Raw genomic sequence first — 143,479 nt, forward strand, 5'->3', positions numbered from 1 at the left:
ACAGGCAGTTAACGAAAATCTATTAACAACAGGTGATTACAACAACAAACAGTTACAACTCCACCCTGGCAGCAACTGGCCCAACCTGAGAACTCTGCAACCTTTTGTAAAAAAATGGGCAACTTTTCTACTCATAACAGCAGGGCTGGGCAAACCTTTTGGAGAAGAAATTTCCCCCAGTGTCCCATCTAAACCTCCCCTGGAGAAACCTGAGGCTGTTCCCTCTCATCCCCCTGGCAGAAGGGACCCACGTTTTGGTCCCCAGGCTGTTTTGGGGCGTGTCGGGGATGCAGCCCCGAGGATGCTCCCGCTGCTCCCTTCAGCGCCGGGAACTCGGCAACCTTCCAGGCCTTTTGCAGCCTCAACAACGCCACAATTCCCCGAATGGCAGCCCGCCGGGAGAGCCCTAATGGGGCTCATGTGATGGGGTTTGTTCTCTGCAGAGCACTCAGCGTTTCAAGGCAAACACCCTTAATTACCCCTCAACGAGTGAGAGCCGCTCTGGGGTTTGAAATGTTTTGCTCCTCTGTCGGGTGTCCTTGGCGTGGGCGTTCGTGCCTGTGAAAAATGCGTATTTTATGATTGGCTTTTCGCAAATATTGAAATGAATATTGTATGTGTTATGTTAGAAAGTGATGCTGTATTAATTTTCTTAAGTAGTGTGTTAGATGTAGTTTTAGGTTAGAAGATAATGTTAAAATAGAAACTATGCTATGTAAGATACTTTTTTAAAGAGAGGACTCGCACTGAGATAGCAGCCACAGGACACCGAAATCTTTCGGAGAAATTGAATTTATTGCTCCATTATCAGGAGAAATGAACTTCTTCCTGCCTCACTCAACCCTGAAGACACCGTTAGGATTCAAAGGAAGAAGCTGAAGATGACAGGACAGAATCCTGTGCTTGAATGGAATTTATGCATCATGTATGAAGTGTATGAATATGCAACAGGCTGTTGTTTTCAAGGGTTAATCCTTTATTAATGTGTGTCCTTTTTCGGGCTTATTTTGCCCAGAAAAAGGTACCTGGACCATCTGTAACTCTTTGTTTTTATTGTCTCCTATTGTCCTAATCCAAATTGTCCAATTTTTATTACTCTAATTATATTATTATTTGTATAACCATTTTATTACTATTAAACTTTCAAAATTTTAAAAACAAGTGGTTGGCGTTTTTCAGTGCCCATCAACCAGGGCCTGAGCCCAGAGCAGCAGCCAGAGCCAATTAATCAGAGCCAATTAATCAAAGCCAATTAATCAGAGCTGCTCCTGGCCCAGCCTCTGCCCCTTCCCGAGTTGTTTGTGCTCACAAATGAAGCTCGAGCATCTCTCATCTGTTCGGGGTTGTGCCACATGATGCTGAGAGGAACGACGGGTTTGTCCTCACAAACAAACTGTGGGGCTGCTGGTAGATAAAAGTATAAAAGAAACGATGGGAAGGATTCTGCTGATTAATGGACGGAAAAAAAGAGATTTGCCTTTAAACTGTTTGTTTGTAGGTTTGCTGATAAATGGAATTGGATATTGAAAGATGAAAGAAATAATGGGGAAAAAACATAAATTCTATAAGAATTAAAAATTAGGGTTGTGCATTAGAGGGAAATCTCTGGTATCAAGAATTTCAGGAAGTCTGTACCTCTCAGGTACCTCAGAAATGGGCAAAGGGAGAAGGGAAATTGGATAAAAAGGAGGCTGCATCCTCCAAAAACTTAAGAGGCCTCAGGGGAATGCCCCATGGCCTCTCCCTTTATTCAAATGAAGTAAAAGGACTCCTCTGTCTCCCTTTTGGACAGAAACCTCTGGTGTTTGTGGATTAATCTTCCTGACAATGTGGAACAGAACAGGAGGGATCACACGGAGCTTTTCTCCCAAGGTGAGGACAGGCAGGAGTCTGGAGTGAAGTGGTGCAGCTGAGGGAAGGACAGGGACAGCAGGAAGATGTTCCAGATCTTTCTGGTGTTTTGGGAACTGGAAGAGCAACCCTGGGTTCTGTGAGTTCACTGTGATGCTTTTTGTAGAGAAAACAGCACCAGAGCTCCAGGCAGGGCAGCACTGGGGATCTGGCTGTGTCCTGGCACATCCCTCACTGCTCTGGGATCTCCAGAGCACCCGGAGCAGGGACAGCCACAGCCACGGCCACCCCACAGAGGCAGAGCCTTTGTCCCACTGTGCCTTTGTCCCCTGCAGAACATTTCCCATCCCTCTGCACACGGACATCACACCAGCCCAGGCAGGGAAAAGCAGCTCCAGCTTTAACCTGACCACGGAGAGCCAGGCAATGGAATCCCTGCAGCCCCAGGGATGGGATCACAGAGCAGCCAGGACAGCTGGTGCTGCCTGCACAGGGCTCACTGCAGATTTTCCAGATTTCCCTGGATCCCCTGCCCCTGCAGCAGCCCTGAGTGCCCAACCAGGGAGCCTTCCCCTCTACATGCTGGATCTCCTGTGGGCTGGGGGCACCAGCAGCTGCTCTGAAGGCCAGATCTCCTCCACCTGCTGCTCCCCTGAGCCCCAGGAGCTGTGGGTACCCAGGGTCACAGGTAACTCCTCTGCACAGCCCAGTGCTCCAGGGCAGAGCTGCCTGACCCAAGGCCCAACAAGGTGATTGCAACCCCAGCAGAGCCACCTCAGCCACAGCATTGCATGGGAGCCATGAAACGCCCTCCCAAACACACAGTGCCCAGAGAGGGGTGCAGGTGGGGGCTGAAGGGCTGGGGATCCCTGCACCCCGTTACCCGTGTGTCCCTGCACCATCCTTGTACCCCTATACCATCCTTTTACCCCTGCACCGTCCCCCTACGCCATTCCCCCTGTACCTCTACACTGTCCCTGCATCACCCCTACACCATCCCTTTATCCCTACATCATCCCTGTGCCCTTACACCATTCCTGCACCACCCCCATGTGAGGGGATGGAGATGAGAGAGATGGAGACTGACTTGGTGATCAGAATCCGATTTTATTGTGGGATACAAACACTTATATACGATTTCAAGGAGACTAGTAATGTGTACTACAATGATGAGGTTTAAATCACATATACAAACTTCTGCATATAACATCTCTTGCTTGCAGAGTTTAATTCTTTACTGGAGATTTTCTTTCTCCAGTAAACCTGTCTAATTAAATCTTCTCGCAATCCAAGTCTAATTTTCAAAGTTCCATTTGCCTTTGCCAAGGCATCCTGTTATCAAATCTCTTACGTTAACCAGGTCCAAAGTCCATCATCTGTCTTGTGTCCCCCCAACATTCCATCACCTCTACACCATCCCTGTATCCCTGCACCATCCTTGTGTTCCTACACCATCCCTGTACCACCCCTGGACCATCCCTGTATCCCTGCACCATCCTTGTGTTCCTACACCATCCCTGTGTCCCTGCACCCTCTGTGTCCTTGCACCGTCCCTTTATCCCGACGCCATCCCCGTGTCCCTACACCATCCCTGTGTCCCTGGCCCATCCCTTTAACCCCACACCACCCCTTCATCCCCACCCCATCCCTTCATCCCCACCCCATCCCCGTGCGCTGCCCCTGCCCTGCCCTGCCCGGGGGGCGATGGGGCTGGGGGCGGCCCCGGGGGGGCTCTCCAAGGCTGGCAGGGGGCGGGGGGGCTCTACAAGGCTGGCGGGCATTGGGCGAGGGGCGATGGGTGCTGGAGAGCTCCTCCAATGGCTCCGCTCTTTGCTGGAGCCCCGCGCTGCAGGGGCAGGAGGTGCGGCCGGGCCCGGGCTCCGGAGCTGCGTGCGAAGCTCCGGCACCTCCTGCATCTTCCTCTGCACCTCCTGCACCTCCAGCATCTCCTGCACGTCCCTCTGCACCTCCTGCATCTTCCTCTGCACCTCCTGCACCTCCAGCACCTCCTGCACGTCCCTCTGCACCTCCTGCATGTCCCTCTGCACTTCCAGCATCTCCTGCATGTCCCTTTGCAGCTCCGGCCCCTTCCTCAGCAGCTCCATCGCCTCCTCCTGCAGCTCCGAGCCTCCAGCACCTCCCTGTGCATCTCCTGCACCTCCAGGGTCCCTGTTCCTGCATCAGCTGCAGCTGCAGCATCTCATGGTCAGGATCCACCTGCAGAGCAGTGGCTGCTGCACCCCGCAGGTCGTGGGCTGGGCTGGCTGGGATTTGGGGTCCTGGAGCCCCCAGGGAAGGCAGAGATGGGCACAAGGGGGCAGCTCGGGGGGCTCTGAGCCTGGGGAGGCCGCTGGGACCCCCAAGAGGGGCTGTTTCCAGGCCATGGCCATGGATCACAGCCAGCCTTGCCCATCCCATCGTCCTCTCTCCACACTGCAGAGAGATTTTCCTTCTGTTTTTAGCACAGTGCTGTGAACCAAAGGGCCTGGGGCTCCTGATTCTGCATCCCCCAAACCAAAACCCGCCCTGGGAGGGGTGGAACTGGGGCAGGGCTGGCTGCTGCTGAGAGCTGGGGGCACTGCATGGCTGGGGTGGACAGGGACAGCCCTGGCAGGGGTCCCTGGTGGGCACATCCCTGTGCCTGCATCCCTCACACCCGGCCCTGCTGCGGGCAGGGGGCACCACGCCGGGTCAGCTGCCCAAAGTGAGCTGGTCCTGTTCATTCCCTTTCCCCAGACACAAGGTTGGGTCAGCTGCCCAAAATGAGCTGTTCCTGGTCCTTCCCTGCAGGGAATCCCCTTTCCCCAAGAAAGGCTCCATCCTGGGCAGCCCTGTGTGTCCCCAACCCTCTGGACAAGGGACAGCCACACACCTGGGGCAGAGCGTCCTGGTGGCAGCATGAGGCACACAGCTGTGAGACAGAGGTGAGGGCAACCTGGGTATTTTTATTTTCCAGAAATACTCATCTGTAATCCACAGATCCCCAATGTGCACAGGGTTTTACTCTGGACTATTCAAGTTGTGAAAAAAAAAAAAAGGCAATTATTTATTCCATGGATATACTATATTTTGGTTGGACAATGAGGAAGTTGGAGGAGGGGGAAGTAGACAAATTTCCTTTTTAATAAACTGCAGACTAGGTTGTAACAATCCTCTGGCCACCTAGCTGGCAATTTCTATGGGGTGAAGACATAAACCACAGTTTCTCTCATTCAGGAAATATTATTACAAGCTGGATTTGATTCCTCATCCTCACTTTTTTGATAAGCGGGTCCTGGTGGCACCTGCCTGTCCCCTGTGCTGCCTGTCCCCCCCAGCTGTGCCCTGCCCTGGCTGTCCCCAGCCTCACCCCATTCCCTGGGAGGGTTTTCCCTGTCTGGAGCTCGCTGTTGTGGCTGCAGTGCCCACGGGAGGGGTGGCACCAGGGTGTGCCAGCAGTGATGCCAGGGCAGGCTGAGCTCTCCCTGCTCCCCTGGGACCCCCAGGTGCCTCCCCAGCTGATCAGGGCCCCCCCTCCTGCAGCGCTGGGCTGCTGAAAGCTGCAGACCCCAAACCACCCATCCCCTGTGGGTCTGGAGGGTGACTCTTTATCCATCAGGCTTTGATATCTCCATTGCTGGTGTGTGGGGGGGGCTGCTGAGCAGGTTAAGTGCTCATTACAGCCAGGCTGGGCTGTGTGAAAGGAGAGTAAATCAGTTCAGGGCACACTCAGAACAGCAAACACGGCTCCTCTGTGCCTCCCCCTGTGCCATTTATTATGTCCTTTCAACATGTTTGTGTTTTTATTTCGGTGGATCAGCTGTCTTTTAATGGCTGGGTGTTATTTTCTGTGCTCAGAGGTGAGAAGGTGTTTTATTGTTGGTCTCTGCTGCTTGGTAAAAACTTCAGGGTAGGTAAATTATTAGAAAAATTATAACTCTGAATGTCCTGGCACTGCCAGGGGAGGCTCCTCCAGTGCCAGGACACTCCACATGAGGCTGGAGCACAGAGGAGAGTAGGCAAAATTCAGTGATAAGAGCATAAAACACTGATAGCAGGCACTGCAGCACCTGAAATACAGGAGAAAGAAACCAAGACATTTTCCAGCTCCACTTTGCAACAATTTATTTATTTGGAATGTTTAAAAAAAACCAAACAAACCAAACAGAAAGAGAATAGAGAAAACCAAACTGATGCACAGACCACCCTATCACATGCTCTACACCAGGTACAGGCTCACGATGTGCTGTGGGTGCCAGAGCCATGCCAGGAGCTTGGAGGTGCTTGGGACGAGGTGACACCGGACCTGAGTGCCCTGGGACAGCGGTGATGCAGCTGCAGGTGCCCACATCTGCCAGAGCCCTGGTGTTTGTGCCCCCTGCCCGTCCTGCCCTGGCTGACCCACGGCTGCTCCCCAGGTGAGCCTCCTGCTTTTTTGGGAGTTCCCCACACCCATCCAGCGCCCAGCATCCCACCGCCCTGTCACCTCCCGCCCTCTCCGCTCCTGTGGGCTGGGTGGGGAACAGGAGGGAAGGGGTGGGAGGCAGCAGGGGAGGTTTTGGCCGAGGCAGAGCCTCTCCCACCCAGCCCACCTGAGTTTCCAGGCGGTGCCAGCCGCGGGGCAGCGGCTCAGCACACGGAGCAGCTGTTGGTCTTGTTCATGGGCGGCCGGAGCGCCTGCTCCTTGGGCAGCGTCTCCCTCCTCTTGCAGAGCGCGGGGCTGAGCAGGCTGGGCAGGTTGGCCTGCTGCAGCAGCTCCCTGAACACCTCCAGCACGTTCTGGTTGTCCTTGGCCGACGCCTCCATGAAGCGGCCGTTCCAGTCCAGCTCCACCAGCGCCAGCGCCTCCTCCAGGGGCACGCGCCGCTCGCCGCCGCTCTCCGCCTTGTTGCCCACCACCACGATGGGAGGGAACTTGTCCTCCTTCACCTCCAGGATCTCCTCCCGCAGGCTCTTGACGCTCTCGAAGGACTCGGCGTCATCCACGGCGTAGACCAGGGCGAAGGCGTCGCTGTTCTGGATGGAGAGCTTCCTCATGGCCGGGAAGGAGTAGCTGCCGCTGGTGTCCAGGATCTCCACCTTGACCGTGGCCCCGCTCACCTCGTACTCCTGGCTGTGCAGCTCCTCCACCGTGCGCCGGTGCTTGGGCTCGAAGGTGTCCAGCAGGAAGCGCCGGATCAGAGAGGTCTTGCCCACGCCGGCGGCTCCCAGGAAAACCAAGCGGACGTGGTTCTTCTCCTTGGCCACCAGGGACATGGCTGGCACGGAGGGGACAGGATGCTCCGCAGCTGGTGCTCACCCTGCAGGTGTCCCTGGGTGCCTGCAGCCCCGGTGGTGTGTCCGTCTGCCCGTCCTCCTGTGACTCAGCGCAGCCAAGGAATGTTGGTGTCACCGCTCCGCGAACTTCTCTCCGCGGACTCCACAAGCCCCGAGCCCGGCTCATTTTTTTATCCTGGTCCCTCTGTGCCATGTGGCACCAAGCTGTCCAATCTCTGAGGGTTGTGGGTGCTGGAGGAGGGAGGGCAGGGAGGGAGGAGAGCGGGGTGCTGCGGGCCAATCCGCACAGCGCAGCCCTGGAGTGCAGCAGCAGCATTGCTGCATCGCCGCCGCTAGCGCAGGAAAGCGCGGCACCGCCAGTCCCCACAGAGCCACGGCAGCTGCCCGGCCTGGGGGACACTCAGTGCCCATCCCCAGCCCTGGCGTGGGGGACACTCAGTGCCCATCCCCAGCCCTGGAGTGGCTCGTGGCCAGCGCTGGACAGCGGCACCCGCGGCGTTTCCTGTGCACTCGTCTGCAGACAGAGCTGCTGTGAACGTGCCCAATCTCCAGTGAAGCGATGAAATCTTTGGCTGGAAGGGGAAAATAAGCTCTCCCGTCTGTCATAACCTCCTCATTCAGCTGTCAGTTACCGGTGATTTTTGTGAAATATTTAACCAGAGGGGGAAATGAAATCTCTGCGAAGACGACGCGCGGCTCTCCGGGAGCAGATGCCGGAGCCACGGCCCTGACCCAGCACTGGGGTTGCTCTGGAGGTGCAGGCTGCCCCAGCCAGGTGTGTTTGCTCAGCACTCACCTTCCATCCCTCGCTGGAGCCTGGAGCTGTCCCAGAAGCTGATTGATGCCAAGTACAAACACAAAGGGAGCTTGCACAGAAGTTCAAATAAGTTTCTGTCACAGACATGTTTTATGAAAAATCCTTTCCTTAGGATTTTTCCTCCTGAGAAGCTGAGAGGCCTCAGGAACAAAATATAAACAATGATTATCTGCTGCTGTGGAATGCAACAGGTGCATCTGTGATTGATGCAGTTGTTTCTAATAAATGGCCAGTCACAGTCAGCTGGCTTAGACTCTCTGTCCAAGACCAAAGCTTTTGTTATCATTCTTTCTTTTTCTATTCCTTTTTTCTATTCTTTTAGTATAGTTTTAATATATCATAAAATAATAAATCAAGCCTTCTGAAACATGGAGTCAGATCCTCATCTCTTCCCTCATCCTCAGACCCCTGTGAGCACTGTCACAAGTTTCTAACCTAAATTTGTGGATGTGTGGTTTTTTTGGAGCTTTAACTCAGGTTTTCTTCCATAGCCAAGTGCCAGTTCCAGAATTTAGTTCTGGATGAATTTGTTCTGTTGATTCCAAAACCCTTTTCACTGGAATTGCTCCTGCCTTTTCATTCTCCAGTTATTGTACATTTTAGCCGTGTTAGGAGCTTTCCCAGCTGATCTTATTATCAGGAGAGCCAAGAGATTATATCAGGATGAGCAGGGCCGTGTCCTGGTGTCAGCCTGCCCTGGGAGAAGGGAAAGGTTGGGTCCCAGCAGGACTGACAGTGGGATTGGTGTCCAGTGCCCCACAGCATCACTGGTGATGCACCTTCCCTCACCAACGTGAAACTCCTTCTGGGGACACTTCCTGAGCTGTGAGGAGATCCCACTTGTCAAGGACTGAGCTGTGGGAACTGGAAGGAGCTGGGGATGCAGAAGATTTGATGGCAGGGTAAAAGCCAGGAGATGGAGTGGATGAACAGAGGGTGCATGAAGGAAGCAGTGATGGGGCTTGGTGCCAGCGCAAATGAGGAGCTGAAGGCAGCAAGGCAGGACGAGTAATCTCAAGCCAGCCCTTGGAAGCTGTTTAAAGCCAACCCCCTAATTTTTTTAATAGGAAAGAATTTGGTTAATGCCTCTTTGTATTTGGTTTTCAAGAGAGATGGAAAGGGTTTCCCACAGTCCCTCCCAGCTGCTGCAGCAGAGCTCTGCAGGCTCTCAGGATGTGATTGGGGCTGTGGTGACCTTGCTGCTGCTCATTTTCCCAGAATTTCATTCCAAAGGGCCTCAAAACATGGATATGTGCAATCTCACAACACCCAGCATCTCCTTGACAGGTGCAGAAATGATGCCCAGGATGAAGGAGGAACCCATGGCAGGAGGGAATGGGAACCTTGGGCTCCAGGCACCCCATCCTGGCTCTAAACCATCCCCCTTATTGCTGGCACCCAGGGAAGGCAAATGCCAGGCAGCAATGCCATCCATGGAGGGCATCCAGAGCTGGGCTTGGGGAGGAACCCTGGTGCTGTGGGAGCCAGGACTGGGGCACATCACAACCACTGCCCTTGGTGTGGGTCACTCCTGCAGAGTGTGGGCAGGGTGAAGGGCCAGCCTGGCTGTGGCACAGAGCTGTGGCACTGTGGGCACACCCAGAGTCACACAGAGCCTCACAGAGCCAGGCTCTGCAGCCCCCCTGGTTTTTCACATCACTTGTCTCCCCTCAGTTCTCACATCTGTGCTGCTATGGTTACCAACAGCCTGCGAGGTTTTAAATCTCCCTCAGAGCAATGGAGGATTTCAGGGTAATCTTGTTAGGAGATGAGCAATGAATATTTCCAAAGGCCTTTTGCATGGATAGCTGTTCCCTGTGAGTTTATGGCCCCTGACAGCAGGGAAAGCAAAGCACGGGGGACTGAGCAGGGAAGGATGAGCACAGTGACTTGTTTGCTCACTGTAAAGTCCCTAAATTCTGAATTTTTCAAGCAGTTTGGGTCAGGTATTACCCCCCCAAAAAAAAAAAAATCAGTCTGTGTTTCTTCCAGGGAAAGACTCACAGGGCCTTTATGGGCACTTGGAGATGGGGACAGTGATGGATGGAAAAGCTCTGTGTGCTGCCCAGTGGGGCTGGGATGGCTCGTGGGAGTGCCCAGCATCCATCTGTGGGCTTTTGTGATCCAGGTGTAGTTTGGATCCTGCAGCCAGGGCACATCCTGCACCCACAGGCACTGGAGCATGGCAGGGCAAAGCCTCTGCCAGGGCTGAGCCAGAGCCAGCCCAGGGGACAGGGGATTGTGACACCCCAGGGACACAGGAATGAGACAGGGAGGGAGGGAAAGGAGCCCTGAGCAGGGCAGGGAGGAGGGGGAATGGGGAAGGGATGACAGCAGAGCTGGGCAGGAGCTGGGATGGAGCAGGGTGAGATGTGGGGTGGGTTTGGGGCAGGGTGAGATGTGGGGTGGGTTTGGGGTGAAATGTGGGGTGGGTTTGGGGCAGGGTGAGATGTGGGGTGGGTTTGGGGTGAAATGTGGGGTGGGTTTGGGGCAGGGTGAGATGTGGGGTGGGTTTGGGGTGAAATGTGGGATGGGTTTGGGGCAGGGTGAGATGTGGGGTGGGTTTGGGGTGAGATGTGGGGTGGGTTTGGGGCAGGGTGAGATGTGGGGTGGGTTTGGGGCAGGGTGAGATGTGGGGTGGGTTTGGGGTGAAATGTGGGGTGGGTTTGGGGCAGGGTGAGATGTGGGGTGGGTTTGGGGTGAAATGTGGGATGGGTTTGGGGCAGGGTGAGGTGTGGGGTGGGTTTGAGGCGGGTGCAGTCCCCGCCCCAATGATCACAGGCAGGTCTGGAGCAAGCCTGGAGATGTTCATGGTCATCCTTACCCCAAATCCAACCCTGTGCAGGGCTGACAGAGCAGGGGGTGCCCTGTGGGAGGAGAGGGATGCTCCCCAGGGTCCCAGGGCTCAGGCAGAGCCATCAGCCCAGCCTGGGGTACAGGCTGGTGCCTGCCTGAGCCAAGGGATGGGTAAAGGATGGCTCCTGCCTGAACCAAGCCCCCATGGGCTGGGCAGCCTTTGGCAGTCAGGAGAGGCCAGTTTGGGTCAGAATGCTGGGAAATGGTGTGTGGGCTGCTGTTTCCCACTGTGAGCTGGTGCAGGGGCCAGGGAGCACAGGGACACAGGAAAGGGCTGAACCCTGCTCCTGGGAAAAGCCAACAGCACAGCAGAAAGCCTGGGGTGTGCTCCCCTCACAGGCTGTTTGCCAGCAGGAATACTGAACAACGTGGTGCCTCTTCTGTCCCTGCACCGGCCCTCAGAGCTCCTCTGCTGGAGGGGTGTGCTCTCCCCAAAAACATCCTGATGTCCTGACAAGGTTTGAGACATCTTTTACAAATATTTGTCTCACTTTTCAACTTATGTCTGGTGCCTGAAAGTGACTGAGTGAGGGGAAAGCCAGCAGGGCACAGCAGCCCTTCCCGCTGGCCAAGGGCTCCGCAGCTCTGCTGCTGCTCCCAGATGGGAGGGAGACAATGTGCACCCTCAGAACAGCCTGTGCTGTGCCTGGTGTGCTCTGGGGAGCTCCTGCCTCGGTGCTCACAGGGAACAGCAGCTCTGATGTTCTCAGCACTGGAGCTGCTGGTGCTGGGCTCTGCTCCAGCCCTGGACACGGTGCCCAGATCAGCTCTGCTGCTCTCACAGGGTGACAGAGCCCTGGCTGGCCCATAGCTCACGGGCAGTGAAGCAGCACTGTGGCTGTGCTGGTGAGCAGGCTGCAGCACCGTGGGGCATTCCCAGGAGCCTGAGCCAGCTGCTGGAGCTGCTGCTGAGTCCTGCAAAGGGCACCCAGTGCCTCAGCAGCCTTTGCACCCCACAGCAGCACAGGGACAGGGAGCACAGCCTGGGTGGATGCTCCCACCCCACCCCACCTGCTCGTGCCCCTGCCTCTGCTCCTCCCCTTGGAGAATTCACAGAATTCACAGAATCCCTGGGTTGGAAGAGACCTTCAAGACCATCGAGTCCAACCCAGCCCCAACACCTCAACTCACCCCTGGCACCCAGTGCCACATCCAGGCTTTGTTAAACACACCCAGGGATGGGGACTCCACCACCTCCCTGGGCAGCCATTCCAGAACTTTATCACCCTTTCTGTGAAAAACTTTTCCCTGATATCCAACCTGTATTTCCCCTGGTGCAGCTTGAGGCTGTGTGCTCTGGCTGTGTCAGTGCTGCTGCAGAAAGAGCCCAGCCCCAGCTGAGCACAGGCACCTTTCAGGAGCTGTGAGAGTGATGGGGGCACCCCTGAGTCTCCTTTTCTCCAGGCTGAGCACCCCCAGCTCCCTCGGGGGTTCCTCACAGGGTTTGTGTCCCCATCCCCTCTCCAGCCATAGATCCATGGTGGATGGGAGGCTGTCTGTGTTTCCAGCTGTGTTTCCAGCTGTGTTTCCAGCTGAGGTGCTGAGAGGGAAGTGGCAGCACTGGGAACCCTCCTGCCCTGCCAGCTGTGCCCCAGCTGTGCCCCTCACCTTGGAGGGTGGATCGTGGCTTCTCCCACCTGGAATGAGCCCAGGTGAAACAGGAGAGGGAGGAGCAGCTGCTGAGGGACAGCAAAGGGCCAGCCCGGGCTGTGTGAGGCACAGGAGGGCGCAGGGTCAGCGCGGCAGATCCTCCCCCGAAAGGGTTAAAGCTGCCTCTCCGGAGATGAAATCCGAATGGCCTTTGATTCAGCGGCCGGTGAGAGGAGAAACCCGAGCCCTGCGGCTGCCACCCCCCTGGAGGGGATGCATACATGGATCAGCCATACGTGCTGCTCCCGCCTGGAACAGCCCGGATCCTGTTCCCTGCGGGGCCACCAAGGGCCACCTGCCACCCCGAGGGGCATAGCCGGGGGTGCAGCACCTACAGAGGGTCCCACAAACTCCTGCCTGAGACCCCCAGGGCCAGCTGGGCTCAGAGGAGCCGGGTGTGAGAGCTGAGGGCTGAGCTTTGCCCACAGCCCCGGGCTGGGGGTCAGTGGGGATGGAGGAGAGTGGGGCTGGGTTTGGGGAGCTCCCTGAAGGGAGCTGTGGGAGGACATCCCTGCTGGAATCACTCATCACTTAGGGGAACTGAATCCTCACCTGCTGAGGCCTCTCACAGCCAGGCTCATGGAAAGCAGGGTCACCTGTGCTGCCAGCAGCACAGAAACTCAGCTGTGACACCCAGTTTTAGGCATAGGATGACCCTGGCATGGCTGCTCTGCCCCTCATCCTCTTCCATGCCTAGGAGACCATCTGGGGTGTGGAACCCTTCCCTGACCCCAGCCCTGTTCCCTGGGGAGGGCAGGAACCACGGACAGCCTGTTCTGAACCACCTCGGGTAACAGAACCCAGCCTCCCTGTAAACAAACACCTCAGCAGGGACTAGAGGGATTTAGTGTAGCTGTGCTCAGGCTCAGAGGAGTTCCTATAACATCCCTTATCTTGCTCTGGCTGGATTATTGGCTGCAGCAAAGAGCTCGCCTCTCTCAGGGCCACCAGCACAGCTTTTCCTCGGGTGACATGGGGTGACAGAGCAGAGCTCTCAGGCCATCAGGGGGAGAAATGTGTGATGCTGAGGGCTCCTGCAGCCCTGGGGTGCCAAGGGGGAGCAGAGCCCCAGAGCTCTGTTCTGCCTGGCTCTGCCTGCCTTTGCCCACTGCAGTGGCATCAAGGAGGGAAGCCCAGACCTGGCAGGTGCCTGAACCTCTCTAGGCACAAGACAAGGCTGAATATTGGTGCTGATCTGCTTGGGGGCCCAGTAAAGACTGGTGAGGTATTACCAGGTACATGGGCAGCCAGTTGTAGCTGATTTTCTGCATGCTGCTCCTCCACTTGGGATTGAGCCCTGAGCCTCCTCCACTTGGGATTGAGTTTCCTCCATGTGGGACTGAATCCTGAGCCTGAAATGTGGAGAGAGGAGAGGGAGAGGGAGAGGGAGAGGGAGAGGGAGAGGGAGAGGGAGAGGGAGAGGGAGCTGCTCCAAAGCTCAGAGGAAGCCTGGCACCCTCGAGGGATGGCTGCAGGGATTTTGGGGAGGCAGGAGTGGGTTTGAAGCTTCTCATGGCAGTGTCAGAAGGAGATGGGATCTTCAGCAGATCCACAGCATTAACACAAGGTGCAGGGAGTCTGGTGCTGGCAGGGGATGCCCAACACCCCAGGTTTGGCAGACAGGAGCACAGAGAGGTTCCTCACCCCTCCAAGGTGCTCTGCAGCCCAAACTGAGCCAGGATCCCTCTGTGCCAGGCTGTCACCGAGGCTGTCAGGGCACTGCCCCATCCCCAGAGCTCCAGGCTGTGCCCCTGCCCGGGGCAGTGCTGGCAGCCAAGCCTCCCCTGCCCCTGTCCTGCTCCATGCCATGCACAGCCAGACCTGATGCTCTCACCCTGAAAACAAACTGCTGCTTTTCTCTTTTCCTTTCCAGAGTGCATGAAAATGTCATTTTGTAAACATCCCCCAGCGCTCTGCCTGCCCAGGGCTGCCTGTCACCGCCCAGGGGCCCTTCCCCACTCACTGCATGGCCTTGGCTCCCTGGGCTTTCATGCCACAGCTCCCAACTCTTCCCCCAGTGACTTCTTGTCCTTAAATAACCAAATAAACTTCACATGATGGGGCACAAGTGACCTCAGTGTTGTCCTGAGTCTGAGCTGATTATTGCCCTAGACACATTTATGGTCAAACTGCTCCTTCCAATTCAGGGCAGGAGCAAAGGACAGCTCTAGCCAAAAGCAAGGTTAAAATAAAATGAGGCTTGCATTCATTTTACAAGGGAGTTAGATGCTCGCTGTGAATGTGCCAGGCCCCACAGTGTGGGGGACAGGGTGGCAGCTCCTTGACTGCTCCTTCACTGTGGAGTCTCAGCATTTTGGTCTGCCCACCCCCAAAACCTCTCCTCTTTTGGGTTCAGAGGAGAAAACCTCTGTCCACCACTAAAACCTTACATCTTTTGGGTTCAGAGGAGGAAACTCTGAAACCCACTCCCAAAACCTCTCATTTTCTGGCTTCAGAGGAGAAAACCTCTGCCCTCCTAAAATCTCTCCTCTTTTGGGTTCAGAGAAGAAAACCTCTGCATGCCCCCAAAACCTCTGCCCACCCCCAAAACCTCTCATCTTTTGGGTTCAGAGGAGAAACCTCTGCCCACCCCTAAAGCCTCTCATCTTTTGGGGGCAGGCAGAGAAAACCTCTGCCCAGCCCCAAAATCTCTTTTCTTTTGGGTTCAGAGGAGAAAACCTCTGCCCACCCCTAAAACTTCTCCTCTTTTGGGGGCAGGCAGAGGAGAAAACCTCTGCCCAGCCCTAAAACCTCTTTTCTTTTGGGTTCAGAGGAGGAAACCTCTGCCCAGCCCTAAAACCTCTCATCGTTTGGGTTCAGAGGAGAAAACCTCTGCGTGAACCCAAAACTCTCATCTTTTGGGGTTCAGAGGAGAAACCACTGCCTGTCCCCAAAACCTCTCATCGTTTGGGTTCAGGGAGGAAGCCCCTGCCCCCCCAGTGCCCAGCAGCCCCCCGGTGCAGCCCCTGTCACCCTAAGAGCTCCTGACAGCCCCGCTCGGGCAGCGCCGCGGCGGCTCCGCAGCCTCAGCCGGCGGCTCCGGCGCTGTCAGCACATCTCATGTTTGTGACATTGTTCCTGTCGGGGAGGATCAGCAGCAGCCAGGCCTGGCTGTGCCCAGGGGCACCGCCCTGCTGAGCCTGGCTCCAAGCTGGCTCCCAGTTTCTGGCATCCACACGGCTCTGGAGGTTTTGGTTTGCTCCAGGTTTTTGTTCGGGAGGAATCGCAGCGGAGCTGGTGAGCCATTGATGGCAGCTTGGCCTGGCTGCTGTGGAGGGGCTGTCCCTGCTCTGGAGGATGGGCTGTGCCATTCTCAGGCCTGCAGGACTCTGCAGTGCCCTGCTCCAGCCCCCTCCTGTCACTGGGAGCAGAGCAAGGGCGTCCACTGTGAGCAGGGACACTGGGGACTGACCCCAGCAGGACAGGCTGAGCCAGGAGGAGTGGGCATGGAATCACTGAACCATGGAACCATGGAATCCCAGAGCTATGGAATCCCAGAGCCACGGGATCACAGAACCATGGGATCACAGAACTATGGAATCCCAGAACCGCAGAACCATGGAATGACTGAACCATGGAACCATGGAATCCCAGAGCCATGGGGTCACAGAACCATGGAATCACAGAGCCATGGAATCCCAGAACCATGGAATCACAGAACCATGGAATCACAGAGCCATGGAATCACAGAACCATGGAATCACAGAACCATGGAATCCCAGAGCCACAGAATCACAGAACCATGGGATCACAGAACCATGGAATCACAGAGCTATGGAATCACAGAGCCACAGAATCACAAAACCACAGAATCACAGAACCATGGGATCACAGAACCATGGAATCACAGAGCCATGGGATCACAGAACCATGGGGTCACAGAACCATGGAATCACAGAGCTATGGAATCCCAGAACCATGGAATCACAGAGCTATGGAATCACAGAGCCATGGGATCACAGAACCATGGAATCATGGAATCCCAGAGCTATGGAGTCCCAGAACCATGGAATGACAGAACCATGGAATCCCAGAACCATGGAATCCCAGAACCATGGAATCCCAGAACCATGGAATCTCAGAGCCATGGGATCACAGAGCCATGGAATGACAGAACCATGGAATCCCAGAACCATGGAATCATAGAATCATGGAATCATGGAATCCCAGAACCAAGGAACCACAGAGCCATGCATTCACAGAATCATGGAATCATAGAACCATGGAATCCCAGACCCATGGAATCATAGAATCATGGAATTCCAGAACTATGGAATCACAGAACCACAGAATCATAGACTCGTGGCATTACAGAACCATGGAATCACAGAACCCTGCAGTCACAGACCCACAGAATCCCAGACCCACAGAATCCCAGAATCATGGAATCCCAGGACCATGGAATCACAGAGCCATGGAATCCCAGAGCCATGGAATCCCAGAACCACAAAGCCATGGAATCCCAGACCCATAGATCACAGAACCACAGAATCCCAAAACCATGGCGTTACAGAACGGGTTGGGTGGGCAGGAACCTCACAGATCATCTCATTCCCACCTCCTGCCATGGCCACCCACCAGGTCAGGCTGCGCAGGTGATGTTCTGGGACTGAAACATGAAGAACCCAGAGTCACATTTGCAGGAGGATATTGCAGGGCAGGGGACATTGCCAGCCTGGGGACACTGCTGGAGATGGGGGCTCAGAGTCCCCTCCCTGCAGGGATGGAGGGAAAGGCTGTGAGCTTTGTGAGCTGCATCAGAGCTGCCCCCAGGTGCCTGAGCCCAGCCCTGAGGCTCTTCCCTGGCTCTGGAGATGGGAATGATGTGCACTTCCATCAGCCTTCCCTGCAGTGCTGTGAGACAGAGGGAAGCTGGCTGGGCTGGGTTTCCTGTGCTGCTGCCTTGTGCTCACATTCAGGGCTCATTTCTGTCAAGGCCAGCGTGGCCCCAGTGGCACCAGGAGGGGAGGGGATCTGTGATGGTGTTCACAGGTGTCTGAGGATGAGGGAAGAGACGAGGATCTGACTCCATGTTTCAGAAGGCTTGATTTATTATTTTATTATATACATTATATTAAAACTATACTAAAAGAACAGAAGAAAGGATTTCATCAGAAGGCTGGCTAAGAATAGAAAAAGAAAGAATGATAACAAAGGCTTGAGGCTCAGATAGAGTGTCCAAGCCAGCTGACTGTGATTGGCCATTAATTAGAAACAACCACATGAGACCAATCCCAGATGCACCTGTTGCATTCCACAGCAGCAGATAATCATTGTTTACATTTTGTTCCTGAGGCCTCTCAGCTTCTCAGGAGGAAAAATTCTAAGGAAAGGATTTTCCATAAAAGATGTCTGTGACAGGGATGCTGCTCTAACACAGGACCTGAATACCATTTCCCATCTGCCAGGCAGGGCCGTGGGTCAGCCAGGCCCTCCCATGGCCCTGCCTGTGTTTTCCTGGTGCAGTGACCTGTGTGGGTGCTCCTGTGCTCCCTCCTGTCCCTTCTGCAGGGCTGGGAACAATTGGCTGTGTTTACCCAGCCCTGATGGATGTGGCTCCTGGTGCTGCTGCTGGCCAAGTTCCTTCTGCTCTCCCAGCAGGAATGTGGGAAGGGAAAATCAACAATCAATCCCCAGCTCCATCCCTCCAGCTGAGAGCTGCAGGGAGCTGCTGAACACCTCAGCAAACCTCAGCATGGGCAGAGAGCCGAGATTTGTTTTCACAAGGTAAACTGAGGCAAGGAGGGCACGGCACTGCTGCGTCCCCCCCTCCTGGAGCAGCTTCTTGCAGGTAAAAATAAAAGTGCAAAGCTGCAAAATGCCAAAATGCCAGCAGTTCTCTGGGCTGCAGTGCAGAGATGTCCCCAGGAGCTGGACCCCAGTGCCCTCAATGCTCCTCACTGCCCCCCAGCATCCCTCAGGATGCCTTGAGCTGCCCGGGGGAGCAGGGGTGACTTGCTGGACCAGCTCTGCACTGGTCTCCTGCTCCACACTCAGCACCTCTGGGAAATCTGCTCCAGCCTGGGGACGATCAGAGGGTTCAAATCAGAGATCAAATCCCAGGAGTAACCTGTGAGTAACCACCTGGTCTGTGGAAGGTGTTCCTGCCCTTGGCAGAGGGCTGGATCTATCTGAGATCCCTTCCCAGCCAAACCAGGCTGTGATTCCAGAAACAGGGGCTGTGCTGGGGCTCTGGGGGCAGCCTCACACTGGGGAAGCACCTTCTTGGCATGGAGAGGAACAAAGAACCCCATGAGCACAATAAATACAGATACAACAGGCAGAGACCCCCAGGATTTCATCTCCCAGAGCTGACTCTGCCATTCCAGCCTGCCCATTGCACGGAGAGGAGCAACCCAGTTCCTCCCAGTGCCATCCTGGTTCCCAGGGGGATGTGCTGGGAGTCACTGGAGCCCGGGAGGGGCACAGGGAGCACCCCGGGATGTGGAGGGGAACAGGGAGAATCCTGGGGTGTGGAGGGGAACAGGGGATGTGAAGGAGGGGAAGAAGCATCCCAGGATGTGGAGGTGAGAAGGAGCATCCCTGGGTGTGGAGATGAGAAGGAGCATCCTGGGGTGTGGAGAGGGACATGGAGCATCCCGGGATGTGGAACTAGGCAGGGAGAATCCTGGGATGGGGAGGGGAAGGAACAGGGAGCATCCTGGGATGTAGAACTGGGCAGATAGAATCCTGGGATGTGATAGGGAACAGGGAGCATCCCGGGATGTGGAACTGGGCAGGATCTCTGTATGGGGAGGTGAGAAGGGAGCATCCCGGGATGTGGAGAGGAGGAGCACATCCCGGGATGTGGATGTGAGAGAGAGCATCCTGGGATGTGAAGGGGGACACGCAGCATCTCAGGATGTGGAGGAGGGCAGGGAGCACCCCGGGAAGGGGAGAGGGACATGGAGCATCCCGGGGTGTGGCAGGGCAGGATCCCGGGATGTGGATGGGGACAGGGAGCATGCCGGGATTTGGATGGTGGCAGGGCAGGCAGCACCCCGGGATGTGGAACTGAGCACGGAGAACCCCAGGATGTGGCAGGGCAGGATCCTGGGATGTAGAGGTGGGCACAGAGCACCCCCGGGGTGTGGCAGGGCAGGGTCCCACCGCTCCTGCCAGCTCTGACACCGAGCTGTGCCAGCCCCAGCCTTGCTTGGGGATTCGGGAGCGCTCATCCCAGTGAGCGAGGCTGTGTCAGGAAAGCTCCCAAGTGGTTCCCCCCACCACGGCCACCTCCACGGGCAGCCCCAGCCCCTGCAGAGCCACCGTGGCCTGGCTCACCTCAGCCCAGCCCGGCCCGGCCCAGCCCGGCTCAGCCCAGCCCGGCCCAGCCCAGCCCAGCCCAGCCCAGCCCAGCCCAGCCCAGCCCAGCCCGGCCCAGCCCAGCCCGGCCCAGCCCAGCTCGGCCCAGCCCAGCCCAGCCCGGCCCAGCCCAGCCCGGCTCAGCCCAGCCCAGCCCAGCCCAGCCCAGCCCGGCCCAGCCCAGCCCAGCCCAGCCCGGCCCAGCCCAGCCCAGCTCAGAGCCCCCAGCCAGAGCCGTTCCCCAAGGATGCTGCTGCTGTTTGTCTGTTTGTCACTCTGTCACAGCCGTGCAGCGCCCAGGCAGTGCTGTGAAGCAGAAATGACCCGTTCTGGCAGCTGACATCTCCAGGAAGGGTTTTTAGCATGAAGACAAACCGAGCCTGGGGTGAGCTCATGCTGCCCAGGAGCTGCTGCGGCGCCCAAGGAGCAGCAAACAAAGGCGAGGCTTTGTCCCAGCGCCGTGTGACAGCGCCACCCGGGCGGGGTGACCTGGCACTGCCACGCGTGTGTGGCAATCCTCTGCCCCACCAGAGGGACTGGCTGCACCTCCAGATGGCACAGACTGGCACAGAATGTGTGCCCCAGGGCCAGGGGTGAGCCCCAGGCAGGGGCTGGGATGCAGGGATGGCACAGAATGGCACAGAATGGCACAGAAAGTGTGCCCCGGTGTGGGGTGAGCCCCAGGCAGGGGCTGGGATGCAGGGGGGCTGTGCTCACCTGCAGTGAGGGCTCCTCTCAGCAGCATCAGGGCCCAGCTGGAGAACAGGCCCCCTCCTCTCTGAGGCACAGCACAGCCTCAGGTATCCTCAGACAGAATTCAGGCTGCTGCACCCCTGGGATGCTGATGGTTCTGTGAGGCCCAGGAGCTGCAGGGGTGAGCAGGGCAGATCTCGGGTTTCTGGGGTTGAGATGACCCCCAGGTGTTAAAAAGTCTCTTTTTCCCCAGTCCTGCAACCGAAGAAGTTGAGGTTCATCAGTTCTGCTTGTCAGGGTTGTTTATTTCCTCTTATCTGTCACATTCTCTTTCTGACCTGCTGAGATCTGTCCAGCAGGTCGGGTTGTGGCACAGTCCCTGCCCTCGGGGTGGTGTTGGCTTTTTATACTAAAAACTACGTGTGCTTTATTTACAATAATTTTCCAATACCTATCACCTATGTTAGACAGTCTGTCTCTGCTCTAAACCAATCCCAAAGTGTCACCATCACAGCAGAAAATAAAGAAGAAGAAGAAGAAGAAGAAGAAGAAGAAGAAGAAGAAGAAGAAAGGAGGAGGAGAAGGGGGAGAAGGAGAAGGACAGGACACACCCAGATTCCTCCATCTTGCCTCTTGAACCCCCATTCTAAACCCCTAAAATTCTACTTTTTCACCCTGCGATAAATCAACTATCATTCTACTCAAACTCTTGTGGCTTGTAACTCTTCACACAAAGTTGGGAATTGTTTCCATGTGTTAAAATCAAAGGCACAGGTGTTTTTGACCCCGTGCCAAGGTCTCTGAGCCCCTTGCCAGGGTCTGGAGCCCTCCAGGGCAGCCAGAGCAATGTCCTGGGTTCTGACAGGGCAGAGTTACTGAGTGCATTGCAGGGACGCAGTGACCTTGCCCTGGGTGATGTCCCTGGCAGTGCCAGCCCTCCTGGGGGCACCTCACATCATCCTTCCCTGCTTCCTTTTTTTTTAACTTCTTGTGAAGGATGAGCAAACACCCGCGGCTGTGGCTGCCCAAGGCTGCCTCAGGCCAGCAGTGTCATCGTGCCACTGTGTCCCTGCTGCTCTTGGGGAAAGCTGCAGAGGGGCTGCTGGAATGGGTGATGGAGAAATAGGCCCCAGGAACGCTCAGGAAATAGGGATTTTTAGGGGAAACCATGTGGAGGCAGCCTCCATCTGCAGCTGGCTCCTCTGTGGGGTCAGAGCTGCCCTCAGAGCCTTCATCCCCAGAGTGAGTCATGTCCAGCAAGAAAATCCTCCAGGCTGCTTTGTTTGGGTCTGTTCTGGGTGTCAGTGGGTGCTGGGGTCCTCCAGGGCCCCCCACCCCAAACAGCTCTGTGAGGGGATGTGGCTTTGGGCTGATGCCAATGCCAAGTGTGGGCACAGCCTGGCCTGGGCACCTCGTCCTGGGCAGCCTCACCCCTGGGGCCAGGCAGGGGCTGCACACTCAGTGTGAGCTGGCAGAGCTCTGCTGGCACAAACTGGGATGGCAGGAGGTCTGGGAGCTGCTGTGGAGCATCCATCAGTGCCTGGGGAGGGATTTCAGGGAATCCTGCATCCACTGCAGCCCTCCCTGCACACAGACGGGCTCTGCAGCTCTGCTGGGATGTGGCCAGAGCAGCTGGGGCTCTGTGGACCCTCCAGGCTGCAGGGAATGGCAGAAACTCCAAGCAGGGATATTGTATTGCTGGGAATGTCCTGACGAAGGCAAGAATGATGAATCTGACTCCATGTTCTCAGAAGGCTAATTTATTATTTTATGATACTATATTATATTAAACAACGCTATACTAACTATACTAAATAATACAGAAAGGACATTTACAGAAGGCTAAAAAGATAATAATGAAAACTCGTGACTCTTTCCACAGTCTCAACACAGCTTGGCCCCACTTGGCCAAAGAGTGAAAACAACTCACAGCAGAATCCAGTGAAACAATCACCTGTGGGTAAACAATCTCCAAACACAATCCAAGTAATCAGAATATACTATCCTATACTGAAGAATACAGAAAAGATACTTTTATAAGTATAAATATATACTATATATTTTTAGTATAAGATATACTAAAAAGATAATAATGAAAACTCGTGACTCTTTCCAGAGTCCCGACACAGCTTGGCCCTGATTGGCCAAAGAGTGAAAACAACTCACAGCAGAATCCAATGGAACAATCACCTGTGGGTGAACAATCTCCAAACACATTCCACATGAGCACAGCACAGGAGAAGCAAATGAGATGAGAATTGTTTTCCTTTTCTCTGAGGCTTCACAGCTTCCCAGGAGAGACATCCTGGGCTAAGGGATTTTTCAGGGAATGTGAGTGCCACAGAGGGATGCCCTGCCCTGCCCTGCCCATTGCTCCCCAGGCTGGAAAAGCCCCTGGGAGCTGGCAGTGCCAGTGCCAGCCATGGAGACAGCAGCAGGTCCTGCCCTCCCTGCTCTGCCACACACATTTTGGACCTGAGGGTCCTCCCTCCCCTTTGCTGCTGTGTCAGCACCTCCAGGAAGAGGCAGGATGTTACTGCAATAAATATTATTATAATAAATATCTATGCAAAGGCAAAAATGCTTGAGAAAAATTTTGTTTTGCTGAACAAAGGCTTCCACAAAAGAGCTTCAAGGCTCTTTGTTTGGGAGAACTTGCATTTTCAGTTTCAATCTTTTTCACTGGCTTGCTCTTCTTCTCATCTCACTGTCCCTGGTGAAATCCTGCTGATAATTAAAATTCAATGTTTGGATACAGCTCACTGCAGCTTGTGGGCCAATCCATACTGGAGCCAAGAAATTAGCAGGATATTTTTGCACTTCTACAGCATTTCTCCCAGCAGATCCTCAAGGGTTTCTCCAGTGGTGATTAAGTTTCTCAGGACTCTTGGGAGATGGTGACTGCTTAGGAAGGTTCTCAGCAGTGGGAGGGCAAACCCACAGCCAGGATGGTGCCTGGAGGTGAATGGAGCATCCTCTGGGATATGCAGGGCACAGGGACAGGGGCTGGGAGTGGCAGCTGCTCCATGAATGATGGGCTGTCCTTGCTGGGGGTGATGCCTCAGGTTTTGGCTTTTCTATTTTTCACATTCTGTGCTGCTTCAGTGTGTGGGTCTGGGTTCACATAAGGGGATGTGAGCTCTGTGCACAGAGCAGGGAGACAAAACAATTCCTGCTCCAGCTGGGCACCAAGGACAAATGATCCAAATCTCAGCCCAAGAGCACAAACACCGTGGGCTGGAGAGAGAAAAACAAGGATGGGACTGCATGGGCTAAAGCTGGAATGGGACAATGAACTGCAAGATGCAAATGGAGCAGAACTGATCACAGTGAGAGACCCTGTGAGTAGTTGTGCATTTTGGGACCATTTTGGTTCATGTTGGGTGCAGCCCTGGCTGGGCTCTTGTGCTGCCCAAGGTGGATCCATGGAGGAGATGCTTTTCATAAATCCCTGCTTTATTCTTTAGCTCTGTCCAGCCTCTGCTCTAGGTCAGCCTGCACAAGGCATCAGGGGCAGAGGTGTCACACAGGGGTCCCCTGCCCCATTTGCGGCTCCCAGTATTGACCAGTGCTCCAGCCCCAGCTCCAAAGTGAGTGCATTGAAAGTGTATTGATGACAAATGATTTGGATAATTTAGGGATATATGGTTTGATTATTTGGTAAAAAAAATAAAAAATGTCAAGATAAAAAAAAAATGAATGCGTAAAATGGAATTGAAATATAAGTTCCTAGGAAATGGTAAGATAATTAATATGTCTGGCAACCATTACATTATCTGTTGTAGCAGGAGGGACAGTGTAGCAGGGACAGTGTCCCCACAGCAGCAGGGACTGTGGGAACAGTGGGGACAGTGTCCCTCCCTTCTAGCAGGGACAGTGTCTCCTGTGGCAATAGAGAGAGTGGGGACTGTCCCTGCTTTGTAGCAGGAAGTGTCTCTGGTGGCAGGAGGGACAGCAGGGACAGCAGGGACAGTGGGACATGGGGACAGCAGGGACAACAGGGACAGTGTCCCCGGTGGCATTAGGGACAGTGGGGACAGCAGGGACAGTGTCCCGGGTGGCAGAAGGAACAGCAGGGACAGTGTCCCCAGTGGCATTAGGGACAGTGGGACAGTGGGACAGCAGGGACAGAGTCCCCCTGGCAGCAGGGACAGTGGGGACAGCAGTGACACTGGGGACAGCAGGGACAGCAGAGACAGTGTCCCCGGTGGCATTAGGGACAGCAGGGACAGCAGGCACAATGTCCCCGGTGGCATTAGGGACAGCAGGGACAGAGTCCTCCCGGCAGTGCGGGTGCCCGGGGCCGTGCGCGGGCTGCTGGCACCATCTAGTGGGGTTGGTGCGGGGACAGCCCCGTGTCCCTGCGCTGTCCCTGGGCACCAGCCCGGCCCCAATTCCCCCTGGGGGTCTGCCCCAGCCCATCCCACACACCGGGCTTGGCTGGGTGGGTTCGTGCCCGCTGTCCCCCGTGGGTGCCCCACGGTACCAGGGGTGCCCCACGGTGGGTTTGGGGGCACAGGGCAGAGCTGGGTCCCCCCTGGACGGGCTCAGCATGGCCTGGCCTCATCCTGTTCACCCTCCCCACGGGGTCTGAGGGGTCACTGGGGACACTGGGCTGTGGGGTGACATCTGGGTGAGCCACTGACCCCACACAGAGGATCCAGACCCTGATCCTGGGCTGGGCCGTGGATCTTCTGTGGGGGAGTCACCCAGGGTCCCGCTGCACTTGCCCTTCAACACCCAGCTGGACGTTTCCTGCACAAAATGCCTTTAGGAGAAGTGGGAGTGTGCAAACCAGGGGCTGGGGCTGCCCTACACCTTTTTAGTTGCAGGCTGTGTGACATTAACTCTTTTCCCTTTTTTTTCTTCCCCTGTTCCTCTTTCTCTTCTTCCTCTCCTTCATTTCCCCTTTTCTTTGCCAACATTTCAAAGCACAGTTCCCAGGTGTGGGGCAGTGCTGGGGTCACAGCAAACCCCAAGCCCCACCTGAGGGATGTTGGGGTTCAGGGCTCTCCTCAGGCTCCCCATCCCAGCAGAACTGCCCTGCTAAGGTCATCCATGGCACAAGGAAAGGCTCCATCAGCACCAAGAAAAGCTTGAGATTTATTTCTTTGTGGGTTGGTTAAATAAAGAAGAGGGTTGGGGGAGGCCCAGCTCTGTCTCTCTGGTTTCCCTCCTGTGCACAGAGGAAAAGCCCCAAATCCAGGGTCCCTTCCTTGCTCCCCTTGGCCTGTGGCTGCTAGGGGACCAAGGCTGATGGCACAAAGTGGGAGGAGATCAGCAGGGCTCACAGGGAAGGGAATAAAACCAGCTGCAAAACCCCAACCTTAAATTCCTCAGCATAACTCCTAGTTTCTACTGTCTCATATTGTCCTAATCCAAATTATCCATATTTTTATTACTCTAATTATATTACCATTTTTATAACCATTTTATTACTATTAAAGTTTTAAAATTTTAAAACCAAGCGATTGGCATTTTTCACAGAGAGCAGCTATCCCTGGGGGCCCGGGTGTTGCTGTTTGGGCAGGCCGGGACACACTGGGGACATGTTCACACACGGGGACATGTTCTGGTGACTTCTTCGAGCTGGGTTTGATGAGCTCCAGGTTGGCCTCAAACACACCCAAGATAGCCCAGCTACCCTTGGAGGCACAACAATCAGCGGGATGGCTTCTGTTGCAGTGTTGGAAACAAAAAGGTGTAACAAAAGGCAAAATAACAGAAAAACTGAGCTAGGTGCCAGACGTTCTTGCTCCTCCTAAATCACCTCACAAAATCGATTCGTTTCTTTGTTCGCTCCTTTTTCTAGTTCATTGCTTGGGCGGGACTTTTTGGCTTCTGTCCAATTAGCTGTCCTTAAGTTGTAGGTGAAGTCTCCTAAGTCTTACGAGGTGTCTTTTCACTTAATCAAGGAGAGAAGCTTCCAGACTTCTTTCCTTTTAAGGGGACAAAGGATAGTTTTGTCACTCCGTCAACAAGAGGCACATTCCTACAGGGACACTTGGGAACGGCAGCTCAGGATCCTTCCCTGGGGATTTACAGCTCCATGGCAAACCAAGGGTGCAGATGGAGACACCTAAAGAACAGGGAGCCCTCAGCTTTATGGGGCAGGGGATGCTGATGGGAAAAAAAGAAGAGGTGATTTTTCTTTCAGTTTTGCTTTGTCTCATAAAAGTCCATAATAGAATGAAAAAAAAAAAAAATCTCTAACCACACACTTCAGACTGACCCCTCTCCCAGAGGAGCTGTTTGATGCAGCCCTGGCCTGCACCGTTCTCACCTGCCCAGGTCAAGCCAGGGCTGAGGCTCAGGATTATTCAGTTGCCATTTCAGAGAGGGGCACTGGCCACAAAGGCAGCTCCCCCTCATCTCCAGCTGACCAGCAAAGCCACCTCCTCACACAGCACCTTCTCAAGGGCTGCTGCACTCAGCAAACCCTTGAGCAGCTGAGAGCTGGTCCATTCCCATTGCTGGCATGGAAATATTGACCACATGCTGAAGCCTTTAGTAGGTCAGGCAGCCATCTGGTCTTGCTGACAGACCTCCATGACCATGGTCAAAGATTCTCGTTTAGAGAAACTTCACAGCTTGGATCAAATTTGAAAGACCAACCATAAACCTGCTGTAGCCTCTGCTCCAGCTCCAGGAATTAGAAAACCCAGTTTGATGTTTATTGGCTCATTTTTCTGAAATAGCTGAAGCTTATTCTACTTCTGCTAATTAAAAACCATAATTTCCTGAGTGTGACTGTCTGGGCCTCCTGCCTGAGGTGGCAGGGGTGGGGGCAGCCAAGGAGCCCCTCCTTCATCCAGCACTGGCAGACCTGAATGCAGCAGCTTTGCAGCAGATGAATGAAATAATGACACTTCACTCCTTTTTAATTTTTTTCCAAACAGTTAACATTTATTGATAACAATAAAAAAATCTTTTAAAGACTATCTGTATTTTATTACCAAGAATGAGGTATTATGTATACAAAACATTTACAGAATTTGATATGCAGTTCATGAGGAGGGACAGGGAAGTGAAGGACACTGGTAACAGGAAAGGTGCCAACAGAAGAGTCACTGGCTGAGAGAAGGAAGAGCAGTATCACACAAAGAAAGACCAGGGTATGGGAAATTTAGTTAGACTGCAGTGATCAAGTCATATTGCCACAGCACTTTGCTTACAGGAAGATTAACTATTGTTTTTCTGGAATTTTATCTCCCTGGTTGTTTGTGCTGCAATGTGCTTTGAGCTCTAAATGATGTGTTAAGATCAAAAGCAGGAAAAACCCAAAGTGCCACTTTTGAGCCAGCTCAAGTGAAAAACAAAAATATAGCTCTTCAGACTTGAAAAGGGACTGCAACTCAAAAAGGTCTACAAAGGCAGACACCTGGACAAGATGTGGAGTGTTGAATGGAGCAGATTCTTTAGAGTTGTCAGCAAAATCGCCATCTGAGAGAGAGAGAGAGAGAGAAAGGGACCATCTTCAGCCCTTACAGCCTGGTGAATGGTAGAGTGAGTGTCATGAGTGTCAGCAGGAGAACCTCACTGTGCTCCAGCTGCTCTCCCTGTGCTATCAAACCTGGCTCCTGGGGTCAGGAATTTGGGCAGAGGTCCTGGGAGCAGCCCTGGAGCCACAGCCTGTGCAAGTGGCTGGGAGCTGTGTGACACCAAAGCAGTGACCTGAGTCCCTAAGTAACAGCCAAACCTCCACCTTCAGCTTCTGAGTCCTAAAAGAGCTCCAGAACAGATCCACTTGGTTCAGTTTAAGGAGGTTGGTCTCTGAGCACCTCTGTTACTAAAATACCTGTCAGCTCTGGTGCCACAGCCAGAACGGGGCTGCAGCAGAGCTGCTCCTGTCAGGGGTCTGTCACCTGCCTCTCCAGAGCTCTGCAGGCATAAAAAAGCTTCACACTGAGTTCAGGACCAGCATCCCTCAGGCAGGGATCCAGAATCTCTAGTGAGTTCTGCTTTCCAAGTGCAACACCTCCTGAAGCTCCTCCACCCCTTACCCAAGCCAGACCCTATCCCATTTTCCAGATGGGACTGCAGCCAGCACAGAAGCTCCTTGTGCCTGCAGGGACATTTTGGCTCTAGCAAGGGTAAGGAAAGATCAAGAAGGGTCTAACTGTGCAAATCCTGCTGCATTTGAGACCAAAATCTTCTCTGCTCCACTGCCAGGTGTGGTCTGTGTCTGACAGTTCAGTGTTTGGGGCCTTTTGCTGTGCATAGAGAGAGGGCTGGAGAAGGAAGAACAACTGAACAGAGTTCAGCAAGGGTCCAGCTTGGGCCTGGAACAGGGACAGAATCCCAAATGGCAGAATCCCAAATCCCTGGCCAACAGGGACAGAATCCCAAATGGCAGATCACCTCTGGCAGTGGCAGTAGTGAAAATGGTGGAGAAAATCCTTAAATATTTTCTCCTGTATCACTCAGAGGGAAGATCCCTGTGCTCCCTGCTCACAGCAAGGCTGACCAGAACTGAGGTGCTCTATTTCTGCCAGGCACTGGGAAAGACAGGAGGTCTCAGGGAGGGAGAAGTGCTCAGGAAGGATGGAAGCCACACCTCCTTCAGACTGCTTTGAGCAGCAAGCTGAAGCTCTGCATAAATTCCTGACAAGAAGAAAACCTCAGTAAAATCCATTTGCTTGGAATGCACTAAGGAAGCAGAGTGAAGCTCCAGCACAGGGCTGGGAAAAGAAGCTCAGAGCAGCTCTGGATGAGCCCAGAGTGACACAGTGAGGGAGAGCCTGCTCTCCACCTCTCTCTCCACTGTGCTCCATGCACAAATCCAAGCAAAGAACAAATTGCTTTAACCCAGCAAGACCCAGAGCTCAAATTCCCCAGAAATGTGCTCATACAAAAAGTATATTCAGTGTTACAGCCTGGCCACAGCTCTGTGGGCATGCTTTGAAAAAAATGGACTCACAAAGTCAAGTATCCAGCAACTGCTGTTCTTTGTCTTGGACATCATTAGTGGCAACAGGAGAACAGTTTGCAGCACTGGAATATCACAGGGGATCTCTCAGGATGGAAAGAAATGTCCTGACAGGAGACTTGCAGTTGATCTCTAATGCACTACGGAGCATTTTTGGTAGGGTTTTTCTTTTTCCCTTTTTAACATCTACACAGTTAAAAAAAGAAATCATCCTTAACTGATGCACTGGTTGTTTTTCCTTTTCAGTAAGAGCCCTTGTGTTCAGAGTTAGGATTTGTGCAAGCACACTTGCAAAAATATTTATGGCTGATTTAGGAAAAAGGGTTAAAGTTAAGAGACAAGCTGTTGGATCTAACAAAGATCAAAACCACTAAGTGTAAAATTCAAACAGCTACTTTACTATCTAGAAAAGGCTTTTTGGGGTAGGGATTTTTTTGCACAATTGCCAGTTGAATATGCTGTATTGCAGTCAGCTGCCACGGGCGAGGGTCCAGCCATCACATCCCTTTGCTTTTCAGCTGTTGTGGCACTACCTGGAAATCATGGAGCTGGAATGGGACTGGCTAGAGGAGGTGGTGGCAGCACTGAGCTGGGAGAATCCACTGTGGCTCGATTCAAGGCTGGTCATAGATCCCCTGCAGGAGGGAAAAAAGAAGAAAGCAGTTTAAAGCTTCAGAACACACAAAGATTTTGATTTCTGCTCTGTATCTATACTATGTTTGCACACTGAATAAAAAGCAAGTAACAGCTTTGGTGCAGATACTCAAAAGCTTTTCTGCCTCACCACATAAAGCAATGAGGACACTGCACTTCTTTCAAAAACCAGATGCTGTTCAAAGAGACAGAGATTTCATTTCAGTCAAATTTATCCACTGGCAGAAAATGAAATTCAACAACTGGAATTTGAATTGCACTTCCTTCTACAGGACAAGCTGCCAAGCCCAACAAAGTCTCAAAGCAGAGCCAAATGACCAGTGATATTGCCACCAGACAACTAATTAATCCCTTTTATAAATTACTTGCCATCAGTGCAACTTTTTAAATACAATTTACTTGTATTTAAGTGAAGTTTTGACATTGGCTGCCCTTGGCCAGACATACCTGAAATCTTCAGATCCTATCACTTCTGTATAGTACATGACTTTACATTTGTGAGAGGACACCTGTAGAGATGCCAGCACATCATCCACACGAGGCAGGTTGGTTGTAGCACAGGCAGGCATGCTGTGGAATTTCCACTGTAAAATGTAGAAGCCAGGCCACCTGGTCACATGGGAGCCCTGCAAGCAGACACAACAAAAATCAAAAATTAACTCGGTTAACAGAGATTTGTAGGCTTGACTTTGCTTTTCTAAGCTTAGAAAAAGTGCCTACATGCCCAGAATTTTTGCCCAATGCTAATACTGGCAGTGCTGGAAGACTCCCCCCACACAACATCCTTATCAAATCTGGGATGGAACACCAGCAGTTCTACAGTGTCAAGGGGTTAGGATTTAATATGCTAAAAGGACAAGTTCTGCTTTAAAACAATATCAATTTTTCAATTTATTTTCATTCACAGCTGTCCTTTGAGACTGTGAAAAGAGCAGTCAAGGCTTCTGCCTCACAGTTTAAGAGGTCACTGCCCATATTTCCAGTTTAACATTTCCATCTTGGTGACTTAAGGAGCTGCTTTTTCAGAGGCTCGTTTGTCTCATTTCAAATCAACAGGAACAGCAGTGGCAGTGTGGGACTGTAAAAATGCTGCATGTTATATCAAACCTGGAATTAAAGGACAGGTTGCAAATGGCATAAAAAATCCTTCAGGAGCTTTGGCCATCAGGAGCTCTTACACTGCCCCTGAGAGGGCAAACACACAGAAGCTCAGCCTTGATTTCCAGCGTTCTCTCATCACTGAGGGCAGGCACTGTGATATTCCTCAAACACAGAATATTTGCTTCAGGAAATAACTGTCAGAATTACAGCCCAAAGCATGTTTTGTTACTTTCTGGCTGTGCATTTTAGGTGTTCCTCCACATGTTCCTTACTGATCCATCTCAGTCCTTAGCAGACCTGATGCAACTTCCCCTCCCAGCAGATCCCACATAAATCCCATCCCTGCTCCCTGCAGCACCCAGCCTGGAACAGCAGCTAAATGCTGGCCAAAAGCAAGCCCAGCACTGAGTCACCAGCACTCAGTCATCAGTGCTGTGAGTAAGAACAGGCAGTTTGGGCTCCATCTGCCCCCACAGGGCTCTGCCTGCCTCACCTGCACACTCTCCCCTTCTTTGCAGATCAGGGGAGACTCCACCATGCTGTAGTCACGCCCCAGCTGCCAGACTTTGTCTATCAACTGGACGTTGTTCCCACCAGGAGATGTAATGCTGTGAGCTCCCAGAGAGTCCTTTTTGGGAGGCTGTGGGGCTCTTTTGGAATGGAAGATGTTAAAAACAATGTCGCCCTTGCACACGTCAAAATCCCACGTGATCACCGACGAGGCGTCCACGATCTGGATGAGAACCTGAGGCAGGAAGGGCACATTAGACAACAGCAATTTGCTCTCTAAAAACAAACTCCTACAGGAAAAAAATACAAAGAACAGAGCTTTTTTGTTGCTGGGCATAGTTTCTACTCTTAAAAGGGCTTTTTAATAATCAAAAAAAGACATTGCAGATACACATTCTCCCCTGATGGGGGTGCCTATTCTTCTTACTTTCAGAAGCTTTCAAGCAGCTTCTGAGAAGTTTGTTTGCTTTGCTTAGAAGAATATGGCTTTGAATAGAATGAAAACCAGTGATAGTCTCTAAATGGCAACAAAATAACAGGAGGAACAATCACAAACTTCAGCTATTAAAGCATCACCATGCACCAGCTCCAGAAGGTGGAAGCACAGGAGCTAAATAAACAAGCAATAAAACATTCCCAGGCCAAGAGACAGCTCAGAGCAGAGGGCTGAGATGAAAATGAAAGCAAAGGGCAGCTGGAGCTGTACCTCATGGGGAGCTCCTTTGAAGACACTTGCAGACTGGTAGATTGTTTCAGTCCAAAGCTTGATGTCTTCATTTTCCAACTCTTCTGCTGTCCGGTAGAGGGACTTGGGAACCAGCCCACCCTCTGGCACTTCACACTAAAAAAAAAAAAAAAAAAAGAAAAAATCATTAAAAATTATCTCCTGTGACCATCCCATCATGTTCTCTGCCTTCCAGCTTCAGAAACAAACATTCAGCAATATTCTGGAAAAGGGAACAGTCTGAAAGTAATTTTACAGCTTGTACATGATATATTGGTAATTCTTTATCAAATTATCTGGGTGAGGTAGAACTGCACACCAGGGGAACAGATCTTGTCATACACAACAGCCAGCACCCAGAAAGGGACTGTGCAAAGGCTGTAATTATCATTTATACCACCTTACACTGAAGAAAGATGGGAGGCACTTCAGAATCCTGAGGGAAGTGGCAACAGTGACTAAGTCTAAAAAACAGAGCTACAGTAACCTGAAAGAACAGTGGTAGCTAAATTTAAGGATGGATAGTGGGCAGATACAAAAAGTTTCCAAGCAGGTAAAAATATACTGCAGCCAGGAAAATTAACAGTTTTGAAGTTACAGCTGTCTGACAGCTCAGAACTGGAAGTGGTTACACAACTTCCCTAAGCAAATTTCTGTTTTAAGGAGCCTGTAGCAATGAAGTTGACAGGAGGTTCCACAGAAGTGTCTGGGGAAGTAGAAATGTTTGGTAATTGAATTACAACAGAGAACTGAAAAGATCTCAGAGAAGTCATTTTTGTTCAAATACTCAGAAATAAAGAAGAAGGGAGAGACTGCCTGTACTAGCAGGAAGTATTGTAGCAATTTGCTTTCTGGTAACATTCACTTTTGCTTACATAAACCGTGGATTTTGCCAGTTTTGAGCTCCAAATTAGATAACACTGAAAGCTACTGCTGCAACAAAAACCAGCCCACTGGAGATAAACATATGCTCCACTCCAACACATCCAACTGTACTTCATTATCATTTCAGACTCTATTGGAACTGACACAGCTGAATTTTCAAGAATGGTACAGAAATTAATTTAGAGAGTGTACAGGGGCTGAGAACACACCCAACCAGTGTTGTCAAAAGCATTACATGTGAAACAAACCTTACATTATCAGTGAGATGTTAAATGCCAGATCCAACTGATACCCAAGGTCCAGGCAGGAAACAGCAGCATTGTCACATGCCTGAGAAATTACAGTATCCTGCAGTAAAACCACTTTTCTGGTTTGCTGGGGGTAACTGCACACTCTGTGTGGAGAGACTGGGCTGTTTGCTGAGCCCTCCTAGCAGATGTGCCTCATGTTCCTTGGGCTCCTTATGGGATCAGATTTTTAGGTGACACAGACTCTCTGGATCAGCTGGTGGTGACAGCTCTTGCTCTGAGCTCTGCTACCATGTTTGCCTGAACTTTCCAGGGAACAGAGTGTGGCTTTTAGCTGTGCTTGGCTGTTTTGATAAGGTATTTGATCAAGATACTCATCCAAGAGAAGCACTGTACTGTTCTTTTTAAATGGGATCCAGAAAACAGCACTGAGCCTGGAATCCTACACCATAACCCCCACCTCTAAACTGCACCAACAATCATTCTGTATTTAAAGACTTCTTTGCTTAGAGGAAAAATAATAATTAAAAAAAAAAACACAAATAAGTTGCTATATGCAATAGTTTATATTCATACCATGCACTCTCCACCGAGGAAATCAGGGATAATTTCTTTATCTATGTAATCCAGCAGTCCTCCAGGACCCTGGTAGTCATTTCCAGCATAAATAAGGAATTTCTTTCTGGTGTTGTCATCAATGAATGGACTAACCTACAAAGAAAGAAAAACAGAACAGATCAGGCCCTCATATTTTTCTCAAGTCAATTTACATTGTTTCCAAGTCAATTTTGAAGGAATCAGTTTTGATCACACTGAGCATTACCATCCTGGTTATGCAAAGTCCCCAGCACAAACAAGCCAAATTAACCAACTGTGTAATCAGCTTCTTAGGTGATGGTTTTTAATCCACTCCAGGAATTATATATAAAGGACATGTTTCCAAATGGGAACATTTGCTGCACATGCAGCCCGATCTCTGAAGTGCTTTTACAAACTCAGGGAGCTGAGGAACACCTTGGATTACACACATACCAGTGTCCAGAGAACTGGGAATACTCGAGGTGCTCTTAGGATAAGCAGACGACCCAAGGTCTCAGGGTAATTGGCTTCAACCACCTCAATGATTCTCAGAAGGGCCTTGACACCAGGTCTCCATAAATGCCTCATGTTCAAACCTTCCAGATCTACCAGGCAGGTCCAAGAGCTGAATTTGAGAGAGATAAAAAGAAAAATCTCAATAACATCAAAATTCTCCTTGCTTATGCAAGTGCCCAACACACTGAAATGTGGGGACCCTGTGCATGTTTTGCTTTATTCTGTTTTACCTCCTTTGTGCTGCCTGTAGGCACTGGAGTTTAAGGGGTGTGCAGTGATCACTCTGCACACTCTCCTACAGACATTTTAGATTCCAGATAAAAGTTCAGTTCATATAAAGCCAAAAAAGGATCCTGTCAACAGTCAGCCCAGAGATTAAACCATTGCTTTTACTGAGAGATCATTTAAGTGGCCACAATGCTGCTCTGAAGCAATTTGACATTCTCAGAGCAGATTTTCTACTGCACAACAGTGCCAATACATGTCAAAGCTAATTCTGTTGTCAGATCTCAGGGAAGGAAGCTTTTTCTATAGGAAGAGATATGTTCTTAATACTAACCACTGAGCTGCAGCATGTGTTTCAGTTTCTTTCCAAGTTCAGGTCTTGCCCTGGGCAGGAATTCAAGATTTACAGCTGTGCTGCACCAGCCAGCAGACATTACATTATGCATAAGGCTCCTATGAAACACCAAACCCTTCTTTGTTTCACTTTAAATGTTTAATACACAGCCCTTTAGGATTATGGCTACAAATGAAGATGCAGGAGGCAGCACCATTCAGCTGTTAAACACGTGGGAGCTCTCCCTTGGATCTGAGCTCCCTTGGGGAGCTGGGGCAGCAAGGTCTGTGACAAGGAAATGATAAGCAGGCACACCCCACACCCTGGACCTTGCAGATTAGGAGAAGGAAACTGGAGAGAGTTCAAGAAACGTGGCATCTCTTCAGGGCTGGTCCTGCCTTCATTCCATGCCCTTAAATCCATTTTGCAGTTACCACTTTCACAACTGACCCCTACAATGACTTCAAGATGGGCTAGAAAACCACTTTTGACTGAACTTCACATGAAGTCAGGCCAAAACCTGGAAAACTAGATCCCAGGTTTTACAGGAGCCTCATGACCTCACCTTGGATCAACAGCTGAGTAGCCACACATAATAAATGGAGAATGCAAAGCAGAACTGTGTACTGAGCCTTGGAGTCATGGATGAACAAGTGACATGGAAGCCACACCTTAAACTACTGGAACTGTTACTCATGACACCATCATGGCCTGATTTTCTGGCAGCCTGCACCAATGCCCAGTGCCTGGAAAATCTCCCCCACAGAACAGACAGGTTTGGGAGTTAGGCTGCACTGCTGTGCAGTAGAAGGGAGCAGAAGAGAAACAGCCGCAACAGAACCATGATGAGCACAAGGCCAAGGCTGCTGGGCAGGTGATGTGTGTCCCTCAGGCTGCCCCAGGCACATTCCCTCCAGCCCCACTAATTGGGGAGGCTCTTAATTAACCATATGATTGTACCTGCATATGAGACACAGCCTACCCTCTGCTTGTTCCACTGCCTGACATTCCCCCCACATCCCAGGAAAGCAGCTCCTTCCCACAGAGCAGACTTTACCTTATTGGCCTGCCAAATACTTTTGTATTCTCCTCACATCTCCTCAGCCCTTCTTCATTTATTGAAAGAACCTGCACAAAAAAGAGTGGGGTTTAGAAAAGACAGTCTCAAATTCAGTAGGATAAGGAAAATATGTTTATATCCAAAGATTAATTGAAACTACAAGATCAAACCAGCATAAACTTGCCCCCCTGCCAAAGAATTCATTAAAATCACTACAAATACCCTTAATTGTTCAGAAATTAAAGCCCCTTTTGAAATCACAGAAAGTAACCTTGAAACAACTAGGGCAAGCAAACAAAAGTTAGTGTCTGCTTGGAAACGCTACTAGGAGAGAAAACTAAAACCCACTCCCTGTTTTTAATAGTCACTATGGCTACTCCTGTCATTACTAGGAGTCAAAAAAAGTCAGTGCAAACCTGGAATTCTGCCAGCTGTCTGCTTGGAAGCTGAGCAGAACCACAGTAACAGTCTGAGTGATGAAGAAGGCAGAAGTACAGGCAAGCACTTTATCTTTAAAAATAAATTATTCTTATCCCTGGAGTACAGACTGGACAAATTGCTGAGTGTGGCATTTTCCCTTCTGTACAAGAGCAGAGACTGCAGTCTGAAACCCTGCACAAGTGCAGAACAATCTGTGCAAATCCCCATCAGTAACCACAGGAGCTGCCATGAACTCCACCTTTCCATCAGCCTGCAGAACACATCAGGAACAGTTACCAGGGGCTTTCAGAGGTATTCCAACCAAACACTGATGGAAATGTTACCCATAACACTGTCATGGCCTGATTTTTTGGCAGCCTGCACCAATGCCCAGTGCCTGGAAAATCTACCCCACAAATAGATTTGGGAGTTGGGCTGCACTGCTCTGCAGCAGAAGGGAGCAGAAGAGAAACAGCCCCAAGAGAAGCATTATGAGAACACCTGGGGTGTGAAAAATGTGTATTTTATGATTGGCTTTTCACAAATATTGAAATGAATATTATATGTGTTGTGTTAGAAAGTAATGCTGGTTTATTCCCTTAAGGAGTGTGTTAAATATAAGTTTTAGATTATAACAAAATGTTAAAATAGAAACTATGCTATGTGGGATACCTTTTTTCTAAAGAAAGGACTGACACTGAGATAGCAGCCACAGGACACCTGAATCTTTCAGAGAAAGAGAATTTATTGCTCCATTATCAGGAGAAACGAACTTCTGAACTTCTTCCTGCCTTGCTTGGGCAGGATGATGCCATCAGGATTAAGAGGAAGAAGCTGACACTGACCAGAGAGAATCCTGTATTTGAATGGAATTTATGCATCATGTATGAGGTGTATGAATATGCAACAGGTTATTGTTTTTAAGGGTTAATCCTTTGTTAACGTGGGTCCTTTTTCGGGCTTATTTTGCCCAGAAAAAGGTACCCAGACATCCATAACTCTTTGTTTCTATTGTCTCATATTGTCCTAATCCAAATTGTCCAGATTATTATTACTCTAATTGTATTACTATTTTTCTAACCATTTTATTACTATTAAACATTTAAAATTTTCCACCCAAGCCATTGGCATTGTTCACATGGGGTTTCTGGCTGCAATCCTGTGCTGTTGCTTTGGGAACACTCACGTAGCGCAGCAGGGCCTCCTCCCCCAGCGCTCGCACCAGGCCCTTGGTGTCCATCTGGCCCAGCCTCAGCACGTACAGAGGGCGCCCGTCTGCACAGAGACACAAAAAACACAGCAGGAGACATTTGAGAGAGCTCTTCTAAAAAATTCAGACAGAAACAAACCATAACAGTTAAACCTCCCCTGTAGGAGGAAGAATCAAGAGCAGCCGGCAACATAAACATCACTCAGTGCAGCCACACCAACAGATTATCTGTAAATGAGCTACAAAATGATCATATCCTGATTGAGAAATAGCTCCCTGACCTTCATGGAAAGTTCAAAGGACTTGGAGTGCATCAGTTCACTCCAGACCTTGGTATACACAATTAATGACACAGACTATTCTTAGCTTCCAGGACAGCTCAGGTACACCAATGAACTGAAGCTTTCCTGCGACTGCAGAGGTGCGAGGAAGGCTCCAAGGCTTTTATCACATGTGATTTTTTAACTCTCCAGTGCTCTGGAGAAATAGCCATCCTGATATCTGGGAATCAAAGAAACCAAGGGTTAACCCAGAGCCTGCCCTCTGCAGACCCTGCTGGATGGAGCCACACTCAGCTCTGCCCCTGCACGCTGTGCAGAACTGGCACACAGCCCTGCTAATGCAGGTTAGCCTGGTGAGAACAGACTCTGCTTCTGCTGGACCTTCTGCATTAGAGCCCTGCCCATCCACAGTCAGCCTGACACTGGCAGCATACTCAGGCATCAAGGTGAATTACTGTGTTGGCTGAAATTGATAATCAAAGTTTGCTTTTTTGGCTCTTAGTTGTAGAAAACAGCTCCCAGCCTCCCTCTAAAGTTGTGATGCACTTGTTAGGCTTTTCTTCATCTATTTTAATACACAGGCTAAACAATCACCATCTTATAAAAGGGAATATGTTAGCATACAACATAAAAAGAAGAAAAAGAGGAAGCTTTCTACATAAAAATCTCCCTCAAGTCTTGTTGTCTGTGCAGCTTCACTTCCCTCCAACAGCTGCAAGAGAGGTTATCAAATTACCTTTGGGACACAAGGGGAGAAACTGCAAAAAACATACTATTAAGAAAACCAACAAACAACCAAAACTGCAGAGTCAAGGCCAGTTATTTACTTGACAAAGACACTGCCCCCATGAAAGTTCACAGTGTTTTATGTTTTATCAGGTGGACTAAAAGAAAATGTTGTTTTAACATGGGCACACACTTATCTTGGAATGTACTGTTTAGCTTTTGAAACACTAAACAAAAACTGCTATTAAGCTTCATGGCAGGTCTCCCTCCCTCCCTCCCAGACAGAGATTTCTCCAAACCCAAACCAACAGCTCAGTAACCCTGGTCCATCCAAATGACACATGAAGGAGACTCTCAGCTGACAGTGCTCTGTTATCACTGTACAATTTATATTCCATTAGAGATTTGTGGCTTTAAAAAGACATTAGATTGAAGCATTCCTGTCAAAATAAGAGCCATTCAGATGTACACAAATCTGTGCTAATTGCAAGCCAAAATAATAACTTCTTTCTTTAGCACTGATAGTTCATTCTAAACAACATGCTTCATTATCACTGCTGCCCTTGCTGTAGCCCTAAAAGTCACACAGCATTCAGCCAGCTTAAGTTTGGCACATTTAATATATGTAGGAGGAAAGGAGCAATACTAGAAAAGAGAGTTTAAAAAAAGAACCTACCACTGTAAAGTTTTAAATTATAGAGAACTGCTCAGTTCTGAAATGGTGTTTCCATTATTGACAAAGCCATGCTTTACTTGTGGGCATGCTGCAAGAGAGATCAAAGGAACTGCAGGGGAAGGGAGGGGGCATGAAGTTCACCACAAGACTGCAGAACTTCTCAGAAGAACATTAAACAAGGCTTTGATGCATTCTGCACCTTTCTGCTCACTGGCAGGACCCAGTTGTGTGCCATTGACAGAGGAAGTCTTTGCAAAGCACAGACAAGGAACGGGCTGAAAGGAAGAACTTATTAACAGGTCTTTTTCCCTACAATCTTTACAAGCACATTCTCATTTTCCATTTTCTCAGTTTGAGGTCTGTCAAACCCAGAGCAGCAGGGAAGAGCCATTCAAACTCTGTGATTAAATTTCTGCTGTGTCCTCCCTGTCTCCTGGCCACCACTGCTGACAGCATCCTGCCCTGTTTCACATGCTGCTTGGAAAAGGAAGAGCTGAGCAGAAACAATGGTGCCTGGTGGGAAAAGACTCAATCAGAGCCCAGATCGCTCACAGTAAGAGATCATTTCCTTATCTGAAGAGCCCAGCTTGCCTCAAGGCACAAATTCCAACGTGTTTCATTTCTATGTATGTATTAGCAACGAGATCGGTGCACGATAAAACAGAGGGACAGGGGAGTGTGGCAGGCTGTGGCTCACAGCACAAAGGGAATTCAGCCAAAGCTGCTTCTCTTCTTAAACAAACCCGCTCTAGTTGATGTTTTTGCAACATTCCACTTCTCATCATTAAGCTGATTGTAATATCAAATAAATATTCATTTATGCCATCAGCAGACTTATTCAACATCAGAAATAAATTGATTACGAAGATATACTTATTTACAAACACCTTTTAATCACTGAAAGAGCACACTCAGCATTTGCCTAACACCCTTCTAAGTATCTCAGAGCACTAGAGAAGTGCAATTAATCACTTTTTTTAAGCTCCTGGCAAAGCATAAGTATGTCAGTATTAGTCAGAAAGACTCTGTTCCAGGGCTCTGCCTCCAGCCCCTTAGGGCTGACAAGGCACCAGAACAGGCTGCCCAAAGAAGCTGTGGATGCCCCTGAAACGTTCAAGGCCAGGTTGGACAGGGCTCTGAGCAACCTGGTCTAGTGGAAGGTGCCCCTGTCCATGGAGTGAGATGGAGCAAGATTATTTTAAATTCCCTTTCAACTCAAAACATTCTATCAATTTAAATGTCTCTAGAAGTTCTAACCGGCCACCTCTAGTTAACAGAGGGACAGCAACTATCACCTTTGATTCAAAATGCAAAAAGGTTGTTCAATACATGTTTTGTACTGAAACCATACCTTTGTCATGGTGATGCCAGCCTCCTGCATAGTAATCCTGGAGCACCTGGGGAGGATTCCAGGTGTCCAGAATATAATCCACCTGGTGCTGCTTACGCCACGTCAGTGACTGGCAAAGGATCTCTCTTGCTTTGTCAATGTTGAAGTCCCTGGCACGCAAGAATCTTAAAATGTGCTCATCCTTGGGGATCTATGAACAAAACCAAACCAAATTTTGTATTCAAGGTATGAAACAAGAACAGAAAGCCAAACAATAGAAGCTGAAAAATACGCAGCCCTGCACCGATGCATGAGGATGGTGTGTAACACTGGGAGTCAGTCAAGAAAATCAGCCTTTGTTTGAAACAAAATCATGAGCCCTGTCAGGCACTGCAGCTACCTTCATAAGGGATATAAAAATTTCATGAACTCTAATGTAATCATTTCCACCTGCATGACCATACCAAGCCAGTCCAATTTAAATAAATCAGGACAGAACACACACTGTGTTTTATTGTTAAGTTAGAGGAAGCTGAGACACACATGCAAATCACAAGGCACTGTAAAAACCCCAGCCTTGCTATCAGTGCTCTACTCCTACCAATCAGTATTTAAGACTATGATGTTTGGCCAAAACAAACAAATATAAAAATAAGGTCATTGCAGATACCAGGAAGACTTATAAAACTGATGTTATTCCCCTGTGGCAGTTTAACTGACAGTCTGAGAGTTTTTCAAGCGAATTATTGAAGCACCACAGCTCCAAAGTCAGCTGGACAGTCACAATGAACTCCTATTTAGGTTTTGATTATGGAGAGCCACTTAGCAGAAAGGGGGTGTGGCAGGGCATTTCCTCAGGCTCAGTTTGTGTGTGACTCTCTGAGCCAGGGGACACCCCAGGAGCTCACCTTGCCTTTGTGTGTCTCCTGCAGCCACTGCCGCAGGCGGATGAGGCAGCTCTCCTGCATGGGGGTCAGGTCCCCCAGGTACCTCTTGATGTAGTCTGCATCCAGCTTATCTGAAAAGAGATTACAGGTGATCAGAGAGATCCTGACCTGACCAAGCACCACGTGGTCTGATTTGCTGCTGTCTCAAAGTGGCTGCTGTGTTGGGCACAGTCAGAACTGAATAAGGTTCCTTTGAATCAATGAAAAGATGAGTAAGGCAACAAACACAGTCATCCTCAACAAGAATATAAAATTCTCCTTCTGCAGCTAAGGAAGGAGCAAAAGCAGGCATTTGTTAAAAGCATTTTGCCAGTCTACTCAGATTCATCAATTCACAGCACCACTGGGGTTGCTGCTTCTAGAAATACTTAGAGAAGTTTTGATCTCCCAGTGCAAGAATTCTCCCATATTCCCAGAAGACTATCTAGGGAAGTTTCAGCTGTTTCCTCCCAATCCTTCCTATAATTACACCCATCTCTGAATTTCAGGATAAGAGCAGAATGCTCATTTGCAACCCAAAGAAGAAGAGTTTTTCTGCTCACACCTGACCTCTACTCACAAGCTCAGCCTGTAACAGCTGCCTGAGCCCTGCCACGTGTCACTGCTGGGTGAGCCCACCCTTGAACACTGCATGTCCCCAACTCAGGAGCAATGTGGAGCTCCTCAGCTGCCCAGAAGTGCCCAGTGCTGAGGGCCTCTCCAGCCCAAAGCTTCCCAGTAGAACACATCAGACCCCCATACCATCAGGTGTTCCTGCAGTGGGCTCCGAGGGGCTGCTGGAGGTGTTGAGGATCTCCTTGCTGCTCAAGCCCTCCTTTGTGGCAGACTCTGGGATATTAATGGCAGGTGACACTGGTCTCCTTGGGTGAGATGTGCTGCTCTCTGATTTACATGCAACAGGAGGAGTCCAGCGAGGGACAAAGGTTATTCCTTCTTCTTCCAGCTGCTTCAGGTAGTACTCTATTATTTCTTTTCCCTTCAAAAAAGAAAATTTACTTCAGCTGCTGAAAAACCCACACATTTAGACACAGAAAGGACTGGGATGAAAATTAAGTGATCAGATCTCTGAAGATTTCACTTGGAACAGCCCTACACAGACACAGTGCCCCAGGCCCTTAGCACAGCAGCCCAGGTTTCTGAGCAGGGCAGCCTGTTACTTAGCAGCAGCCTCATTGTCTTCTGGGAACTTGGAGCCAGGCACATCCTTCCCAACTGCAGGCTCACCTTTTTAATATTGCTGGTGTATTGCTTCATGGCAATCTTTTCCACTGTGCTTTCAAAACCAAAAAAAGATTTGATATCCAGACTTGCTGACTGTTCAAAACAGGTCCAATCTTCATTGTCAGGATGAACCTGCAAGTCAGAAGATCATACAGCTCAGTTATCCATTGAGGGTTGTTTTCTCCTTTTCTCCCTCACCATATTTGAAATGTTTCTTGTTTTACAGGGTCACACAGTCAAAAACATTCAAGTGGAATTTGCTTCCCTTGCTTCACAGTTGGGAAGAGGCAACACCAAAGGACAAAAAGCTGAGAAGCTTTTGGTCCCACAGCCATTTTCTTTTGGTCTAAACAAGAAAGTGAAGGGTGGAGAAACACAAGTGCACCAGCCAAGAGCCAGAGGAGTGCACATTTCTACAGTCCCTCAGTCCAGATAAGGGCTGGGACTGCAGGGTGTGTGTGGAACAGGGTAAAAGCCTCCACAGGGAGCTCTGCTGTGGCTGACAGCCCAGGGCCAGCTCAGCCAGGCTGAGTCCTGCAGCAAGAGCAGGGGCAGCACTCCCAACATTTTCAAGACAGCCAAAACACTGTTCCCACACTGACCTAGGAGGTATTTCAGCATTCTGTAGAATGAAAACTGGTTTAGTTTGCTCTCCCATGATAATGCCACAGACAGAAGTGCACACTCCTCACTCAGCTGACACCTTCCCTCTTAGCTTATCTCCTGCTTTACTGACATGATCCTGAAACAGACTTTTAGTTGCACTCAATTTTAGAGGGCATTTCCAACCTAAACAATTCTATGACTGATACTGTTACAGAAAAGTTGTTCTTTAAACTCTCTTCAGCTGAAATAGATTTGCTCAAGCAATTTCTAGGCTGGACTCTGAATTTTTCATTACAAAAACATCACAAAAGGCTGGATTTCTGAGCATGTAACTGGCCTGATGCCTTAGGGTTCCCTTCCCCCTCAAAACATGCTAAATTTGGCTAAGAACAGAATCAACACTTTATGAGGAGACAACTGCAGAAAAAAACCCTTTTACCTTCATTTTCTGTTTCTGCATTAGGGAATGGGAGGTACAGGAATAGCTTGCACAGCCTCAGTAAGTACAACTCATAATAACACCATTTAAGAATCTTCCTGTATTTTCATAAATTCAATTATAAGTTACCTTGAATAAAAATGAACTTTAAGAAACAATTTATTCTTCCATTAAAAACCTGCTTTTGTATTTACCTAATTTCTCAATTGAGTAGAGCAAATGGGCATAAAGAAGTGCTGTATTTTGTACATATTTACCACATGCACTTTTCTGTACAGCATTTCCCCTGTTTAAACAGAGCTTTCACATAAAAAACTGCAGGTAAGTGAAAGAGTATTCTTAAATTTACCCTGGAAGTTACGGTAGAAATAATTATAAAAATATTAGATAATAGTGTTAAGTGGATTTGGCACCAAGTGATCTTTTAACCACAGGTTAAACACAACAGAAAATGTTATGACCTAGAAAAAGTGCTACAACACAGATAAATCAGTCACATTTGTTAGCTCTGATCTGACCTTTAACATCAATTTGAAATTCTACTGCTCCAGCACATGTTGTAAGTGCCCATGAGGGTGGGCTGAGCCATTCAGAAATAAACCATGAGCAGGGCAGAGCAGCAGGCCTGCCACCAGACTCCTCTGCATCAACATTTGCACTGAAGACCAAGAACAATGAAAAAAGGTAGGTTAAAACACAGAGCTGACTCAGTGAACTCCTGTCTGAGCTGAGCAGAAGGCAAATCAGCTGAACTTTCCTCTGGCAGTTCTGTCAGGGTGTCACAGCCTCACCAAGTCCCACACTGCTGCTACAAAGCACAGATTTGCCTAAACAGGGCTGTCAAACACAGCAAATTGTGTTGTGTTCTGCTCTCTGAGAAGCTGCTCAAGCAAGAGGGTGCCAAACATGTCTCAGTTTTTGAAGTAAGTATATTACATTTAACACTAACAATTATCACTCAGGGCAGTGTGTTGGTGCTGGATTAAGCTCTTTTCTGACCCAGAGATTAAGTAACTGAGAGGTGTTTTAAAAACTTTTATTCTATTTTCAGACTCATGTGAAGGGTGAGAAAATACAAATGTTATAATTCACACCATCACAATCAGAAGCCAACTCTTTTCTAATTACAATACACTACAAGCATTTCTTGGCCTATCAGCTTTTGCCACATGATGTTGTAAATGCTTTACAGCCAATCTAAAATTACCCTTTGTGAGTCCTACTACAATGCATCTTTCATAGTTCTATTTCTCCACAGTATCAGTCTTTCTTGCAAGGCCACCTTTTGAAACTTGTTTCTAGTTCCATTTCTCTCTCAACAATGTCTGTCTTATTCCATGGCATTTCTAAGTCAGCATTTCTTATCTCAAGGTTTGCACACAGACGTGTACATTCTCTACAAATTCATTTCAAATAACATGTTGGTTATTTTTTCTTGCAAGGCAAAAGCCAGGAAAAACCCAAGCTCTGAATCCTGAGATCTGAACAGTGCCTTGGCTCATCTGCATCCCCAGCAAGGGCCTGGTGTTACTCACTGTGTAGGAGCAGTGCTCGTTGATGATGACTCTGTTGGAGAAGGTTTCATTGTAGGCTTCTATGTGCAGAGTTCTTTCTCTCCTGTTCAGAGAATTCTTCTGGACAAAGTAGACATAGTCCACTCCTGCAATCTGGGGAAGAGGCACAGATTCTGGTAAGGCACATGTCTTAGGTTGGACCTTGGAGATTGGGGTGTTCTTCTCCTCTCTGTCAGAGCTGGGGCAGTTCTCTGCTGTCCTTTGGGCAGTTTTTCCTTTCTCTCCCCCACAGCCAACCCTCCCTCCAGGAGATCTCTGCTCTCCATGGCCACTGAGTGTCCCTGCAGGGCTGATCCAATCCCAGCATCCCATGGGGAGATGCTCCGCCCAGGGGAGGAGCCAAGCATTCCTACCTGGATCCAATCTGAGCCTGGCACAGCACAGCAGCCTTTGCCCCCTGCATTGCCAGAGGAGCAGCTTTCTGCTGCCCTGCGTGGCCAGAGGGAGCCCAGGCCCATCTGCAGCAGCCCTGGAGCTGCAGAGGAAAACTCCCCCCTTGTGCAGGATCCCTGCTGCAGCAGAGCCACAGCTGGCACTGCAGGAGGGCTGAGCCCCCATGGGATGGGGCTGGGACACCCCCTGACACACAGGGGGTCACAGCTCCTATTCTCAGTTAGTTTTTTTTTTTTTTGTTTGTACTATTACATTTGTATTTTTAGTTTTTCTGGTACAGAACTGTTATTCCTATTCCCATATCTTTGCCTGAGAGCCCCTTAATTTCAAATTATAATAATTCAGAGGGAGAGGGTTTATATTTTCCATTTCAAGGGCGGTTCCTGCCTTCCCTTAGCAGACACCTGTCTGTAAAACCAAGCCAGCACAGCATTCAGGTGAAGGGACATCCAGAAGCACAAAGCAGGCCCTTCAGAGCTCCTCACCTTTTTCAGCAGCCGTGGTGCATCGATGTCCAGCTTGCAGCGCCGCTCGATCACGTGGATGGCCTCATCCTCACTCTTGTACTCGTTTACTGTGTCACTGGCTACAAACATGGGGATCAGAGGGCACGTAGGAAACCTCCTTTCATATGCCTGTCACGATGGAAAGAGAACAAACAATCATCACCATTAATTCCTGAGGGTGTGCACAGCTCCTCCAGCATTTGGAGGCTCAGTGCCCTTCAGAGCTTCCGTGGAACCTTCCTGAACCCACATGACAGCTGAAAGGGTCACAGTGCATTCCAAACCATCCAGTTATTAATATGTTCCTTGCCAGTAAGCAGTTTTTAAACCACACAAAATAACCCATTCCTCCCCTCCCTCTGGAAAGGAAGTTATTCATTCTGTACCATGACAACCCCCTTGATAACAGGAAAATCAGACCCTCCAGTCTTAAAATACCACAAGACAAAACAATTATGTCTTGCATTAAAAAAACCCACTTACTAATTACCGGTGTTTCACCAAGCTGTCTAGAGGGATTTCATACAGCTCCCCAAGGTCTAATAAAAACATTTCAAAAGCTATTTCTTAAGCTAATGGAGCTCTCAAGTTCCCTGGGCACAGAGTGTTCCTAATGATTTCACTGCAGTTTATCAGTTCCCAGTTTTGTCCAACAACAGTCAGTCTAATACAATGAGCTCATTTCACACTTGTGAAAATGTAAAACTTCTTGTAATAATGCAGAGCTAGCAACAGCTTTGATTTTGGTTAAAAACCACAGTAATGTAAATATCTTCATCCCTTAAATACTTGACACAGAGAGAAGATGATATTATATCAGACAGGAGAGTTAAGGATTTGGGATCAGTAAAACAAATAAGAGGAAAATGGGCGTTATCCCCACTGGTAAACTTGTTGAATTTTGATTTTAAAACCACTGTGGCTGGAGAATACAAGAGAGCTCTTATTTTTTTCTTTTTCTTTCACACTCTCTGATGTATCTCTGCTTCTCTTTGGCTTTTTTTTTCTCCTCATGGGGTACCAGTGAAGCAACTAATTCTTTAGCTTGCTTTCCCTTCATTTTTGCTACTGTCAGAATCTCATTGGCTTTGATGAAGAGGTAGGATTTTGCAAGATGCCCCAATGCAGAAGAAAGCTTAGATAAAGTAAATCTGAGAGAGCATCATGAAACAAATCTTTAAAAGAGGTAAATATCCACTCTGTCCTTTTAGATGATTTCAACTACTCTGACAACAGCTGGGCTGCAGCACCAAGAGGGAGAGGGTGGGGAACAAAACAAGCAGCAGCTGCACAAAGTATGCAATGGTGGGGCTGGAACAGAAAAGATCTCTTAATTCTCCCTTTAGAACAATTAAAATACTTCAGTTTATTACCAGTGTTCAAACCTAGTTTGAAGGCAGTGTTTCTATGGTGACAGTGGTGTAAGGCACTAAAACAGCATCAGCTTTTTTCCCCTTTGTGCATATTTTTAAACCATTTTTGCGGCATGACTGTCCCAAGTTCATAAAGCTGCTGTGTAAGGCAGAGAAGTGGAGCCAGGGAAGGGGTCACACACAGTCCCTGCTCCAAGCCCATCTGTGCACAGCTGCTGGGCCTGACTGAAGGACAGCAATCATTCCTGGGCTCAGACATGGGGGCACAACAGCAGGGACAGAGCATTGGTGCTGGAACACAATATTCAGCACTGTTGGGATGGCAAAGCAGTTTATTTCTTTTACAAGACTCTTGTTCTGGACAGAAGGCTGCACATTTTAGTTGCTCATGAGTATCTCAGCCCTCTCCCTGAAAAAGTCTCAGCATTCTTCATAAATTAATCCCCCTTTTAACTGCAATGACTGTAGTTGAAATCAGAAAAAGAAAACATGTCTAGAAGAAGCAGAATTTAGAAGCATTTCTCAGTTTCAGATTGCTTCATTTAAAGCTTTTATTTTAAGGACCTTATGTTACAATTCTTTTATAGACAGGACAAGGGCAGTAGGTACCTAATAGGTAGGTATCTAACAGGCAGGTATCTTTTTCTCACTTTTTTCAGTCTTTTTTACCTTTGGATGAGGAGTTTTCCCCCATCTGAACAGCCCCCTTTATGCAAAAGCCTTTGCAAGTCTCCTTCATTGCACATACTGACACTTTTCTCATTTCAGTCCTCCAAACACTTCATGTTTGCCCTGTGAATGTTTGCAATTCAGAGCATTACCTGCCCCTGAACTGTGAACAAAAAAATGCCCAAAAAGAATATGTTGTTTTAAATGGCAAGACTGAATTGAATGTGTTCAATTCAGAAGAGAATGAAATAATTATCTGCCAAAAGCTGGCAGGCTGAATGCTCATAGAAAAGCAAAAAAAAAAAAATCGTGAAGGTTTCCAAGAGATTAACAGCAACTCAGGATTCTTTCTCTCTATAGAAAGTAGACACAGAAAACTGTTCAGTCAAATTTACTGGGCTCTTAAATCAGATTTTATTTCTTTATGCCTCACTGCCAACACATCCTTGTAATGCACCATTTCCCAGTACAGCCCAGTTTGAATAAAAGGTGATCAGAGCAAACCATGTCAAAATACTCAATCTGATTCAAGCACAGCTGTGCCTTCCATGAGGGACAAACTGCACTTTCACAGTGCAGAGTGGGCAGGAAAAAGCTGCTAAAGGCTACAGGACACTGACAGATCTTCCACCACAAACCTACACAGCACAGGAAGAAAACCTGTAATTTGTGGTGCAACACAGCAAGAGCCACGTGAGTCAGAGCAGCACATGCATGGCCAAGACCGAGCTATTCAAGGAGCATGAGAAAATTAAAGAAAGATCAAACACTGCTTTTATTTTCCAAGAGAACTGAAGGGATTTTGCTGCATTATTGAAGTGTTTTGAACCAGAAATTTTGTCTCAAATCCAGCTTTGCAGACAGGAAATAACTGCATTATGCAGTGTTGCTCCAGCAAGCTGATAAAGCAGAGTTTATTATAAAATATTGCTCCTTCCTTGTATGACAGTATTGTGGTAAAACCTGGACAGATAGGTCTCTGTTCACAAATAAAATCAGATATTCCACACCTTTGTCTCAGTGTTCCAATTTCACTGCACAGATACAATCAAAGACAATTAGTTCCTCAAAAGATGAGCAGCTGCAGAAAACCCTGAAGGGCTCCATGCAGGAGTGAAGGGCTGCTGCTGTAGCACTAAGTGCAGCCAGGAATGGCATTTCAAGGACATGACACTGTCACTGTCACATTTAACACACAGGGTGTGTGGAGACTGACACAGAGCACAAGTCAAGAGCACAGATGTGCTCATCCCCAAAATTCTGCAGCTGCTGCTGGGCTTGACATGAAGTCACAACACTTCTGTGGCTGAGACACCTGTGTACAGATCTGACAAAACGTGATTTTGAGCCTGCAATTCTACAGTTCCTCAATAATGTACTTTTACATTTCCCACCAGCCTCTGGAACATTTGTGTACCCTGATCCATTAGAAGCTGCATTGTGCATCAAGAAAAACACAGTCTGGTGAAGCAGCTTGAACCACAAATTTAACTTTCTTAATGCATGTTAACAGCAAGAGCACTGACAAGCATAATTTCAACCAAAATAGCACTGTAATAAAGCTGCTTTTCCAACTGCTTCCCTTAGCAACTCATGCTCAGAGTAGAGTCAAAATAACAGGATTTATACCACTTTTATCCTTGCTAGTATTTCAGCTGAGTGTGAAGACATGAAAGCAATTCAGAAGTCAGACTATTTTAAACCCATTGCAGTCGTTCTTCATAGCCAAGGGAATTGTACTTGCTGCCACAGCCCTTAGATTTTGGAATTCTAGTATCAGGAATAACAAGTTCCTTTCCAAATATCACTTTTAAAACAGCACTTAGGTATGACCCCCAACCCAGTTTTCAAAGATTTCTGGCTTTTTTGCTTCTCAAACCATGCCTAGGGCTAATAAAATCCCTTGATAATCAGCATGTGCTCAGTCCTCAGGAGGGAGAGTCAGTCATCCATGCAAATAAATTACTCAGCTTCTCTGGCCAGATTAATATATTCCCAGTCTCCTGCCTTCCAGGACAGAGATTATTTAGTATTTCCATTAAATGACTCAAAACTAACTAAAAGAGGAAAAAAATATTCCAAGTAATCTTATGCTGTGCTGCTCTAGTAGGTGAATCCTCCAAACAGAAATTCTAACCTGGTGAAATACAGAGGAATTTCAATTACCATTTAGGAAATTAAGCATATTGAGTGCTTTAACAGCTCAATGGCATGAATCAAGCTGTTAAGATTTTTTTTTTCTTTTTGATGCTTTCTGTCCAAAATTCCTGGCTGAGCAATATTCCAAGAGCAGCAGCACATTCTCCAGGGGCACCTCAAGAGAAGCCATGAACAGATTCATCCTGGCAGCCCAATCTCATCTGCAGCACTCAGTGCTAATTTTAATCTCTGCCTGCAGAGCCTGACCATGTGTGGGCACCAAAATCCAAGTGCATAGCAAAGTTCACTGTGCTCCCCTATCCACTTCCAGCGTGTGGGATTTGTGAATTATTCACAAACACAAGAAACAAGAAGGGTCACTCAGGCAGGATGCATTCCAGGAGCCTGATGATTCCTGCATGTCCTGGTTTGAAAAGGAAGTGAGTTTTTTGGGATGGTATCTCTATATCCTCTCCTCCCCTTGCATTAGAGCACTGCAGATCAATAGGAAAAGCAGTAACCCACAGCAGGGCAACCAAGAGCTTTCATATTCTTGGCAGCTGAACTTGAAAAGAAACAATTCTGGCTGAACTCTCACAGATCAGCAAATAACTTTTCATGCCTTGTATTCTGCTGTTCAGAGCTCTCCATCATTCCCTTCACAACCCATACATATGTATAAAAATCATGACACTTGTTCAAAGCAGCACAAAAATCGTGAGACCTGAACAAAGCAGTGATCTCAGTGGCTCTGAGGGATGTTGGCTCACATGGGAGAGATCAGCTCGGGGGCGTGCAGGCAAGGGAGCAGATGGTTACAGTGGATACACCTCAAAGAGCTCCAGAAATAGGGGTTGGGGTAAGGTAACACTCCCAGGGACTGGGGAGAGGGAACGTGAAGCAAACTGCACGTTGGGGAAGCACAAACATCTTTAACACACAGGCAGCTCTCTGGGAAGAGCCTCCCCTGGGAAGGCAGCTCTGCAGGGAAAAGTCCTCCAAGTGTCACTGACATATTTTATGAAAATCCTTTCACTAGGATTTTTCTCCTGAGAAGCCTCAGAAAAGAAAAAGAAATGTAAACAATAACTATCTGCTGGCTGTGGATACATTTACCAACAGATGTATCTTTGATTGGTTCCATGTGAATTCCAATCATGGTCCAACTGTGTCAGACTATGGTCAGTCACAAGATTTTATTATTCATTCTTTTCAAGCCTTCTGATGTCTCCTTTCTCTTTCTTAGTGTAGTATATAATTTTCTTTTAGTATAATATAATATCATAAAATAATAAATCAGCCTTCTGAAACATAGAGTCAAGACTCTCATCTCTTCCCTCATCCTGGGGACCCTCAAACACCTCCACACTCCAAGGGCACGTTCAGGGTGCCAGGCAGGCCCTGCTCCCCTTGGCTTGGTGCAGGGACCTTCCCCTCAGAGCAGCTCCCCACAGCAGCCCTTGCTCAGGAGGTTTAAGTGGTTTTTCTCTCTGTTGTGTTTTCACCTCATTAAATGTTCTCATTTACAAAGAGAGGAGTTATTTTCTTATTGCTGGGAAACAAAGGCTGCCTGGCAGGCACCCAGTTCTAGAACTCTCTGTGGAAAAGATGAAGGTTTTTGTTACAGACCACAGCTGAGGCTTGTGGGGACTAAAGACAACCTGTCCATGAATGGTTGGGTGTCTTCTAAACAAAAATTTCCTTTATGTGCCATTTCTGGTCCTCAACAAATATGAGGTTGTTTAACAGTCCTTTGACTTCTCTGTAAATCTTAGCACAGTCTATGCCACCAAGACATGACCAGAGTGTAAAGAACACTATGACTTACTTTAAAAGGGAAAAAAAAAAAAAGAATTTAAGCCTTCCATTGCAATTTCTACTTTAAAATAGTGTTCAAGTAGAATTAGAACAAATACACTGTAGCTTTTCCAGCAAGATTCACCAATGGTGAACCTGCTGGCTACCAGAGCAAGATCAACAAACAAAATGTTTGCTTAACAATTTATCACTGAACTGGAGTAAGTAATTAGAAAGTACATCAGGAAATACTTTGTGTGGAAGCAATTTGAATTAAAAATTATAACTCTTCACCTGAAGGAGAGCTACTGCAGAGATTTTAAGGATGAAGACAGATGAAGCAGGCAGCAAGCATTCATTAAAAAGGAAAGCTCTGATTCATCTTGGTTTGTTAAAAGGGAAACTAAATCCCAATGCCCCACATTCAAATATACCTTTGTTTAAATGCATTCATTTTACAACAGGAAAAAGCTCTTCCACTCCATGCAGAGCAGAATTCCACAGAAGAGAGGAAAATCCTGCCTTTCCAAGCAGAGCTGTCCTTGGGCAGGGTGTGAGGAGCAGAGCTGGCTCTGCAGGCAGATCTGGGCACGGCTGGGATGAATCCCAAAGGATTCCCAAAATGAGAGCTGACATTCTCCTGGCAAATGAGAGCGGACCCTTACTCTAAGCTACAGGAAAAAAACTGCACAATTCTCCTTTCTCCCCATCACACTTTCCTACAACTGCATCCTGAGCTGATTTTACTTTGCTCCTCTTGTATCCTCCCTCCATTATAGTCCCAAAAAAGTCCATTTTACCCTGGAATGGCACAAGTCATTCAAACACACAATAGATTGTCTTCACCCTCTGTTCCGTTCCCTGGTACAATGAAATTTGGCCATCTCAGTATTAATGATGCCTATTAAGTGTACCCAAGATAAAATAAATAACCCTTGTGTAAGTTACACCAAAAAATCAATAGGACAAGTCAATATCAGTAAGACAAACATTCTGCTCCGTTTTAGAGGCTAAAGAGTTCCTGTTTACTACATGAGTGTAAGAAGTGACCTGGAACTTTCTAATTAAATGATCTTTAGTGCATTAAGAGTGTAAGTTTACAGCACTGTTCATATCCAGTCTTCCAAAGCAAAGCATTCCCAAGTAATTGGTAAAATGGCCCAGCTCCTTCTGCTTTGCAGAGTGCATTCCTACCTTAAAGTTCATAAACAATGGAGTTAGTAAAAATTTTCATCAAGAACGCTGTAAAAGTTTTATATAATGATGCATCAAATCCTTGGACTACAATTACAATGGCTTTTTTGTTTTTGAAGTTTAGGGGTTTGTCTTTTTTTTTTTTTTTAATACACCAACAAACATTATTATACAAATCAGACAAGTACTAACAAGAACCTACTTTGCACAGATGTTGTTCATGAGTTGTAATTGAAGGTTAATTATTTCTCAAACAGCAAGAGAAGCAATCTTTGAAAACAACCTTGGATGTTCTCCAAGGCAGAGATCAGAGCTTTCAGGTTGAGTATCTGGGAAGAGAAATTGTCAATGGTTCAAAAACTTACTGCAGCATGATATTCAGATTCTTCAAACGCTGTATTTATGCCACTGCACTGAAGTGGTGCTCAAATTTACAGCCCAGGTTTGCATCTCTTCTCCTCAGAAGATCCAGGGAGATTTCCCACACTGAACGAGCCCTGACCTCCCAGGCATTACAGAACCCTGCACAGTCTGTGGGCACTCCCTGGGCTTCCAACACCCACAGATGTTAAATAATCTGTGCTCCAAGCTGTTCTTACACCCAACACTGAAGGGCATTGCAAAACCTTTTCATTAACACCACCAGGGCTTCCTTGGGCCTTGCTCAATCATGAAATGCTACAAGGACTTTTCAGTATCCTTGTCTCAAGAAAGCATCTGAAAGAATAACTGGCTTAGCAGCCACCAAATTGAGCTTCCCCAGCTCACCTCTCCTTCTGTGGAATGGAAATGAAATTCCTGAGAAATTCACCATGAAAGCAGTTGAGGAAAATGAGGTGAATAAGAAAACATTTCTTTTCCTGGCATTTACCAAAGCCATTAATTCTTGCCCTCAACAGCTCCTCTGGCACTCAAGAGTCCTGCATGGAAGAAAAGGTTTTATTAAGTGTCCAGAAAAGCATCATCTCTACTTGTCCTCATCTTCTCTTGGTGCCTATACTTGTTTAAGGGCTTCTCTTGATTTAGTCAAGTTTCACTGGAAAGGATTTCAGGCTCTACACTGCTATGAACAACTCACTTGTGCCTTGTGAATGTCCATAAAGAAAGAGGAAGAAAGGATGAACAGATTTATTCCAACACATTTAAATTCACCCCTAGCTTAACTATATAAAGCCTCAGATTTTATTACTTCCTATAAAAAGGAGAGGGTAAGACTGCTCTGTCCATTTTTACATACTAGAAGCTGTATTAGAAGCCCACAGTACTTTCAAGTTAAGTAAATACCCAGTTAAGTTTCTTGCACATTTCAAATAGACTCTACCTGTTAAAGTGATCCTGTCTTCAGTGGATGTCACCACAGGACAAACAATATCTATTTGTTCTACCAAAGAGGTTAACAGTCCTACCCACGTGCCAAGCAGGCAATTTGCTGCTCAAATCCTAGAAAAACACAGCAAGAAACCTCCCAGCTTCACATCCATTCTGCAAATTCCTGAAAACAATGAGGACATTGCCCATAACCACTACAAAATAACCCAGTATACAGACTAAACTCAAATTCAATAACTGCTTTGTGATCTTGCATGAAGGGCTTTGATTCAGTAAATTAAAAATCTCTATGGAGACAGGAAACAGCACAGAAGTTCTCCTTGTGCTTTGGCTCCACTGAGTTACTCTGAGGCCATAAAAATGTAGAGACAATTTTTTCTGGGTTCCTGGCTTCAAACAGCACTTAGCACCACTCATCCAGAACACCAGGGATGTGCATGGGGAAGCAAAACAACCTTTGAGAACAGAGCTTTATCTCCACACAGCTCTGAGACACAATCCAGGCTACTTCACACCTATTTTATCTCTCCCAATTCCTCTGCAGTGCAAAAGGAACAGCTTCATGTTAAATGTCAGGCAAAACCATAGCTGATACACACAGCCAATCACAAAAATCATGGAATATCACTGAAATGGTGTTATAAAGGAAACTGCAGCTCAGAGTGCTGCTTACACATCACACACCACCTTGGATTTCTGATAGCAGGACTTTTCATGTGTTAATCTGCTACAAAGCACTTCCAAGTGAAAGCAACTGCACCAACACACAATTACTGGCATTTCTGTTCCTCTCTGTGGTTCAGGCAGCATTTCCATGGTTACTGTGTTGATCACTTATTGGCTTTAATTACATTCCAAATCCAGACCAAATGCATAGCTTGGCATTTTAAACAGCTCTAAAGGCAACCCAGCAGGCCAGTTCTTGTAACCTGGCTTTGAGGTGGAATGCACTTGGAATCATAAACTCATTCTGGCTGGAAAAGACTTTAAAACCATTGAGTCCAACCCTTAACCCAGCACTGCCCTGAAAACACCACACTGCCCATAGCATCCTCCAGGTCACTGCAAAATGTCACTGAAATGGACAGACCTCCAAGGAAACTCAGCACAGCATCCACACCATCTTCCCAAAATTTGGTGCCCATTTTAGTTTGTCTTGCTTGTGTTTAAACTTCTTTCCTTTGAGGTCATCACACAGAGAAAGCAGCAGGATTCCTACTGAAAGCAAAACATTCTTACTGCACCAAACATGACCCCAAACCATGAGGGCTTTGGGACATGAGCTCAGTTGTCAATCACAGGACACAGCAACAAATTCACCTCTGGTAGCTGTTGCACAGAATGTTTTGGAGAAATTCAGGCTAAGAATCAACTAGATGGGATTATGCATATTAGTATCACTTCCAGGAAAGGATTTAGAACTGATTTTCTACTGCTGTTAAGTTACAGCAGACATCAAACCCTGCCTACTATCAAAAAGATAGTAACAATTTCAGGGGGGGAAAGCACATTTTCTTGTAGTGATTTAAAAGTTTACACACATTTCAGAATTTTAGATTATGTTCTCTGCAAAGTAAATGTGAAGCAAAGAAGTGCTTGTTTTTCTACCAGCACAAAAACCAGAAATCAAAAGGATTTCAGAGGAAGCTGATTGAAAAAATGCTCCATTTAGACAGCACCTGCAACTAAATATCAGTAAAACTCCCAGCCTGTCCAAGGAAATACTTGACAACATATGTTCATTAAGCATTCTTGACAAATCGGAGTTATACTAAAAATAGCATAGATTCACTTAACACTGCCCAAAACCAAAAGCAAGGAAGGGAATAGAAGCTAAAAAAGGAGTTTCTGGGGAACAGGAAGGTCTGCACAAATTTCCTCTGTATGGCAGCATAAATGTGTTGGCTACAGAGCTGAAGAATCTTAGTGTTCAGGGTTTTCAAGCATGCCTAAAGTTATTTTAATGCTTTAATATTTCATTAAAATAATTTAGGCCTTATAAATAAAGCAGGAGATTCAGAAGAAGTTCTGTTCTAGGTAAGTGGAATTTTACTGGTAGTTCACTGCTGAGTTATTCAGCTGTGGTCACCAACTCAGCAGAGCAAGCAAAGAACCTCATTCTGCAGCAGAAGGAAACAGCCAGACACAGAAACCTCAATCCTCATCAGGGCTGGGACCAGTCAAGCCACCCATGCAGGCTCTTCCTACTCTATCCCCCTCAGTGCTCCCTTCCCATTCAATCTGGGCATTTTCATTTCAGAAAAGTGCTCAGGGAAGTTTTACCAGCAAAATTACAGGGGCCTCATGTTGCATGGAGTGACACTGGAAGGGGACTGGCTCATGACTACCTGAAAACCATTCTGCTACACACAGATTCCCTCTCCTTCCAGATAAAAATTAAACTTTTGATGATTTAATGCAATTTTATTTGAAGTTTTGATGGCTAAAGGTACACCAATTTAGCAGGTAGAACAAATTGGGGATAAAGGATGCAACCTCAAGAAAAGGGTTAACATTCCATCTTCTGTCTGTCAAAGATGATCTTCAGTAACCACAGACATGCCTCAACATGACTTTAATTTGAAGAGTGGTTATTCTAAAACAAATCTGAGTCATCTGTGGTTTGCTTAAATAAATTTGCACAGGTGGAATTGTGTAATAATTGATTCTTGTATGGGAACCTAAATGTCCATCTTCAGAAGACACCTTAATGTGAGGGCAGGACAGAGGAGAAAGTGGATAGCCTGTGCAGGAATTTGGGTTACACCTGCTTACCCTTCCAGGCACACACAAGAGAATTCTTAATTCTCCTCCTCCTCCCTTTGGAAGTCCAGAGAGCCCAAAGTGCCCAAGTGCCCCTCACTGAAGAGTGAGCAAGACAAACTTCAACTGCAGCCTCTGCACAATCCTGAAACACAAACCTCTAAAATGAGAAGCTGGAATAGAGAAGTTGGGCAATAATCACTCCTTCCTCAAGAAAAACAAAAGGTTAACGACAGAAAGCCCAACAACCACGCTGAATGCAAATAAAATAATTTTCATCTTCCTTTCCTTTGGAGTAAGCTGGCAAAGCCTGACCATTCAGGTTAGGCTGGCTTATGACTGAGAGCCCAAGATCAAATTGCTGGTTAGAAAACAACTGGCATTGCTCTGGTCTAGACTGAAGGTGGAACACCGAGGACAGACTTCACAGCTCCAAGCTGCTCTTCACCCCACACAGATCTTACCTGGCCTCGTGGGGGCCACGGCAATCCCAGATGGACCTGCAGTGTCACTGGAACCCGTTTGTATTAAATACATTTGCAACATTATTGTATATTCAGAGAAAAATGCCTGCCCTGCCCGTGTTCCCAGCGAGACAGATGGAAATCAGCCTGGCCCAGAAGCCGCGTAGCCCTGGGCACAGCACTTTGTGTGACAGAATGTGCCCTGCAATTAAAGCCAACCTCAGGAGCTCCTCCGAGAGGAAACTTGGCTTCTGACCCCAACTGCACAGGACACGACTGTTTTGGCTGAAGGTTAAAGCTCTCTGGAGAGGAGGCTGACCTCCAAAAGAGCATCACAGCAAAGGCTGGCCACAGGCCAGGAAAGCCTCACACGTGATTACTGAGGAATGGGAGCTATTCCCAAGCACTTCCTAATTCTCTGCAACGCTGGCAATGCACAGCCCTTTACATAACACAGGAACATATCTCCCTGTGAATTTTTTAAGAGACACACATAAAAACAACTGTAAATCATTAAGCGTGTCCTACCGTTTCTTTAATTACCATTCCTTGTCCTACAGCAGCTGAACAATCACAAGCACTGCTCTGTGTTGCCAACAGGCATTTCACAGGCACGGGGTATTGTCACACTGAAAGCAGAATTTGGTGCTTGGCTTCCCCTTTTCTTTTCCAGTTAACAAAATTGTGTGTTTGGTTCCTCTGCAGTCAGTTTTTTACAATTCAGCTGCAATCTCACTGTGTCCACTGAGGATCTATTTTTAGAACAGTCAAATATTCCTTGCTGCTCTATTGTACCACGTTTAAGCCTCACTTTTATGAGTCCTATAATTAATATTCGTCACTTGTTTGGTCTTAGAATCACAGACACTTTCAATAAGAAGGTCTGTTACAACGTGTTTAACATCTGGAATATGTTAGGCTATTTTAAATAAAATTATTACTGTACAGACAAAATCTAATTTATGAGTGGAGGAGGACAGGATGACTACAGCACTGCTACAGTGTGGGTGCAGAATTCCTCATTAAAGCATTGCCTGAGAGGTTAAAGACTTGTACCAGCACAAGGAAAAAACTCTCCAGACTTTCCCCTCCCCTCCATGAAGGTTCAGTGGAACAGGTTTGACTTCATTGCCTCAGACTTCACCCACCAGGTTTTCATTTGGCCCAGAGGCAATTGGCTTCTAAGCCCTGCACCAGTGATTTCCCTCTTCCAATACTGTCAGGGCAGTGAGCTGCAGCAGGAGAACACAAAATTAAATAAATACATAAATAACAACACCTTGGTTTGGCTTTTGGATCACTAAAATATCAACTGCCAGGCAGAGAGCAGCCATATTATGTTAAGCAAACAAATTAATAAGTTTTAAGTCAATGGAATGCCAGCAAAACGCAGCATGATAGGGTCAGGAGTTTGCACACTATTTATCTCAAGCTAGGAAATGTAATAAAAATACCTTCCATCATGTCTGATGTATCAGAAGACCCTCAAAAAGGTAAAAAAAACTGATGGTGGAAAACCAAAAGTACAAGCAGCAATTCCTCATGTGAAATCATAAACTACTGAACTAACTGAGAGCAGCACCATGCAAATGAGTAATTTATGGCCTGAGGGAGGCACCTGGCAGATCTGGGAGGGCTGAGCCAGGCTGGGCTGCCTGTGCTGCCACAGGAGCAGGAGGTGTGAGGCTCTGCCAGGCTCCAGGGAAAGGATCCATCTCTTGACAGTGTCATGGAACAGCAGCTCCTGCTGGAGGTGTCAGCACAGAGCTCACTGGGCTCCAGAAAGGATTGGGAGCACAAGAAACCAAGCACATGAGATGTTATTCCTGACAATGGCACATTCTGGACCAGAAGGGCTGTCAAGACACATTGCTGGAGGATGAGAGAGTATCCTAAGAGAGTGTTACCATATGTTTATCTCATTCCTATCTTCTCCCCTGCAGGCAGATACTGCCCTTGGCCACTGCCTGAAAGGCAGCACTAGAGAGGCCTCATGGTGCAATCCAGACCTGTGCTCCTCAATTAAGACACAGAATAAAAATCCAAATTCATCATCCAGATATCTCAATAACCAGGTAATACCAGTGCAAGATCCATCACTGCCATGGTACAGCTTCTACACCCCAAAAAAAAACACAGACAGAAAACATGACCTAGCTTCAAAAGATAAGCCAATAATAATAATAATAAAAACAAACAGTCAAGAGTCATTTGATTCTTCTCTAAAAAGAAAATAAATGTCAGAGATTACAGACAATCAGTTCTTTCACCCTCCTTTACAGCAAAGAAAGGCAAACAAAAGCATGAATTGGTTTAGTCAAAACAGACAAACAAGTTTAAGTGAAATTGCTTTAAATCTTGTTCATTACAACTTCGGTGGCTGCACCACACACACCATGAAACACTTCAATAGAAAGAAGTAATTTCATAGTGCCTTGAATTCAGTAATGAAGAACTTATCTACAAGCCAATGAATTGCACAGCAAAGACAGTTTTGCAAATTATACAGTATAATTCACACATTGAATGAAATAACCTGAAAAAAACATCCTCTGGAAAGGCTCCTGCTGCTTGCTATGCCTGAACTGGACCCAGTGTCTGTGGCATTTGAATTTTACACTAAATGAAGGCACACAATGCACACAAGAAAGGAAGTGCTCTCATCAGGAAGCTGCTCCCTTCTGCTGTGGCATAAACAACTCTCAATGGCACGTTGCCACCCTGACCATCACCAGGGAAATACTCATTTTCACAAAATGAGATCTATTATTGTCACACTGATATGATCTAATACTACAGCAGAAAGTTATCAGACAGGCTGAGATGGTGAGGTTTGCAGTGAGCTTTCAACTCCTGCACAAATTGATCTGCATATGTTCCAAAAAGCATCCACACTCAAGTTATGAGAGCATAAATACCAACAAAATGAAGGCAGCTGTAATTATCCAGTAATCCATAACCCCACAGATTTAGATATTTAAATTCATCAATCTGACCATGACAAAACCTTGAAACAGTAATTTAAGAGAGCCCAAACATGTATCATTGAGAATTAAAACAGTTTAAACAAAAATTCATTGTTAATGCAAGAGTCGCTTCTCTTTGCTCCCTCCCACAACCCCTCTGCCAGAGTTAAAGCTGGTAGTCCAGGGATATTTTTATTTTCAAATTTGCATATATATAGAACCCAAAACTAATTATAATAAAGCAAAACCCAGGAGAAATCCAAGATAGAAAATGCTAGAAATTTCTATCCAAGATAGAAATGTTAAGTTTTATACATAAAAAATATAAAGCAAGACAGGCAGCCAGTCCATTCACATGTGATTGTTCCAGCATACAACGTTGAAATTTTTAATTTTCATTTTTCTGAAGCAAGGATAGAGCCCCCTTTATGCCAAAGCAGCTCACAGAATCCGCAACTCCAAACCATTAAGTGCAATTTGCAAGTACTTTGCACTGCTAAATAATACCTGAAGGCTGCTGAATCAGGTTTCTAATGGCCCCTTCACTCAGTGTCACAACAAGCAGCTTCTGCATTTTTCAAAGTGCAGATCCCTAATTATTTCCCAAGGGAGCTGAGGGCTCCCAGAGCGCAGCCCCAGTGGCAGACGCCCTGCTGACTCCTGTTCCTGCAGCCAGCAGCTCACCCACAGCACAAAAAAATCAGCACCCGATCCCACAGGGCTCATCAGCATCCCTAAAGGCACCCAGTGAGGAAATGGGCCTGACAAGGAATTTATCTTCCTTTTTTCCAAGACAGCTCTGGCCCAGCCTGTGACCCTAGGCTGGCTTGGTACATCAGCTTAGCCACAATGGGAAACCACATTTTGGTGATATTTCTCTGCCCCTCAGAAGACAAAGGCCAGGAACCACAAGCTGAAAAGCTTTGTGAACTGGGCTGAAATCAGCAGGACTTGAGCAAAAGCTGTGCAAAGAAAAGCCAAGAACTTGAGAGCTGATCTCAGATTGTGATGGCTCACTGCTGCTTGCTGCATTGGAGCCCAGAGCATGCCAGGCTGTCCTCCCAGCCACGCTGCCACCAGCAAGGAAATGAGCTTGACAAGGAATTTATCCTCCTTTTTTCCAGGACAGCTCTGGCCCAGCCTGTGTCCCTAGGCTGGCTTGGTGGATGAGCTTAGCCACAATGGGAAACCACATTTTGGTGATATTTCTCTGACCCTTAGAAGAAAAAGGCCACAAGCTGAGAAACTTTGTCAACTGGGCTGAAATCAGCAGGACTTGAGCAAAAGTTGTGCAGAGAAAAGCCAAGAACTTGAGAGCTGATCTCAGATTGTGATGGCTCACTGCTGCCTTGTGCTCTTTGGCAGTGCTGCTGCATTGGAGCCCAGAGCATGCCAGGCTGTCCTCCCAGCCATGCTGCCACCAGCAAGGAAATGGAGTTGACAAGGAATTTATCCTCCTTTTTTCCAAGACAGCTCTGGCCCAGCCTGTGTCCCTAGGCTGGCTTGGTGGATGAGCTTAGCTACAATGGGAAACCACATTTTGGTGATATTTCTCTTCTAAATATTGGTGATATTTAGAAAAAAAGGCCACAAGCTGAAACCCTTTGTGAACTGGGCTGAAATCAGCAGAACTTAAGCAAAAGCTGTGCAGAGAAAAGCCAAGAACCTGAGACCTGGTCTCAGATTGTGATGGCTCACTGCTGCCTTGTGCTCTTTTGGCAGTGCCCAAAGGATGCCAGGCTGTCCTCCAGCCATGCTCCCACCAGGGCTCTGATCTCACACACTCACTGACTGCTGATGGCTGAAACCAGCTGCAGTTTGACTGTGACAAAGTCAAATTATTAAACTACCTGTAACAGGCCTTGCTTAATATTTAACAGGAGCTGCTATCCTGACCTGTCTTAACTCTATCACAGAAATGAAATAAAGTGTTAAATAATTCAGCTCAACATCCTAGTTCTTAATTTAGAATACATGCACAGTATTTTTAAACTACATGAAAAAACTGCAAGACAAATTCACTTGGGAGAAGAGGAAATAGACCATTTAAGACCAACCTGTAATTAATTTCAACTTGAGCTAATTAACAGCTTTCCTTGCATATTCTCAAAAGATTCATTTTACATTCAGAATGCAAGAGCTTAAAGATTCCATCCCTGGCCTCCCTCCAGGAACATACTGACTCCAAACCAAGTCCAAAGCAAAAGCAGTACTGGTTACAACAAATACCCCCTCAATTCTGGGTTCCAGATTCTGGACTCTGACTGAAGGTGAAGTCCTTGGGCAGCACAGAGTGCCCAACAATATGGAAACATCTCATTCTGATCTCTAAGCAACTTCTGGCTTCTCACTGGATATGCTTTCTTAATCAATCCCCCAAAAATTCACCCTTTTCCCCACAAGGTTTTGAAGGCTTTTACACATACTTTTTACTGTCTAGCCACACTTTAGCCCATGACCATGAAGTTATTATACCTTCTCCAGACTGTAACTGTAGGACCCTGAGTGTCCAGGACTCTGCAGGATGTGCAACCACTTTTTTTCTGCCAGATTCCCACATATTTAGGAGTTTGAACTCAAAGACTGTAAATTTCTTTTTTCTCCCGGCTGATTTACGACCGGAGATATCTCAGGGACGCCACTTGTAAGGTTTTCGGCTGTTTAGGCTTGTAAGGTTTTCTGTGCTGTTTAGGTGGCCTGGAAAGGCCCAGGGATGGCCTTGAAGAGCCGACGCTTCAAAGGACGAGGAGAGACTTCTGATCTTGTCTCGGTCTTGGTGTTTATTAATTGTTTATCTAAAAGATTTTCTTTCAGCCCGACAGAGGTCTGCACAGCAAGTCAGCCATGGGCACACTCCGCAAACCCCTGGGCGGTCACTTATCTTTATACCTGAAGTTACGTGTACAATATTTATCATTTTTCCCCAATACCTTCTACCCTTATTAACCGGTGCACTTTTAGTAATAACCAATCCCAAAGTGCCACCACCACCACAGAAGATGGAGGCCAAGAAGAAGAAGAAGAAGGACAGGACACACCCCAATTCCTCCATCTTACTTCTTTAGACCCCCCTGTACCAAAATCCTAAACCCTGTGTTTTACACTTTAACTAACTTATCCCTTCACCATTCACCCAGTGAATTCCTCCCAGTCCTCATACAGGTCTCATCTCCTGTGTAGGATCAAAGTCCAGCCACCAGACACTTCTGGCAGCATTCCAGGACTCCCGAGCCCCCCAAGGGTGGTCTCGGCCACTCTGCACCTCCATCCTGAGGTGCTGAGATCCCACATCAGGCAACATCACTTGGATGGATCAACAGATCCTGGAGCAGCACTTCACAGCAGAGCTGAAACACCTACCTGCAGGGGTGAAAAGCTTGGAGTGCTTTCACAACAAAACACAACAACTGTTTTGATACATATTTTCCTTTCTCTGACACCTCTCAGAGTGTGACAGCAGTGGTGGCTTAGCCTTTAAAGTGTAAAGGACTTGTTAAAAACTGACTCAAAGCTTTTGGTGAACAAGAGAACTGCAGCTGTCAGCTACAGTCAGGTCATGTGTTTGCCCCCCCAAAAAAAACAACCAGGAAACCAAGCATGGAAATAGCTAAGCAGGTCAGAAATAACACAAAATAACACATGAATTGCACTGTGAGCTGGCTGCTAAGTCAATATTTTTTCATAGTACTGAACTTTCCATTTGTTACCCACAACTCATTCCAAACAAGTGGCCAAATAATCATTTCTTCTTACACAGTGTCTGACACAGGAACCACCACCATCAGTGAAACTGCAGCTATTTAATAAAAATTCAGAAATTCCACACAAGGCTCTGCTCCACCACAGCTTTACCAACGCATTTCCAACAGCAAATAAGGCTGAGTTTTCAACTCAGCTTTTTCAAAGACAGGAAGCAAAGCAGATGAGGCTCAGGGAGTTCTACAGCAGGAGGGAAAACAGTTCAGAGGCTTTGGGAGCAAACACTCAAGTTTATTCCCTTCCTCAGGATTTAAGTATCCAGGACAAATTCTCAGCAAAGTACTCTGCATCAGGGGAATAAATTACTTCTCTATATATTTAAAGCCTACTTTGTGCTTTCAAAAGCACTTGCAGAAGAGCTTCCTTTTCCTCCCCAGCCTCTCAACCCCTCTTCACATGATGTGGGAAATGCATTTTTTCCAGGAAAACAAAATGAGACTGGAAGGAATAAAAATGGTGAGTGTTTATGAGCAGGTGTGGCACTTAGCTTGATACAGTTTGAATTTTTTTTAAATGACTTTTTAAAGTAATAACTTTTATAGTGAAATAATAATGAACTGCTGATCAGGAGGCTCATTACAATCTAGATCAAGGGATTATACTTTGATTTGTCAATCTGGAAAAAGAGATAATTTTTTTTCTAATCTACTCTTATCACTGAAGCGTATTTATCCCATTTACAATCTTATTACTTACCTGTAATTTAGGGATACTTTAATTCATGAGATTAACCTTAAGAACTATTTTTTAGATCTATAAAGCCAAAGAGAGTCAGCCTGATGTCCAAAAGCAGCAAATTTGAACCATTAAAATGATAATATAATCAAAGGCACTACACATTACACTTACTAGGAAAGATTCATGCTTGAGATAGTTCAGATATTCCATCAGAACAGTGGCAAAATGCGAGATTGATTTTTTAAAATTCACATTATTTCTGAAGCTAAGTGATTTTGACTGTAAATAGGACATTTTCTAAATGGGCTGAAGAGCAATACATTTTCCTCAGAGCTTTCAGAAACTTAAAAAGAAAAATCCCGCTGGTCAATGGTTCAATCCAATCTGTGCTTTTTCAAATATCTTATTTACTTTCCATTTGCATAAATTCCACCCTTGAAATGCCATTGCAAGTGATTATTCATTATTTAAATTTACTTTGGAAATTAAACTCGAGGGGAATTATCTAAAGTATGTCAGACTGAAAATGAGCTGTGAATCTCTAAAGTTAATTTTACCCTTATGTGTGTTAAGGAAGATTCAAGTTCTTAACTGCCTTTTAATATTAAGAACTACTTATTCAGCAAAGTCCCTGTATTACTTTAAATGTAAACCTCTTTAAGCTAATATAAAAAAAATGGAATCTGTAATCTTTAGAAGTTTTAGAAAAGCAGCTTCTCAGTTTTTCTCCAGTATATTTAACCTTGGTAACTTGACAAGTGAGTCTAAGTAAACAGCCATTTTTCCACATTTCAGCTGCTTCCAGCATTACGTAAACTCTGAACAGGAGGAGAAGCAAAATTCTATTCAGTCTCCTGAACAGCTGTGCAAGCTGCTGCTCTGGGTGCTTTTTTAAATACATATCCACTAACACACAGAGATTCCAAAAAGTTAATTATGACAGATATTCCACAGAGCAGCCAAAAATCATCATGTCAGCGTTGGAAACTATTTGGTGAAGTCATCTGGCCCGGGTTAGGTGTGTCAGACTAAAGTGTGGTAATTTCTAGCCTATGATTCTAGAACCTTTTCAAGTTTAGGGAATAGTTCCATTAAAAGATTTGCATCTCAAGCATTATCTGGAACCACACAACTCGCCAGTAGAAGGAAATTTTCAAGGGAAGTAGAGGATATTGGATTTTACACAGCTGGACTTGAATGCTGAGGGAAGGTAGGAAGCTTTGAAGCCATGGATGTCCCAGCTCTGAGCTCCTCACCAATCCCCAGCTGGGAGATAAGGAGTCATGCCTTAAGGATATTGTCATAGAGATATATTAGGCTTCAGCACATGAGTTTTAGATTTCAGTGCAGGAAGTATACAGAGAAACTTATTTTCAACACCAATTTTACTCAGGAAAAGAATTTTGACTCTTGTCTATTTTAGAAGTCTTTATATCATAATTGCCTGCAAAACGCTTTTGTTTTGACAATCATGGCTTTGATCAAAGTGGAATTAAATTCAGTTTTTTGTCTTAATATAGAGCTGCAGTCACCTTTAGCAGAGAACAAAGTTCCCTGGGAGCACACTAGAGCTGCATGAATGGAATGCTGATTGTGCTCCATTCTCCCTCAAGTACCTCTTGGAAAGCCAGGAAGGAAAAGGGGGGAAAAACGGAAATTTGCACTGTAAATGACCCACTCTGCAAGTGGCATTCTCTCAGTGCCTTCCAGAACAGAAGAATTCATGCTGATTTCTCCATCTGAAGGCTAAATATTAGTTTGATTTAATGAGTTACAATTTGCAATTGCAACATGTATCCGTCCAGGGCATCTTCCCAGCCCACATAGGATTCACTGACACTGCTGAACTTCATTACTGCTCCAGAGAAAGAATTACCCCTGGAGTTCCACAGAACACCCAGGGAAGGGAGAACAACGGGCCAAAGAAAATTTTTAGAAGTACTCAGCACCTGAACACAAAGATGAGACCTCACACAAGAGCCAGGCTTGAAACAGTGATTTTTAAAAAGACAATTCAGCACACAGAACACTGCTGCCACACTGAGCAAAGTTTTCTCCAGAGAGTTTTCACTAACAGATGAGAATCTCTGGGTGTGGGTTCAAACCTCTGTTTGAGGACACATTCTCTCAAGGGCTGGCTGCAAATAAAAGAGAGGTACAAAGGAAAATCAAACACAACACACAATGTTAAGTCATTTCTTGGGTGCTTTAAATTCAAGCCTGTGAAGCCAGGCTGTGCCTCGTTTCAGAAGAGCTGCTGGCACTGTTAAAATAACATTATAGCACTTTTTTTTGTTGAGAATATGCAATGTAGTGCTTCCACTCTAGCGAGCACAGAATTTGACACAAGTATTCCTCCCAGAAACACTTCATCAACTTATGCAATCACTGCTCAACCAAGAGGAAACAGTAACAAAACAGTAACAAAAAGCATCAAGCTTGCATTTACTGTTTATGCTCCTCAGAATTTGGCTCATGGACTCCTCCACACACTTCACAAAATGCATGGACAGTTTTGGCGGATCACCAGCAGGAATTTTACAAGTTTTAGAAGTCAGTAACAGCAGCAACATGGCAGGGGGAGGATGTTCATCCAGTGCTCACATTCTGAACAAGTACAAGTGATAACCCACTGTTCTGACACAGTGTAAATAAATCAGATGCATTATTGCTCAGCTAAACTTCCAGTCTCTGAAAGGATTCTGTCTGGCTGTTCCTTTTTATAAGCATTCTTCTCCTCTTAGTTCACTCTTAATTTTTAACTATAATTTTACCCTAGTTGCATACCTACTATAGCCTCTTGCTTTCCAAAGAAAAGCTTTAATGTAAGGGAAGACTTTATATTTGTTAAATATTATTTTTCAGATGTTATCCCCAAGCCACAGAACAGCTTGAGAACTCTCAGTTAATACTAATAGTCAGAAGTGTTTCTAATTACACCCAGCAAAGTATTGTGGACAATCCTGGTATCAGCATTTTGACTCAAAATATCCTTGAAGAAATAACTCAGGAAAAATTTTTACCTTCAATTCAGCAGCAAGATAAAGATTTATCAGCTTAGCAAACAGCCAGGGCATTTCATTTAAGAAACTAATTTTGGCTGATTGATCTAAGAGCCAGTATAACTTCACTGAAGGCTAAAGTTACAGACACCATCAAACTTCACTGAGACCACCTGAAGCCCAGCTGTCAGAGCTACTGAAGTCATAAAAAGCCTTACACAGATCACAGTTGGCTTCTTCACTGCTCAGCAAAATAACAGCTCTGCCTTGAAGTGTCTGCAGGAGCAAGACCTACATGTGTAACACTGGGGGTACCCTTAGGAGTGAGATAAAAAGAAATGCAAGTATTCCCTGTAGAGTGATCCAATCCTTTTTTGCCCTGTGACTGCAAAGGATCACTTCTGTAAGGAACCCTGCACTCCAACCCACGTGATCTATCCAAATATTTACACTAAAAGCACTATTAAAACTCTCTCTGAAGCCATTAAACATAGTATTTTCAGCAAGTGAAATCAAACAATTATTATTTAGATTACAGTTCACTTTTAACTGTTTTTATCAGGGAAAAGCTCCTTAATTGCTCTCTGTAACTCAGAAGAGCCCCACAGCTGTGGTTTCAACTGAATATACTTTAAAATGTCAAATACCTACTTCTGCTCTGTTTTCTGAAAGGAAAGAAAAGGGAGGGAGAGGAGAGAGAGAAAAAAAAAAAGAGAACCTAATTAAATTTCTTTCTTTCCATTACTATTTGGGAAGAAAGAAATCTATCACTATCACACCAATTAGCAACATGCACCCAAAAGGCTTTTTGTTCATCTCTCTGGCCTCCCTGCAAAGTTTTTTCTTCTCTTCCCTCAAAATGTTTCCAGGGTCCTTTCTCCCTTTTCATTCAGGCATATCCTTGCTTTCATGGCTTTCTCTGTGCTCTCTAATCCTACAAACTCTGATGAAGCCACAACATAACAATGTTTTAATCAGTGTACATGACATTTCCTCCCGTTCTAGAAGAGTCTGCCCCCACTAATCAACTCCCAGCACACTTCAATCCTACTTTTGCTCTAACTTCCAAATACATCTGTAATCACTGTCTAAACTTTGGCAGAAAAGGAGAGCACATTATGCTAAGAAAATACTCTAGGCAGAGAAGAAACCATTGAAACACACAGCTCTCTTATTTTGCATTTTGTTTTCAGCTTTGTATTTTCTACAGTATCTACCAAACAAAGCCCAGCAAGAACTCAGCAACACAAGGAAATGTCAAGAAGGAAATTGCAGCAAAAATTAATACTTACAGCCATAATTAACTCAAAAGGGTGTTTATACACCCGCACGGGGGACTGGTACTTCTGCACCATGGCTGCAGTTTAGTGAGATCAACTCAAACCTGAAAAAGAAATTTTTAAAACCATATGTCAGACGTAGGAAGCCATTTTCAATTTTCTCTTACAATTAGTCCGTGCGTGGTACCACGCTAGCAATTCCACAGGAAATCCTTCACAATTCCCTGACAACCTCTTTTAAAACCCAACAGGGGCCCTGAAAAGCTTTATGTATATTTATATATATTTCTGTCAGAAATTACTTATCACTTCTTCCAAAGACAAGATAAAATTAGCACATTTTTAGTCCACTTTTAGTAACAAATCTTCAACATATTTTATGACTCTTTGTCAGGATGGTGACATTTCCTGTGCTGCTGCTTCTGAGAACCAAACACTGACACATCCCAGCGACAGGCAGAGAAGCATTTCCCAGTCCCCCAGCACTGTATGTGGGTTGCCCTGCTCAGAGCAAGGACTAGGGGGAAAAAAACAACAATAAAGAAGTACAGAAAGCACAAAAAGAGGTTTAAAAAAAAGTGTTAAGAGTGTTTGTTTGCAGAAAGAAGGAAAGAAAATGGATTACTGATGGATCAATGGCATTCCTTGATCATCTCAAAAAAAAAAAAAAAAAAAGAAACTTTAGAGGAAAACTTATAACTGGGGGAAAAAACTTGGAGAAAAATTCCACTGTGCAGCCAGAAAAGATTCACTGGCAACACGGAGAGGAATTACTCCAAAGGCTTGGTGCCTGCTCTACCCAGCAAAGCGCTTGACCCGAACTCTCTCGACTGCAATTACGTTTATTGAAAAATCCTGGCAGTAGCACTCGCATATGAATCGCGGGCTGCGAGCCAGCCTCATTTTAGCGAGAAATGAGTTTGCTACAGCAAGAAATGGGTTCGCTACAGCAAGTTCGCTTCGCTTTTCTGTCCGGAAGGCGCTGCAGGAGCGCTCCCGGCCCCGGCCCGAGCCAAAAACAACCCCCGAGCCACGGGAAAGTTCTCCGACATCCCAGCCCCGAGAAGAATTTACCCATGACTACCCCCCAATTTTTCTTTTTTTTTTTTTTTTAAAAAAAACACCTGAATCAGCACAAACAGACGCAAACCCTCTCTTAATCCACGGACAAAAAGAGTTACACAACAAAGAAACTCCGCGGAACCGGGACACCCCGCGAGGGGAACGGGATGGGGGGACACCGGTGACAGCCCTGAGCGCTCCCGGAGGGAGCCGGGACACCCGGGACAGACCCGCAGCGACCGGGACACCCCGAGAGGAGAAGGGACACCGGTGACAGCCCTGAGCTCTCCCGGAGGGATGCAGGACACCCCGGGAGGGGACGGGATGGAGGGAGACTGGCGACAGCCCCGGGACAATCCGGGAGGGGACGGGACACCTTTGACAGCCCCGCATTGCCCCAGAGGGTTCCGGGACATTATGGGAGGGGACGGGACACCTGTGACAGCCCCGCATTGCCCCGGGACACTCCGGGAGGGGACGGGACACCTGTGACAGCCCCGCATTGCCCCGGGACACTCCGGGAGGGGACGGGACACCTGTGACAGCCCCGCGCTGCCCCAGAGGGACTCGGCCAGAGCCGCCTGCCCGGGGCGGCCGGAGCGCAGCGGCCGCGGCGCCGCCGTGACCCGCAGAAGGACTGCGACCCTTGCCCCACCATCACCACCCGTACCCCACCACCATTATTACCGCCACCACCCCCCGTTCGCCACGGGCAGCGCCGACCGCTCCTTGGTGCTGCCCGCAGCCAGCGCTGAGAGGAGCCGGCGGGGAGCGGGTGGACAATGGGAAAGTTGCCGCGGGGCAGGGGGACGCGGGGCTGGGGGACGCGGGGCAGGGCGGGGGCCCCGGGAGGCTCGGCGCCGTGCTTACCGCTCGGAGCCGGCCGCGCTCTCCCCTCATGCCGCCGGGGCAGCGCCGTCCTGCGCGGGAGGGGCGCGCGCGCCGCCGCCCGTCGTTCGCGGTGCCGGGCGGGGGCGGGCCCGGCGCCTGCGCGGGGCTGCCGGGGGCGGGGACGGGCGGGGCGCATGCGCCGTGGGCGGCGCGGGGCGGCCGGCGGGCGTGAGGGAGGAGTGGTGCGGGTGGGGAGGGTTCGTACGAGTCATGGAGTTTCAGCCTGCTGCGGGTGTAAGGGACAGCTTGCACTAGAGTAGGTTGGTTCGAACGCTGTCCGGCTTGGCCTTGAGCACTCCCAGAGGCACAGCTGCTCCGTTCCACTACCTCGCCACCCTCACAAAAGAGAATTTCTTGCAAATGTCTTATCATCGGATCAGTTAGGATGGAAAAGACCCTTGAGATCACCGAGTCCAACCTATGACTTGACACCACCTTGCCAACTAGACCATTGCACTGAGTGCCACTTCCAGTCCTTTCCTAAACACATCCAGGATTGATGAATAAACAAATCTAAACCTCTCTCTGTCAGTGTGAAGCCATTCCCCCTTGTCCTGCCCTGGTAAATACTCTTCCCCCATCTTTCTTGCAGGCTCCCTTCAGGAACAGCAGGGAGCTGAGTCAGGGCAGGTTTAGGTTGGATATGTGGAACAGTTTTTCACCAAAAGGGTGACTGAGCACTGAACAGGTTCCTCAGGGAGAGCATAGCACCTTGTTCACAGCACTGAGGCTCTCTGAGCTCAAGGAGCATTTGGACAATGCTCTCACATGCTGGGATTCTCCTGTCCAGGGCCAGGAGTTGGACTCAATAATCCTGGTGGGTCCTTTCCAACTCAGCAGATTCTGTGATTCTGTGATTCTATACTGGAAGGCTGCAGCTAGCTGAACCTGAAGTCTTCTCCAGGTTGAACAATGCAAATTCTCCCAGCCTTTCCTCAGATCAGAACTGCTCCAACCCTCCAATCATCCCAGGTCCATGTCCTGTGCAGGATGCCCAGAGTATTCCAGGTGGGGTCTCACCTGAGTGGAGCAGAGGGGCAGAGTGCCCCCCCAAATCTCAGGATCTTTTGCTGGTCGCCATGACCCCAAGAAATGTTAAATGTCTCTTTTCCCAGCCCAAGCACTTGAAGAATGAGTCGGAGCTCTTCAGGTTTTGGTCTCAAGGTTGTTTATTGCATCTTATCTATAAAAAAATTTTCTCCTGCCCTGCTGAGGTCCATCCAGCAGGACAGTTCCAGGCACTCTGCCTGCCCCCAGGGCAGTGTTATGTCTTTATACTAAAAACAACATATACAATATTTACAATTACTTTCAATACCTCTCACCTATGTTAGACAGTGATCTTCTACTCTAAACCAATCCAAAAGTGTCAACATCACAGCAGAAGATGGAGGAGAAGAAGGAGGAGAAAGGCTGGACATGCCCAGTTCCCTCCATCTTGCCTCCTGAACCCCCATACCAGAAACCCCAAAATCTACTTTTTCACCTTGTGGTAAATTCACTATCATTCTACTTAATTTGTCATGGCTTGCTGATCTTCATATAAGGTTGGTAATTTGCTCCACAGGTCAAAATCAAAACCACACAGGCATTTTGGGCTCTGTGCCAGGGTCTCTGAGACCCCTGCCCTGGACAGCCAGAGGGATGTCCTGAGTTCCCACACCCAAACACAGAGAGTCACAGACACACACCATGGGTGCAGGAGGGCATGGACAGTGGGACATGGCACCTCCTGCAGGTATCTCCCCTGCCCTCAGCCCCTTGAGCTTCCTGTGGTCCCACACCTCTTGTGGCTCCCTCAGGGCAGGGCTCTGGGGGCTTCTGGGTGGGTTTGAGACACCATCAGGGCCAAGGTCAGTTTAGGGTGATGGCACAGCACAGTACTCCAGGGTCATGGGGCAGTGGGAGTGCAGGGACTCACCTTACTCACTGCTGGAGCATCTTTCTGCCTTTTCTGAATCAGCCAGCATTCACCCAGCTCAGGGTATTTGCACTCTGGGACACCTCGAAGAGCTCAGTCTCACACCATGAGTGGTTTAGCTGTGATGTACTAAAAGCAAGAAGTACAATTGTGCTTTTTACAGTACCAGAGTATCACAAAGAGTGTTAAAATAAGGACTTGAAAGTTAGGAACTCGTGTCTCTGCTCTCTTCAGCAGCACTACTGAGACATGTTGTTTACCCACAACATCTTTTATTAATGGCTCACTCCCTTAGAATATAAATCTACTAGAATTCAGAGTCATGTCCTGACATTTTGATGCAATTCTTTCCCTAGAAAAGCTGAATTTGTGGTTACCACAAATGAGGGATTAAGCTGCCATTCTTTCTTATACAGACCTTGTGTCTTTTAAAGTTAGTCAAGCATAGCCCCTTGTCTGATCTGAACTAGTCCTTACAAGAAGCTGTTTCATGTTGAGAAATTGTTCTTCTGAATCTCATTTCTGTTGTGGCACTTGGCCAGCTGCCTTCATGTAGCTGGAATTAACGAGTTAACTGTAATTAGATTTAGTTATCTGATTGATATTCCATGCCATTATGCCTGCAACATCCTTTTCCTGCTCTGAAAGCCTGAGATATAATCCTACTGGTATAGCAGGGCGAGGAATTTACGCCTACTCAGATTTCTTTTTGTTCATAACATTTCCCTCTTTAGATTCAATGTTTTAATTCTTACTGACTGCCTCTATTCTGCTTCACCAAATGGCCAGGTAACCAGAAAAGCTTTATTTGGACTTTTAAAGGTATTTGGAGTTTATTGATAAGAGTGAAAATCCATAATTTAATGTCTAAATCAATCTTAGTCTCAGTTGTTTTCTGCAGAAACAACAATCTTAGCAAGATAGACAAAGAAGAGGAAAGTAACATAAGTTTACATTTTTCTGCTGTTGTTTATTTTCCTGTTACATCTTCTCTTATGGAAGCTCCAGCCACGCATCGTTAGGAGGAATATAATGAATAAATGTGTGGGTGAAATGTTTCAGGAAAGCTGTGAGGCATGCTGGAGACTGAAGCCCAGAGGACACAGGCTGAAAGTGCAAACCATTCCATATTTTCAGAAAATTAGGAACACAGCCTGCTAGATATGAAGGGAAGTTTGGCCTGAGGGAGGTTATGCAAGGGCGGTCACTTCCCCCCATCCGAGCACTTTCCCTGGGCTGCATTCCTTCACGTTATGAACTTTAGTTACACAACCTAAAGCAACTGTTATCTTGATTCAGGCAATATTGCCATGGAAATTAATGACAACTATTGGAAGTCCATCCTTTACTATTAATAATAACTAACTGAAAGTGCAGTTGTTGTGAGCAGTGCAGGGCGAATGCATATGAGAAAATATTCAAAATGCCTCTCAGCCGTGCTGGAATGCAGCTCAAGCTCCTGGAATTTCAGCAGGCAGGAACTTGCTCTGGTTTCTTTTGTTTGCATCCCAGGCAGTGAAGAAAAGTGAAGCCATCCTGATTTCTTACTGTCCATCAAGTCTTATCTTCAGAGCTGCTGTATTAAAGAGAGGAGATTGTCAGCAGTTCATGACAAGAGAGAATGTGTTCACTCAAGGTCTTGCTGCTAAGCTGTACATTTATTAAAATAAGTGGAAAAGGGATGAGAGTTTGGGTTCAGACACACTGAAGTGCTTCAAGAGCCATTCCCTCACAAATCAGTCCTGTCTGAGTCAGTGGGATTTTTTATGTACTACTGGCTGCATTGAAATAAATACCTGCCTCCTAAACCTTCAAAGCCATGGAAATGGTCCCAAATGATAACACTGCCAGCATGATGGAAATAATAATAAGCATGATGAGTGACAAACAGTTAATGGAACAGAGTTGTGCCCTGGGGACATTGATTCTGGTTTGCACAAAGTTTTTATTTAATGCATCACGGGTATTTCACTAGGTGTCACCATTTTTGCTTTACCCTTGTCAGTCTAGGGAGAGACAAACTGGTAAAGCTGGGTGTGAGGATGTGTGAACTCCTTCACCCCTCTTCCCTTAAAATTAACTGTGACCCCCAGGTTCAGCCCTCCAGACACAGACCTGGATGTGCCCATCCATTACAGCTGTACATATTTTTGTGAGCTCCCTGGACAGCCCATGCTGGGAAACAGTGAACAGCAGGAAAAATTTCTCCACTTATCTCTGGAGATCCTAAAGCCCTTTATAATGGCAGGGAAGACACTAATAATCCCAAAATGCAGTATAAATGCTGAGGTTCACGAAATGCCACAGGATAAGTCTCACAGAAAGTCAGTATGAGAAAGGAGAGCAGAGCTCCTCACTTCCTGGGTGGTTCCCTTATTTCCAGGAATTCCTGCCTTTTAGCTCTGCAGTAGTTTTCCACTACTCACCAGATCGGGATAAGGGTAAAATATCTGCAGACTGGCCTGTGTTCAGAGAGGGGATGTTAATGTACAATACCTAGAGGGTTTTACATTCCATGATGAGATTTTTATTCAGGATTAAAGCAGCCTTCGTTTACTGTAGTTTATTGCACCATAAGTGAAGCTGTATTAACTCCATACCACTATTTGATTTATCTGAGCTTTCCAATAGAAAAGCCTTAAATGACCTTGTAGACTGGAGCCCTTTATTTCTGGATGCCACAAACAGGCAGAAACATGTTTTTTCCTGTCTTCTCAAGTGACTGGTAGGAAAATTGAATTGTAGCCTGGGAGCTGGCCAGGGACACCAGCTGGCAGTGCTTGGAGTCCAGCAGCTGACATCAGAGCCCCGGCCCCATTGACAGCAAAGGTTACGCAGACAAACATTGGCAAATAGGAGCAAGTCCTGATTCATAAAATAGATGAGTTGGGATGAGCATGGCAAGTGTCCCAGCCCTTATTCCCAGCTCTCCCTGCAAAGCCTGGACCCATCCAAGGCTCCCTGCCTCGAGTCTGTGCTGCTCAGGAGCCGTGAGATGCTAAAACAAAAGTGAGCAGGTGGTGCAGGGGGGGCTGCTCGTACAGAGATAATGAAATGTGAGGAGCTGTGCAGTGGGGATGCTGGGTGAAGAATCAGATCCAACATTTATTACAATACCTGTGTTGGATGTTTGTAACACTGAAAAGGCTGATAGCACTGTTTTCTTGGGGGACTGTGAGGAGCAGGGGACACCCTCTGGGGGCTATTTTATCCCTTAGACATCAGGTTAAAGAGAACTCCATGACCTTTTTCTAGTAAAGAAAATAAAAGTATAGGGAATACAGGGAAAAACACTTGGATAATAATTAATTTGCTGAGGTATTTTATTGATGCTAAAGATGTCAAGCTCATAATACAGGGAGCTGGAGTTGTGAGTGAGGAAGGGTTCACTGGGATGTTGAGGATGCCTGACTTTTCTACTTGCCTTTTCAAACAGCCCTTGTGTCCATGTGCCTGGGAGCTGCCTGGTACCTGCCTTCCAGGGAACAGCCTGTTTCCAGTTGTCTCTTTAAATGACTTAAAGCACTGCCAGCATCTGATCACTCATTTCTTAGAAAAATAGGAGTCTCAGGCAAAGGCTCACAGAAACGATGAGTAAATTTCCTATAAAAATAAAAACAAAAGCTGTTTACCATCCCTCCTTCTAATGAGTCTGACAGTACAAATACTCTCAGCTGCTTCAACAAGCACTGAATCAAGCTGCTGGGTCATTCACCAGGTAGAAACTTTGTCCCTATTTGTCTCTAACATGTTGATAAATATTTTTTTTAATAAAAGAGGAGTAATAAGAAACACTTACTATTAAAAGTATTGCACAAATCCATCTTCTTTTAAAGGACACACTGACTCCACTAGAGCTGGGTCCTGTGGGCAAACACAGCAGCTTTCAGTGGAGCTCTGTCAGGACAAGTTGCCTTTGTGACTGCTGCTCCTCCAGCACCACAGTGCCTGTGTCTGTACAGCTTATTCCTTTGCCTGGAGGAAAACGAGGCATTATGAGGCACTTGCACACCAAAATAACTACCAGTATTGCTATTTTAGGGTTTATTTTTTAACTTGCAGTCTGTGGATCAGGCCTGTGCTGGCAGCCTTCGTCCATGTGAGTCTCAGAAGTTGAGAAACACAAGTTTGGTGACGCTGTTTGCAGACCCCAGAAGCGCTGCTTATCGTCTCTGATCAGCATCATGCTTTGCATGAATTCCAGCCCTGTATCCAAGGCAATCTCATTATTTGCTGTACACGCTCGATCTGCTGGCTAATTTCTTTCTCCTTCTCACGGGGGAGGAACCTTTCTGTGCTCCACAGGCATGCCTGTGTTTAGGAGATTAAAGAAAGCAGGCAAGACACATGAAGAATGTCACCCCATGGCGGCGGCAGCAGCCTGAATGGGAGCACAATTCCGAGCAGATGTTCCTTGCAATTGAATTGTCTGTGTCAGTGACTGAGAGCTCAGCACTCTGGAGGGGTGTAAGGCAGAGGGCACTGGCTGCAGCTGAGGAGCTGGCACAGAGCAGGCAGCAGCTCTGCTCATTCTGACATTCTGCAGCATTCATCAGTCTCGGCCCCGAGCACCGCTGGCTGCCTGTCCTGGAATTAATTTGGCTAATGTAGCGCGTGATGGAAAGCCACGTCTGCAATCTCTTTGCCAGGCAGGGCTGGATGGATTGATAGCATCCTCTGTCCCTGGTTAAGAGAACTCACAGCAGAGCTCCACTGAAGGGACACCCTCTGAGAGAGTGGCTCCATCCCCCAGAGAAGGTGTTTAACACCTCCTGGCTCTGGTGATTGTCAGAGGGAGCCTGAGGAGACAGGGAAGAGGTGGCACTGTCACAGCTGTGGCCCCTGTGCAAGTGGGAGGTGTCAGAGTTTTTTCTGAGAGCAGGTTTCAGTATCAGTCTCCAAATAACTTGTTTTGGCAAAGGGGATGGTCTCCAGCACAGGATGCCTATTTGCAGTCATGGTTACAAGCTGCTGGCTACAGGCTAATGTGTGGCCACTAAGTATTTAATTGTCTAATGAACAGCTGTTTGATTTGCTTTTGGTCACAATCAGGCTGAGTCTGAATTAAACAAGAGCCCTGTGATGGAAAGGACTGAAATGCTCCCAGACAGCTCCCTGGACAGAGACTGGAAACGAGCCCAGTGCTTTCCTTGTGCCCCATCCCCAACACCCCCCCATGCACACAGGCCCTTGTGGGCCTTTGCCACACCACTTCTGTGGGGAGCAAGGAAAGAGAGTGTTATGAAGCACCCAGGAGGAGGCAAGAGGCAGGTGAATATGGCAGTGGTGGGAGATGGGGCAGAACCAGCCCAGCAGAGGCTCCAGAGAAGCAGAGGACAAATCTGCCCAGCAGTTCGCCCAGAGACAACATCCAGCTTGGAAAGCAGATGAGGATGCACAATAGACAGGATGATATGAAAGGGACACCATCACCTATCCGTCAGAGCCCCAGGTAAATTAATTTTGTGTCACAGTCAGCAGGAAAGGAGTTTTTGAGGGAGGCTGAGCACCCCTTTAGCAGCAACCACTCAGTGAGATGCCCTGGGTGAGCAGCTGTGTGCTTCCCCTCCCCACCACTGCCCTGGCACGTTCAGGGACACAGAGAGAGCTGGAGCTGATTGCAATAAACCCATTAGCACATGGATGTGAGCCACAACACGGCACTGTGCAAACTAACCCAGAAGGACGTTTGCAATGTGGGCAAGTTAATTACCAAAAATAACCCCCAACCCATCCTGGCTGCTGCGCTTTGCCATGGGAACAATATTGTGCATGTGATCACATTCAGCAGGACACAAGCAGCCTGAGGGTCTTTTTGCATTTGGCTTGAAAAGGCTAAAAATAGACCCCAAACCACATTCCTTTTTTGCATTGCCATCTCCTCTGCCTCTTTCTATTCACTGGCACTTTTACATGCAAAGCAGGATTTGGGATCCAAGGCCCCATAATTAGACTCCAGCCTGGCAGCTGCAAGTGGAACAGCTGGAGGTGTTATTTTTATGGGTTATTAATTGACTCCATGAAAGCCCAGCAAACAGAGAGCCAGGGACTGCAGTCCACAGCCACATGACAAGGTCTTAGTGACAGGAAAAGATAAAATAAAAGAGAGAACACAGAATCCTAAAGCCGATTAGTTATAGCAATTTCTCCAAAGCTAAATATAGGGAAAAAATCCTCTCCCATCTTCAGCTCCGTTGGCGGAGATGAGAAAGCACAAGGAAGGAGATAGACAGAAATTTCATTTTTTACATAAACCCTCACGGGTTGCAGAGAGAAACTGCTGCTTTGGTGACACTCCCAACAATTAAATCCAGCTGTCCCTGGCAGCTGCCCCCTGAGCAGCCCTTTGGTCAGCACTCCCAAGTGCAGCTGCCCTGTCAGAACCCAGGACATTGCTCTGGCTGCCCTGGATGGCTCGAGTCCCTGGCCGGGGGCTCAGAGACCTTGTCATAAAGCCAAAGACACCTGTGCTTTTGATTTTAACCCATGGAGAAAATTACCAACTTTATGTGAAGATTTACAAGCCATGAGAGTTTAAGTAGAATGATAGTTAGTTTGTCACAAGGTAGAAAAGTAGAATTTTGGGGTTTTTAGAATGGGGGTTCAGAAGCCACGATGGAGGGATTTCAGTGTGTCTTGTCCTTCTTCTTTCTTCTTCTTAGCCTCCATCTTCTGTGTGATGGTGGCACTTTTGGATTGGTGTAGAGTAGAAAACAACTGTCTAGCATAGGTGATAGGTATTGGAAAATTATTGTAAATAATGTACATGTAGTTTTGGGTATAAAAAGATAACACCACCCTGAGGGTGGTCAGTGTGCCACAGACCAACCTGCTGGACAGACCTCAGCAGGTCAGAGAAAGAATGTTATAGACAACAGAAAATAAAAAAACCTTAAAAACCACATTGAGGAATCCTGACTCCTTCTTCGATTGCGGGGCTGGGAAATAGAGACTTTCTAACACCTCAGGGTCATCTCGACCACAGAAACTCTGAGACTGTCCTTGCTGCAGCCTCGCTGTGCTGGGCAGGGGAATGACACAGGGGAGCTCCCCTGCCATCCCAGCGCCCAGTCATGGCCAGGCTGGCACAGCCCTGGTGCCACTCTGCCAGGCACAGGGTGAACCTGCAGAGCCACCCCCTCCCAGGGGCTGAACCACCCTCACTGCCCCAAAAAAAAGCAGGACAGAGCCAGGAGACTTCTTGCCTCCAATCTCCTTCCTCCCTGCCCTTCCTGCAGCTGGGGACAGATGAAGCCACCTGGGGCCACAAGAGAAACCTGTCATCAAGAGCTGCACTAAGGAAAGGCTCTGGGTGCTGACAGCACGAGGGGATGGGATTGGGTCATCACCTCTGCAAAACTTATTGTACACCTAAGACCCCAGGGAAATAAATCTAACAGGCAGCTCCAGCAGAGGTGCTGAGAAGCTGGGAAACTGGCAGAGCATTTCAGATTTACAGGAAATTAATTTAGCCCTAGTCTGGATGCTGACAGCCAGCAAGGTACTCACAGCATATTGCTGGCCCAAGCTGTGGGGTCTTTGTCAGACCTCAGGTTTAACTTCTGAAAATAAATCACTGCTGTACAGCAGAGGTGAAGCAGCACCTGGAGAATCCTGGCATTCAGCATCCCCAAAGGGGAAGGGAAGGCAGTGGAAGGGCTGCTGCTGCTTGGGGGCAAAAACTCAGCCCAAGAAAGCCCCTTCCTCACCAGGAGGCAGGACAGTCCCATGTTCCACAGCTCCAAGACAGGGATTTCTTCCCACTTTCATCACCCACACAGCAAGAGAAGCACCAACCCCCCCCTCCAGATGTGTCTTCACAATGTTCAGTCATAGGCAGTGGTTAGAAGAGGGAGATATTTCTCTCCAACCTCCACCCTTGACACTAGACACCCCTCTGAGTGGGTTTGGGGTATTTCCAGTCCCTCCCATATTCCCAGCTGCACAGGAGACAGCTGAGGGAAACCCATGTTTTGCAATCTCACCCTCTGGAGAACATTTCTGTGATAAGCAATCCCCTTAGACATCCCTTCAACATGAGCATGCCCTCCTGGCCCAGACCCACCCCTGGGCTTGCTGCCAGGGCTGTTTTCCATGCCAGCCTGGCAGTGCTGGGACTGTCCTTGGGCAGGAAAGCTCCTCTTCAAAAGCCAGCTCTGCCTCGTGCTGTGAACTGGGAAGAGCTGTCAGAGCTCCTGCTGGGGGTCAGCACTTCATTCCTGTAGGATGGGCTTGGGGTTAGGCCTTAATGTGCAGCACAGCCTGCCCAACCCCCAAACACAGCAAGGCCTTGGGGCTTCCAAAACTTGAGTTTCATACTGTGATGGAGCCCTTCCCCAGGCTGGGGGTCCTCCAGGAGCAGAAGTGCCAGGGACAGGGGGACAGCCCCAAAATAGGGTTCCCGTGGGGCAGGCAGGGCTGGGTATCCAACCTCTGGGACACAGGGACCTTCCCCTCACCCAGTGCTTCAGCCCAACCAGGCAACACAGGAGCTGAACCCCACTGGAGGAGAGAAACCAAACATGCCACAAAGCTGTGGTTCTGCCCTGTGCCCCTGTGGTGCTGCACAGAGCCCCTCTCCACCCCCTTTAACCCTGCAGGTGGGCTGCAAGCACAGCAAGGGAGCTCAGCATCCCCTGTGGGACCCTGTCAGGCCTGGGGCACTGCATGTTGCTCCTGCATCCACAGGTGTGGCAGTCCCAGCTCTCTCCAGGCTATTTTCCTCAGTCTGTGCCATCTGTGCCACCATTACACCTCTCCACAGGATCCAAAGCTGTGGTTGCACAGGGACAGACAGCACTTGGGGACAGCAGGAGGAGAGGAGGCTTTTTCCAGGGGGTGTCACAACCACAGGTGACAGTGCTGGAGAGCAGAGAGCTGCTGGCAGCTGCCAGGGTTGTGAAAGTCTTTGGCCTTCATGGCGTGGGATGGAGATTTGGGAGCAAAGCACATCAAGTGAGCTGGAGACAGTGACATTTTCCTTCCCAGCTGCTCCATCCGTGCCCACGCAGCCGGTGGGATGACTCTGTGCAACTAATGATGCAATGTGATTGGTAAACAAATCATGCATTTGCACCAGGAAACAAAAAATAAAGAGGTAGAGGAGAGAAAAGAAAGAAAACAAGTCACATTCTGGGCTGGCAGCAGGCAGCAGTGAGCTCTTTAAAAATCTGCTGAGGAAGGCACTTGCACAGCACATGGTTTGGGCAGATCAATGAAGCTGCAAAGAAGCCTGGCAGGCACACAAATCCACTTTCTAATGAAATTTACAGCAAGTGGAATTTAGGTCACTACTCGGAAGCATTCAGTTTATTCCAGGCAGCTTTTAAAATATTTAAGAAATAGCTGTCAGATTAAGCCTGCTCACCTCTGACTGCAAAGTCCAACTTGGATCCATGGCAGATTTCTTAGCTATGGCTTAAAAATATATATTTTTAAGCTTTCTTTGCTTGCCCCCTCACTTTATTACCACAGCACAGTGATTGGCATCAACTCCTGCCACGCAGTCCTGGCTCTGGTGGGAGCTGGGAGTTGTGAGGATGCTCAGGCTGTGCCCGGCCCAGCCTCATCCATCCCCCCAGGATGAGGGCAGTGAGACACCAGACATGTCCTTCTTGTGCCCAAAGGACTTCAGCTGCTGCTGAAGGAAGAGCAGCGCTACAGCCAGACCTAAAAACAGCTCTTGAGGGAACAGCTAAAAGCAGCCTCTCAGCAGAGGTGAGCTGTCACCAAGTGGTCTGGGCTGCACTGCGGGCTGCCAGCGTTATTCCCAGATGTCACACTCCAAGAGAGCTGCCAGAGCATCTTCAGTGGGGGGTTGAGGGAGAGGAGAGGTGGCAAACAGGCAGTTCTCTGGCTGTTTACCCAGCAGAAGTGGCCACAGCCTTCAATCTCCACACTCACAATTCCTGCAGAGATCAGAGCAGGCCAGACATTTCCACTTTCAGCAGGGCAAAGTTCAAACCCTTACCTAACACAGACAGTGGGAGCTGATTGCTGCCCCAGCTTCAGGTCCAGACAGGCACAGAGCTCAAAGTTCCTCCAGCCTCAGCAAAACCAGGAGCAGAGCAGGGGAGAGCAGAAGGCAGCCCTGGAGCAGGGCTGGGCTCAGTGTGAGGGGAGACACCCCAGGCACAGCCAGGCCCTCTCTGGGCTGTGCTGTGGAGGATAAAGAGGTTTCCCCATAGCTCACCAACCTGCCCCACCTTGCCCTCAGCTTGTTCCCCACAGCCTTGGCATCACCATGCCCATAGGGAGGGATGCTCCCTTTCCACAGGGTCTGACCAGATCCCAGCACAGCCCCAGTGTTTGGGATTTGGCCTGGCTGCAGTTGAGGTATAACACAGGTTCCTGTCTGCCTCCTTCCTCATTACACACATAAATCTCCATTTCATGCTCAGCTGATAGAGGATTTGGTTGGCTGGGTTATGATCCTGGCTGCTGCTCCACGGCTGGCTCTGCACCAGCTCTGGCACTGGGGGCACACGCTCTCTGACTTCCCTCCCATCAGCACTCCTGGCCATGGATGAGCACGCCAGAGCACGCTCAGACACCATCCCTGTGTCCATCCTGGCCGTTGTTCCCCCTCATTGTCTCTCCTGACACAGCTCCATATCCATCCCTCAGCTCTCCTGTCCCTTTTGCTCCATTCCTTGTCCATAGTGACGCTATTGAGTCTGGAAGAAGCAATCCTTGGATATTACCCAGCTCTCTGGGACCCCTCCTCCCTCTAGGACATTCACCCATAGGATTCCTCCAAGAGGGTCCCTGGAGATGTCAGTTGGCTCTTCCCATGCCAGGCTCTGACTGGACATCCCTGGCAGCACATGGAGGCCTCGGGCCCTCCTGACACCACAGAGCTGCACAACCCACCTGTCTGTGGAGCTGCTCCCCTCCCAGATGGATCCACCTCCAAAATGTCACAGACCCACACGGTACCAGCAGCTGCAGAGGAGCCTTCTCAGGATTTTGCTGCTCAGTGACCCCAAGATGTGTTAGAAAGTCTCTTTTTCCAGCCCAGCAGTTGAAAAAGGAGTCAGAACTCTTTAGTTCTCAGTCTCAAGGTTGTTTATTGTATCTTATCTATGAAATTCTTTCTTCTGGCCTGCCAAGGTCCATTCAGTCAGAGGCACTCTGCCTGCCCCCAGAGTTTTTATACTAAAAACTACATGTACAATATTTACAATTGCTTCCCAATAGCTATCACCTATGTTAGACAGTGAGCTTCTACTCTAAACCCATCTAAAAGTGCCAACATCACAGCAGAAGATGGAGGCCAAGAAGGAGAAAAGCTGGACACACCCAGATTCCTCCATCACCCCCTGAACCCCCATTCTAAAACCCCCAAAAATCTATTTCTCACCCTGTGACAAACTGATTATTATTCTATTTATATGTTTGTGGCTTGCAGATCTTCACATAAGGCTGGTAACTTGCTCCATGGGTCATAATCAAAACCACATCCTGGCATCCTGGGCTCTGTGCCAGGGTCTCTGAGCCCCCTGGCAGGGGCCCTGGCACTCCAGGACAGCCAGAGGGATGTCCTGAATTCCAACATCCCCTGTGTTCCTCCACAGCCACAGCCTCACCTGCTCACCCAGCTCCCTTCTGGGTGCTCCTTTAGGCACTCAGTGCTGCAGCAGGGCAATGCTGGGTCCAGTTCTGCTCAGGATTTTGTTTTTAGTGAGACACTTAGAGGCAGAATTTAGCAAGGAAGAAATCCTACACCTGGCCAAGGAGCCAACCTGGAGCTGAGCAGCACATCCTACAAGCACAGGGAGCACACACAGCCCTGCAGGCAGCACAGCCTTATGGAATTTCACTGCACACTGATGTTGGGCTTGGCTTGGGAAGGTTGCAGAGCAAGTGGAAATTCCCTCCAGGAAGGAAAATCTAGGAGCCAGGCTCTTGTGCAAGTGAAACAGGAAATTTGTCCCTGCTGTTTAGATAAATTTTTCTCCCCAAGAGAAGGGAGAGGGAACTTGGAATGTGCAAGTTATCCCTCCAGGAAACCTCATCCAGGAGCTGGGCTCCACCTGACCCAGCCTAGAGCAGAGCTGCCTCCCCTGCACACTCCAGCTGCTCCTCCTGGCTGCAGGCTGCCCAGGGACATCCCATGGCATGCCCCGAGCTGGCTGGCGTTGTGTAATGCAGCCTGGGCTGCTGCCAGGGCACGGAGCAGGATGTCCCGAGGGATGTAATCCTGCCACGGCCTCGCTGCCGGCACATCCGATAACACAAAGGCTCCCGGTTCTCCCGTTCCCGTGAAAACAGAGGATTCTGCGGCGCTCCACACCCTCTAGTGGAGGCGGGAGCTCGGCACACCGAGATGATCCCAAATCCCACAGCTCAATTCAGGATCCCATTGTCCGACAGCTCCCCAGGCAGGGCCGGGACACATCCTCAGGGTGTGACAGCCCCGGGGACAGTGCAGGTGTCACTCCTGCACAGCCACCTGCAGCAGGTAAAGCCCTCCCCACAGTGCTCAGGCACTAAAGGATTAAACAAGAAGAAAGTCAGCTTTGAAAAACAGATTTTATTCATGTTCACCATCCATTAGGCACAGCTGCTTTCTATAACCCACAGGAAAGCTGGAGGGGGAGTTTTTACAAGAGCATGGAGTACCAGGATAAGGAGGAATGGTTTCAACAGGCACAGACAAAGGTTGGATGGGGTATTAGGGAGGGTGGGGAGGCCCTGGCACAGGGTGCCCAGAGAAGCTGTGGATGTATTCAAGGCCAGGCTGGACTGGGCTTGGAGCAACCTGGGATAGTGGAAGGTGTCCCTGTCCATGGCAGGGGTGGAAGGAGAGGGTCTCTATTTTCCCTTTCAGCCCAAACCCTTCTATGATTCTGTGATAACCCAACAAGACCACACAGGAATTACCAAACTGCAAGAGCAGCTCTCACTATCCTGCAGAATCACCTCCTGCTCCAGCCACCTGAAATTAAAAAAACAAGATGTCCAGCCAGGAATGCTAAAGCCAGAGCCCCCATTCTATACACACCCATTCCTCTGGATCAGTGTTCACTGAAGCATCATCCACCCCAGCTCCCCCTAAAATCCTTCCCAAAAGCATCTCTACCACTTCCAGAGCTACATCACCCATCCCGCAGCAACAACAAACTGCAAAAGCACTTGTTATTTTGGCAGGGAATGTTTGCCAGGAGCCAGGATCACTGTGTGCCAGGCTGCCAGCACAGGCCCTCCCCTCCCCACACCTGCCAGGGCACACAGCCCTGAGGTGTCCCCAGGTGAACCCCCCTGCAGGAGACAAACCAGACATGAAAACAAGAGAGCAAAGTACACAACTTCCAACAAAGCCTTACATTTGCTCAAGTGCAAAAACCACCTTATCACTGTTCCCTGCTACGTGGGGAACAAAGTTGCAACTCAAACAGCATCTAGTGATAAATCAAGTAGCCAGGTTCTCATTTCCATACCTGAGAGAGCACCAGTTTGACTTCACAAAACATTTTCAAAAGAAGACTCAGTACACATTAAAAAACCCCAACCTAACCCATTTTTCCCTGCATTAGGGGTGCAGCTGTTGTTTGCAGTATCATACATGACCATCAAAATGCTTCATGAATGTTCACACCTGTTACTGCACAGGTGAGGCCCAGCACGGAGCCCACCTGGGAGCTGCTCTCGGGCACGGGTGAGGCTGGCTGGCACCACCCAGCAGCCCTTCCCCAGCCCACAGACCCTACCCCTGCCCAGGGGAGCACCAGGGCTCCCACAACTCACCTGCTGCTCCCTCACCTCAGCAATGGCAGCACCCAGTCCCGCCTGTGTCACCATCTGGGGCTGAGCCCTGGCAGGAAACCCTGGGACACACAAAGTTCTGGGACACTCACAGCAAAAACAAACCCTGCTCTGGCTGTTGCAGCCCCCTCCCCACCACACAGCTCACCCCTTACACCCCACGGGCCCCACTCTGCGCTCCCACCCTGCTGTGGGCCCAACACCTCCCCAGGGAGCAGCCACACCCCAGAGCTGTCCTTGCACAGCACCCCAGCCCTCCTACAGACACCCTACACAGTCCCAAAGCCCCCAGAGACCCCAAACCCTGCAGCCCCCAAAGCTCCAGCCCCCCAAACCCTGCCTCTCCCAGCCCCCACTGCAGCTCCCCACTGACCCCCAAGCCCTCACTACACCCCAATATCCGCCCTGTACCCCGACAGCTGCCTCCCCCAGCCCACCACAGAACCCCACACCCTGTCCCCCCAGGCCCTCACTACCCCTCTTCACTGCATCCCAAGCCCCCCAAACCGCCTGCTCCGGCCTCCTCACCGTCACCCCTGCCTCCCACGCCATCCTCCAACCCCACTGCAGCACCCCCTGCAACCCCACAGCCTTCCCCCCATACCGCAATACAAGCCATTCTGATCATAAACCCCCCTGCACCCCCGAATCCAGCCGCCCCCAGACCTCCATGCCCTGCACTCCAGGACCTCGCTTCCCCCCCACTCCGCACCCCAAACCCTGAGTCTCCAATGTCCCCCACCTCCCACACCGCCTCCAGCCCCTGCTTACCCCGCACCCCCATTACCGCCCTTCCTGCACCCCACACTCTGCCCCCGACCCTCATCACCCCCAGCTCTCCAGACCCAACTCCATCTCCCCCAGCCCCCTCCCCGCACCCAACACCCCACACTCCTGACCCCCAGCTCCCATCCAGCCCGCCATAGCCCCGGCCTTCCCTCAGCGCCCCCGTGCCCGCCATGGCCCCCGGCCTTCCCTCAGCGCCCCCGTGCCCGCCATGGCCCCCGGCCTTCCCTCAGCGCCCCCGTGCCCGCCATGGCCCCGGCCTTCCCTCAGCGCCCCCGTGCCCGCCATGGCCCCCGGCCTTCCCTCAGCGCCCCCGTGCCCGCCATGGCCCCCGGCCTTCCCTCAGCGCCCCCGTGCCCGCCATGGCCCCGGCCTTCCCTCAGCGCCCCCGTGCCCGCCATGGCCCCCGGCCTTCCCTCAGCGCCCCCGTGCCCGCCATGCCCCGGCCTTCCCTCAGCGCCCCCGTGCCCGCCATGGCCCCGGCCTTCCCTCAGCGCCCCCGTGCCCGCCATGGCCCCCGGCCTTCCCTCATCCCCAAGCGGCCGGAAGCGCGGCCCAAAGGGCACCGAGAGCAGCCGCGGGCCGGAGCGCCGCGCAGGGCACGGCCCGCCAGGGACAGCGCCCTCGTGTGGCGTGAGCTGGGACTGCAGCGGCGGCCGGGAGCAGCCGGGAACGGGAGGGGAACGGGAGGGGAACGGCTGGGAAAAGGGAGGGGAACGGCCGGGAGCGGAGCCCGGGAACGGGAGGGGAACGGGAGGGGAACGGCTGGGAAAAGGGAGGGGAACGGCCGGGAGCGGAGCCCGGGAACGGGAGGGGAACGGCTGGGAAAAGGGAGGGGAACGGCCGGGAGTGGAGCCCGGGAACGGGAGGGGAACAGAGCCCAGCACTGTGGCCTCAGGGCCGGCAGAGAACGGGATCCCGTGCAGCTCGGAACGGCCCGGAGCTGCTGGTGCAAGGGGAGCCACGGAAATGCTCCGGGGCTGGAGTTACAGAGATGCTCCAGGGGCTGGAGCTTGGGAGATGCTCCAAAGGCTAGAGTGATGGAGATGCTCCAAGAGCAGGAGTTATGGAGATGCTCCAAGGGCTGGAGTTACGGAGATGCTCCAGGGATTGCAGCCCCTCTGCTCTGGAGCTGGGCTGGCAGAGCTGGGGGTGCTCACCTGGAGAAGAGAAGGCTCCAGAAGAGCTCAAAGCCATTCCAGGTCCTGAAGGTGGCTTATAAAAAGATGGAAACTGACTTTTTACACAGGCAGATAATTTAGGACAGGACAGAATAGTTTTACATTAAAAGGAGTAAGGAAGAAGCTCCTCCCTGGGAGAGTGCTGGCACAGGGTGCCCAGAGAAGCTGTGGCTGGCCCATCCCTGGAAGTGCCCAGGGTCAGGTTGTCTCACCTGGGACAGTGAAGTGTGTCCCTGCCCATGTCAGGGTGGAATGGGATGGGCTTTTAGGTCCTTTTCAACCCAAATCATTCCATCATTCCACTATGATAATCCCCCCCAAAGGCAAAATCTCTGCACAGAGAGTTCAGAGGCTGTTCTTGGCTGGAGCTGAAACCACTGGGCAGTTAATACAGAGTAAATCACTATTTTGATTTAATATTCTGCTGATGGTTCTCAAGGCTGCCTATTTATGTTGAATTGTGCTTCACCTTCAGCAACTCTGACAGTCCCACTCCTGGCTGGGAGAGAGGCTTTCAGCACAAATACAGGTATCTTTCAAGAAATTTAATCACAATTTTCCCTCCAAGACATTTTGGTATAAACAGCCTGGGAGCAGAAAACCACTCCAACACACAAGCAATAACCTGCTCCCTGATGGCTCATTAAAAATGAAGCAGTGTTTAGTTTTATTTCTGCAGTAACACATTTTAGCAGACCTCTTATAAAATATACATACAGGTCCAAGCTGTGCAAAACCTGGATGGGAGGAGCAGCTGGGAAAACCAAACATGACACCACCAGCAAACAAAAGCTCATTTTTGCCCATTAAAGCTTAGTGTGGCCTCTGGGTGCTGGCACATCCCCACAGGGATTGGGTGACACAGGGACAGGTTTGTGCCACCAGCCCAGCCCCAGCTGAGCCAGCTGAGCAGGAAATCCCACACTGAGATTCCCTGGAGTGGGTGCCTGCCCTGCTCAGAGCCTGCTCTGAACACTGAGCTCTTCATTTCCTCTGCCCTTGTAAATACACAGCAGGAGCGTTCTGCAAACACCCAGGAACATCTTCCCAGTCCCTGTGAAAGCAGAGGGCTCGATCCCTGCTTTGCACAAAGAATTGTGATGCAGGGGGATGAATGAAAGCACAAATACCCGCAGATCTGAGGAGCTGACTCTGCAAAAGCTGCTTTTGTGCTTCTCAGAGTACAAAGCCCTTCCCTGCTGCCCCTTGACCAGCCCAGGGCTCTCCCCTCTCCCAACACAGCCCCGCTTTTCATGCCTGGCTGGTTTAATGCTGAGCTCACAATGCTCAGTGTTCTTTTTTTTCTCACAGATTTGTAGAATCTTTGAGGTTGGAAAAGACCTCCAAGACCACCAAATCCAACTGTGATTGCAGTGAAATCCGTCAGGGGTGCCAGGTACCCAGAGCACGGTGGGAGAGCCCTGGTGATTCCTCAGGTTTTGGCTTTTCTATTTTTCACATTCTGTGCTGCTTCAGTGTGTGGGTCTGGGCTTCACATGAGGGCATGGTGAGCTCTGTGCACAGAGCAGAGAGACAAAACAATTCCTGCTCCAGCTGGGCACCAAGGACAAATGATCCAAATCTCAGCCCAAGAGCACAAACACCGTGGGCTGGAGAGAGAAAAACAAGGATGGGACTGCATGGGCTAAAGCTGGAATGGGACAATGAACTGCAAGATGCAAATGGAGCAGAACTGATCACAGTGAGAGACCCTGTGTGCATTTTGGGACCATTTTGGTTCATCTTGGGTGCAGCCCTGGCTGGGCTCTTGTGCTGCCCAAGGTGGATCCATTGAGGAGGCCATTTAATAAATCCCTGCTCTATTCTTTGACTCTGTCCAGCTTCAGCTCTAGGTCAGCCTTGAGGCATCACTGGAGCCAAACGTGCAGTGTGGATGAGCCAGCCAGGCTGTGCTGGCTCCCCAGGCACTCTGAGCCCTCCCAGCCTTGTTTGCCACCAGCCTGGCAGGGAGGTGGAGGGACAATCCCAGCACTGTGGGCAGGGACAGCCACCACCCATTCCCTCCCTGGCCCAGGGCAGGTGTGTGCAGAATAAAAGCATTTCACACCACGAGTTTTATTTGTGAAGGTAAAAGCATTTCACACCCGTTGCTGCAAACCCTGCATCCTGCTTGTGAAAAACGCCAATCACTTGTTTTGAAAATTTTAAAAGTTTAATAGTAATAAAATGGTTATAAAAATAGTAATATAATTAGAGTAATAAAAATTTGGACAATTTGGATTAGGACAAGACAATGGAAACAAAGAGTTATAGACGTCCAGGTACCTCTTTCTGGGCAACATAAGGCTGAAAAAGGGCACACGTTAACAGAGGATTAACCCTTAAAAACAATAACCTGTTGCATATTCATACATCTCATTCATGATGCATGAATTCCATTCAAATACAGGATTCTGCCTGGTCAGTGTCAGCTTCTTCCTTTGAATCCTAACGGTGTCTTCAGGGCTGAGCAAGGCAGAAAGAAGTTTGTTTCTTCTGATAAGAGACGATAAAAGAAGTTTCTTCTGGTAATGGAGCAATAAATTCTTTTTCTCCTGAAGATTTAGGTGTCCTGTGGCTGCTCACTGCGAGTCCTTTCTTTAAAAAAGTATCCTACATAGCATAGTTTCTATTTTAACATTATGTTATAACCTAAAACTATATTTAATGCACTACTTAAGAAAATTAGTACAGCATAACTTTCTAACACAACACATATAATATTCATTTTAATATTTGTGAAAAGCCAATCATAAAATAGGCATTTTTCACACTGCTGATCCCCCTGTGCCCCCCTCACAGTTAGTCCTTTGCCTCCAAGGCTGCTCACACCCTGCAGGCTTCCATCCCTGCAGGCTTCCATCCCTCCTGGGTGCAATCCTGCCCAGCTCTGGCTGCCAGCAAACTCTGTGAATCTCATTTGTACAGCCCAGCTCAGGCTGATGGCAGGGACACTGCCGAAAACAAACATTCTTTTTTTTCCCCTTTTGATAAAAGAAAACATTACCTCTCCAAGATTTACACAGCAGATCAAGCATAAACCTGAATTATCTCCCTCCTCTCTTTCTCCAGGGAGCAGATAATGGGTGGATGTCTCCATCCCTCTGCTTTGTTCCTCATCACCCAGCTTGGCAGCGTTTTGGTTGCTATTATACCACGCTCACACCCCTTGACATTTAAAGGGCTGTTGTTTGATTGCTGTCACAGTCCTGTACGTGGATCCTTCAACCAGTTCCCTCCTCCTCTTCCCACCCATTATGGATTTTCTGGTTTACTCCACAGTAATTTGCTTTCCTCCTGCTGTGCTCCAGCAGAATGCTTTCACTGTCAGATGTGGGGTTTGTGCCACATCACACCCGAGCAGCTCTGGGCACATTGGAGCTGCCCTATCAGGAAAACTGAACAGCACATGGATCTGGGAACCTGGACCTGCTGGGGTTGGATCCTGCTGCCTTTGGGGTCACTGCTGTGGTGTGGGATGTGACAGACCACAGATATTCTGGTGGGGGTCTGTAGTATCTGCAGGCAACCCCGACAAGGGGAGAGAATGATGAGGAGGATTTCATTGATATTAGAAGGGTAATTAATTATTTTATAATACTATATTATTTTAAACTATATTATATTACATTGAATTTGTTAAGTATTTAATTTTGTATATAACTGTATAGAATTTTTTGACTTTCAGTTGACAGTTTTGATGCACACACATGCTTGGCCCTGATGGGCCAAGGAAACAAAACACTGTTATTTTGGGTAAACAGTTTCTAGATTGTATTCTACTTTGGTATAACACAGGTACAGCAAATAAGATAAGAATTGTTTTTTCTTTCTCTGAGGTTCAAAGAATGTGAAATATAGAAATAGTTTTGGAAGGAATTGTGTCTTGCTTTTCTCTGTGAAGAGAAATGTGGCTTTTTTCCTCCTGAGAAGCTGGGAGGCCTCAAGAACAAAATGTAAACATTGATTATCTGCTGCTGTGGAATGCAACAGGTGCATCTGTGATTGGTCTTGTGTGGTTGTTTCTAATTAATGGCCAATCACAGTCAGACTGTTTCAGACTCTCTGGTCAGTCACAGAATTTTGTTATCATTCCATTCCTGCTTTCTTGTCCAGCCTTCTGATTAAATCCTTTCTTCTATTCTTTTAGTATAGTTTTAATATAATATATACCATAAAATAATAAATCAGACTTCTGAAACATGGAGTCAGATCCTCGTCTCCTCTCATCCTGGGACCCCTGTGAACACCTGGGACACCTGAGCCCAAGGCACTTGAAGAGCACATGTCCCTCCCACCCCAGTGATGAGCTGAAAGTTCAGGGATCTCTGCCTTCACCTGAAAAACGAAGTGAAAATTCCCTGCTCCACAGAGCTCAGTTACATCTGGGATTACTCCAATCTCCCTCTCCTCTGTCCCCAGCTCCCCGCCACAGAGAAGGCTGAAGAGGTTTGTGTGTCTAATAAATTGTTCTTCAATTGTTATTCACTTGCTTGACTTGCTTGTAGAGAAACATCCCTGAGCAAATCCAGCTGTGCTGGGGAAAGAAGTTTTCTCTCTCAGGCACTTGTCAGTGTCCCCAGCTGGAGGTTCCTCTGCCCTCAGCCTGCCAGCTGGGCAGTTTGTGTGCAGAGCCAGCAGAACCAGCTGGGCTGGTGTCCTCCACTATGAAGATGACAAATCCAGAGCTGGTGGCCTGCTGTGACCTGCTGAGGAGCACTGCTGTGGCCAGGACTCTGCTGATTGCAGCATGTCCCCCTTGCTGCCTCCCACCTCCCAGGGGCTGCTTTTTTATTGTAGAATAGCTCATTGTGGCAAAATTTCTTCCAGATCCAGTTCTATGTGGCTGTGCTTATTGTATTTGCAGGGTGCCTTGTGGCAGGGAGGAATGATGCATCTGACTCCATGTTCTCAAAAGGCTAATTTATTATTTTATGATGCTATATTATATTCAAGAATGCTATACTAAACTATACTAAAGAATACAGAAAGGATAATTACAGCAGGCTAAAAAGATAATAATGAAAACTCAGGACTCTCTCCAGCTTGGCCAATAAGTCAAAACAATTCACATGAAACCAAAGAAACAATCACCTGTGGATAAACAATCTCCAAACACATTCCAAAGGAGCAAAACACAGGAGAAGCAAATGAGATAATATTGTTTTCCTTTTTCTCTGAGGCTTCTAAGCTTCCCAGGGGAAAAATCCTGGGTGACGGGATTTTTCAGAAAATGTGAATGCCACAGTGCTCTATCAGAATAGTTCACATGAGACTCCATTTATTCCATGGTGGAAAAAAGCCCATTTTTTATTCACATAACTCCTTTTTATACAGTTTTACAGACCTTGTGCAGGACTCTAGTTGGTCAGGAGCTTTCTTGCCAATTACTTTACTGGTTAGTAAAAGGTATTTTACTTGTCCATCAAATCTCTATATTCTTAAATTGTTTACATATTTTCTTCCCTGCTACTCATGGGATAGAGTTAATGTTTATGCATGTGCTAGTTGTTTTTCACCCAGAAATAGATTGTTATGTTAACAAACTGTTCACACCAGGATTGCTTTCACATGGGCACTTGCAAACTGCTAGCTCGACAAGGCCAGGCACTGATATAACAGAGTAGGCATGATTTTATGAGGCCTTTTTCTTACAATTTTTCCACTTTCCTGCAGTTTTCCCCCTTTACTGCAACTGTGGCTCTCCTCCACACCAGCTGTACCAGGTGTGGTTTGTCCTCTCCACAGGAGCACAGCCAGCAGCAGGCTCTGTGTCATGGAGCTGGACAAAACCCTCAGGGACAGAACAATGTGCCCATCCTGAGCTGCTCTCTGCTGTCAGGCACATGAATTAACACCTGCACAACATCCTCAGGCCTCTCCACTGTTCCAGATTGCAAGGCAAGATGTATTCTGTCACCATCTGTATGGCAGTTGTCTTTTGTCAAGTGGGCAGTTTGCCTTATCTCTCTCTGAGTGATCACAATCACTCCTCCCTCGGGAGGGGACATCTGCTGATAACAGCTATTGAATGTCCCTGCATGGCTGGTAAGAACTACAGCATCCCATTGGGAGATGGGAGCCCAGAGGGAGGAGCCAAGCATTCCTACCTGGATAGAATCTGGAGATTCTGGAACACCAGCACAGCTTCTCCACTGGATTCCCCAGAGGAACAGCAGCTGCCTCTTCTTCCACTGAATCTTCAGAGGAAGAATACATCCTTCTCTACAGGATCCCTGCTCCAGCAGAACCAGCCCTGACACTGCAGGAGGGCTGAGCCACAATTCCAATGGGACTGCTGCCAACACCCTGACCCACAGGGTGTCAGGCTGGGTTCTGACTCTGTCAGTGTTGTTCTAGTGTACTGCATTGTTTATTTTTTCCTTTTATTTTCTTCCCTATTAAAGAGCTGTTATTTCCTGCTCCCATATTTTTTTGCCTGAGAGCCCCTTAATTTAAAATGTATAGCAATTTGGAGGGGTGGGGAGGGTTTACATTCTCCATTTCAGGGGAGGCTCCTGCCTTCCTTAGCTGGCACCTGTCTTTCCAAATGAAGACATCCACGGAGCTGTAACACCCCCAGAGTGGGCTGGAGAGTTGAGCACACCTGCAAGGGTGGCACTGTCCATGGCACAGGGTGCTGGGGTCTCTAGATGACATTTCCTGGCTCTGTCCCTGCCTGCAGGATGGCATCAACAACAGCTGCTCCTCCCATGTCACCTGTTCTTGGGATTTCTGCTGGCTAGACTGATTTTGAGATATGTACAAGTCTTTTTTCTTAGCTTGGCAGCTGAAAGAGGAGTCAGGATTCTTTTCTTTTCATTTTTGTTTATTATTTCTTATCTATAACATTCTTTCTTTGCCTTGCTGAGGTCTGTTCAGCAGGTCATCTCCATCCTTGAGGGAACATCCTGCTCGGCCCAGGCCCCCTTGCTTTAGGCCTTTCTTTTTATTATAATAAATGCTGAAATCACTTTAGTACCAGGAGCCTGCTCTCGTTTTTAACGTGTACTGTTTGTTTGGTTGCTATATTGTAAAAGGGGTTAAAAGGGCAGTTATAAGAAATTACACCTCAGTAAAGTGCAGCACCCCCAGTGAAACGAGCCAGCCTGGACAGAACTGTAATGGCCAATCGAGGCCTTCAACCTTCATGCAAATAAAGTATCCCAAAAGAAACCAATCCAGAGGGACAATAACCAGGATAAATGGGGAATCTGACCCAGAGAAGCTGTGCTGTTCCCTAGGAGCATGCCCCCTTGCTTTGGGCCTTTCTTTTTATTATAATAAATGCTGAAATCACTTTAGCACCTGGAGCCTGCTCTTGTTTTTATCAGCAGCACAGCCAGAGCTCTGGCTGAAATGATCTGCTGAAATTATCCAAGGAAATGCCTCTGTGTTGTATCCTTGTCTGACACCCTCTTGTTCCACCAAACCCACATCCTTAAAGGCTCCACAGCCCCAGCCAGGCATTGGAACCACTCACAGAGCCCCCACACCCCCAGCTGCCTCCCCAGCACCCCAAAAATCTGCTCAGCAGGGCCACAGATGCGCGGGAGACACTTCCAACGCAGACATCAAGGATGAGTTGGTGCCCTTTGCAATCTCCTTCTGCTGCATTCCTATAAAGTGTGGCCAATTTGCATAATAAACACGAGCTATAAATGTCAAAATGGGCCACATCCATGTCTTATTTTCAGTTCAGTCTCTGATTGCATCTTTCTGACTCTAACTTGCCTTTGCAAATAGCTGGAGCCTGGTACTCTGTGGCTGCTGCTTTCCTGGATCCCTGGGGCTGGGCTGCAGCAAAATGCAACATCCTCAGGTGTCGGGAGTTTAGTTCAAGCATGGCTTAAAGAAAAAGGCCATGAAGCCATGCAATTGAGAGAAAAGTAAAAGGTAGTTGCGAAGCAGTTCCAAAAGCAGTTCCCAGCCTGATTATTATAAACAATTAGACTCTCTCAGGCATCACTCTATAAACAATAAGGTTCTCAGGCAGTCTTCCCATAACAAGTGTAACACCCTCTCTGGGAAAAGCTGGCACCCTGGGAACAGATGTGGAAGTTTTGGGAACCTTTCATATCACAGTGGGAACACTGGTTTTGTTTTGTGTAAACAATTGTCGGTATTGTAAAACAAAAGGAGTGGTTAGAGTTTTCTCTGTTAGCCTATCGTAAACCTGGATTTTGGAATATGCATGAAGTTAATTAACACTGTTATTTAAAGTGACTGATCAATCAATAAATCGGAGTTCGATGCATTATAGGATGGTCGTTCTCCCCTCACTTCAACACTCAGGGCCACCCCAGAGCTCCTGCCTTCCCTGCAGATGCAATTTTATTGCTCTGTCTCTGCTGCCTGGCACAAGTGGGGTCAGGGAGGAGAGGAAAGTGTTGGCCCAGGAGGCAGAGCTGGACGGCAGCCTGGGGAAATGGAGAGGCTCCTCTGCATGCTCTCAGGAAAATCAATCCACAAACACCAGAGGTTTATGTCCAAAAACGAGACAGAGGAGTCCTTTTACTTTATTTGAATAAAGAGAGAGGCCATGGGGCATTCCCCTGCAGTCTCTCAAATTTTTAGAGGACGCAGCCTCCTTTTTACCCCAATTTTCCTGGCCACATTTCCCTTCTCTCTTCCCCATTTCTGAAGTACTTGAGAGGTACAGACTTCCTGAAATTCCTGATAGCAAAGATTCCCCTATAATGTACAACCCTCCCTTTAAATTTTTAATTCTTACAGAATTTAGGGGTTTTTCTTCCCCATTGTTTCTTTCCTCTTTCAGTGTCTAATTTCATTTATCAGCAAATCTGCAGTTTATTTGTAGAGGCAAAAATCTTTTTCCATTCATCAATCAGTAGAATCCTTCCCATTGTTTCTTTTATCTCCCAGTGCTGGTTTTACCTACCAGCAGACCCACAGCTGGTTTGTAAAGACAAATCTGCTGTTCCTCTCAACGCCAAGAGGGAAACTGAGGCAGAACCAGGCAGGGATCTGGCTCTCCATGGCAGATCCACACTGCAGATCAAGGTCCCCAGTGCCACCATCATCTCACCTTGCTCTGCACCTTGTCCAGTGCCACAAGAATGGGAACATGTGGATTTTCCAAAATGGTGTTTTTGCAGGTGCAGAGTGAGGAGAGACAGCATCAAACCCTGGCACCTTCAGACTTATCCGTGCACTCCTCTCCTGCTGAGCTGAGGACAAACCCCACACAAATCCAATATAAACCCACTGCTGCCCCTGTGATGGCCCCACTGTGGGCCTGCATCCCATGCCTCGTTTGAGCCTTGTCCCCAAACATTTCCAGATCCCTACAGCACCGCTCCTCATTCCGCTCTTCAAATGCAAATGAGGATTTGCAGGGAGCCATTTGATTCACGGGTTCATCCTTTATTTTGGCAGATAGCATCAGTTAAACGCCTGCTTATTTCTGCTTTCTGAGAACAATATAAACCGCTTAAGTACACATGCAAGACAGACTGAGCCCGAAGTGCTTATGAGCTGTTTGATTTACCGAGGTGTCTTTATCTTTGCTGAGTATCTCACAAAGTCATTTATTATTTAGCAGTAAATTACAGTAGAGGGTCTGTGATTTTCAACAACAGAAATTAATATCCCAGCGCTCCTTTGTACCATATATATCTATAATTTACAGCACAGGAACCGGCCAGACAGAGCTGCAAGACCATCAGTTTCCTTTCTCCCTTGTTACCTGCTGATCACTGCTGCATAGCAGGAATAAAAAATGGACTGGCAGGAGAGACACTCCAAGAGGAAAGGGTAGTTTTAAATTAAAAGTCCAGTTTTTGTGGTTCTCAAGAGGCCCCCTTTGCTTCCCACTGCCCTCCTGCACACATCACTTATGGCTAATAAAGTGAGCAGGCAGCAATCTGGCCTTGAGACAGCTGAGTTTTAACCTCACTGGTTCTGTGCTTGGATAATAATAGTTATTATTATTATTGATAATAATAATATATAAATATAAATATAAATAATTAAATTATATGAAATAATCTGATTATAATAAAATTTTAAAAATGTAATTAAATTATTATTATTATTATTATTATTATTATTACTACTACTACTACTACTACTACTACTGCTACTACTACTACTACTACTGCTACATCTTCAAGCCTTGGAAAAACACACTGTTGAATTCCTTGCCCCCTTGCCCACTTGCCCACAGTGGAGGGGTGGCCAGAGGTGGTACAGAATCAGAATTCCAGAATAGTCAAGGTTGGAAGGGTCCTCTGGAGATCCACCCTGCTGCCAAGGCAGGGTTACCTGGAGCAGGGCACATGGAAACACATCCAGGTGGGTTTGGAGTGTCCCCAGAATGTGACTTCAGGAAAAAGAACACATGCCTGGAGCTCCAACCCCTTCCTTTGGGTCTGTGCCAGCTCACCATCAGCAGCCTGGTGCCAGGTTCAAGAGCAATATCATGGCCAGAGAGTTTTATGGGCTGTGTCAGGCTCTGGCTGACACAAAGCAGCCAATAATTTATAGCAATCTCATGTACTACAAAGGCAAAACATGTCCCTCTTGGATGGAGCTCTGCAAGCCTGAGGGATAAATCAGCTCCAGCAGGGAGCAAAGATGAGAAAAGCAGAAAAAAAAGACCCAAAATGTTCTACTTGGATCCTGTGGAAGGAGGGGAGAGAAGGGGCCCTGCAAATGCCCCCCTGGTGTGGGGTGTGTGGGCTGTGCTGTGGTTTCTGAGCCCTGCCTGGACCTCCAGCATCTCCTTCCATCACCTCTTGTCCATGCCCATGTGAGAACCTCACCCTCCTGGAGCCCACCTGGGCTGAGGATGAAGAGATTTTGTCCCCGCAGAGCTGTGGGGAGGCCAGGGGCTGCACCCCAGGAGCCATCAGCAGTCACTCATTCCTTATTCCTTATTCCTTATTCCTTATTCCTTATTCCTTATTCCTTATTCCTTATTCCTGCCTGGAGAGGAGGCATGGCGACAGCACTGCCCTCAGGTCTGGCACAGGTTTGTGCTGTTGGCCAACAAACCCATCCTCTGGAATAATCCCAGAACTCTCAGCTCTGCCTGAGATGCTGCCAGGAGGAGCAGCACCCATGGGTGCTTTCTGCCAGCACCACGTCAGCCCACACAGAGCAGCACAACCCAATCTCCCTGCACCTCCAGAGGGGTTTCACTGCACCAGCAACCAGAGTTCCTCACACCAGGACAGTTCCACTCTTGCCATGATGGTTCTGCCACAAGGACCAGGCTCCCTGGCCTGCTGATCCCTCATTTCCACCCTGTCTCAGGCTGAAAGCTGTAGCTGGGCATGTGTTCTGTTGCCATCTGTCAGAGCTGGGGCAGTTCTCTGCTGTTCATGGGGCAGTTTTTCCTTTCTCTCCCCCACAGCCAACCCTCCCTCCAGGAGATCTCTGCTCTCCATGGCCACTGAGTGTCCCTGCAGGGCTGATCCAATCCCAGCATCCCATGGGGAGATGCTCCGCCCAGGGGAGGAGCCAAGCATTCCTACCTGGATCCAATCTGAGCCTGGCACAGCACAGCAGCCTTTGCCCCCTGCATGGCCAGAGGAGCAGCTTTCTGCTGCCCTGCATGGCCAGAGGGAGCCCAGGCCCATCTGCAGCAGCCCTGGAGCTGCAGAGGAAAACTCCCCCTTGTGCAGGATCCCTGCTGCAGCAGAGCCACAGCTGGCACTGCAGGAGGGCTGAGCCCCCATGGCATGGGGCTGGGACACCTCCCTGGCACACAGGGGACAGGGCATGTTCTCACTCCATCAGTAGTTTTGTTTTTTGTACTATTACATTTGTATTTTTTAAATTTTCCTAATAAAGAACTGTTATTCCTACTCCTATATCTTTGCCTGAGAGCCCCTAATTTCAAAATTATAATAATTCAGAGAGAGAAGGGTTTGCATTTTCCATTTTAAAGGATGCTCCTGCCTTCCTTAGCAGACACCTGTCTGTTCAAACCAAAACAAAAAAAACCAAATTTGCTCACCACGGTCTCACAGTCTGGATTGCTCCCAAATTATATGTGTGCCCTTCAATTTCTCAGCTAAATTAAGAGTTGTTTTTCTTGCAGCCAGCCAGATAAAAACATGGAAAGACATCAGGAAACTCAGCCTGTAACAAGTCACACTTTTCCTCTCTCTTCTCCTCAATGTGGAGAAATTACCAAGGAGAAACCAGAGCTATTAGTCTTTGTTTTTGGGAAGAAAGCAAGCTGATTAAAAGCAAACAAAAAGCAAGAGCTGTGGAGTCCCAGAGGCTCCCTTGCAGGAGTTCCAAGGGAAAAAAAAAACGAATAAAAAACTGGAAACATTAGAGCAGGACATTTAAGCTTTGAAGACCATATCAGTTATGGATGAATTAAACCAGACAGTAATTAGCACTGAAAGCTACAATACCTGAGGAGATGGGGAAAATTGGTTTCTTCATGTTCATCAAGCCCCTCCAGGGATGTTCCTGCCAGATTGGGTTTAGGGACAGGCTCTGTTGTCCCTGGCAGTGTCTGCACATGGTGGCTGGGCTGGGACAGGGGTTATCATCAGGGAAATGCTGCTGCCTCCTGGTTTGGGATTGCAGCTGTCAGGAAAATTAATCCACAAACACCAGAGGTTTATGTCCATAAAGGAGACAGAGGAGTCCATTTTTGTTTTATTTGAATAAAGGGAGAGCCATGGGGGCATTCCCCTGGGGTCTCAGATTTTTGGAGGACACAGCCTCCTTTTTATCCCAATTTCCCTTCTCTCTTTCCCCATTGGCTGAGGTACTTGACAGGTTCAGACTTCCCAGAACGCCTGATACCAGAGATTCCCCTCTAATGTACAACCCTCCCTTTTAATTTTTAATTCTTACAGAATTTAGGGGTTTTTCTTCCCCATTGTTTCTTTCATCTTTCAATATCTAATTTCATTTATCAGCAAACCTAAAGTTTATTTGTAAAAGCAAGTATCTTTTTCCATTCATCAATCAGTGCAACCCTTCCATTGTTCCTTTCACCTCTCAGTGCTGGTTTTATGTACCAGCAGACCCACAGCTGGTTTGGAAAGACAAATCCACCATTCCTCTCAAGCCCACCCTGGGATCCCTGCCAGGAGCAGGGATGGGACAGCAGCCTCTGTGCTCCCCCAGGAACTGTGCTAATCCCCAGGATGATGCCACTTGGAGCTGGAGATAAGGAGGGAGCACAAAACTCCTCCAGGAGCCTTGGGAGGCACCTGAAGTTTATCTGCTTGGTGTCTGCTGGCTGGAGATTAAAGCTTTTATTTCCTTCTTTCCAGCGGCAAGAGAAAAAAAAAACAAAACCCAGTAAACAGGGGAAAAGCCCATCCTGCATGCAAGGCATGATCCTCAAATAAATACCACAGCTATGTTATCCCATTAAAAAAGCATTTAGCTTTGAGCTCAGCACACCTCGAGCTGCAGGAGCTCTGGCTGTGGAGGGGAGGGCGATTGGCAAACCATTTCCTCCTGGGGCAGGAATTATTTAACACAGCCACTCGACTACAGACCTGCCCAGGAGTTAATTTACTTGAAAAACCAATAAATTAGGTTAGGTACCGCTGTAGATCAGGAGTCCTGAGCACAGATGGGATCCAGCTCTCCAAGAGTTCCACCTTTCCTTTGTAAATAATCCTGTCAGGCTCCCCTTGCTCTGCCCATCCTGCCTGGAGCTCTCGAGCTGCAAATTCCTCTGCTGGTCCTGCAGCAAAGGAATGGCTGGAAATGGATTCGTAGAGAGTTCTCAGGGCCTGACAGAAGGCCCACACAGTGTGCATCTGTATGCAGACTTTGAGATAAGAAATGGTGACTTAGAAATGCCATGGAAGGGGACAGACATTGCTGAGAGAGAAATGGAGAAAACAACACTGACAGAGTCAGAATAACACTGAAGAAACAAGTTACAAAGGACGGCCTTGCCAAAATGACTGGATATTTTGGAGAAATAGAACCATGAAAGGTGCATTGTAGTAGGACCCACAAACAGTAATTTTAGATTATTTGCTTCGAGGCATTTACAGCATGGTGTGGCAAAAGCTGAATGTTTTTGAAGCATGGTGTGGCAAAACCAGCATGGTGTGGCCAACAAACACTTATAATGTATTGTAATTAGGAAATAGTTGGCTTCTGATTGTGATGGAATAAATTATAACATCTGTATTGTCTCACCCTTCACATGAGACTGAAAATGGAATAAAATTTTTTAAAACACCTCTCAGTAACCCCATTTTTTTGGTCAGGAAAAGGGTATTGTCCAACAGCCTGGAGCTGGGAATGGAAATCTTGAGCTGCAAATTCCTCTCCTGGCTCTGCAGAAAAGGGATGGGTGGCCCGGCCCATTGTGCTCTGATGGGCCTCCAAGGGCAGCGAATCACCCAACCTGCAGCAGGTGAATGGGAAGGAAACGCTTCACAACACCGGGGCAGAGATAAGGATGCTCGGTGGGAAGAAAAAGCCAGCGAGATCTCTATCAAATAATGTGCTCCTGTGTGATTCTCACCGTGGGGAGGCTGTGCTGGTCTCCCTGGCACTTTGGGGGGGGGAATTCAGCACGGTGGAGATTACACAAAGCATTAAATTCCGTTTGCACTGCAACAGAGTTAATCAATTTGCATTTTTATGGAGGGGGAGCTGGTAAAATGAGGCAGCAAGGGCCAGCTCCAGCCCTTGCACCCGTGTGGGTGCTGATGGTGGGGGGCACTGGTGGCTGCACCAGCTCGGGTTTGGCAAACTGGGCTTGCAGCTGCATCCCTTGTCCTTGGTGGGGTGACAAGAGCAGGGGATGTGTCACCCACCTCTATGGCGAGAAACCCCTCTGCCCTCAACATCCCCAACTCTTCACAGGTCCCTCCTTCTACCTACCTCTTCTTTATTTTTTTACCTCCCTCCCATTTTACAGCTTTTATCTCAATTCCAGCAGATCACAGCTGACCCTTCCTGCCAAAACTTTCATCCCTTTAGATGGGAAGGATGTGAGACACCCTCATGACTGGTGCCTCAGCAGCACATTTCAAACCCTGCCTCAGTGCTCACACTGCTGAGGAGCTGGGAAAAGAGCATGGGAGAAATGATGCTCACTTCCAAAAATTTAAATGGTTTATTAGAACCTTATCAAAAATACAACAGAAGACTGAATAGAGAAAATATTATGCGAGCAGAGGATTTTTCCCACCATGTGCTCATCCACACAATGGAGGTTCTGCCTTTTAACCCTTTTGCCTCTCCCAAAGTTCTGAACTCCTTCTTTGCTGTCCAGTGGTGGAGATCACTTTCTTAAATCTTGATTGGAGGTCAGATGCTGCCATAGTGACAATCTGACCCTCCCAAACGTCCCAAACTCAGATCACACCCTGATAACAACACAGGGGGGTAAAACACAACTATAAATCTTTAAAACTTCTCCTAACACATGATATTTGCCTTTTAATTGTGAGAATCAACCATCCCATTACTCATCCATCACAGGCAGCGCAGCACAGCAGGAGAACTGCATCCAGCAAGGGCTTGCTGTGGTTTTTAAAAGCTCTGGACCAAGCATTTTCATCCTGAACCATAAATTTGAAAAGCCTTTTCACCCTGGAATATTTAAGCTTCCTGCTGAGAGCCTCAGATTACCAAACATCCTTCACATGAGGGAGTTTGAGGCTTCTCCTCCCATCATTTTGAGGCTTCTCCTGCCATCATTTCCCCCTAATCTTAGGAGAAGAGGACAGAATGAGGCAGGTACAGGGCTCAAAGCCATGCACCCCTCCCTGTTCCATGTCCCCATCTGCAGAGCTGAGAAAGGCTGAGCCCTCCTTGTGGATACAGCTCTGAGCAACCTCAGGGCCACTAGGTGTCAGTGGAGACTGGGGATGGGGAGGGAGGAAGGGAAAAGAGGGAAAAAAGAAAGGAAAGGAAAAAGGAAAGGAAAGAGGAAAGAAAGGAAAAGGAAAAAAAAAGGAAAAAAGGGAAAAAAAAGGAAAGGGGGAAGGAAGGAAGGAAGGAAGGAAGGAAGGAAGGAAGGAAGGAAGGAAGGAAGGAAGGAAGGAAGGAAGGAAGGAAGGAAGGAAGGAAGGAAGGAAGGAAGGAAGGAAGGAAGGAAGGAAGGAAGGAAGGAAGGAAGGAAGGAAGGAAGGAAGGAAGGAAGGAAGGAAGGAAGGAAGGAAGGAAGGAAGGAAGGAAGGAAGGAAGGAAGGAAGGAAGGAAGGAAGGAAGGAAGGAAGGAAGGAAGGAAGGAAGGAAGGAAGGAAGGAAGGAAGGAAGGAAGGAAGGAAGGAAGGAAGGAAGGAAGGAAGGAAGGAAGGAAGGAAGGAAGGAAGGAAGGAAGGAAGGAAGGAAGGAAGGAAGGAAGGAAGGAAGCCCCCATCCCAACCCTCCTCTTCCTCCTCCCTCTCCTCAGGAGCTTTTCTGCTGCCCCTCACTGCCATGTCCACCTGGGACCCTCTCCAGCAGGCTGTGCTCACTCCCAGCATTGACACATAACAAATAAATACCAAATGCCTTATTTTTGTGGAAAATGAGGTGTGGGGATGTTACCAAGCAGAGAGATTTGATTTTGTGCTCACTGAATTATGACACATCAGTGGCAACCTCCCAATGAGATGCAGTTTCACATCACCAGTGGATGACTATTTAGACAGAGTTTGAAGTAATTCCTCAGCTTTTCCCAGCAAAACACTTCAATACCACCTTTTCCCCAGCAAATATACCCTGCAATTTCCTTTTCTAGTAAAAAAAAAAAGTGCTTTGCATCAAATTCTCAACTATTTTTGCTGTGGGCTGAAGGTTCAGAGCTATTAAATGACACAGGAGGTAAAACTCCCATTATCTTGCCAGCCTGGAGCTCCCCTTGTCCTCCCTGTTTCCAGACCTGGCATCCATCCCTCAAATACAAAAACTTCCATTTCCAATTCCATTTCTGTTCTTCCAAATATGTTCCAAGACTCAGAGGGCTACAGAAGAGCAGCCGGGCCCACACACCAAAAGCCCAGACTGAGAAGATTTCACTTTCTTTGAGCTTATTTTTAAATTTTTCATTCAGTTTGATTTTTGTTTTATAAATAAACCAATTTTTTTCATGGTTTAGTGGCTGAAGAGGTTCTTGGAGATAAAGGTTGCCTTGCATCCATGGTGGGTGGATGGAGAGAGGCTTGCTGGGCTGGAATCACCTGTTGCCAACTGAGGGCAGAGTCAGGGGGGTGTTCTGCTGAATTTCCTGGGATTTGGGGCAGCAAGTGCATGGATAGGGGATTTTGTAGCTCTGAGCTCTGGGCTGACAGGGGAAAATCAGCCCTGAGAAGATTTTCCAGGGAAAAACCAGCCCTGAGCATCTCTTTAATGGTAAAACCAGCCCTGAGCAGCTCTGACAGAATAAAACCAGCTCTGAGAATCTTCTCCAGGGTAAAACCAGCCCTGAGAAACTTTTCCAGGGTAAAACCAGCCCTGAGCAGCTCTACCAGGGCAAAACCAACCCTAAACAGCTCTTAAAGGGTAAAACCAGCCCTGAGAGGCTTTTCCAGGGCAAAACCAGCCCTGAGCAGCTCTGCCATGGTAAAACCAGCCCTGAGCAGCTCTTCAAGGGTAAAACCAGCCCTGAGCAGCTCTGCCATGGTAAAACCAGCTCTGAGAATCTTTTCCAGGATAAAACCAACCCTGAGAGCTCTGCCCCATGCACACCAGGGCCTGGAGGTTCTCCCAGGGATGCTGCAAACCCCGAGTGGGATTTGCACTTTATTAAACCCACCCAAAGATGCTTTTGGAGCCACAGGGACGAGGGGAGGCTTTAAGAGCCATTTTGGCCAAGGTCTGGCTGCCACATTTCAGGGTGGGAGTGGGGACAGAGTGAGGCCACCCCTGAACCCCCTGGCAGAGCCACACAGCAGCCCTGCCCTGAATAATTCATCAACCCCAGGAGTGAGAGTTCCATCCCAGCCTTTCCTGGGCAGGGCTGATCCAAATGCAGCCTCCATCCCAGGATCCACAGGGCCTGGCCAGGCTGGGCACTGCCTCAGAGCTCCCAGCAAGCAGGAAAACAGCTATCAGGCTTTTTGAAGCCTCCTGAAGGGAATTAAAATGGAATTAAGTGGCTTGCTTCAGCTTAGTCAGTACAAATAAACCTTCAGCTTTTGGATTAGCAATGCCAGAGCAGGAGCAGTGGCTGCTGGAATTTTTTTCTTTCCATTTCCACCCCCTTCTAAATTTTTTTTTTTTCTCTCCTCTCTTTTTAATTTCATTCTTGTCATTCAGGGCAGCAGAGTGTCAAAGCAGGCTGGATTTTCTCCAGGCAAGCTCAGCCTTTGCAGCCACGGTGCTGCTGCTGTCGTCCCTCATGGAAATAAAGGAAGAAGCAAAACCAACCACCCCAAAACTTTAATCCCAATTCACACTGGTGCCTTTCACCCCCACAAGAGCCCAATGCAGATCTCATTTTTCATGTATTGGAGAATACTTGGGAAATAAATGAGTAGTTTGCTCTGAAATCCAGAGCTGGGCTGGCACAAAGGCAGCCAGGGTGATCCACCCCTTCCCTAAAATACTGAATTAATGTGAGGAGCACTCATTTCTTCAGGTACCTGACAGCCAGCTTGGGCCTCAGTTTCCCCCCACTGCAAAATCCCACTGCTGATTCCTCCAATGCATGGATGCACAGAATCAGGCTGAGAAAAATCTTTAAAATCAAGTATAACCTTTAAAATCAAGGGTAATCATTAACCCAGCACTGCAGGACTGGATATCAACTTGTAACTGCGCTTATTTATATAAATAGATATAGATATATAGATATAGATATAGATTAAATCATGGAAGCAGAGGTTGGAAAAGACCTTTAAAATCAAGTGTAACCTTTAAAATCAAGTGTAACCATTAATCCAGCACTGGATATCAACTTGTAACTGTGTTTATTTATATGAATACAGATATATAGAGAGATATAGATATAGATATATAGATATAGATTTAATCATGGAAGCAGAGGTTGGAAAAGACCTTTAAAATCAAGTGTAACCATTAACCCAGCACTGCATAGCTGTTTATCAGCTTGCAACTGTGCTTATTTATATGAATAGAGATATATAGAGAGATGATATAGATATAGCTTAGATAGATATAGATTAGATATATATAGATATAGATATATAGATATATTAGATGTAGATATAGAAGATATAGATTATATAGATATAGATTAAATATAGATATATAGATATATAGATATAGATTTAATCATGGAAGCAGAGAATCATTTATGTTGGAAAAGACCTTTAAAATCAAGTGTAACCTTTAAAATCAGGTGCAGCCATTAATCCAGCACTGGATATCAACTTGTAACTGTGCTTATTTATATAAATACAGATATAGACAAAGATATAGATAGATATAGATAGATAGATAGATAGATAGATAGATAGATAGACAGACAGCTGGATATAAAGATATAGGTTAGATATAGATGATCTAGATATATAGATATATAGATATATAGATATAGATTTAATAATGGAAGCAGAGAATCATTTAGGTTGGAAAAGACCTTTAAAATCAAGTGTAACCATTAACCCAGCACTGCATGACTGGATATCACTTGTAACTGTGCTTATTTATAAAAATATAGATATTTAAAGATATATAGATAGATATAGACACAGATATAGATGATATAGATATAGATATAGATATAGATACAGATATAGATATAGATGATATAGATATATTTAATCATGGAAGCAGAGAATCATTTAGGTTGGAAAAGACCTTTAAAATCAAGTGTAACCTTTAAAATCAAGTGTAACCATTAACCCAGCACTGCATGACTGGATATCAACTTGTAATTCTGCTTATTTATATAAATACAGATATTTAGAGAGATATAGATCTAGATATATAGATATAGATGAGATATAGATTTAATTATGGAAGCAGGGAATAATTTAATTATGGAAGGACCTTTAAGATCATGGAGTGCAACTGTTAACCCAGCACTGCACAATTGGATATCAGCTAGCAAATGTATTTGATTTATATAGAAATGAATATAATTATGGAAGCACAAAAAAGTTAAGGTTGGGAAGGACCTTAAAGATCATGGAGTCCAACTGCTAACCCAGCACTGCACGATTGGTATCAGCTTGCAAAGCTGTCTGTGTATCTATAAATGCACACACACATAAATGCTATTTATAGTGGGGAAAATGGGAATTTCTGGCTATGATGGAGGACAGACACACTCAGAAGGGGTCAAAGCTTTGCAGCCTGGAGCTGCATTTGCTGAGTTGAGCCAAGCAGGAGGCAGGACAAACAGCCAGGAAAGGGGATTGAGGAACCAAACCCACCCCCAGAAGAGCCCTGCTGACCCTCCCTGCTGCTGGGGATGTCAGAACCCAGGACATTGCTGTGGCTGCCCTGGAGGGCTCCAGACCCTGGCAGGGGGCTCAGAGACCTTGGCACGGGGTCAAAAACACCTGAGCCTTTGATTTTAGCCCATGGAAACAATCACCAACTTTGTGTGAAGAGCTACAGGCCACAAGGGTTTGAGAAGAATGATAGTTAATTTGTCACAGGGTGAAAAAGTAGAATTTTGGGGATTTAGAATGGGGGTTCAAGAGGCAAGATGGAGGAATCTGGGCATGTCCTGCCCTTCTTCTTCTCTTTCTTGTCCTCCATCACCCAGTGCTGACCTCTTACCAAGTCTTTACACATCTCTTATTTTCCAAACCTCTGCTTTTTTGGGTGTGAACAACACCCACCCCCTCCATGGCTACCCAGAGGGAGGAGGTGTCACACACCTGGGGACAAATCCCAGAGCTGCCACACTGCAGCGCAGGAAGGAGCTGATCCAGCCAGGCTGCAGGCATAAAACCCCAGCACAAAACACCCATCCAACCTTCCCCAAAACCAGTGGGGCTGCCCTGCCAAAATGTGAGTGTGGGAGCAGTAGCTCCTTCAAAGCCAGACTTTGCTGCCTCCAAGATGCCAAAGCCCAGTGCCTCCCCCTCTGATGCTATTCAGCTTGACAATGTCTCTTGCAATAAATCCTCTGCCTTCCCAGGCCCTGTGCTGTCTGGCATGTAAAACTTGGGCTGTTAAAAGGAGGTTGTTCATCCCTGTTTTCCTCTCCTGCTGCTCACCTCAGGGCAATGCTGAGGTGAGTTCCTTCTGCATGTGGATGCTCCAGTGTGGTATTTTCGGGGACCTCATGGAAGGGAGGAATGATGAATCTGACTCCATGTTCTTAGAAGGCTAATTTATTATTTTATGATCTATGTTATATTAAAGAACGCTATACTAAACTATATGTCTTGGTTTGGAAAGCCAGGGGTCTGCTAAGGAAGGCAGGAGCCTCCCCTGAAATGGAGAATGTAAACCCTCCCCACCCCTCCAAATTGCTATACATTTTAAATTAAGGGGCTCTCAGGCAAAAATATGGGAGCAGGAAATAGCGGTTCTTTAATAGGGAAAGGAAAAAATAAAAGGATAAAATAAACAATGCAGTAAACCAAAACAACACTGACAGAGTCAGAACCCAGCCTGACACCCTGTGGGTCAGGGTGTTGGCAGCAGTCCCATTGGAATTGTGGCTCAGCCCTCCTGCAGTGTCAGGGCTGGTTCTGCTGGAGCAGGGATCCTGTAGAGAAGGATGTATTCTTCCTCTGAAGATCCAGGGGAAGAGGCAGCTGCTGTTCCTCTGGGGAATCCAGTGGAGAAGCTGTGCTGGTGTTCCAGAATCTCCAGATTCTATCCAGGTAGGAATGCTTGGCTCCTCCCTCTGGGCTCACATCTCCCAATGGGATGCTGTAGTTCTTATCAGCCATGCAGGGACATTCAATAGCTGTTATCAGCAGATGTCCCCTCCCGAGGGAGGAGTGATTGTGGTCACTCAAAGAGAGAGATAAGGCAAACTGCCCACTTGACAAAGGTAATCTGCCATACAGATGGTAATGAAAACATCTTGCATTGCAATCTGAAACACTATACTAAAGAATAGAGCAAGGATACAGACAGAAGGTTAAAGGATGCTAATGTAAACTTGTGACTGCTTCTAGAGTCCCGACACAGCCTGACCCTGATTGGTCATTAAATTAAAACAATTCAAATATTGGATAAACAATCTCCAACCACATTCCAAAGCAGCAAAACACAGGAGAAGAAAATGAGATAATTATTGTTTTCCTTTTTCTCTGAGGCTTCTCAGCTTCCCAGGAGAGAAATCCTGGGCAAAGGGATTTTTCAGAAAATGTGACAGTGGCACTCCAGCCAGTCAGGGTCAGGGTGGGAGCAGCAGGGCCCTCATGGGGGCTCACTGGGTTCCTTTGAGGGTGCCAAGAGACCAAAACTGCTTTGTTTGAGCCCTCTGGGATGGATGGTGCAGGAAAAAAAGGCTAAAACACATCTGGGGAGGATCCTGCCCCTGTGGGTTCACCAGCCCTGGTGACACCCCCTGAGTGGGTTTTGTCTTTGCCTTGGCTGTGTATGCAGGAACAGTAAAGCACGAGCTGGCCCCACCTTCAGACACACATTTCCATTGCTGCTGGGCTATGGAGGGCATGCAGAGCCATCTGGGCATGAGCCCTGTCCCTGCAGAGCCCAGGGCATGCACAGGATCCCTCCCAGCCTGGGAAAACCCAGATCAGGAACTTCTGAGACAGCTCCCACAGGCTCCGGCTCTGGACAAGATGTGCTGGGACACAAACTGGACAAAGGGACAGGGAACACATCAGGCAGTGCGGGATCAGCTTGTTCCCCACAGGAACCTGCCTGGGCTGGGAGCATCCCCTCCATGTCCCCAGATGCACAGGCACTGCTGCAGAGCTGCCTGGCAGGTGATGAATTTGGCCCTGGCCTAAAAATGTCACTTGATGTTCTCCTTCCCCATGACAAATGTGCTGGGGTTTGATGATAATCAAACTGGGGGCAGAACTCAGGGAAGCTCCAAACACAGACACAGCAACTGAGCTGTCCAATAAAACTTAACCCTTGAGCATCCTCTCTTCAGAGAGAACATTTATGTTTTTCCAAGACAGAGGAAATATGTAAGAGCTGAAATGAGGGATGCAGGACTCCAGGCTGCTCTCCAAAATGCAGTTTATTGTATCCAAGGTGTCACAGCAGTCCAGAGTCATGGGTGACAAAGCTGTGCCTACAGCCTGTGTCAGCTCCAGCTGCAGGCAGGCCTGGAGACCCTTTGGTTTTGGTTACAATGCATTATAGACTTTTCTTTGCTGAGCATCTTAATACAGTAGAACCAATCTATACCTTAACTTTTATCTATAGCCTATCATAACTACTATAATTACCATATTCATGTTACCATTCTCCAATCACTAAAAGTTAGTACATTACAGTTTAAGCTAGAAGTTGTTTTTCAGTTTTCTTGCAGTGGAAAATTCTGAAACCTTTTTTCTACTTGCAACATTTGCTGCCTTCTTTGCCTGTGCTCTCTTTCTGCTTGGTACAAACATCTTCTTGTTTGGGGTGGGTTTATCCTTTGCTCTAGGCCATAAAGACCCCTTCTAACTCATACACCCTTTGCCTCCTTGGTTATCCAGTGAGACTGGCTCAGCAATTCTTTTCTTCTATATCAAAACTTGTTTCCATCTCTATTCCTTCTTCAGATTCTACATTTAAAAATCTTTTTGCTAAGCACACACATCTGTGAGACTTTCTTGTCAAACTTTCATCCTTCCCAACAGAAACAGAAATTCCTTCATTTCAAGCAGCTGCTGTGTGGCCCAGGCCAGTGGTGAGGCAGAGGCAGCTCAGGAGCCCTGGGGAGGGTGGGCAGGGCTGGAAAATCTGCAGCAAACAAAATCCAACCCCTCTGGAACACCAGGCTGCTGCCCCAGCCTGGAGCTGGTGCATGGAGTCACCAGGGCGAGCCTCATCCTGCTAATTAAATAATTGCCCATGATTGCCTGCCCTACTGGGATCATGGCCAACACCCATCACAGAATCATCATCCACCAGGAGATTTATTTGTTACTCAGGGAGGGGAAACAACAGCTCAGTTCTGCTGCCAGGCATGGCCTGGAGCTCGTGGGGGTTTGTGAGAGTGAGCTGGGACCTGAGGGCACTGGGACTGTCCTGGAAGGCTCAGGCTGGACCGGGAGTGATGATTTATTCTAGCAAACAAACCATCTGAGGGTTTAAAAGAGGCTGAATGAATGGGCAATGTCCCTGTTCCCATTCTCTGATTAATGGGGTTTGCTCCATCATTACCTGATCAGGGGAGAGCAGCTCAGCCACTGGTAAGGAAAAACAAAGAGCCAGCAGAAAGAGAAAAATGCCTACAATAGAGCTTTGCTAATAAAATCCATGACAAGGATAATAAATGAACCTTTCCTCAGCTGACCTTCCTGTCCCAGAAACCATCCCTTGCTCTAAAGCACCACTGAATTTTTTCTCTTTCCAGCACCTGCCTGGCACTGCAGGATTTTTTTCCCAGCTTGGAGAAAAGCATCTGAATCTGATCTCAGGGACCAGATCCTCATAAAGAGCTGAAATCTGTGAGCAGCTGTCACTCCTCACTGGGATATCCAGGCTGAAAATAAACTGTTTTGAGGGATTAAGATTTTGATATTATGTATTAATTCTTACTGGATTTTATCAAAGTGATAAAAGTGAGCTGGGACCCAGGAGCACATCCCACACCCCTGGGCTGCAGGGGGGAAATCCCTGTGTTCTTACACAAGCCAAGTGAAAACCACAAGTTTTGTTTGTGCATGTGCAGAATCTGATTTTTCACTCCCTGAGCCTTGGGCAAAGCCTGGATGTGCTGGAGGTGTGGGCCAGCACCCCAGGGATGTCATCCTTGGGGCTCCTGGGATGGGACAGACAGCAAACCCCTGAGTCTGCCACGCATTAATCAAGATAATCAGGATATTTCCATGGGAATGAGCCAGCTCCTCAGCCATTTGCAGATGGAGCAAGTGTGACCGTGCTCACAGTGGTTCTTGGATGAAGGAAGAGACGAGGATCTGACTCCATGTTTCAGAAGGCTGCTTTATTATTTTATGATATATATTATATTAAAACTATACTAAAAGAACAGAAGAAAGGATTTCATCAGAAGGCTAGCCAAGAATAGAAAAAGAAAGAATGATAACAAAGGTTTGTGGCTCAGACTCTCTGTCCAAGCCAGCTGACTGTGATTGGTCATTAATTAGAAACAACCACATGAGCCAATCCCAGATGCACCTGTTGCATTCCACAGCAGCAGATAACCATTGTTTACATTTTGTTCCTGAGGCCTCTCAGCTTCTCAGGAGGAAAAATCCTAAGGAAAGGATTTTTCATAAAAGATGTCTGTGACAGAGCAAGGGCCAAACACCCACAACAACCACAGCAAGCTCCTCTCACCAGCCCTGGATTTTCACACATCCTCTGTTCCACAGCACCCTGGGCTGGCACTGCAGGCTCCCATCCCTCCTCCAGCCCCAGCACAGGGGTCACTGGGCAGGTCTGAGACACCAAACCAGCCCTTCCCCTGTCCTAGTGAATCCATCCAGATGCTGCAACCCCTGTCCCCAGCTCCCCTCATTCCCCATCCCTGACACCAAAGGCAAAACCTGCCCAGGACCATTTTTCCCTCTTATTTTCCAATTTCACATTTTTGCCCAGCCCTTTTCCCTGGCAATGAGCTTCCACAGAACCAAAATCTGGAGGATCAGAGCATTTAAATCAATTTCCACAGGATGGATTTGAGTGGACAGGTTGTGCTTCAAACTCAAGTACCCTCCTGGGGATTAATTACCCAAATCCATCCACTTCCCATTTGTTGCTAATGGGAGGGAAGATGAGTTTTGAATAATTAAAAGGTGGCTCCTGTCTGCCTCTGCTGCTCTGCCCCTGCTCCAGGATCCCAGCCCAGCCCCTCTGGGAACCCTGCAACCCTCCTGAACTATTTACCAACCCTACAACTCCTAAAATGTTTACTGAGGCTCCTCTAAATTCTTTAGAAACTCTACAAAACCCCAAACAAATTACAGAAATAGAAAATGTGCCAGTGTTTCACCACCCTCATCACAAATAAAATAAGTTTATTCCTTATAGATATAAGGACATGTAAGGTCTGAATCAACCCTCTTATAGTTTAAAAACATCATTCCTGTCCCATCACAAGCTCTACTAAAATGTCTGAATCCCACAAACTCCCAGCCAGCTGTTTGCAGGACACAAGCAGGATCCTGGCTGGGATGTGGATTCTGGGCTTTTCTGTGCACATCAAACTGAGCACCAGGTGAAACCAGACCTAAAGCTAAAAAATCACAGCTTAACACTCTTCCACATTCAGGTGTGGAGCTGCTGGATGTCCAGAGGGCTGGGCTGCCCAGGCACTTTGGATGGCACTCACAAGGGCAGGGGGGAAAGTGATGACAAATTCCTCCAGTTAATGAAAAAGCCTCACTTCAGCAACATAGCAGAGCTTTTGAACTAATTTATGAGCGTTTATTCATTTTGTCCCAGCACAATCTCTGTGGAAATGTAAAATTCAGCTCCTGCATGATTTTTTTCCTTTGCATTGACTGGAAGGAGAAAGAACGAATAGATTCTGCTAAATTAATTATCAGCATTGATTTCTTGCCTTTTTTATATTTTTATCCCAAGACAGAGCCCTCAGTAACTTTGAAGAATCTCCAGCACTCAGGCTTGGAAAATTGATCTAGCGGGTTCTGTGAAGCAGCATTTCCAAGCTCCCCTTCCTCAAAATACACTCTAAATGTTAATTTGCATGCTCGAAAGGAACCAGGTGATTTGTCATTATATTTGCCTCCTCTCCCAGATGTAGCTACTCGTTCCCTTCTTAATTGATTTTCATATTTAGACTCAGTTCTCAGGAAAGTAATTTGGGGGCTGAATTGGGGACAGAATTAATAGCTGACAACAAATGGGAACTTGGATGAGACTTCATTAGGGCCATCCGAGTGCTCAGGCTGGGCCTCTCTTCCTCCAGCACTTTCATTTTTGTCATCTATTATAAATCATTATGGTGAAAAATAGCTACAGAATGGAGACTCCTCGCTGCTTCTGCAAAGCTGAGGTGAAAACTGACAGATAAGGAGGAAGAATTTGCAAACATTCATTGGAATAAAAGACCTGGAGGGTCCTCCGGGCTTCATCCTTTATTTCTGATGGGAGATCAGGTGTGCAGGACCAGGGAATCCCTGCAGCCAGACCCAGAGCCCATGGGGATCATCCCCAGCAAAGTGTGATGTGTGTCCCCAGCCAGGTGTCACCTTGGGATGTGTCCCTGTGCCTGCCTGCAGGATCTGATGGGTGTCACCCTGATTTTTAAAGATTTTGTTCCAGATTACAAGGCAAGATGTATTCCATTACCATCTCTATGGCAGATTACCTTTGTCAAGTGGGCAGTTTGCCTTATCTCTCTCTCTGAGTGACCACAATCACTCCTCCCTCGGAAGGGGACACTGCTGATAACAGCTATTGAATGTCCCTGCATGGCTGATAAGAACTACAGCATCCCATTGGGAGATGTGAGCCCAGGGGGAGGAGCCAAGCATTCCTACCTGGGTATAATCCAGAGGTTTTTGAGACACCAGCATGGCTTTCTCCACTGCATTCCCCAGAGGAACAGCAGCTGCCTCTTCTTCCACTGGATCTTCAGAGGAAGAATACATCCTTCTCTACAGGATCCCTGCTCCAGCAGAGCCACCCCTGACACTGCAGGAGGGCTGAGCCACAATTCCAATGGGACTGCTGCCAACACCCTGACCCACAGGGTGTCAAGGTTGGGTTCTGCCTCTGTCAGAACAACCTCGTGTTGTTCTAGTGTACTTTATTGTTTATTTTATCCTTTTATTTTTCTTCCCTATTAAAGAGCTGTTATTTCCTGCTCCCATATTTTTGCCCTAGAGCCCCTTAATTTAAAATGTATAGCAATTTGGAGTGGTGGGGAGGGTTTACATTCTCCATTTCAGGGGAGGCTCCTGCCTTCCTTAGCAGACTCCTGTCTTTCCAAAACAAGACAGATTTTCTAAGCTTTCTGATGTTTACATTCTTGTAACCAACTTTCTCACACACTTTCTGTAAATAACTTGTTGTTTTGCATTCTTTTATGGAGGAGGAGAAATCTCCTGGACTGTTGGTTTGTCCAGTGTCATTGGAGAGGTGGCACTGTCACCCTCCAATCCACTATCACTTTTGAAAATCCATAAATGTTGGAGTCAGAAAATAAACTTCCCTTTTTTCCACCTTGAGAACAGCAGTCTGTGTGTGTTTTGTGCCCAACAGTGACAGATGGGAAAGGGACAGGGGCCCAAGGAGGTGCCAGGACTTTCACAGCAGAGGTTCTGTGTCCCAAAGGCACCCAGGAAAGTGCAGCTGCAAAAAGCAGCATGGGAATCTCCTGGGATCATGGCATGGCAGGCCTTGTACAGCTGGCACCCAGAGCCCACACAGGACACACAGCAGTGCTCGTGTCTCCTCCCTGCCTGGAGACCCCAAAGCCAATGGGATGTTCCAGGTGGCAAATTCCTGTGAACTTTGGCTGGGAGAAGCCTGAAGCCAAAAAATTCTTGGTGCAGCTGAGCCCTCCCGCCCCTGGAGCTGCTCTGAGCATCCCAGGGCAGCTGCAGGGGATGGCACAGCCCAGGAAAGGCTTTGGCAGCCTCAGCCATCCCAGGATGGTCCCCTCAGCATCACTTAACGGGCAGCCAGGAGGGGACCAGGCAGGGCAGCACTGTTCCCAGCTCCCCTCATCCCCTGTTGAATTTCTGAGGTGCTCTGTGGCAGGGAGGAATGATGAATCTGACTTTATGTTCTCAGAAGGTTAATTTATTATTTTATGTTACTATATTATAATAAAGAATACTATACTAAACTATACTAAAGAACACAGACAGAATGCTAAAAGATAATAATGGAAACTTGTGACTCTCTCCAGAGCCCTGACACAGCTTGGCCCTGATTGGCCATAAAGTAAAAATAATTCACATGAAACCAATGAAGCAACTACCTGTGGGTAAACAATGTGTAAACACATTTCAAAGCAGCAAAACACAGGAGAAGCAAATGAAATAATTATTGTTTCATTTTTCTCTGAGGCTTCTCAGCTTCCCAGGAGAAAATCCTGGGCAAAGGGGTTTTTTCAGAAAATATGATGGTGACAATCCCCTGCTGGTGCTGAGACCAAAGGCAAAACCTGCCCAGCGCCATTTCCCCCATTTCCCAGCTGATGGGAATCAGCAAAGCAGCAGAAGTTCCCTGACTGGATCAACTCAGGAGCTGCACTTCCCCTCCATTTCCACTTTTAGCACCTGAACTTTTAAAAAACAAAAACCAAAAAAACATGCCCAAACCAACCCATCTTTTAAGGAAGAACTGTTTTTTTCCATCAGTACATTTCCCAGCCCTATCTGACTGGAGAAAGTTTTATCCTCTCTCAAAACAGAGTTAATTCTCTTATAAATTAACTCACACAGTGTCACAGTACATTACCTCACCTCGGAATATTTTTATCCTGAACTTGCTGTGGCTGATGAATGGAACAATGCATGGATTTTCTCTGGGGGTGTTTTACCCACAGTGGAACTTATTAAAATACAGCTGACTGCAGAAGAAAGAGCACTTCCTCAACAGGGCCAGGGTCATCTGGTTAAACCCCAGATAATGAAGAATGGTTTATGGCAAAACTGTTAAATCAGCAGCTCTTGTTTGGACCAGCTCTGGGATTTCCTGCAATCTCTGGAAGTTGCCAGGCAAGGTGCCATGGACCAGCTGGCTGGAAAACAGGGGGGAGAATGGCACAAAGCCCCCTCAAGGGGGGACAACTGGGCTGAGCCCTGACGTGATGATGTCCCTACCACCTGCAGTGGCCAGGGAGCTGTGCCTGCTCTGGTGGCTGCTGTGATTTATTCCAGCATTTATTCCATTTATCCCTGGCTTTGAAAAGCTGTTTGTTTACAGAAGAGGCCACCAGGCAGAGCAAGGTGGGTTCATTTGTGTATGTGTGTTTGCTTTCTCCCTGTGCCATCAGTGTGACCCTGGGGTGTCTCCATCTTTCCAGGACAGGTTTCCACATGTCCAGGGCAGATGTGTGCCAGTGGCTCCAGCTGAAGGCACCAGGATGCCCCCAGCAGCACCAAAGCTGCTCAGGAATGTGGGGCTGGGGAAAGCCCTGGGCACGGGGATAAAACCATGGCAGAGCCCTAACCCTGCACTGCTCCCTCCCTCAGAACAGAAAGGAGATGCAAAGCCCATTTCCCTCCCTTTTACAGCTGAGTCAAGGAGGGGCCATTAACCCTTCCCCACCCAGACACTCTCCCCTGTTGTCCAGCTGCCTCCCCCAACTGGTGTTTCCATGTGGGTCCCACCCCATTTCTTACCTTTGCAGCCCCCCATCACTTCCCAGAGTGTTGCTTGGCTGCTGCAGGCAGTCCTGGGGAACAGCAGGAGGTAAATAGAGCAATTTTCTGGAGCAAGGTTAGCACTGAGCATCAGAGGAGCAAACAGAGCTGCTTAAAGGACTGAGGAGCTGTGGGAGATGTGGTGGTGTCTTGGTTTGAACAGACAGGTGTCTGCTAAGGAAGGCAGGAGCCTCCCTTGAAATGGAAAATGTAAACCCCCTCCCTCTGAGTTATTAGAATTTTGAAATTAAGGGGCTCTCAGGCAAAGGTATGGGAATGGTAATAACTCCCATAGGAAAATTAAAAATACAAATGCAATAGTACAAAAAGAAGAAAACAAACCACTGCCAGAGTCAGACCATGCCCTGCCCCCTGTGTGTCAGGGAGGTGTCCCAGCCCCATGCCATGGGGGCTCAGCCCTCCTGCAGTGCCAGCTGTGGCTCTGCTGCAGCAGGGATCCTGCACAAGGGGGGAGTTTTCCTCTGCAGCTCCAGGGCTGCTGCAGATGGGCCTGGGCTCCCTCTGGCCACGCAGGGCAGCAGAAAGCTGCTCCTCTGGCAATGCAGGGGGCAAAGGCTGCTGTGCTGTGCCAGGCTCAGATTGGATCCAGGTAGGAATGCTTGGCTCCTCCCCTGGGCGGAGCATCTCCCCATGGGATGCTGGGATTGGATCAGCCCTGCAGGGACACTCAGTGGCCATGGAGAGCAGAGATCTCCTGGAGGGAGGGTTGGCTGTGGGGGAGAGAAAGGAAAAACTGCCCAAAGGACAGCAGAGAACTGCCCCAGCTCTGACAGATGGGAACAGAGCACATCCTCAGCCTAAACAGAGAGGCAGGGAGGGAAGGAACAACATCCCTTGGGTGCCAGAGGAGCAGGATGCCACCCAGCAGCCAAATTGCCCTGTGTCCAGGGCTTGGACTGGCTCTGGTGACACCCAGGGGTGCCACTTCAGAGCCGTGCCTCAGTTTCCCAGCTTGGCCTCACAGCTGTTCTGCACTGTCACAGCCTCAGCAGTTACTTCTCACACGTCCAAAGTACAGCAGGAAACTCTGCTGAGGGATGTAAATCCAAGTCAAACACTTGCTGTCTGTGTCTCCAGGGGAGAGAAGACAGGGATGAGCTGAGCAGCAGAGCCCCAGTGGGTGCATGGCAGAGCCAGAGCCTCACACTGCCCCCCGGCCAGGATGGGACAGGGACAGCCCCAGGGCTGTGCTCGCTGCTCAGACACCCCCAGCAATCCCCCCTGGCCTCCCTGCCCTGCCCACAGGGGTGGTCAGAGGTGCCAGGCTGCTGGAGGAGAGAGGGAGCTGCCCCGAGGATTTTATGGGAACTCCCCCTGCTGTAGGTGTGGCACAGTTTGGGGTCATTGGGATGGGGCTGTGTGTGGCACAGTTTGGGGTCACTGGGCTGTGTGTGGCACAGTTTGGGGTCACTGGGCTGTGTGTGGCACAGTCTGGGGTCACTGGGGCTGTGTGCGGCACAGTTTGGGGTCACTGGCAGTGGGGCTGTGTGTGGCACAGTTTAGGGTCACTGGGCTGTGTGTGGCACAGTCTGGGGTCACTGGGGTGGGGCTGTGTGTGGCACAGTTTGGGGTGATTGGGCTGTGTGTGTGGCACAGTTTGGGGTCACTGGGCTGTGTGTGGCACAGTTTGGGGTCACTGGGGCTGTGTGTGGCACAGTTTGGGGTCACTGGGCTGTGTGTGGCACAGTTTGGGGTCACTGGGATGTCTGTGTGGCACAGTTTGGGGCCACTGGGGCTGTGTGTGGCACAGTTTGGGGTCACTGGGGTGGGGCTGTGTGTGGCACAGTTTAGGGTCACTGGGCTGTGTGTGGCACAGTCTGGGGTCACTGGGGTGGGGCTGTGTGTGGCACAGTTTGGGGTGATTGGGCTGTGTGTGTGGCACAGTTTGGGGTCACTGGGCTGTGTGTGGCACAGTCTGGGGTCACTGGGGCTGTGTATGGCACAGTTTGGGGTCACTGGGCTGTGTGTGGCACAGTTTGGGGTCACTGGGATGTCTGTGTGGCACAGTTTGGGGCCACTGGGGCTGTGTGTGGCACAGTTTGGGGTCACTGGCAGTGGGGCTGTGTGTGGCACAGTTTAGGGTCACTGGGCTGTGTGTGGCACAGTCTGGGGTCACTGGGGTGGGGCTGTGTGTGGCACAGTTTGGGGTGATTGGGCTGTGTGTGTGGCACAGTTTGGGGTCACTGGGCTGTGTGTGGCACAGTCTGGGGTCACTGGGGCTGTGTGTGGCACAGTTTGGGGTCACTGGGGCTGTGTGTGGCACAGTTTGGGGTCACTGGGCTGTGTGTGGCACAGTTTGGGGTCACTGGGATGTCTGTGTGGCACAGTCTGGGGTCACTGGGGCTGTGTGTGGCACAGTTTGGGGTCACTGGCAGTGGGGCTGTGTGTGGCACAGTTTGGGGCCACTGGGGCTGTGTGTGGCACAGTTTGGGGTCACTGGGGTGGGGCTGTGTGTGGCACAGTTTAGGGTCACTGGGCTGTGTGTGGCACACAGTCTGGGGTCACTGGGATGGGGCTGTGTGTGGCACAGTTTGGGGTGATTTGGGCTGTGTGTGGCACAGTTTGGGGTCACTGGCAGTGGGGCTGTGGCCCAGCCTCATCCCCAGTGGGTGCAGCTGTGAGCAGCAGGTGAGCAGCACTGACAGCAATGAGCCAGGGAGTGCCCAGGGGTGCTGAGCAACCACCACAGGGAGCAGAGGGCACACAGGGGCAATGCAGGAACATCAGGGGTGTAAAAGGTTGGGTAAACAACATCAAAGAGTAGATGCTTGCAACCTTCTGAAGTGACCTAATGTTACTCTGTGTGGGCAGATGCTTGAAGCCTTCTAATATGGTGTGGTGTCACTCTGTATGGGTTGAAAATTCTGAAATTGCATGGTGACACCCTGCATCATGTCCATCTGAGCTGTGACACCCTGTGTTCATCCTGCTCATGCCAGAGCCAGCCCAGCCACTTCAATTTCATCCCCCCTGCCCTGGCAAGGCTTGGCTTGCAGCACCCCAGACCCCATCCAAAACTTTCCCTTGTGCTGATTATCCTGCCCACAGCTCCCTGGGACCATCCCTCCCATCTTTTCCTTCTCCTCCAGTGGCAAATCTGCCCAGAGCCCCCAAGGAGCTCCTGGGACAGCCCCTGCTTCCCAAATCCCTTCATCATGAACGGTGAACACTTGAAAATCTGACCCGAGGTGGCTGTTGTTGAGTCATCCTCTCTTTAATTGCTTGCAAATATTGCTCTGTCTCACAGTGTGGGCTGTAAATTACCTTCAAATAAAGCGTGGAAGCTGTTTTGCAGCTAATATATTGTTTCTTGGCAAAGTTTGGGATTAAATGGATCTTCCTGCCGAGCTAACAGCCCCTTTCCCTGGGAATTGGGCTGTGTGAGTGCTGGGATGGGGCTTGCTGACCTCTTGCTGGACCTTGCCTGCCCCTTGCAGGTAGGAAGAGCCACAGAGGGTGGGAAAACAAGAACTGGAGGCATCCAGTCCGTCTGCTGTGATGATATTGGTGCCACTCACTGAGAGCCCCAGGAGTGCCAAACACTATTTATCAATATTTCCCAATACCCCCTAAGGTGAGTCTTTCTGAAGATTTCAACATGAGGGTTCATTAAGAGACTTCAAGTGAAAAAAAAAATAATAAAAGCTGCTGTTCAGCAATACAGATTTCCCCAGAGGCTTCTGTTATTATCATCTTCCCAGTTACGAGTGATTTATTCTTAATGTTCCTGGCTTGGAACTGCAAATCATTGCTCCCGTTGTGAATCCACTGGGAAGAGGGGACAGCCACCAGAGGTGCCAGCATCCCTGTGCCTTCCCCAGGTGTCCCCAGGGCCTGGGCTGTCCCTCTGCTCCCCACCAGCCCAGGGCATCACGCCTGGCTGACGCCTCTTAAGCCCCAGACCTGGGGGATTAAAGGTTTTGCAGGAATTTTTGAGATTTGGGATGCAATCTGAAGGTTTTTGCCGTGGTGTGGGGAAGCCTTTGGGGCTGTGCCATGTGGAGTCAGGCAGGACTCCTGCCAGCAGCCAGCCCTGCCAGGAAAATCTCCAAGAAAATCTCTGTTAGAATTTCCCCCAGATTTAACCTCATTTATTCATTCCCAACTTTGCACTCTGAGTGTGTCCATCACCAAAATACATCTTAAATTAATTCCCATCTCTGGACTCCAAGGATATCTGTCCATCTGAGATGCACCTGTCCCAGGGAAGGTGGTGGGAATTGTTTGGGTATTTGAGGAGTGGGGATGAAAAGCAGCAAACAGCAGAAAACACCTCTCTGGAGAGGAGCAGAGCACCTTGCAGAGCAGATGGAGGCCAAGCAAAGGAAGGAAAAGTGTGACAGTGGTCACAGGGGTCTTTGGATGAGGGAAGAGACAAGGATCTGACTCCATATTTCAGAAGGCTTGATTGATTATTTTATGATATATATATTACATTATAACTATACTAAAAGAATAGAAGAAAAGGTTTCATCAGAAGGCTAGCTAAGAATAGAACAGCAAAGAATGATAACAAAGGTTTGTGGCTTGGACTCTCTGTCCAAGCCAGCTGACTGTGATTGGCCATTAATTAGGAACAACCCCATGAGACCAATCACAGATGCACCTGTTGCATTCCACAGCAGCAGATAACCATTGTTTACATTTTGTTCCTGAGGCTTCTCAGCTTCTCAGGAAGAAAAAATCCTAAGAAAAGATTTTCATAAAAAGATGTCTGCAGCAGAAAAGGTGCCTCCCTTCCACGCCTTGAGCTGTTGGTTTCTTTTCCTGGCACAGGATCAGATGAATTCCAGAGTTGCAGAGGGGCTCAAGGCTGAGCAAAAGTCCCAGCAAGGATTTGGCCCTGGCACCAGCAGGTGACTGCAACAGGATCTCCAGTCACATTAAAATGACAAATTTCCAAGCACGAAGCGATGACTTGGATGTGCTTTGTGTATGACTAACACAAAATTAGATTTCACATTGTTTCTGGATCATTCTCATAGTCACCCTGGGAGGAAATGGAAGGAATTCTTTGAAGCAAAGCATCCCCTCCCAAGAAATCAAGGTTATTTCAGGGGTTTATAACTTCCTGTTGGCCATCCAAAAACAGGAGGCAAAATCCACAGCAACCTCAATCAAACATCCCCCAAACTCCTGTGTCCTTCTGATTATCTAGAAAAGGCAAACTAAGAGTTAAGAAAGGCAAATTAAGAGTTAAGAAGGGGAAATTAAGAGCTAAGAAGGGGAAATTAAGGGTTAAGAAGTGCTACAGCTTTTCTCCCACCCTTCCTCCATAACTCCACAATGAAGGATAATTAATTGATGAAGGCACTTGCTCTGCAAACTAAAATTAGCTTTTTTTTTTCCTTTCAGTGTGTGCAACCCACAAATTCTCAGTGATCCCAGGGGCTGCTGCTGGGGGATGGATCCTGGGCAGGTGTGGGTCAGTCCTTCAGTCCTTCAGGCCTTTCCACAGCAGCTCATGGAACAAAGCAGGATTTTTCAGGATCAGCCAGTGAGTTCTGCTACATTTCAGCCCCAAGTGCTCTCCAGCTCCCTGAAAGGAGGTGGTGGACAAGTGGGGTCAGTCTCTTCTCCCATGTAACAAGCTCTGGGAATGAATAGGAAAAGGCTCCAGGTTGCACCAGGGAGGGTTTATTTCACTGCTAGGAACAATTTCTTCGTGGGAGGGTCAGGCATTGGAACAGGCTGCCTGTGGGAACGCAGCACATCCCTTTGGGTGTCCAGAGCTGCCAGGACCCCATCAGGGGGCTCGGAGACCCTGACACACAGCCCAGAACCACCTGGGAATTTGATTTTGACCCTTGCGGCGAATTGCCAGCTTTGTATGAGGACCTGAAAATCACACAGGTTTGAATGGTGTAATAATAAAATATTCATAGGGTGAAAATGTAGATTTTAGGATTTTTGGTGTGGGGGTTATGGGGACAAGATGGAGGAATCTGAGTGTGTCTAGTCCTTCTTCTTCTTCTTCTTCTTCTTGTTCTCCATTTTCTGCAGTGATGTTGGCACTTTGGGATTGGTTTAGAGTAGAAGTGCACTGCCTAACACAGGTGATAGGTATTGGGAATTAAGTGTAAATATGTTACACGTAGTTTGTAGTATAAAAGGACAACACAGAGTGCCTGTGGCTGCCCTGCTGAGCAGATCTGGGCAGAAAGAAAATTTTATAGATAAGAATTAATAAACAACCTCAAGACTGAAAGGTGAAGAGTCCAGACTCGTTCTTCAGTTGCACGGGTGAAAGCAGAGACATCCTGCACATCTCGGGGCAGGGAACGTCAACAGCCAACCCAAGAGCAGCCCAGGGCTGTGGTGGAATCACCATCCCTGTGAGAGCTCAACAATTGTGCAGCTGTGATGCTGAGGGACGTGGGTTAGTGTGAGCTGGGGCACTGCTGGGTTAATGGCTGAGCCCCATGGGTTTAGAGACCTTTTCCTACCTTAACAACTCTCTGATTCCACCCTAAGCAGAGGCAGAAGGAATCGATTCCACTCTGAAACAGAAGGAAGGAGAAGGAAGGAGTCTGTTGTCTGTCAGTCCTGCACCCCTGACAGCTTTGAAAAACTCTGCACATCCCCTCCTCCCCATCTGCTTCAGACACCTCCACTCGGGCCTGCAAAGGGAAACCACAGCTCCCAAGACACACAGGGATTAATTAGATTGATGTTTCTAAACAAGGATGATGGATGGAGAGGCTGTGGCTGTTTTCTGGGGGTGCCCACTTGGGCTGTTCCTCACCAGCATCTCCTGCACAGCAGTGCCCTCACCAATGCTTGGAAAACATCACCCACCCCTCAGGAAAAGCCTGGTGCAGTCAACAAACCATTTCCTCCATCAGAAATACCTGGAAGAGAGTAAAAGAAGTGGAGAGGAAGGAAGCTGTAAAGCAGAGGAAGCTGGAAGGCATTCCCAACCCCAGCATGGGGACACTCAGGAGCTGGAAAGGCATAAAAGAGTATCTGGCCTTTGTTCACCCCTGGAGCCACAGCACTGGCAAAGATGAGCAAGAACTATAAAAATTCCACCAGTCCGAGGTTTTCCTGGATGAATGTGAAGGCTTTTGTCAGTAAGAACTCTGAATAGTGTGAAAATAATAACATAAAGCATTTTTGTTGTCTCCAGGGAGGAAGATGCATATAAAGGGGGTTTTCCTGGCTGGGTTGTGCTGGGTACAAAGAGCTGCCACCCTAATTCCAAAAGCCACCCTGAAGGAACACTGGAAGGAAATGTGTCCTTCCCTCCTTGCCTCTCTCCTTCAGCTAATTTTGAATTTCTGTTTCTGGCTGTGCTGCAGAGTAATGAACGTGGGTGATTTGCCGTCAGATAAATTGCACACCATTAGCTGCCTGTTTAGAGACCATATTTCCTCTTCGTGATGAGAGCTCAATATCTTTCCAATGAGTTATGGCTTGGAGATCTTCTAGACCTGGACTGTAAGTACCAAGCAATTACTGTGCTGTAATTCCAGGGCGTAATTCCAGGGCTCCTCTCCTCCCTGCTGCACAGAGCCTCTCATCTTCCTCAGATGGACTGGAGGAAGCTTCTCCAGGTTTAAAAGAATGGATTAATGGCAGCTCTTTTCCAGCAGCTCCCTTTTCCCTTCTTCTTTTCCCTCCCATCCTCAGTGATGCTCAGTGAGCTCCGTGGCTGCAATTTGCTATAGGAGTGGGTTGGAAATCACAGCAAAGTGGCCAAAATCTGATGCCTACACACAAATTAAACCCTGGTGCTGCTGGCCCATCGTGCCCAAGCTCCCCTGGAGGGACACAAACATCCCAGCCCAGCATCTCCAGGGATGCAGCCCTGCACTGCCCTGCTCCCACCAGCGCTGGGTCAGGGCCACCTTCCTGTTTGCATCCTGCCTTGGAGTGGCTGCCCAGAGCAGAGGCTGGACTAGATTAAGAGAATAAAGTGGGTATTTATTAAAGGCCTTCAATAGATACACCCTGAACAGTCAAAAGCCTCCCAGAGTCTGCAATGGTCTCAAGATGTACCATGGCCACGAGTTTTTCAAACAATTTTAACTTCGGTCCATTTACATATCAGGGGTTAATCCTCCAGTTACAGCTTCAGGTAATGAAGTCATATTCTCCCAGTTTGTGCCCCCCAAATTCACTTTTGTTTGTACTTTTCTGGGCCTGAGGCTGTAGAGTGTCCTTGGATCTCAGGTCTAGAGGGATTGTTTTGTCTGACCAAAATGTGAAGACAGTTAACCAATGCTTCATAAGGGGTTTAGAATTATGTACTAATGCAGTACCGCATCTGAAAAATAGAAAAGATAAAATCCTAAGGCATCAGAACAGCAGAAAGAAAATCTTTCCTTCTCTTTAGTAAAATCTCTGTGCCCTAGGACGTGACCCCAGAGCCACGTTAGCATCTCTAATAGAAGTGATTATTGAGCTCTGAGAGCTCTGGGTGGTGGAACCTTCCCAAACCCTGCTGGGAGCAGAGTCAGGAGCTGGGCCCAGCTCCCAGCAAACAGCCTCATTCACGGATGATGGATAATATTAATTAAGAAAGAACATTCCTAATGAGCAATGAAACACCAGAGTAACCTCAGATGGATGAATGGAGGGATGGGTGGTGAGCACCACAAACCCGTGATTTACCAGAGCTTCCCTTTGAGTAAAAATTATAAAAATGCTAAGCAGGAAACTTCCTGATTTTCTCTCCTTTTTATTTTTAACATCTCTTCTCCCTCCTGACATCACTGCACCATCAGGCCTTGGAAACTCTTCCAATGCACTCCCAAAAGAATCGAGTCCCTGTCAGGCTTGGTGGGGTGACCCCAGGCTGGGTTGCTGCTTCTTTGAATCAAAATTGTTCTGTTCTTCTTAATACTTTAATCCCAGGTAAAGAGCCCCATCCTAAGACAAACCAGCTTCAGATTTGTCTCTCTGTTTCCCTTCTCCAGGAAAAAAAAAAAAAAAAAAAAGAGAGGATTATTCTTTGCAATGAATATTTTTTTGAATGATAAGTAACAGCACAAACCTACAGGAGATATTTCAGCCTCCCAAACCGCTGACGTTGAAATGTATCCAGGAGACCATACTGTGAGTATTTTAAATAGATTAAATAATCCTCGCTTTGCAAAGCCAGATTTTTCGTGTCCCAGGCCCCAGGCAGGTGGAGTTCAAGTGAGTTTCGATGGAGCATTAATAGTGTGTTAATGAAGCCTCCACCCGCTCGCAATCTTCAAAGGCACTCTTGTTTTTGAACTGTAATTGTCCACTGAGAAATGACAAAACAAACAGCAATTACTCTGGAAAAGGGGTTTTTAAAAAAATGATGCCAGTAGGACTGGAGCCCACGAAGCAGCATTAGTGATAGATCCACATGGAGCTGCTGCCAGTCGCTGGAGAGCTGGAAGCACAGCAGCGCCTTGTTTTCCTGTTTTCCTGCTTTTGCCTTTTCTCATTATTAAATTTTTGCAGCGGGAGCGATGCCCAGGGATGGAGGCAGATGGTGCCTGTGAAAAACGCCAATCACTTGTTTTTAAAATTTAATAGTAAAAGTTTAATAGTAATAAAATGGTTATAAAAATAGTAATACAATTAGAGTAATAATAATTTGGACAATTTGAATTAGGACAATATAGACAACAAATATAAAGAGTTACGGATGTCCGGGTACCTTTTCTGGGCAAAATAAGCCTGAAAAAGGACCCACGTTAACAAAGGATTAACCCTTAAAAACAATGGCCTGTTGCATATTCATACATCTCATACATGATGCATAAATTCCATTCACACACAGGGTTCTGTCTGGTCAGTGTCAACTTCTTCCTCTGAATCCTGACAGCGCTTTTGAGGCGGGAAGAAGTTCATTTCTTCTGATAAGAGGGCAATAAATTCTTTTTCTCTGAAAGATCGAGGTGTCCTGTGGTGGCTATCTCGCTGCAAGTCCTTTCTTTAAAAAAAGGTATCCTACATAGCATCGTTTCTATTTTAACATTTTTTAGAACCTAAAACTACATTTAATACAGCGCTTAAGAGAATTAACACAGCATTGCTTTCTAACACAACACATATTAATTTTAATATTTGCGAAAAGCCAATCATAAAATACATGCATTTTTCACAGTGCCTCTGCAGCCAGACCCAGAGGAGCTCCCAAAGCATCCCCAGGATGCGGGATGCTCCTCTGGCATCCCTGAGCTCACCGCAATTGCATCCCTGGAAATGCCAAATAATTCCCCCTCACGCAGAGGCCATTCCAGCATCAGCACCACAGGACGTGCCCTGAAACAGCTCCAGCCTCTCCAAAAAGGAGATCTCACCCACCCTGGGGGCGTTTTTATTGGCACGATGCACATAATCCGTTATCTTTATTAGGATGGCCCCGTCCCTGTCTATGTGCAATCCGTGGAATTCTTTTCCTTGAGATAACAAAACCCCCCCCGGATCTGCCGGGCAGAAAACTGCTGATAACAGCACAGAGCCATTTATTCTGTGTGGGATTGCTACAGTGAGAACCCCGAGCAGGCAGCAGTGGGCAATTACTGTCGGCTCTGACCTGCAAATGGGAAAAAATTCCCGTTCATAGGAAGGAGAAGGAGAAATTATGGACTGGACTCGGTGCTGTGGCAAGGCAAATAATAATAATTCTCTGTGCCTGGAAAGACTGGGGGGCTGAAGTGCTCCCTGCCTGCTCTGCCACAGCTCTCCACCTTTATTTTTGGAGTGTTCCCAGTTTCACAGTGATTTCTCTTTACCTGAAATACGCTTTCTTTTTTTTCCTTTTAATTAAAAATTGAGTTTGTTGTTGAGATGTACCCCCCTGTAATTTTAGTGTCTTGTATAAAAACATCAGGCAGCACGTGGGTGCTGTCAGCTCTGTAAAGAAGCTCTAAAACCATGGAAGTTTTAGATGCTGGGGAGGTGGATCCAGCACCTCCCAGCATCCCTACCCTCCAAAATGCAGGCAAAAAAATTCCTTCTGCATTAACTTTTCCCAGTAATTTAGTCATTGCAAGCCCTAGGAATTTGGGATGAGGAAAAGTGGCAAAGCTCCTTTGCTTTTTCTTGCCTGTGAATAAATCCTAAGTATTATATTCATTTTAAACCCATAAAGAGTATGAAAAGTGGGAACAAAACACTCAGCTCCCTCCTGGTGGATAGAGCTTATCTTGTTTAGGAAATCAGCTTTAAATGAACGCTCAGATAAGCTAATTTTTTCATCTGTGGCTAGCACATTTTAAATAGTTTTATTTAACGAATAAAACCCAATTTTGATACTGGTTTTTGGGCATCTTAAATTGAAAACCAATTTCCATCCAAATAGACCATGGCACACGGTGTGAGTCCAAACCTAATAATCATCTCATAAAGAAGAAATGCATCATTCCCTATATTATAACATAATAAAACCCAAACACAAAGAATTGTTGTAAATGTACATTAGGCTACATAATTGCTTAAGTAACCTCCCACACACAAAGTGTTTTCTTCTGTTTAGCAAAACAGAGGAGTTTTAGAAGAATCAAAGCTGCAGGTTGGTGGTTACCAATAAAGAATCAAATTATGCGAATAAATAAAACACACAAATGAGAAACAAGATTAAAAGCTGGCAATTTAAACCAAGCTTTCTGCTTTGCTCATTCAAATCATCATTAAAAGAGGTGGCTGAAATAAGTCATCTCTGGAATTTTCAGCTTTCAACTCCTTCCCTGCCAGGGCAAGCTTGGGAAGGGTGAGAAGCAGCCCTGGCAAGCTGAGGGATGCAGCTGGAAATGGTGGGAGAGTGGCAGGGGGCTTCAGTGTGATTGTCTTGGTTTGAACACACAGGTGTCTGCTAAGGAAGGCAGGAGCCACCCCTGAAATGGAAAATGTAAACCCCCTCCATCTGAGTTATTAGAATTTTGAAATTAAGGGGCTCTCAGGCTAAAAGATATGGGAGTAGGAATAACAGTTCTTTATTAGGAAAATTAAAAATACAAATGCAATAGTACAAAAAGAAGAAAACAAACCACTGCCAGAGTCAGACCATGCCCTGCCCCCTGTGTGTCAGGGAGGTGTCCCAGCCCCATCCCATGGGGGCTCAGCCCTCCTGCAGTGCCAGCTGTGGCTCTGCTGCAGCAGGGATCCTGCACAAGGGGGGAGTTTTCCTCTGCAGCTCCAGGGCTGCTGCAGATGGGCCTGGGCTCCCTCTGGCCATGCAGGGCAGCAGAAAGCTGCTCCTCTGGCAATGCAGGGGGCAAAGGCTGCTGTGCTGTGCCAGGCTCAGATTGGATCCAGGTAGGAATGCTTGGCTCCTCCCCTGGGCGGAGCATCTCCCCATGGGATGCTGGGATTGGATCAGCCCTGCAGGGACACTCAGTGGCCATGGAGAGCAGAGATCTCCTGGAGGGAGGGTTGGCTGTGGGGGAGAGAAAGGAAAAACTGCCCAAAGGACAGCAGAGAACTGCCCCAGCTCTGACAGATGGGACAGAACACACTCCCCCAGCACATCTTGTAACCTAAGACAGTGCTGAACTCTCATGGATTAAAAATCCTAAATTACAAATGCTAGAATTGATTAAAAAATCCAATTGACAAGAGCCCAAAGCTGCCCAGATCATTCAATCCTCCCCAGCTCCACCAAACACCACATGCTTAGGAAGACACTTGTCCCACAGCGTTTCCTGAGTCCCAGGGTCAGGGAGAGAAAGGTGGGATTTGGGGAGAGCCAGGGGCACAGAAAAGCAGCAAACTCGTGACTGATGCTCCATTTTGCTGCACATCTCATGATGTTCAGGCACTGATGAGCGGCCCAGAGCCCTGGGCTGGGGAGATGGGATCCTGGCCCCCTGCAGCCACTGAATCCACCCCTTCCTGAGTTTTTTATGGACATGCAAGTTTTATAGGAAAATGTTCATAGGGATCCTCCCAAGGGGTATCCCACTGCCAGGATGAGGTGAGAAGGGGCAGCAGCTGTGTCCCAGCTGGAAATCCATCCCTCCTGGATGGGAGCTGGATCCACCTTCCTGCTCCCACGCTGGCAGGGTGCTGTGGGGAACCCAGGGATGCAGGATCCTAAAGTCCCACAGAATGCCAAGACCCCCCGGCACCTGGATTTGCCACCACCTGGGGGTTTCTCAGAGTGGAGAGGTTTCCCATCCCTCCATGCCAGGCTCCCGGGCTCTTGAGGAAGAGGAGTCCCTTTGGAGTGGATGAAGAGAAGACTGAAGAGAGAATTTTGGATTTTATCAGGACCTGAGGCAGCCCAGAGGCCATGCAGGGTCAGGGTGGGGCACCTCCCCACTGGCAGCATCCTGGGAAGACACTCAGGAAAAAAATCCAATTCCTTCCTGGCATCTCAGGCTTGGACTGGCTTCCGGAGCATCTTCCTTTCATATGAAACAGAGAAGCTCAGCAAAATGTAGCAATAATGTGTTGTTTTCTATTCCACTGCTCAGCAAGGAGCCTCTGGGGATGGCAGGGAAGGAAAGGGACCTCAAAATAGCTGCAGCCACTCTGTGCAGTTGGAGAAGCACAGAAATCCCAAAATAGAGCAAACATTCCCCTTCCCTGTTCCTGTTCCAAGGAAAGGGCTCGGGTGGGAGCACTGTGAGGTGCCCTCTGGTTTTGTTTGTTTGGGAAGGGACAGAGGATTCCAGGGGCAGCTCAGAGAGCCCAGGGCATCCCTGGTCACACCTGCTGGGAAGGGGGGACACTTCAGCTCCCCCATTATTGTATTTGTGGGGTTCCCAGATGAAGAAAGGAATGATGAATCTGACTACTTGTTCTCAGACGGCTAATTTTTTATTTTATGATTTTATATTTTAGAATTTATATTTATGATATATTATGTTAAAGAATACTAAACTAAAGAATACCAGAGAATACAGAAAGGATACTTACAGAAGGCTAAAAGATAATAATGAAAACTCATGACTCTTTCCAGAGTCCTGACACAGCTTGGCCCTGATTGGCCAATGAGTCAAAACAATTCATATGAAACCAATGAAACAACCACCTGTGGGTAAACAATCTTCAAACACATTTCAAAGCAGCAAAACACAGGAGAAGCAAATGAGATAAGAATTGTTTTCCTTTTTCTCTGAAGCTTCTCAGCTTCTCAGGAGAAGAATCCTGGGCAGAGGGATTTTTCCAGAAAATATGACTGCCACACCCACCTGGCCTGGCATCCATTGCTGCATCCCAACAGGCCATGAGCAGATGCTGGGTGTGGGGGAGAGGCAATCTCTGAGCAAGAGAGGCCAGAGAGAGAAATCCTAAAATCACAAAATCACAGCTGTGTCCTCTGGGAGAGGTGCTCACATTCCAGCAGCCAGGCTGGCTCTGGGAGCTGAGGTTAACTTTGGGACACTGATGCCTTGTGAAGGCTAAACTGGAGCAGAGACTGGACAGAGTTAAAAAGTAAAGCAGGGATTTATGAAAAGGACCTCCTCAATGGATCCACCTTGGGCAGCACAAGAGCCCAGCCAGGGCTGCACCCAAGATGAACCAAAATGGTCACAAAATGGACACAGGGTCTCTCACTTTGATCAGTTCTGCTCCATTTGCATCTTGCAGTTCATTGTCCAATTCCAGCTTTAGCCCATCCAGTCCCATCCTTGTTTTTCTCTCTCCAGCCCACGGTGTTTGTGCTCTTGGGCTGAGATTTGGATCATTTGTCCTTGGTGCCCAGCTGGAGCAGGAATTGTTTTGTCTCCCTGCTCTGTGCACAGAGCTCACATCCCCTGATGTGAAGCTCAGACCCACACACTAAAGCAGCACAGAATGTGAAAAATATAAACCCCAAAACCTGAGGCATCAACACGAGGGTCCAAGAGGTCTCTTCCAACCTTAATGATTCCATGGCTGGCCCAGGGCTGCTCCAGACCCTCCCTGCTTGGAGCCAGCCAAGGGACAGGGCCACCTCCACCCACAGCAGTCACTCTGGGGACACTTCAATGCCCCCAGCTCTGTGCTGACCCCCAGGACCCCCCAGGGCAGGCAGGGCCAGGCTCCAGCCCCCTTCTGAAGCCCCCAGTGCCTGCAGTGGGAGCACACAGAGCTGTGCCTGCCCTGACCCCTGCCATGGCTCCAAAAGGAGACCTGAGCATCATCCCTTCTCCTCATCATCCTCCTGCCCCCAGGAAAGTGAGGAGACGCCTCCAGCCAGCACAGGGAAAGATTCCCAGTATCCAGGGCTGTGGATGGGATAATGGAAGAACGAAGAGAGTCCAATTCCCTCTGCTGGAGCACCCAAGCAGAGATTTGGTGTCTGGGATGGCTCAGAGGCCCCTCTGCAGGTCCCACAGCCAGGTCTCTGCTCCAGGAGCTGCTGCAGCTTTTGGTGCCTGCCTGACTTGGGCTCTGGCCAACCCCAGCTCAGCCACTCCAAGTTCTACCCATGGCCTTGTTAAACCAAACTGGGCTTCAGCTGAAAGCAGCAGCACCAGCACCAGATGTCCCAGGTCCCACAGGAGCCTTGTTTGCTGTATGAGGCACTCAAGGCTTTCTTTGTCTTGCCAAGAACAAGTGCTAAGGCAAAGCATGGGCCTTGTGCTGCCAGGAGGTGCAAATTGGCACCCTCCAGCCATCCCAAAATAACCCAAACTTGTTTGACATAACAAGGTGATTAAGCCAGTGAGAAATTCTGCTGCTCTGAGCCAACAGGACACGGTGATATAAAAGAGTTTCAAATCTCAGCTCAATTAGGGGGAGGATGCAGAGGTTTTGGGGAGGGGGACAGCTGCATGGGCCTCCCAGAGCCCACTGTGCCCTGCCAGCGGTGCCAGGCTGGGGCAAACGGGGGATCTGCATTTACCCACAGCTCCCAGGGCTGGGAGAACACAGGGATTGCCTCATTTGTCTAATTCCACTCATTTTCAGCCCCTCAATTCGTTAGGGCATGCGAGGACACTGCTGCCATGTGTCGGTGACCTGCCACCCCCTCTGCCCACTGTTCTGCTGCTGCAGTGGGAGCTGGGTGTGATAAAGCTGCTGATAACACAGACAGGTTGGGCTCTGTCAGCAAGGAACCTTTTGGAACAGAGTTTTTGCTTCTGCCTCACCAGGCAGGGGAAGCAAAGCCAGGAAGATGCTGCACAGCCCATGGACCTGGCATGAAAGGAAGGGAATTTGCCAGGATGGTGGGAAGAACCCACACAGGGTCCCAGGCTGGCGCAGGAGAGCAGCTCCACACCACAATGCAGGAGAACATCCAGAATCCAACCTGCTCCCAACATCAGCTGCCCCAGCAGCTCCCCTGGATCCCAGGGGACATCCCAGGCCATCTGCCCCCATTTTCCTGTGCAGATTCTTGGTGACCTTCACAGAGCTGTCTCTGCTTGGCCAGCTCTCATCCCTGATGATTTGGAGCCTCTCTGGTTGCTGCCATGCCAATGGAGGGATGGTAAATCTTTGGCCAGCAGTAACTCACAGCCAGACAGAGTAGGGACTGATGATAACCAAAGGGTTTGAAATCCAATAGTCCCTAAACACTTTCAGGTGCTGCCTTTGCCTTTCTATCTTCAGGCTTCAGGGACAAATAACTCCTCACAATCTGTGTTCCCAGCTCCTCTCTCCTGAACTCCAGAGGAGGATTTCAGTCAGGTCTAGCACAACGCGTGGCCATTCATCATAAAATTATTTTCATTCATTTATCTCCATTCTGCCTTTTCAAGTCCTTTCCTTGTGTGCTACTTCGGCCAAATTCCCAATTCCCTGGATTTATTATCACTATAAAATGGTTGCCTGCTCCACAGCATGACCTAGACACGCTCCCCACTGCGATGCTTTAAAGGCCTTTGTCTGTTCCTATGGCAACTGGAAAAGGAAGCAGCCAGCACAGGGATGGATCCTGCCTGGATGCTGCCATCCCTTCCTGCCTGCCAGGAGACCAGGACAGCACGGGGGGATGCACAGTGCTGCAGCCAGCAGGGCAGGAACACGTTTTCCCAGTGTTTTCCTGTGTTTTCCTGTGTTTTCCTGGTGTTTCCTGGTGTTTCCTGGTGTTTTCCTGGTGTTTTCTGTGCCCTGCTCACCTCGTAGCAGCTCTGCTGTGTCCACACCTGGCCAGGAGGATGTGGCAGTGCTGGAAGGAGTTCAGATTGCCCGGAGAGGCACAGGCTGAGCTGGGATGGAGATACAGGCACAGGGAGCTGGCAGCCCATGGTGATGTCCAGCTGTGGCCCTGCTGGGCTGGTCACTCTGATGGTCACTCTGATGGTCACTCTGATGTCCACTCTGTGCTCCAAGTGAAACACGTCACACAATCCCATTCCCTTCAAAGCAGGCAGCTCTGCCCCAAAAAGCTGCTTCTGCAAATCCCACTGCCTTCAACCTGTTGATAGACACTGAGCCCTTTCCCTTTCATTTACTGCTGTTATTCTCTTTTAATTCTTTATTAATCAATTCCCACATCAGCCACTCCATCAATTTGCCTGGGATCGAAGTGGAGCTGACAGCCCTGTAATTATCCAGGTCGTCTCATTTATCCTTTTTAAACACTGGCAGAGACCTCACCCGGGAAATCAGCAGAGCAGATTCAGTTTCTTGCTTTTGACACAGACACGATTTTGTTTTTCCTCCTGTGATGGGTCCCAGCCCTCAAGCTGTGCATCCTGTGGGAGCTGCCAAAGCAGAACTTTGCACAGTGCCATGTGCACCAGCACTGTCTCCTGCAGCATCCCAGCTTTCATTTAAAACTGGGAAAACAGCAGGGGAGGAAGGGCTCCCCATCCTCTCTGCAGCACAGGGGCTGGTCCCTCTGCTGCTCACAGAGCTGAGCTCCAGGGAAGGCACTCTCAGCTCTCACCACATTGCATGGAGCATTTCCTGAGCACCCCCTTCTCCAGTCTGAAAAAAGCTGTTCAAAAGTGAATAAAATTCTAACAAGTGGGGCAAATTTGATTATTTCCTTCTGGGAAAGGAAATGTCCTGACCTCTCTGATGTCCTCATGTGGCTCAGGGTGACAGCACACAGAACACCCCCACAGGTGGCCGTGGCTGTGGGCTCAGCCCCAAGGGGAAGGTGATGGGCAGGACCTCCCTGTGTCCTTTTCCTTCAGTGATGCTGGGACCAGCAGCCATCCCACAAGGAATCACAGCTGCTGAACTTTCCCTGGTCAATCCTGCCCAGGCTGAGCTTTCCCTGGTCCATCAAAAGCCTGTGAAGCTGCAACAGCCTCCAAGAAAGTGAGTCAAACAGCTTTTGCAGGCAGCAAACATCCCTGCTAGGGCTCTTGCAGCAGGTGTCTTACAGCCCCCATAAATCTGTGTGCAGCATCTTCTGAGGCCAGGCTGCTTTTAACACCCATCAAAAGCCACTGGAAAAAGAGAAAGGAGATGGAGAAGAGAGCCAATCCTCTGGAGATGAGCCCTGGCTGCGTGCAGGGGAGGCAGCACATTCACACACCCCCGCTGCCTCTGCTCCAGCTCCCCTTTACTTCCAATTTTACACTTAGCAGAGATGCTGCTTATTCAGGCAGAGCCTTGAGCAACTGGCCCAGCCCCTGGGCTCATGTGCAGATGGTGCAAAGCACTGGAGAGAGGCTTGGGAGAAGCTCCCCCTCCCTTGGCAGCAGCACAGCCGTGACACTCTGGCAGCAGAGAAGGGCAGAAAAGCCTCAGCTCGCTCCATCTGGCAGCCAGAGCTCAGGGAGCAGGGCTGGAGGTGAAGGGGAAGGAGTTTCTCTGTTTACTCCCTTGCAGGAAGGAGGAAGAGGAGGTTAAACTGGGAGTAAGAACCCCTTTGGCAGCCTGGCAGGGAGCACTGAGCTGAACTGGTGAGCTCGGCTCACCCCTGCCAGAGCTGCTCCCCCAGGGCAGGTGAAACACAGAGTTCTTGGTGCTGGGATGTGCTGGGAGTGAGAGCAGCATCACCAGGGTTTGTTAAACACAGAGTTCCTGGTGCTGGGATGCACTGGGAGTGAGAACAGCATCACCAGGGTTTGTTAAACCCCCTCTGGGAAGCAGCTTTAGACCAAAGGATTTGTGTGGGATTGCAGCTCAGCAGCAGAAGGGTTTGTTGTGAGCAGGGAGATACCAGGGGATGAGGAAAAATGGCATTTTAAAGCCCAAGGCTGCCCAGGGCTCCCTGGCATTTCCCTCTTTGTGCCTCCCAGCAGGTCCCATGAGCCCAAGGGCAGCTTGGTGTGTGGAGGAGGTGATGCCTCAGTGAGGATGTTCTGTAGCTCTGCTGCAAGCAGGGAGGGAGGCAGCAGCAAAACCCACAGCAGCATTTTCCAGCCAGGAAAGCTTGGAAAAGGCAGCAGCCTCCAAGGAAGTGTTTGTGAGCATGGGCTCACAGAGGAAGCTCAGCACTGCTCCAAGGAGGCTGGAATTTTTGTCAAGGAGGAGATCAGGTCAGGGGCCTGACTTGCCCCACCTGAGGGCAGACTTGGAGGCTCCCTGGACATGGGAAGGGATCCTTGTTCCACGACTGTAGGAGCGTTGGGGGGCAGGATGGTGGGGATGGATGGAGATGAGAGATCTCTGCAGCCAGGACTGGAACTTGGGGTTCATTGCAAAGGGCCTGGGTGCAGGGCCCTGCTGGGAGCTGCCAAACACAGCTCAGGGCAGGACTGAGAGAAGAGAGGGGGAGAGAGGATGAGAGGGTAAAAGGGTAAGAGAGTAAAAGGGGTAAGAGAGCGAAGTTCCCATTACAATACAATAAATCTTCTTCTGTGTTGAATATTCTGATTCTCATTAACCAATCTAGTACAAGATACAAATCCTATAGCATTTACATACAGCCTATAAGAAACACTACATTACCATACTGGGTTACATTTTAAACTCTAAAAACTCCTCTTTGGGCCCCTTCTGCCAAGCTGGCAGGGTCTGCTCTGACCCTTGGAGCTGTCTGCAAGCAGAGGGTGTTGTTCCATCAAAAGGGGATCACCTTCAGCTGGCCACACCATTGTTTTCCCGTTGTTCAGTAACTGAGGGATCTCAAAGCTTGCTTTCATTTCAATCTCAATTATAGTTTCTATATTCTCAAAATCTTTTGCCAGACAATCATATTTATAAGGCTTTCCTGTTTCATCTTCCCCAACACAGGAGAGCCTGGGGGACATCATGGGATGGTTCCATCCAAGACACTGAGCCCCAGGTGTGCAGAGCTGGCGAGCCCACACTGAGCTGGCAGGTGAGGGGCACCACTGTCAAAGCAACAGGGACATCTCCACTGAGGTTTCTGAGCCTGACATTGCTGCCCATGCTCAGGCTGCTTCATGTTCCACCTCTCCTGGCTCTGAGCTGCTTTCCAGCTGACCCTGGGGGCTGGAAAATTAGCAGAATTGGTTTTGGGTACTTTCAGGAGCTCTTTCAATGTTGATGACTGCTGGTGGATTAGAGAAAATGAGGTCTCTTCCATTACAAAATAATAAATAGCTACTACATTACCTTTTGCCTAATCAGAAAATAAGACTGGACTCCAGAGCATTTCAGGTTTTGATCTCTCAGCCAAATCTGCCATGCAAGGAGCCTGTTGGTAGTAAATTTTTGTCTGTGTTTGATACAGTTCAGTTCAGAAAATGAGCAGAGAGCAGATTTCAGAAACAATGTGAGGAAACATTCATGTTCTGGCTAAATTTCAGTCCCCTGTGTAGCTTTTTTTTTTTCTCTCTGCCCCTATTTCAGTGTACATTGTAAGAAAAAATGCCATTAACATTGAGAGGGGAAATGCCATTAAAATGTGAAGATGCCCAAATGCCAGGGCAATGGGGTCTGGGTAATTCTCTAAGACACCCTGAGGTTTGAAGGCTGACACAGGCTCTCCCTGTGTCCTGCCTTCCCTGTCCTTTCCCCATAGTGCTGGGGTGTTGGGAAGGATGAAAGTTTGACAAGAAAGTCTCACAGATATGGATGCTTGGCAGAAAGATTTTTAAATGTAGAATCTGATGAAGGAATAGAGATGGAAGCAAGTTTTGATATAGAAGAAAGGAATTGCTGAGCCAGTCTTACTGGATAACCAAGGAGTCAAAGTGTATGTTAGTTAGAAGGGGTTTTTATGGCTTAGAGCAAAGGATAAACCCACACAAACAAGATGTTTGTACCAAGCAGAAAGACAGCACAGGCAAAGAAGGCAGCAAATGCTGCAAGTAGAAAAGAGGTCTCAGAATTTTCCACTGCAAGAAAACTGAAAAACAACTTCTAGCTTAAACTGTAATATACTAACTTTCAGTGATTGGAGAACAGTAACACAAATATGGTAATTATAGTAGTTATGATAGGCTATAGATAAAAGTTAAGGTATAGATTGGTTCTGCTGTATTAAGATGCTCAGCAAAGAAAAGTCTATAATGCATTGTAACCAAAACCAAAGGGTCTCCAGGCCTGCCTGCAGCTGGAGCTGACAGCTGTAGGCACAGCTCTGCTATCCATGACCCTGGACTGCTGTGACATCCTGGATCCAATAAACTGCATTTTGGAGAGCTGCCTGGAGTCCCACATCTCTCATTACAGCTCTTACAGTGGCGCCCAACGTGGGGCACCATTTGTCAGGGTTTGAATGAGGGTAGCAGGACTCCAGGCCTGCCTGCAGCTGGAGCTCACACAGGCTGTAGGCACAGCTCTGTCACCCATGACTCTGGACTGCTGTGACATCTTGAATACAATAAACTGCATTTTGAAGAGCTGAATCTGGAGCCCCACATCTCTCATTCAGGCTCTTACATTGGGGTGCTCTCTCTCCAGCAGCACGAGGGGATGGCTGGAGGCAGCACAGACACCAGAGGTGAAGGAAACCCCCCAGGATCCCCCTGGCAGAGCCCTGGGCAGGGGAGGCAGGGCAGGGGCACAGCCCAGAGCAGAGCAGCTCCACCAGTGCCACTGTGAGAAATGATGCTCAGTTCCAAAAAATGTAAATGGTTTATTAAAACCTTATCAAAAGTACAAGAGAAGACTGAATAGAGGAAATATTATGGGAGCAGAGGATTTTTCCCACCATGTGCTCATCCACACAGTGGATGTTCTGCCTTTTAACCCTTTAGCCCCTCCCAAAATTCTGTCCATCTACTCCTCCTTCACTGTCCAGTGGTGGAGTTTTACTTTTTTACATCTTTTTTTGAGCTCAGGTGTTGCCATAGCAACGAGCCAACCCTCCTAAATGTCCCAAACCCAGGCCAACCCCTGATAACAATGCAAAAGGGAGGGAACATAAAAATAAATCTATAAAACTTCTCCTAAGATATACATAATATTTGCCCTTTAATTGTGAGAATGAACCATTTCATTACTCATCTATCATACCAGAATCCAAGCTCACCCTGCAATTTGGAGAACCACCCTGGACACAGTGAGGACAAACCCCAAACAGGCTCTGAGAATGGCAGCCAGCCCTCCCACAGGTCCCTGTTCCCAGCACATCACACAGAGGAGCCCACTGCTGCCTGAAAGGCCCTTTAAAAGCTTTGTTCAATACCTGTGTGGTTGTTAAAAAGCCTGGCATCGATTCTCTTTGCACATCCCCATCAGCCCATCCCTCCCCGACCTCCCAAGCCCCCAGCACTGGGATCCCTTTGTGTGGCAGCAGTTTATGTAACACACTCAAAATGCATCAAAACTCTGCAGAGGCACTTGCAGAAAGGCCTTCTGAGCACACCTAGAGCTGTTTGTTCACCAGGTGGGAGATACAGGCCACAAACTACTCACAGGGATATTACAGCAAATGCTCTTTGCTCTCAGGTCCTGGCACTACCCAGAAAACTTCCCAGGAATTCAGGAGAGCTGAGGATTTAATGGCTGCAGAGATGAGGCTTTGAAAAATAAATGGGCTTTGTTTGGTAGCTTCCTGCCACTTGTGGCAAACAAAGTGGTTTCAAACACCACAGCTTTTAAAGCTAGGTATTTTTAAAATAAAGAAGTGAAGGAGATTTCCAGCTGACATCTAAACAGCAAGATGAGCTTGGGAAGAGCTGGGGAAGGAGATGGAGGATTTGGAAATGCTCAGCCCTTCTTCCCTGCCACAGCAGTACTGGGAGAGAGTGAAAGAGCCTTCAGCCTCACAGGGTCTGCACCACACAGGTGTGGGAATGACCCTGTGAATGTCACCTCTCCCAGGTGCCAAGGTTTTGTGCAGGAGCAGAAAAGATTTGGGGAAGATTTTGGGTGTGTGGGGTGAGCATCACCCCACTCACCTCAGGCTGGGATTTGAGGCAGGATGAAGAGCCCCAACCCCAGCAGGCAGTTGTGGACACACAGCCCAGCAGCTGGAGGAGGCATTTCCCTTATTTACAGCAACTTCCCAGGACCCCAGGTCAGCACTGAAAGTGGTTGCTTTTTGAGAAGCTATTTAGACCTCTGCAGAGGAACAGACACCATCTCCATAAATTCCAGCTGTGTCGAGGGCAGCAGGATCAGAGAATGTGTCCTGACCACGAATCCATCAATCTGTTCAGGAAAGAATCAATTTTTATGTGCTCGTAGCTGTGGGGATTATTGTTGACCTTGTGTGATCATAAATAGAAGGCACTTTTGGCACAGCCCCTGCTTTCATCTGGCTCGTCTTTATCTTCCTCTCTCTTTCCACTTCCCCATTTTTGGAAGGTAGCTGCCTACTTTGCACCTGCCTACAGCAATCTCCTTTGGAAACATCCATGCATCTTTAAAGGCAGAATGCTGTCAGAGAATCACAGAGTG

General features: G+C 48.2%; 2 protein-coding genes and 1 non-coding gene across 3 annotated transcripts; all 3 read right to left on the reverse strand.

Moving 5' to 3' along the window:
* Positions 1–6,459: 6,459 nt before the first annotated feature.
* LOC132082017 (GTP-binding protein Rhes-like) lies at positions 6,460–7,086 on the reverse strand. Its single transcript, XM_059486048.1, has one exon. It carries the CDS (start codon positions 7,084–7,086, stop codon positions 6,460–6,462), a length of 627 nt encoding a protein of 208 aa, XP_059342031.1.
* Positions 7,087–27,305: 20,219 nt separating this feature from the next.
* Positions 27,306–71,976, reverse strand: SEC14L1 (SEC14 like lipid binding 1). Its single transcript, XM_059485582.1, has 16 exons — positions 71,868–71,976; positions 69,948–70,039; positions 46,502–46,651; positions 45,585–45,716; positions 43,008–43,136; positions 42,525–42,759; positions 41,745–41,854; positions 40,858–41,047; positions 37,800–37,888; positions 36,191–36,261; positions 34,512–34,683; positions 34,056–34,190; positions 32,329–32,463; positions 31,606–31,857; positions 30,459–30,637; positions 27,306–29,992 (listed from the first exon to the last, which is right to left on the reverse strand). The coding sequence occupies exons 2-16, from the start codon at positions 70,008–70,010 to the stop codon at positions 29,887–29,889; spliced, it is 2,148 nt and encodes a 715-aa protein (XP_059341565.1). The 5' UTR covers positions 70,011–70,039; positions 71,868–71,976; the 3' UTR covers positions 27,306–29,886.
* Positions 71,977–87,356: 15,380 nt separating this feature from the next.
* LOC132082078 (small Cajal body-specific RNA 16) lies at positions 87,357–87,512 on the reverse strand. Its single transcript, XR_009419769.1, has one exon. It is a non-coding gene; the product is annotated as a small Cajal body-specific RNA 16 (non-coding RNA).
* Positions 87,513–143,479: the final 55,967 nt, after the last annotated feature.

This window comes from Ammospiza nelsoni, chromosome 19, assembly GCF_027579445.1.
Source record: "Ammospiza nelsoni isolate bAmmNel1 chromosome 19, bAmmNel1.pri, whole genome shotgun sequence".
NCBI lineage: Eukaryota > Metazoa > Chordata > Aves > Passeriformes > Passerellidae > Ammospiza > Ammospiza nelsoni.

What these genes read in the sequence shown, in the direction of transcription:
- LOC132082017 (XM_059486048.1), bottom strand. Translation starts at nt 7,086, where the DNA reads ATGTCCCTGGTGGCCAAGGAGAAGAACCACGTCCGCTTGGTTTTCCTG.
- SEC14L1 (XM_059485582.1), bottom strand. Translation starts at nt 70,010, where the DNA reads ATGGTGCAGAAGTACCAGTCCCCCGTGCGGGTGTATAAACACCCTTTT. An exon ending in CTTTTGAGTTAATTATGGCT is followed by an intron (nt 46,652 to 69,947) that starts GTAAGTATTAAT and finishes CCATCGTGACAG; the next exon opens with GCATATGAAAGGAGGTTTCC. An exon ending in ACACCAGCAATATTAAAAAG is followed by an intron (nt 42,760 to 43,007) that starts GTGAGCCTGCAG and finishes TCTTTTTTGAAG; the next exon opens with GGAAAAGAAATAATAGAGTA.